The 115339-nt window shown below is 48.3% G+C and overlaps 1 protein-coding gene across 4 annotated transcripts; it reads right to left on the minus strand.

Annotated features, from left to right (window-relative positions):
* Positions 1–11799: 11799 nt before the first annotated feature.
* OGDH (oxoglutarate dehydrogenase) lies at positions 11800–104313 on the minus strand. Of its 4 annotated transcripts, none has more exons than XM_050937405.1 (24): positions 104227–104313; positions 95240–95488; positions 64784–64972; positions 57597–57699; positions 48595–48639; positions 41552–41667; positions 38970–39124; positions 35174–35320; positions 34184–34274; positions 31183–31362; positions 26681–26809; positions 24744–24923; positions 23957–24109; positions 22297–22399; positions 21822–21950; positions 20065–20215; positions 19579–19706; positions 19278–19456; positions 18600–18671; positions 17297–17419; positions 15476–15548; positions 14117–14280; positions 13311–13465; positions 11800–12003 (listed from the first exon to the last, which is right to left on the minus strand). In XM_050937405.1, the coding sequence occupies exons 2-24, from the start codon at positions 95459–95461 to the stop codon at positions 11883–11885; spliced, it is 3108 nt and encodes a 1035-aa protein (XP_050793362.1). In that variant the 5' UTR covers positions 95462–95488; positions 104227–104313; the 3' UTR covers positions 11800–11882. The 4 variants fall into 4 exon arrangements, with proteins under 4 accessions (XP_050793362.1, XP_050793363.1, XP_050793364.1 ...); XM_050937406.1 differs by lacking the exon at positions 57597–57699 and adding an exon at positions 57821–57911; XM_050937407.1 differs by lacking the exon at positions 48595–48639.
* Positions 104314–115339: the final 11026 nt, after the last annotated feature.

A 115339-nucleotide genomic window follows, 5' to 3' on the forward strand; every position in this document is an offset into this window, starting at 1 on the left:
TGTGAGAGAGAGAGATAGGACAGCTTGTGTGTGAGCTAGAACTGTGTGTGTGTGTGTGTGAGAAAGAGCTAGGACAGTGTGTGTGTGTGTGTGAGAGAGAGAGAGATAGGACAGCATGTGTGAGAGAGAGAGCAAGAGAGAGAGAGCAAGAGCACTAGGGGTGTGTGTATGTATGAGTGTGTGTGTGTGTGTGTGTGTGCACGCGCATCTGTGTGTGTGCATGCATGTGTCTGTGTGTGTGTGTGTGCGTGCCAGAAGCCTGATGCAGTACAGCCCAGAGTGGTAGGACCCATTGTACCCATTCCCTGAGGCCGTACCTCGATGACTTGGGGCTTTATGAAATGCTGGGCCTCCCTGCTGGTTGGCAAGTGCCGCAGGCCTGCCGTGGGGGTGAGATGCTGCTTGCTGAGCTTGGATGAGACTATTCATGCACGGAGGCCTAACTCGCATTCCATTATATCTGTTGTGCTGTAACCAGCTGTGGCCATCACTCACACTCGCTTCTGTTTAAGTCTCTGTTTTCCCTCGTAACACATTTCCTTTTGCTTCACTCTCCTTGGCCAGCAGGGCTGTGTGTGGCCCGGGTGAGCTGGGTGACAGGAAAGCTGCTATGCTGTGGGATACTGCACCTTTGGGGATGGTGATGTTGGGGTTTCTGTGGGGATCCCGTGAGCAGGGGCTGGACACTCTGAGGGACACGTTGAAGGGACTCTGGGGCTGGGGTGCAACCCACACGAAAAAGGTAGGGCTGGTGTAGCCTGGAGGAGAGTGTGTGAGTGGCAGGGAGCTCACCCCCCAGCTGGCACAGGCAGCAGAGCCCCTCATGCTGGGGGCAGGCAGCTCTGGGTGCCCTGAGAAGCATCAGAGGGGGTCAGCTGCATCGTTCCCAGCTGACTTGGGGCCCTGATTTGTGAGGTGCTGAGGCTGCCTGGGCCCTTGTTCTCTCCTGGCCATGGGTCTGCTCCCTCAAGGCCCGTCTGCGCCTCCCTTGCTAGCAGCCCCTTTCCCAGCTTGCTGCATAGGGTCCATGCTGACCCCCTGGGGCCGGATGGTAACCCCTCAGCCCCCCAGCACGCTGCCAAATTGCTCAGCAGTCCTTGGGAGCATGAGCTGGGTGGGGGCTGCTCACGCTGGTGCCCAGGGCCTTTCACCACTGCGGAGCCCATCTCAGAGGGTGCGCGAGCAGGACACGCAGGCCGCTCCTGGCAGCCTGTGGGCCACACTACTGGCACCTCTGGCTCCTCTCTCAGCCCGCCCCCCCTGGCCTGGCTGAAAAAGGGGCAATGGGAAGCAGGACAGGGGGGGCTGTATTGCTTCACCTGTCCCGCATCTCTTGCTGCCAGGCAAGGTGAACGGCTGTTGCTGTGGCGACAGCAGCTATGCTCCCCCTCTGCTTCGTTAGCCCTACCCCAGTAGTTAGCCAGGTGGCCTTAAGGGCAGCTGCTGAGTCTCTGCCTCTTGCCCCACAGGTGGATCCAGCTGCCCCCTTGCCCACCTCAAGATAGCCATCAGCTGGGGAGGAGGGGGGGAATGCTGTGAACTGGGAAGGACAGCCAGAGGAGAGATGGGCAGCAAGCTGAGGGCATGGGGTGGCTGGGCCTCCCCCTGCCCTCGGGGACATATTCTCTGGAGCGCTGGGATTAAAACTCCCCCTCCCTCCCCGGTTCAGTCTCTCTCAAACACCGATGCGTCACTTTCTCCAGTCCCCACCCCCGGTTTTAATTGGGTTCCTCCCGTATGACAGACCCCATCTCCTGTCTGAGGCTGGAGGAGGTCCTGTTCCATGGCCATGGGAGAGAAAGGAAGCAGGCGGGAAGCAGGAGGCCAGGAAATGACTCATCCAGGGACCAGCTCCTTTTCCCTTTCTGAGGGGCTGGAGCAAAGGTCCAGTTTGGCCAGTTGCTGCCCAGGTCCCTGCCATAATGTTCCTCATGGGCTCCAGCACTTACAGCCCGGCGCTCAAGAGAAGCCAGGCTTGTGCAGGAAGCAGCAGGGCCAGACTGGGCGTGAGATGAGCCCCCCCCGTCTTTTGGCTCCAAGGTCATGTGTCCAAAGCCAACCCAGGCTCAGAGCTGCTGCAATCCCACGGGGCTCTGTCGCTCCCACAGGATGGGACTCAGTGCACAGAGAGACCAAGGAGCGAGGAAGGGGTCAGGGACCTTGGACCAGCCCGGCCATGTAGGCAGGGTGGCATAGGGCTCCCAGAGCATTGTTGGCCAGAGGCCGAATCCTGCTTGGCCTCACGCTGCTGAGACGTGCTAGAAGGAACCAAAAGTAACAGCTCACGTCTTGGTTAGTGACACCTCTGCCCAGGGTAACCACAGAACTGTCCCCAACAGGGTGTGACATCTGTCCCTCCTGAGCTGCCCCTGCACCTGAAGCCAGCTCAAGGCTTTTGGTCTTGACCTCCCAGGTCAGGATCTGCCTCCAGCAGAGCTGGCCTCTCCACCCACCACCCTCCCCCACTGCAGCATTTTTCTGGGGTAATGCAGCTCCAGGGCAGCCATGGGGGTGTGGGCAGGGCTGGTGCAAGGAAGTTTCGTGCCCTAGGCGAAACTTCCATCTTGTGCCCCCCCAGCCCTGCAGCAGCTCCTCGCCCTGAAGTGTGCCCGCCGCCCCCGCGGCAGCTCCCCTCCCCCTGGCCCGAGGAGCCCTGCGGTACCTCCCCACCCCAGCTCACCTCTGCTCTGCGTCCTCCCCGAGCAAGCTGTCCTGCTCTAATTCTCCTCCCAGGCTTGCGGCGCCAAACAGCTGATTGGCGCCGCAAGCCTGGTAGGCGGGAGAAGTGAAGTAGCAACTGCGCAGTGGAACCCCTGGGCTGCCAGTGGCACGCTGACCCAGGCATGGGTGGCAAGTTTGTAGAAATTTTGGTGGTGCCCAGAACCTGCCCCCCAAACTCCGCCCCCACTTGCCTAAGGCTCTGGGAGGGGTTTGGGGGGAGAGCTCTGGGGTACAGGCCCTGAGCTGGGGATTAGGGTGCAGGAGGGGTGCAGGCTTTGGGATGGAGTTTGGGTGCTGGGTGCAGGCTCTGGGCTGGGGCAGGAGGTGGGTGTGCAGGAGGGGGTGAGGGGTGCAGGCTTTGGGATGGAGTTTGGGTGCAGGCTGGGGGTGGGGGTGTAGGAAAGGGTGAGGGGTGCAGGCTCTGGGAGGGAGTTTGGGGGTGGGAAGGAGTTTGTGGGAAAGGGGAGGTGGTGCACGCTCTGGGAGGGAGTTTGGGGATAGGAGGGAGCGCAGGGGGATGAGGGTTGGGGCTGAGGATGAGGGGTTCATGCTGCAGGGGAGGCTCAGGGTTGGGGAAGAGCATTAGGGTGCAGGAGGATGAGGGTTGGGGCTGAGGATGAGGGGTTCATGATATGGGGGGGCTGAGGGCTGGGGAAGAGCATTAGGGTGCAGGAGGATGAGGGTTGGGGCTGAGGATGAGGGATTCATGATGTGGGAGGGCTGAGGGCTGGGGAAGAGGATTAGGGTGTGGGGGGCTGAGGGGTTTGGGGTGTTGGAGAGACTCGGCGAGGGTGAAAGCACAGGGTAAGGGCAGCCTGCCCTGCCGGTAGGAGATGGGGGGCACTAGGACCCTGGGACAGCAGACAGCAGTTCTGCCGGGAGCCGCTCTACTCCAGCAGCAGAAGCAGGCAGGGGAGAGGTGCTGCGCTGCTTTCTGTGAGGCAGGGACGCGGCGGGGCGTGTGGGGGGGCAGACCCGCGGGGGTCGGGGCCAGGGCCCGATCCAGGCGGGGCCAGGGCCCGATCCAGGCAGGGCCGGGGAGAGACCGAGCTCCAAATATTGCTGGAGCAGGGCCCCCAGCCCTGAATATTGCTGGTGCTCGAGCACCGCAAACATAGAACCTGCCCCCTATAAACCCTGGGCTGCTGGCTGCCGCGGCGGCGCCCTGACCCAGGGGACATCCTGGGCTGCCGGCTGCGGATGCTGCCGGCAGCTCCGAGTCCCTCTCGATCCCAGCAGCAGCGGCCGCTCAACCACTTAAAAAAAATTTGGGGGCGCTTTTTGGTGCCCCCAAATCTTGGCGCCCTAGGCAACCGCCTAGTCTGCCTAAATGGTTGCACCAGCCCTGGGTGTGTATCAGTGGAGGGCTCCTGCTTAGGGGACCAGCAGATGCTTAACCATCCCACTGAACCCAAGGGCATAATCTGTTCTGATGACCTCCAGAGCATGTAAATGGCTGGATGTGCCTCTGAGATCCTACGGGGTGCAAGAAGTCCTAGAGGAGAGAAGTAGGGGCAGAAGTGCACAGCACTACTGGGGTTTTGATAGGCTTTATACACCTATCTCATAGAACTGGAAGGGACCCTGAAAGGTCATTGAGGCCAGCCCCCTGCCTTCAATAGCGGGACCAAGTACTGATTTTTGCCCCAAATCCCTAAGTGGCCCCCTCCAGGACTGAACTCACAACCCTTGGTTTAGCAGGCCAATGCTCAAACCACTGAGCTAACCCTCCTCCCTTTCTCTCAGGGCCGCAATACCAGCCCTTCTGTTCCAGTCGGCCTGGCTTTTTGGCTGCTTCTGCCTCTTCTGTCAGAGGCACACATTCCCACCAAACATCATCAAGCAAAACCTCCTTCATCCACCTAGTTCTGAATCCTGAGCAGACCCATGTGGGCCACATTTGGGGTGAAGACTGCTATTATCTCATAATGGAGTCACACTGTTTTGTACAGCTATCGTAACTGAAGAATGGCAACTAGACACACACCCCCCCAGGCTTAATGACGCGTCACCCAACCCACAGCAGCTTTTAGCCTCATGACACCTCTGCGTGGCAGGGCAGAGCTATTGTCCTCATTATATGGATGGGAAACTGAGGCACAGATACTCAGCACTATGAACTCAGTGGGCATGGGGCACCCAATATCTCAAAGGCCTTCAGGTAGGCCTAACTGACCTACCTGAAGTCACACGATGGGTCTATGGCAGAGTAGAAACCAGAAAGCTAGCTCCCTAACCATTGGGCTATCCTTCCTCTCAAACTAAGTGCCATGGTCTTATGTTCTCCCTCTAGTTTTATGACCTCCATGCCTCCCTTGGTTATTTCTCCATCCTCACTGGTATCCACAGCACTGCCTCATCTAGCCAATGCAATTAAGGAACGTTCTCTCCTCTCTCTCTTCCAGCTCGTTAAAGAAGAGAAGAAATAAAACCAGGTAGGAGGCAGTTTCCCGCAGCACGTAACTAAACACCGCCACTCTAACTCAGCACTGTGTGGGTTGACCCTTTCATCATGGGCCCCCAGCTGAGTTTTCAATCCCAATTTAACAGAATCCTTGCGTAAGAATGCAGGCAACACATGACCAAACTCTCGGTGTCAGTCCATTGTGAAATCCGCCCCAGCCAGGAGATGTTTGACTGTTCAGTTATTTTTAAGCACTTCCGTGGCATATTCCTCATCACTCCTCCGGAAGCTTCGGGTGTCTGATTTCTTCTATTATTTCACAAGGGTCAGAAGTTAATTAATAAATAACATTAATAATTAGCACTAAGTCATCGCCAGGATCCTTTTGCTTAGTGGTACCACATTTGCTTTTATCCCAAGCTCCCGCTACCTACCTTTTCCAAAATAATCAGACACTCAGGCTCATTTTGCTCTGGCAATTGCCCAAAGATTAATCGATTTAAATGGCCCGAGGGTTCCTGCCTCTATTTTGTAAATTCTTCCTGCCCATCTACTTTCATTCACTGACATCAGACTTAAGAGTTCAGGGTTTCATTGTTAAGTTCACCTCCTGACCTTGGTTATTAATGGATTTGCTTTCTCTCTGTGCTGATGGAGTTTCAAAATTCGCTCTAGTTCAGTGGCTCAAACTTTTGTACTGGTGACCCCTTTGACATAACAAGTCTCTGAGTGAGACATCCTTTTATGAATTAAAAACATTTGTTTATATATTTAACACCATTATAAATGCTGGAGGCAAAGCAGGGTTTGGGGTGGAGCCTGACAGCTCACAACCCCCCATGTAATAACCTCACGATCCCCTGAAGAGTCCTGACCTCCCATTTGAGAACCCCTGCTCTAGTTAGCCTTTTAGCTGTGGTCTTCACTTTGCCCTGCCTGGCACCATGGGGACATTCACACCCATGCCCAAATCAGAATCCGCCCCACCGTGCACGTCTAGTTGCCGCTCAGTGCTGGGAGAAGCAGGCCTGGTATGTTTTCCGTACAAACCTTCGCCAAGGGAATACGTGTAATTAGAAGCCTCTGCACTTCAGGCTGGGTTCTTCTGTTAGCTCCAAGCAGCCCCTGCCTGATTCTTTTTTGTGTGCTTCTCTGTCTCTGGAATTATTGTGCCATATCTTGTGTTCTCCCACTGGCAGATGTTAATATTCCTTCCTGCTACACCTCCCTCACTAGCTTCCTTGTCCGACTGCTTCGGGGCCTCGAGTCAGCCCAATTCAGATGCTTTGTGAGTGCCCAATGGCTCTTTCATTCGCAGCGCTTTCCTCTGGGTCAGGCTGGCACCAAAGAGTGCAGTGTGAGAGGGCGAGGGTGCTACTTTGGATTAAGAGTCAAGGATTGAAATATAAAGGGGAATGAGCAGTGGGGGGTCAGCTCCCAGGCTGGGAAAGGAGGGGTAGCCAAGCACTGGCACCAGCACCATGAGCGTGGCCGGCCTCTGCAGAAGCAGGCAAAATGCCATGAAAATTGATGATCTTATCGCTGCACCAAAAACCACAAACCCAGCCCTGGGCTTCCCTCCCTGTCCCAGCTTTTCTGGTACATCTCAGTCCTGACCCACTGTGCTCTGCTATCCCAGCCCTGGGCTCCCTTCCCCCACTGCTCTCCTGGTGCACCTCTGTCCTGACCTGCACTCCCCCTGCTATCCCACTGCTGGGCTTCCCTACCCCAGCTTAAGGTGACCAGGTATAACGTGTGACAAATTGGGACAGGTTGGGGGGGGTCATAGGTGCCTATATGAGAAAAATTCCCAAATATTGGGACTGTCCCTATAAAATCGGGACAGCTGGTCACCCTACCCCTTGCTCTGCCAGTGCCCCTCAATCCTGACCCACAGGCCCCTGCTAACACAGCCCTGCATCCATCTCCCCACAGTTCTGCCAACTCCACCACATCCCAATGTGCAGCCATTCTAGCCCTAGGCCTTGGCTGAACAGAAATGGCCAATTACACCAAGCCCCTGGCGTTTGTGGGAAGTACAGAAACATCCCTGTGGGTGGGGAAAAGCCAGAGAACAGACATTTCCTCTGAGCAAGGCCAGTGCTCAGCCCTCCTGCACCATGCTCCCCCAGGCACTACCCACACGCCCACAGCCCTGCCTCTTGCCAGCCAGGTGCACCCTTCTACTGTCTCTGGGTGTAAGATGGTTCCTGGGCTCTGCCGCCCTGGGCCCATGGCTCCTTTGCTGATGCTCTGCCACCATGTAGTGGCCCTGAGGATGGAATAACTGATGCTGGAGCTGTGCAGCTAGCTGCTGGGCCCCTCCTTGTCCCACTCATCTAACACATTGCCTTTGTCAAAGGTGACGTCCCTGCTGCTGAGGAACAGGATGCCAAACTCCGTTCCCAGCCTGGAACCCTAGATCCAGCATTTGAGAGCAGAGGGGGCTGCCTAGCCAGCAAGGCCTGGGGATGAACCCTAGTTCTGATGAGGCAGACACGGCCCTAAACCAGGGGGTGCCCAGGTATCCCATCAGGGGTCTGGTCGTATTTCCCTGGAGGAGGCTGAGGGGGCATGTGAAGCCAAGGGGAACTCTGCTTCTCACGAGCGTGAGAGCTCTGCCATCTTCACCGACACTAGGGCATGAGCCAGGGGCAGTTGCAGTCTGAGCAAGAGACCGGGGCTGCAACACGCTCAGAGCCGCTGTGAATGGGGCTCCGAGGGGACCCCTCACATACACTGGTGCTGGCACCCTTGGGGAAGTGCTGCCGGGCTGGAGCACAGGCATGCTTGGGGCCAGGAGACCCCCTGCTGCACAGCAAGGAGACAAGAGGCTGACATGGGGGTGGGGTGGGGGGCAGGGCAGCAGTTTGCAGGCTCAGGCCTCCCAAGGTGCCCCCTAGGATGAAATCCTAGCTGTGATCCAGCCAGCCGGACCCCGAGCTGAGCTAAGGTGCTGGCTGGGAGCAGCACGCAGCTGTGGGCAGAGCCCTCTGTGCCCAGGGGCAAAGACTGCATGTGCATTGCTCCCCCCACCCCCCGTCAGGGATGTATAGGGGTGGAGGGTTGGGTTCACACAGGGTTACCATCTACTCCCAGCCCTGACAGGCACCAACCTTGTCAGTGCTTGGGTGGGAGGCCAAGGAAGGGGAAGGGGCTACTGACCCCAGCACAGTAGTAGGGGGCCCTGTGCTGCAGGGAGCAGGGTGGGGAGCCCAGCAGGGGGTGCACCCCCCATAGTCCCTGCTGACCCCAATGCAGTGGTGGGGTGCTGTGCCATCTGCAGGGCAGGGCTCAGCAGGGGGCATGCTCCCTCTAAGCCCTAGGACTGACCATAGCAGTGGGCTGCGGTGCTGGGGGATGCTGTGCTGGAATAGCAGATGAGCTGCCCTGCTCCTGGCCAGGTGCTGGGAAGGGGAAAGGCCCTTGGCTCTTGGGATTTCTGGGCCCGGGGGAAGGAGCCACACCCTGAATCCCCGTTGTCTGACTTACCCCACCCCGACATGGGGCAAGGTTGCCCCACTCACCTGCCTCTGTAGCACGCTAGGGACACCTAGTGGATGCAGCTTGCATGACCAGTGCCCCCTGGCTGTAACCCAGGCCCAGCTTTCCCCATGCAGCCCCAGAGCCCCGAGGGATCAGGAGGGGTGGGGTGGGGCAGTAGGGGGAGCTTTGCTAGAACCAGCCATGGAGCTGCATCACTGCTGCTTGACCTCTGAAGCCAGGTCTCCCCAGGGAATAGCTGCCCTTAGCACAGGGCAATTCCTGGGCCTGGGGAGCACACGGCTGCTCTAACGGGTGCTAGGCTCAGGCCAAGGGACCCCCATCCTGGCCAGAGGTAGGTATTAGCCAAGCTGGGACTCCAGCCCTCTTCCAGGGAGGCTAGATTGCATAAGCTGGGAGCAGGCAGTGCAGGACCTGAGATGTCCCCACGGAGAAGGCAGAAGTGGTGAGCCCCAGGGCACTGTACAGGCCTGGAGCCAGAAGTACACAGGCCTGGTTGCTGGCAGGCCCATTTGATGGGGCCCAGATGGGTGAAGGGCCCAGCAGTGGGCACCAAACGGAATGAGAGGAGCCTCAGCTTTTACTGGGGAAGCCCGAGACAAGCTCAGGACTTAGTTCTTTTTTCTTCAATAAGGCAGTCAGTCTGAGAGTGTGAGGGGTAGCAAAACAATGCCCAGGGGCAACATGGCTTGCATCACTCTACTCCACCTAGCTTTGGCCCAGCGAGATCAGAGCTCTGGGAGCAGCCTTCACCCTTAAGAGATGTTAGATGTTTCAGTGCCAGGAGCAAGAAGCCAGGATGGGGCCTGCAGCCCAGGCCCTAGTCACACGATGGGGGGAAGAGGCTGGGCCCAGCCCCTTGGCTAGAAGCTTTTATTCCCACACTGCAGCCAGGATCCCAGCAGCCAGCACACACACACAATGTGATGTGGTGCTCTGGGGGAGGGGGACTGAGGCAAAAGGCAAAACAGTGGGGCTCCTGTGGAGATGAGGGAAAAGCTCCATCAATCCCAGGGGGGTCGGGGGAAATTCTCCAACACAGGGACAAGTGAGCAGCTTGCACAGAGCAGTCTGAAGAGCTCAGGGGAGAGACCTGACTGACAAGGGGGCAGCCATGGGTGCTGGATGGCCCAGGAAGGAATGGTTCCCCAGGGCTGGGCTTCCGGGGGAATGAGTCTCAAGAGCACTGTCCTGCTAAATGCCAGACGCATCCTCAGGCAGCGCTCAGAGAGCTGCGTGAAAGCCTCACGCGGTGCTGGGAGGGGAGTGAATGGGTTCTCCAGAGGGGCCTGGAGACGGCAGGTGCTGGGAGCTCGGGAAGGCACCAGGCTAGCATCTCTGCTCACATGGAGGACAGGGGGGTGCTGGTGTCTCATCCATAGCAGCTGGGAGCAGGGTGCATCTCATGGAAATGATCCAGAGCCCCTTGGGGCTGAGCAGCAGACGAAGGGCCCTTGGCTCAGGGAGTTCCCCACCCAAGCAGGTTTGGCGGATGCTGGCTGTTCAAAGAGATGCACAGCACTGCACTGGGCCATGGGCTTGCGCTAGCCCAGCCGGGGCTGAGGCTGTCAGGCTAAGGGGCTCCCTGCACTGGGGATGAGGGGCTCCAGCAGCGAGGCCTAGAGGGCAGCAGGCATGCAGCTGGGACTGCCCATTAGGGGTGCGGAGAGAAGAGTGCAAGGGCAGAAGGGAGAGATTCAAGGGACTCTCCTGTGATGTAAGCAGAGCTCTGCAGAGGTCCACGCTGGCCCAACACTGGCTCTTCCAGCACGCGCAGGGCCCTTGCTACAGTGTTTAGAAACAGCCCCCGACTCCATGCAACCCTGGAGATTAATGGTTAGTGGTAGGGAAGGCGTTTAAAGTCAAGTGGCTCTTTCTTCTGGGGAGAGATGGGGCATAGCAGGGAGTGCTATGAGGAATCTGCCAGCCCTTTTCAGAGGTGCTGTGCCACTAGCCCCGGGCTCCCCCTCTCAGTGGAGCACACACCAACAGCCCTGTCTCGTGTTTCCCTGTCCCCGCACTAGAGCCAGTCCTGCCGGGCTCAGCCAAGCAGCAAGTGCCTGTGATTCAGCCAACAGCCACTTTGAAAATCCAACACTGGGTTCCTTTGACAGCAGCTGTGGGGTGGACATGAGGGATGTGTGCGCCATGCCCTGGGGTTTGTTAGCAAGGTGGCAGGGAGCTGGGGTTATACAGCTGGGAGTGGGCTCGATGGCAGATTAACACACAGGCCCACAAGATCATGCCCAGGATCCCCATCAAAACCTTGCCACTCACCTGCCTGAGGCCCTTTTTGGCAAACCTGGGCATTTGTCAGGATGTCTGGTTCAAGGCTTAAAAAGGGGACTGTCCTTGCCGAAACGGGGCACATGCTCACCATAGGCTGTGGTATAGCAGCTCAGGCTCCCTGAACAGCTCCTGGGGAGCCCCGGCCCCTTCACCCCGCCTGGCAGTCCCAAAAGCAACTCCTGGCTTGTGTCCCTAGCCCCCAGGGCAGGGGGAGGGTTTAGAGCTCCCCACAGCAGCCAAGCCACCCTGGGCAGCTTTTACCATGGCCCAGTTCTGGCTCTGGGCTGGTCCAGGCTAGGAGAAAAGCATGAGGGATCCAAATGTTCTTTGTGCCTAGGATCCCACTAAATCTTAATCCGCCTGAGCAGGCTACAGTGCCAGCGGCCCGCGGCTATGACCCAAGCACAGCCAGCCAGGAGCGATTGAGGAGGTTAGCCACAGAGGCTCTGACCTTTGGGAAAGAACCACCACAGGCAGAAGGAAAAAGCAACCGTCTCCTTCTTATGGAGAACTTCACTGCATCCCCTGCTGCTAGCAGCTTTCCTCTGCGGGGGAGAAGTGTGCTTGCAATGTCCCTCCTCCTGGCTCTGCCAACCCCAGCTGCTGCCCCAAGCCAGACACAAGGCAGCAGGGCAACCCCACAGGGAGGAGGCGGGTTAAGGACAGAAGCTAGCAGAGGCTGAGTGCCAGACCTCTTGAACTGACTGGTGCTGCAGGCTTTTGGGGTAGTGTTGGGATGGAGTTGGCCACGCAGGAGGGCACAGAGACTGAAGCCCCTCAAGGACAGGGCAAGGGGGGAGTTAAAACCCAAGCATCCTGCAGAGGTATTTCAGTGAAAGGCAACAAGCCAGAGCGATGAACAAGGACTCCAGGCGTGGGCATTTAGTTTACAAGGTCTGTAGTTAAGTACGGAGACAGGAGGTGAGCAAGAGACAGACAGCATGCTGCAGCAGCTGCGTGGGGTCTAGGAGAAGGCCTTATAAGCGTCCAGGTTGAAGGCGGTGTCCAGGAAGCGCTGGAGCTCAGTCAGGTGGGTCTTCTTGTTGCCAGTGGCTGGTGCAGCAGCTGGGTCGCGGCCGGCGTACCTATGGCAAGGGAGGGAGAGGCAGCAGCTCAGATGAGGGCCAACACAGGGATGGGACATCACACTGTACTCAGTTCTGGGAAGGCTACATACAGGCCTGGTCTAGCAACAGGAAAGCTGGATGGAAGAGAGGGCCAGAGACTGCCAAGATCTAGCCACCCAGCCTAGAAAGAAACGCTGTATCATGTGCAGACCCCACTGCCCAAAGCCCAACGCTCACCAACCAGGGACCAGCTCCTGCTGCCTGCAGCATCCCCCCGGCTGTTAGCCACAGCCCAGCCCCCTTATCAAGCTATTGTCCCTCTCTCAGTTACCATCTTGCGGAGAGTGCAATGGGACCAACATGCCCACTGTGACTGTATTATGTTGTACGTGAGCCTATGTGAGTCTTACTGTTTGGCATGAATGCTGTGTATGCCTCAGTTTCCCTGTGTATTGCACCAATGCCTAGATGATGGGAATAAGGTTGTGTGACTTCTCGCCTGCCCCTGAGGGTCCCAGGAGGAGGCTCCAGCTGCCTGCACACAAGTGATGGCCAATGCCTTTCATAACCTGAGACCCAGGAGAGGGATGAGACTAGGTGACACTTTGCTCCGGAAGGGGGACAAAGACCAGGAGGAGGGGGAACGGGCATGTCAGAGGTCAGGTCACTGGAAGCTGGGCTATCTCCTGTTTGAGACTCTGAGGGGGGAGTCCAGGGCATCTGGCCTGGGGTCCCCCCACAAGATGGACTTGGCTGAAAGTCACTGATTTCTGTGCTAACAAGCTCTGTTCTATGCTGTGTTCCTGCTGACTAAAACCTGTGTTACACGCTGGCTGAGAGTCACAGCTGACTGCAGAGCGGGGGTGTAGGGCCCTCTGGCTTCCCCAGAGGACCCATCCAGGTGGACCTGCCAAGGGGAAGTGTGTGGTATGAACAGGGATGCCAAAAGCTCCGAGGTCAGTCCCAGGGAGGCTATAGCCGAGGAGGCTCTTTGCCCTGGACAGCATGTCCTGAGGAGAGTCACGCCACCCCCGAGTCCTGGCTGACCTCATACAGAGCAGTTCCAGAGCATCAAGCCTGTGATTCTGTCACACTCACCCAAGAGACCTCCCTCCTCAGCCCACACTACCTACCCCCAGTGCCACTGAGAGATCTCCTCCATCCCCGCTCCCACATCATACTGAAATCCATTGGGGAGCCAGTGGCCTCAGATGTACCACCCATGGCACCACACTGCCTATCTGTGGGGAGGTCCCAAGAGCAGGACAAGGTGTGGCTGCCTCTCGTGGCACTAGTCCATCATTGTACGGAGGGGTGGCCCTTACCACACGGGCTTGGCGCGGTCGATGGTCGTGCGGAGCCGGGGTTTCACATAGTCGTAGTAGCCTTGGTTCTTGTGCTCCTCCTGGCACCAGACCAGCTCGGCGTTGGGGTACTTCAGCGCTTCCCTCTGGAGGAGGTCGAAGGGGAACGGAGACAGCTGCCGGGGAACAGGGAGGGCTCAATTCCACTGGAGCACGCAAGCCTGGGGCAGCCAGCAGTAGAGGCAGGATGCAGGCAGCTGCAGGTGGGCTGTGCAGTGGGCCATGCAGTCTCCATGCTCACTGTTCAGCCTGTGCTGCCTCAGCAGCATCTCCCGATCCCACACAGTTCTGACATTACACACTTAGAGGGTCTGGGATCGCCTAGCGCGAGCCTGAACAACCCTTCCAGGCCCAGGAGATTATATGGTGGGGTGCATGCTGGGCTGGCCAACACCACTCTCATCACCAACGGGCTCTTCCCTGCAAACCTGCACAGATACCCCAGCTCTGCCCTCGCTGCCCACCAAGGGGTGCTGCGCAGCATCTCCTGGACTCAGACTGAAGACACAGGATCAAGCTGGCCCCTCCGTCCATCCCTTCTCAGGTGTGGTGATGGCGTACTTCTGCCTGCTCTCCGCCCTGAGGCTGGGCTGGGACGTTCAGCAGTGGGAGTGGGACGAGGGACAGAGCACTTTGTGTCTGAGCCACAGCGGACATGTTGTGGATTAAACTCCTCATGGCTCCTGAGGACGTGGAGCAAGCCAGCAACAGGACTGACTATTGGCCCCTGGCCTACGTGGAGCCCCCCGTGGTACAGATATGCTCACCTGCTCCACCCTGGTGATGGCCACGTCTGGCTCCATGTCCCGGGTCTTGCGCTCCCGGGTGAGCTCGTAATACACTTTGCCGGTGCAGAAGAGCACCCTCTTGACTTTGTCGGGGTTCTGGGCAGCAGGGCCGCTCTCAGGGATTACGCGCAGGAAGTTAGTGCCTGTAACAGAGCACAGACAACCGTGGGGACATGCCTCAACAGCGCAGGGGCCACACATGGTGGGAGGGGGAATGCTAATGGGGGCCAGCTACAGGCCTGGACCCTGTGGGATTGGCTATGCCTACAGAAGGACTGGGCTAGCTCAGAGATGATTAAAGCCTAGAGACCCCATTGAGATCAGGGCCCCACTGAGCTGGGGGCTGTGCAGAAAGACAGACGGGGGAAACAGTCTGAAGCACACACCGTCCTGGTGCAGTTCTGGACGGTCATACATGTGGACAGGAGCCAGAATCCAGAGACACCTGGGAACAGGGCGGGGTCCTGTAAAGACCAGAACAAGTGCAGAGTCCTGCACTTAGGATGGAAGACTCCCATACATGGCTACAGACTAGGGACCAAATGGCTAGGCAGCAGTTCTGCAGAAGAGACCTAGGGGTTACAGTGGATGAAAAGCTGGATATGAGTCAGTGTGCTCTTGTTGCCAAGAAGGCTAACAGTATTTTGGGCTGTATAAGTAGGAGCACTGCCGGCAGATCAAGGGATGTGATCATCCCTCTCTATTCGGCATTGGTGAGGCTTCATCTGGAGTACTGTGTCCCAGTTTTGGGCTCCACACTACAAGAAGGATGTGGAAAAACTGGAGAGAGTCCAGCAGAGGGCAACAAAAATGATCAGGGGGCTGGAGTACATGACTTACGAGGAGAGGCTGAAGGAACTGGGATTGTTTAGTCTACAGAAGAGAACAATGAGGGGGGATTTGAGAGCTGCTTTCAACTACCTGAAAGGAGATTCCAAACAGGATGGATCTAGACTGTTCTCAGTGGTACCAGATGACAGAACAAGCAGTTATGGTCTCAAGTTGCAGTGGGGGAGGTTTAGGTTGGATATCAGGAAAAACTTTTTCACTAGGAGGGTAGTGAAGCACTGGAATGGGTTACCTAGGCAGGTGGTGGAATCTCCTTTCTTAGAGATTTTTAAGGTCAGGCTTGACAAAGCCCTAGCTGGGATGATTTAGTTGGGGTTGGTCCTGCTTTGAGCAGGGGGCTGGACTAGATACCTCCAGAGGTCCCTTCCAACCCTGATATGCTAGGATTCTGTGAAAGAGAAGACAGACACTGCCCTCTTGTGGTATGAACCCTGCTCTGCATCTCTCTGGTTCACTTGCACCCCTGGACACTGGCAACACCCTTCATACCTGGCAACATATCATCAAAGTTAGAGCGGGCTTCGGGGTGGCGCAGCAGCGACTTTGGAGTGAAGATGATGAGCTGGAAGATCAAGGGAAGGCAATCAGAATGGGCTGGAAATAGCCTTTCTGGCACACAAGCTGCACACTGTGGACTGGATCATCACTACGAGAGCCAGAGTACAGACCCTCCCGCTACACCCCAGTCTTTGGTCAGCTAGTTCCAGCCTGGCCCCTGCCCAGCCCCCTAATTTAAGTGCCATTGATGAACTGTACATTTAACCCAGGCAGGAATCACAGGAACGTCTTGATTCTCCCATGCCGGCCAGAGAGAAAGACTGAAGCCAAACACTGTTCTGGGGCAGGGCAATGTGAAGTGGTGTGCAGAACTCTGGTGCTGTCAGCAGGTCTGGCTGCGGGTTGCTTTCTTTGCACAGCACTCAGTATTACTGTCTCCTCTAGCCCTTTTGTTATGGAATAATGTGCACGCGGCTCACAAATGCCACTGCCCAGATAGGGCAGGCGTTTCCAGTCTGGGCAGAGCTCAACTGAAACTTGGCAGACACAGGGCCCCAGTGTGCTTGGGAACGTACAGCTCGCCTGTAACAGTGATCACAGCACAGATCAGCAGGCACAGACTGGAGTAATATGAAACTTTTATCTCCAATACCTCATGCTCAGTCATGAGCCCACTGGCTATTAGATGCTCTGCATACATGTCTGGGATACTGTTACCAGATCCAATAGTCTACAAGGTGCCACAGGACTCAGTCGCTTTTTACAGCTCCAGACTAACATGGCCACCCCTCTGATACTTAATACTGATGCCTCTTATCAGGCAATAGACCTTTACCAGGGGTTGTTAGTACCTATCCATTAACCAGGTAAAGGGTAGAGCACAGAGCTGGTCAGACAAGTGAGAGTTTGGCAAAATATTTCAATCCTGAAATGCCACCATGGTGCCCCATGGGAGTAGTAGTTCTCTATAGGCTAGGCCAGGTGTTGGCAACCTTTCAGAAGTGCTGTGCAGAGTCTTCATTTATTCACTCTGATTTAAGGTTTCGCATGCCAGTAATACATTTTAACGTTTTTAGAAGGTCTCTTTCTATAAGTCTATAATAGACAATTAAACTATTGTTGTATGTAAAGTAAATACGGTTTTTAAAATGTTTAAGAAGCTTCATTTAAAATGAAATTAAAATGCAGAGCCCCCCAGACCGGTGGCCAGGACCTGGGCACTGTGAGTGCCACTGAAAATCAGTTTGCGTGCCGCCTTCGGCACGTGTGCCATAGGTTGCCTACCCCTGAGCTAGGCTCCCAGGTTGGACTACATCTCCCATGATGCATCACAGTCACCACTAGGTGAGAGGAAGCTATGCTCTATAGCAATCACAAGGCTGTAGTGCACCATGGGAAATGTAGTCTGGCTGGGGAACCCAGCTCATAGAACATGAAGCACCTGAATAACAAGTCCCACGAGGCACCGCGGCAGCATTCCAGAATTGAAGTAATTTAGTTTTAGGGTGCTCAGCTTTTTTTGTTTTATTTTTGGATAAAAATTTTGTTTTTTTGCATGGAAAGCAAATACATTTTGCAAAAAATTTTGTTTGGTCAAAATCTCAATTTTCTGCTGAAAAACGGTTTTGGTGGAAAATTTGACTGGCCCTACTGGAGCACTCGAGAAGTTGGCTTCAAATCCAAGTCCTAAGCTCTCCCGGCACCAGCACCCATGTCCCACCCGCCAAGCGTTGGCTTTAACCTAGCACTTGTGCTCCAAGACAATGATGCGTGGCCGGGTCCGCACCAGGGCAGTGTCTAGAGCTCACTGACCGGTTTCCGGAACGGGAGGTGGATCTGCCTCCGCAGGACATGGAAGAAGTTCGCTGGAGTGGAGCAGTTTACAACAATCCAGTTGCAGTCGTACAGCTGGCGTACGTCAAAGTCATCGAGTTTCTACAGCACATGAGAAGTAGAAACTGTTTAGACAAAATCGTGACTGTCCCCACATTAACATCTCCCGGCAGCTCCAGTATGAACAGAGAGGCCATGTGAGTCAACCCGAGTACCCTAACATGGGGGCCAGGAGTTTCTCTTGCTCATCACTAGCCCAGGACCAGTGGTTAGCTGAATGCAGCGGCCCTAACCTGCAAGCTCAACCTAGAATGTTTCAAGTCCAGGTAAATTGGGAGAACTTGGCTTTTAAAAGTCAAGTTCAGTTAAGTGCTTCACTTTACTTTTTCCATTTCAACTGAGGTAGGATTTTAGCAGCAGGAATCTGGAGTCCCAGCTCTATACTGTCCCTTGCTTTCCTTGCCTAGCAGAGCTTTTAGGACACTGCTCAGGAATGAACACAGCAAATTCTGGGCCAGTGTAACTTTCTGCTTTCCCTTTTACACTATCCTCTCAGGTGGTTTTCAGCCTATCCCGCCGCGGCCTCTTAGTGCCTCTGTGTCCCTAACCCAAAAAGGGACTGCCTCCCTAAGTGCATGGGCCAGCTATGCAGACAGCACAGGCTGAGAGCAGGAGAGCTGCCATGTTTGCACAGGGTTTTGGAGTGCACTTGGAAATACTCCGATAAACCCCTTGACTATGAAACTGGGAAATTGCTCCCTAATAAAAAATGAGCAAATAGGCCTGAGAGTAATGGGTGCGACTCTGATGACAGCTTTTGGGGAAAGCCAAGGAGGGAAGAGCAGAAGCCATGGAAACAGAGTTCCATGCACTGGCCTTGCTTGGGTTACAGCCAGCCTTTATTGCCCCACATCAGTGCACTAACTAGAGCTCTGCTCACTCTGTGCTAACACAGCAACAGACATTTCCGAGTCTCCCTCGATAACCCACCCTAAGTCTTCCTGACTCTAGGGGCAGAGGAAGCCCAGGAGTCATTAAATGTGAGTCACCAGCACAGCACTGCTTCCTATATCCTGCTCCCCCTGGCCTGCTGCCCAGAATCTGGGTGCCCTGTAAAATTGTTCCATGTGTTAATATCCCATCTGCAAAATCCCCCAAAGCTGTTTCTGGAACCCTTTGCTGTGCAGTGATCAGAGTCAGGGACACAGCAAGTGCTCCAAGATGCAGGAGGGGAGAGATGGGAAAGGGGAAGAGTGTGAGTTTAGCACAGCCAGACACTTACAGGGTAGACATCTGGATCGTCATTGCACATCTGCAAGAATCGCTCTGGTCTGGCTGAAGAGTGCTCAGGACCCTGCGGGCAAAACCAACAAGAGGTGAAGCGAACCACACATGTGAGTTTCCTTCTTTAGGAGACCTCTCCATGCCTTGTAGAGTGGCTGGGCGTAGAGCCAGCTGATGCCAGTCACTGTCTGAGGAGGAACTTGGTACGTACTGCCCAGCAGGATTTCACTCTGGTTTAAAAGTTTTGATTTTTACTAAGTAGGTCCAACAGTTGCAGCCGCCCTTTAGTACTGAACTTTAGACTCCACTCCCCTGGCCCCAACAAGCCCCTGTGCTGAGATCTGTTGCTCCCAATCCTCTTCCATTCAGCCGTACACAATAACCTGTAGAGGGGCTGGCACTGCTCCCAACCACATGGAGTCCAGGCCCCTCTGCAGGCTGTTAACACACAGCTGTATGGGAAGCAGTGACATGGGCTGGTGAGGCCAGGTGACACAGGCAAAGAGGTGGGCAATCTCCAAATTGCAGGACTACCCGCATGTTCCCAGGTGACTGGTCACACAGAGACCTGGTCTGTGCAGTGTTTGGCCTGGGGAAGTGTCCTGGGGCACTACGGGAACCATGACATTGAGCTGTCAGTGCTGCCCAGAAAGATGGGAAGCGAGTGCATCCTTACCATGCCCTCCATGCCATGGGGCAGCAGCAGCACGATGCCATTCTGTCTCACCCACTTGGCCTGGCCAGGGCAGATGAACTGGTCAATGATGCACTGAGCAGTGTTGTGGAAGTCACCGAACTGGGCCTCCCACAGCACTAAGGCATTGGGACTAGCCATAGCAAAGCCCAGCTCGAAACCTGCAGAGAAGAGAGAGGAAGAGTGAAGACGCCATATCCACCAGCACCTGGCACAGACAACCCAGCACGAACTAGCCCTGTGGCCGTCGTGAGCCAGGGGGAGATTCCCCAGTGACACGAACCTAGGACTCCGTACTCAGACAGGGAGCTGTTGCAGACAGTGTAAGGAGCCTGGTTTGGCCAGAGGTGATTCATGGGAATACAGGTCCTCTTGTCTACGTTCTGGTCATGCAGTACATGGTGACGATGGCTGTGGGAGAAAACAACGGCCAGCAGCAAAGTTACTGAAGTGTGACCCTAGCCAGTGGGTCAGAGCAAGTGCCTGCGTGCAAGTGGCCGCCTGGCTCACGCTGCTCTGTTGAGAGGCTTGGCTTGCAACTGCAGAATGCAATGAAGACAGGTTACGATTGTATCTAGGAGCTGCCCATATTAACACCATTAAGTGCTGTGAAAGAGACCCCTACACCCCCAATTTGGGCTCCCCCCTGGCTTTTCAGCAGAGCTCCAGCACAGCAAGCAACCTAAGGCTGGCCTCTTCTACTCCCCACTCAGCAGCCTCTTGAGGAAGGCCGGAATCCCTTTTCACTGGGGGAAACTGCCGGCTTTACCTGAATGTCCCCCTCTCGACATCCTGGCCGCTCAGTCGGATGTGGATTCCCTCTTTGAGGAGGGAGCCAAATGCCATATACTCTGCCAAGGCCCAGTCTACTGTCCTGTTCTTAACCAACATCCCACGGGTTTTCAGAATCCGGCTCAAACCTGCAGAGAAAAAAAAAACACACAGTTTGCAGCCCATTGGGGAGGAACTGCAGTGATGTACTATGCAAGCAGCCTTTGGCTGGAACAAGACGGCTCTGCTATCAACCCATCTAAGCGGCAGGCTGGATTCCCTGACACGCAGACGCTCTGGACATAAAGGGACAAAAGGGAGGTGGACTGTTCCAGCCTAGCACAGGGTAAAGTACATACAGGTAAGGAGCAGAGGAGGCCAGCTCTGAGAAACAACTGGAGTTGCTGGCCAGTCTGTTTTCTTTAACTAACATGCTTTTTGCTGAGCCAACTTCACCTGCATTAGGAGCACTCATTGCCAGACATCACTGCACAGGAGAGGAGACCTGAACTCTAACCTCAGAGGAGTCCAAGCGGTAGTGGAGAGAACAGTTTGAGTGCTGGGTCAAAAGCACGGGCATTGCCAGGTCCACAACCAGAAGGTACTGGGGATGAGGCGCTTAGATTCATGTCACCAGACTGTGGAACTCACAAGAAGCTCTAAAGATCAAGAACTTAGTACCAGCTGGAGACTTTGGGCACTGCCATAAGGAGTTTGTTTGGTTTTTTTTTTGGGAGAGGAAGGATGGGACACTGGGTTCAAGTCCCTGCTCTGCTACAGGCTGCCTGCGTTACCTGAGCTAGTCCCTTAGCCTCTCTGGGCCTCACTTTCCCCTCTGAACAATGGCGATACCAGCCCTACTTGCCCCACAGAGGTATGAGAGGATAAACACATTGAAGATGAGAAGCATCTCAGACACTTGAGGGGGGACAGATAAGCACCCTCAGAAGTCTCATTAGCACTCATCCCCATCCCAATCATCATACTTTGGGTCTGAACCACCACATGGAAGTCCCCATTCACTCAGATTTGAAAATCTAGTCCTGTACAGCAGTGGTTCTCAAACCAGGGCTGCCGCTTGTTCCGGGAAAGCCCCTGGTGGGCTGGGCCGGTTTGTTTACCTGTTGCATCCGCAGGTTTGGCCAATCGCGGCTCCCACTGGCCACAGTTCGCCACTCCAGGCCAATGGGGGCTGCCGGAAGTGGCGTGAGCCCAGAGATGTGCCAGCCACCCTTCCTGCAGCCCCCATTGGCCTGGAGTGGTGAACCGCAGCCAGTGGGAGCTGCGATTGGCCAAACCTGCGGATGCGGCAGGTAAACAAACCGGCTCAACCTGCCAGGGGCTTTCCCTGAACAAGTGACAGCTCTAGTTTGAGAGCCAGTGCTGTACAGCACACAGGCCATGGAATTTCATCCAGTTATCCCTTCGCTGGCCCAACAACCTGTGTATGACTAAAGCATCTCCAGAAAGGCAGCCAGTCTGTCTGAAGACACCAAGAGAGGGAGAACCCACCATTTCCCTTGGTAGCTTGTTCCAAGAGTTAACCATTCTAGCAGACCTTCTCCCTCCCACTCCCAGGTTGGCCTATGGCTTCAGTCTACAGCACCAGAGACCATGACTCCCTGTAGATAGTGGTGGAACAACTCCCACTCACAGCATTAACCATATTCTCTACTCTGTAAAGCATCCAGCTCTACAAAGAATAAACCCCTAGAGACTGGGGTGCCAGGGGCATCTACTCCAGCACGTTTGTACCTCCATGAATTGTGAAATCCTCAACAGGCACTGAGCTGGCCACCTTGCCTATATGGGCCAAGTCTTCTTCATTCAGACCAGTAGAGGGACAGGTCATGCTCCGAGGCTGGCCCTCGAGAGTGAAGAAACCTGGGGAAGGAGGAGAGATCATCTGTGACCTGGTGAAGGCCAGGCTGGCTCTGTAGTAAGAGCATTTGATGACTATGTTACAGGCCCTTCTGTACTCTCTGATGTGGAAGAGGATTTGGGATGCAGAGCAAACCCTGAGCTGCTCCACCTCTGTCAGTCCGCCATGCTTTCCCGATGGGTGCATTTTCTTCACCAGGCTGGTGTGGTGTATTTCCCACTCTCTTCATTACACGTCCTTGGAGACAAACTGCTCCTAACTGCGCCGGAAGTCGAAGATCTAATCCACTGGAGGCAGAAGTGGTTCCTGAATTCTGGCCATTTGTCAGGGAAGCTGCTAGTTACTTACCAGGCCAAGGGGAATCCAGCCAGTGCTTGATGTGCAGGATTTTTTCATCCTTCGATCTGGCATGGGCCTCTTCACAGATCCTATCATACTTGGAAATTTCCTCCTGAGAGCAATAGGGCAGAATATTGTTACTGAGAAGAAGCCAAAGTAAGAGCCCTGGGGCTAAAGGCCATGCCTCTTGTTGCTGCTCTCTCTCCATTTCAACCCAAGTCTACGTGGATCCCAGAGGGGGCATTTTCACATCCAACTCCTCTTCAGACACTTTAAACTCTACTTTAAATTCATGGAGGTTAAGTCCATTAATGCCTATTAGCCAGGATGGGTAAGGAATGGTGTCCCTGGCCTCTGTTTGTCAAAGGGTGGAGATGGATGGCAGGAGAGAGATCACTTGATTATTATCCCTCTGGGGCACCTGGCATTGGCCACTGTCAGTAGATGGGATACTGGGCTAGATGGACCTTTGGTCTGACCCAGTATGGCCGCTCTTATGTTATGTATCCCCACTCATGGGTTAGGACCTGGACCACAAACGTGCCTTGCACCACATTCACCGCTGCTGCACGCTGCCATGCTTGTGCCTGACCATACAACATTAGGAACAAGAGGTCAGCACTGCCAGGGAACTGCCTACTGCTGGCTGTGAGCCAGTTAAGAGCTTATGTCTTTTGCTGATGCCAAAGTTGCATAAAATACAAAGCCCAGTTCCAGTAAGACATCCCAAATACCCCTGACATTACGAAATGCCATAGCCAGCGAATGGGTCTGAATGCTCAAGAGGCAGAATAAAGTACTTTTCAGTTCGGTCCCATTGACACAGTGCCAGCAACTATGTAAGCAGCACAGGTACAATGCTGTCTGATCTTATAGTGCAGACAAGGCTAAGCCAGGAGTCACCTGTGTTCCTGAACTACGTCTACAGCCCTGCTGAAATCCAAGGGTGAAGCCCTGGCTCCATTAAAATCAAAGGGAGCTTTGCTACGGACTTCGGTGAGGCCAGGGTTTCACCCCAAGACTGCAGCATGGCTCAAACACAGTTAATTACTGCTGTGCTCCAAATACACAGAAGAGGGAATGATATTGGCACAATTACTATATTGTAAGTGGGTAACCAAAATGGTAGCATGTAAAGCATAGATTGGACCACAGACCTTATTCACAATGGGACTATAACTGTACCAGCTACAACTGGCTTTAAATGGAGTCCCTGTATTTCCAGGACCAGTGAAGAGAGGGATTTTCTGCCCAAGAGCCAGGTTCTAACCAGAAGCATGGATAGGCTTGTGCTGCTCTTAGAAACAGCTTTAGCTTCTTTAGTCAGGAAAACCTTGCTAGGGATGCTAGCAACAAGTGCTGAGACCCCTTGGATGTCTAAGTCTGAGCTCCTACCTTCAAAACACATCAGCAGATCTTTAGGCACCTCTTTAGTCCTCCCTTGCCCAGACCCCTTAAGGCAAGGCAACACTACACCACACTGCTGAGTCTGCAGGGAGGGGCGCAGTCATGCTATGCAACTATGGCAACACTGGTAACCTTCATGTATTTCTTGCATTATATTAATTTGTATTTTCCTCCACTCAACATTCTTATTTGCCAACTAGATTTAAGGGGTTGTGACTGATCACTGACTGCATGTTTCTTTTAGAACACCGGGTAACAGTACCTCGTACTCTGGCTGATTTACCACCCCCTCTGAAATTAACATCTCGGCGTATTTTTGCAGCACAGGTTTCTGCTTCCGGATCTGATTATACATCAACGGCTGGGTGAACATGGGTTCGTCCATCTCGTTATGACCATTCCGCCTGTAACACACCTAGTGCATTCAAGGAAAGAAAGCCATAAAAAAATAGCCAGTCTTCAATCCCTATTTCAGAAGCCAAAAAAGCAGTCGCATTTACATTGATCTGTATGTGGGATGCACCCATGATGAAGGAAATCATGTACAGCCTGAAGGCAGAGGGCCTGATTTTGATCTCATTTAGACTAGTGTAAATCAGGAGTAGATTCCACTTAAGTCAATGGAGCGACACTGGTGTAAAACTAGAGTAACTAATGACTTAATGGAATGGTTTCATCCCACTTTAAAAGAAAAACTGCAGCTATCTGAGCAGTTACAGGAAAATTAGCATCTCCTTTTCTTCAAGCACAACACAGCTACATATTCAGTGCCTTGTTTTCACTTACATATTTCTTTAGATGCCTCCCCCCGCAACTACCAAACCCAAAGAACAAAGGGTTAAGGTGCAAAGAAACACAAGAGGGTCATTATTTATTATTTGGATTACAGTAGCACCTCTGAGCCCCAGGGCCCCATTGTGCTAGGAGCTGTACAAACAGTCCAAGATGCCTCCAATGGTTCATCTGAACAGAATTTTGTCATTTCCCCAGAAGTTCACTAAACAAAGCCAGGATTTTAGCAAAGCCCCAACTGGTTCTCAATCACCTACCAAGTCAACCACCACATCTTTGTGGAAAGTGCTTCTCCATTCTGCTGCTACATTGCACACATACACCACTGCCTCTGGGTCATCCGCATTGACATGGAAAATGGGTGCATTCACAACCCGGGCAACGTCGGTTGGGTACGGAGAGGAACGGGCCATACGAGGGTCTGTAGTGAATCCAATCTGGAAACACAGCAATTTGGGACCGTCATGGAAAATAGCAGAAGGCGGACACAAAAAGGTCTAGAAAATAGTTAGGCTTGGGAATCAAACAGCGCTCATCTGAGCATCTCAAAGTGCTTCACACAGAGTGGGAGGAGGGAGAGTTCCCTTCACTTTGCAGAGGGAAAACAGACAGATTTTAAGCAAGTTGTTCGCAGAGCTGGGAGTAAATTTGCAAGCTTCCAACTACCTACCAGTCCCTGCTCTAGCCACAAGACCACACTGCCTCCATGTCAGGTTAGACCAAGGAGCTGTCATGGATTGATGACAAGAGATTTTTACAACACTTTACCCCACCTGCTAGATAACAGAGCTCCAACCAGAGGTAAGTATTACAGAACAACTATTACCTTTCCTGGAGAAAGCTTCTCAGGCCAGTAAAGGGAGCCGCAGTTATTACGTTGGTCTAGCTAGAGAAGCTATCCAGGTCAGTTTTAAGTTAGCTCTGTCCTGACTTTGTTATGCTCTGTTCAGCAGAGGGAGGGCAGTCACTGGGGCAGAGCATTAATGGAGTCTACATAAAGGGTGGTGCTTGTGAGAGGTAAGATGGGGTAAAGACTCTTTCAGAGAGACCACATAAAGCTCAAACAGTCCCCCTCCTTCTCCCACCAGGCTCTGCTCAGAACCAGTCTGCCCAGCATCAGGGAACGGGATGTCAATCAAGCCACTGTCACCTGAGCTCAAAACAGAACTGGGGATCAAAGAGACAATAATTCAGGACAGGTCTACAATACAAACTTAAGTCAACCTATGTTAGGTTGACTTACAGCCACCACTGCGGTGGTTCATGTCCACACTGCCCTCCTCCTGTTGGTGATGCGTGTCATCATCAGGAACGCTTCCACCGACTTAAGAGGGACAGTGTGAGGGGGCTGAGAGCATGAGCTGTCAGCTCTGCATGCAGCTCCCTGCTCAGGGCAGTGGGAGGCAGCCGGGCTAGGAGCCAGGACCAGGGGAGCAGCCGGGCTGGGAGAGGGAAGCCCATGTAGCTGGCAGGCTGGGAGTGGGGAGACAGGACCCAGGGAACAGTCGGGCTTTAGCTGGAGCCCCCTCCACATCCTGTGGTCAACAGCCCGGCTTTCTTGTCAATTTCAGGATGCCAGCATGGAGCCATGAAATTGATAAGAATGACAGCCAACAGCCAAAGTAAGTAACCCGCAGTGACACTGCGTTGCTCTAACTACACCAACATAAGCCCTACGCCTCTTGTGGAGATGGAGGTACATCGGCACTTACATCAGTGGGAGCAAGGCTGTAGTGTGTACACTGACATAATTAGGCTGAAGTAACCTGTCTTATGTCAGCCTAGGTTGTAGTGTAGACCAGGCCCTAGACATTAGGGACTTCACCATTATAACCCAGAGCAAGTTATCATCAGTTCTTCTTGTTCCTTAGCCTTGTCTCATAGGAGCTCTCCTGCTTATGGATCTGCCTATACACATCCCCAGAAGCCCTAATTCCAGCAGTGAACCATAACTGGAGTTTCCCAGGTAGAACACAGCAGCATTTTAGTGGGAGAAGACCCTGATGGAGGGCCCCATCCCTAGGATAAAAACACATCCTTGACACACGCTTACCATTGCTAGCGCACCAGCATGATACGTCAGAGACTGAAACTGCTCTCCCAGCCCTGGGCATTTAAAGTGCATGATCTCAAAGATTCTGGTATCGGTGGAGCTGAAGGACCCAGTCCTGCAGCCAAGGGGCCCAGTTTTTACCTGGTTGTTCACAACCACGTGAACTGTCCCATGCGTGGTGTAGGATGGCAAGTCGCTCAAGTGGAACGTCTCATACACTATGCCCTGCCCGGCAAAAGCTGCATCTCCGTGCAAGAGAATGGACATCACCTGTGGAGATACGAGGACTAAACTGAAGGCTGGGAGCTTGTTGGCTTATTTTCAGCATTAAAAGGTGCCCAGAAGTGCACACAGAGGGGGCTCAGCAGTACTGGGGAAGGAGGGGCTATTGGCTAGGGTGGGGGAGCAGCTACAAGCAGGCTCTGACTGGGCATGGAAAACTCTTCTCCCCACTGTACATACATCTCCACATCTCTCTGGTGGCAGCTCCTTTGCCTCATCCTTTCCATTGTCTGTCCGTAACCTTCATGGCAAGGAAGATCTGATGCTTTAGCCTCCAGGTCACTGCACTAGGGAGTGAGGTTCCAGTATGATGTTTCAACAAAGCTCCTCCATGTGAGGCTGGATCTGAACAGACTATGGCTAGTGTCTTTGGTGCTATGACTCAGGAAGATACTGAGTGGATTCAGAGCTCTCCCCTCCTGAAATTCTAGATGACTACGTTAAAACTAGGGCTGTTAATCGATCAAAAAAATTAATCGCAACTAATTGCATGATTAAAAATATTAATCGCGATTAATCGTACTGTTAAATAATAGAATACCATTTATTTAAATATTTTTGGATGTTTTCTACATTTTCAAATATACTGATTTCAATTACAACAGAATACAAAGTGTACAGTGCTCGCTATATTTATTTTTGATTAAAAGTATTTGCACTGTAAAAAAACAAAAAAAACAGTATTTTTCAATTAATCTAAATACAAGTACTGTAGTGCAATCTCTTTATCATGGAAGTTGAACTTACAAATGTAGAATTATGTACAAAAAAGACAAGCATTCAAAAATAAAACCATGTAAAATTTTAGAGCCTGCATGTCCACTCAGTCCTACTTGAGCTAAATCGCTCAGACAAACAAGTTTGGTTACAATTTGCAGGAGATAATGCTGCCTGCTTCTTGTTTACAATGTCACCTGAAAGCGAGAACAGGCATTCTCATGGCACTTTTGTAGCCAGCACTGCAAGGTATTTACGTGCCATATGCGCTAAAGGTTCATATATCCCTTCATGTTTCAACCACCACTCCAGAGGACGTGTCCATGCTGATGATGGGTTCTGCTTGATAACGATTCAAAGCAGTGCGGACTGATGCATGTTCATTTTCATCATCTGACACAGATGCCACCAGCAGAAGGTTGATTTTCTTTTGTGGTTGTTCGGGTTCTGTAGTTTTTGCATCTGAGTGTTGCTCTTTTAAGTCTTCTGAAAGCATGCTCCACACTCGTCCCTCTCAGATTTTGGAAGGCACTTCAGATTCTTAAACCTTGGGCAGAGAGCTGTAGCTATTTTTAGAAATCTCACATTGGTACCTTCTTTGCATTTTGTCAAATCTGCTGTGAAAGTGTTCTTAAAACGAACATGTGCTGGGTCATCATCCCAGACCGCTATGACATGAAGCGTATGGCAGAATGCCGGTAAAATAGAACAAGAGACATACAATTCTCCACAACGGAGTTCAGTCACAAATGTAACTAATGCATTATTTTTTTAACGAGCATCATCAGCATGGAAGTATGTCCTCTGGAATGGTAGCTGAAGAATGAAGAGGCATACGAATGTTTAGCATATCTGACATGTAAATACCTTGCGGCGCGGGCTACAAGAGTGCCATGAGAATGCCTGGTCTCACCGTCAGGTGACATTGTAAATAAGAAGCTGGCAGCATTATCTCCTGCAAATTGTAACCAAACTTGTTTGTCTGAGCGATTGGCTGAAGTAGGACTGAGTGGACTTGTCGGCTCTAACGTTTTACATTGTTTTATTTTTGAATTCAGTTTTTTTTTGTACATAATTCTACAATTTGTAAGCTCAACTTCCATGAAGAGATTGCACTACAGTACTTGTATTAGGTGAATTGAAAAATACTATTTCTTTGGTTTCTTACAGTACAAATATTTGTAATAAAAAATATAAAATGAACACTATACACTTTGTATTGTGTTGTAATTGAAATCAATATATTTGAAAATGTAGAAAACGTCCACAAATATTTCAATTGGCATTCTGTTTAACAGTGCGATTAATCGTGATTTTTTTTTAATCTTTTTATTTTTTTTTTGAGTTAATCGCATGAGTTAATGGTGATTAATTTACAGCCCTAGTTAAAATATGATTCTTGGAATTAAAGGCAATCAGTGGATTATGCCAATTAACTCATCTACTGCTGGGTGTTATATTGGAACCAGTCCCAGTGGCGGATAAAATTTACTGAGCACCAGCCAATGCTCATCTCACTTCCCCAGTTTTTGGAAAAAGGGAAAAATCCTAAATGAAAATTAGTGGTTGCTTTTGATTTTACTGATGACCAACTTCCCTCTCAAGTGTGGGTTGAAAAAATTCATGCGCATAGAGAAAAGATGTGCATTTCACAAGCCACCTCAAACATTAGTAAGGACACTTCAGGTGCAGCAATTAAAATGGGAATTCCACTAATATCTGTGTGAGGCTGCTGCCTAATCACGCTAGACGTGGAGTGCTGTCTACAGATGCTGCCATACCAGAGGACAGTGTAAGTCTTGGTATATTCTCCATCCTCCAACAAAGGGCCAGGGCTATTTTTGATCTCATTGAATCTCACCCTTATACCTCGCCCAGGGTATTGGATACATGTTTGTTGTAAGCAACTTCAGTGTCTGGCTTATAACAGCCCATTTTTTATGTTTGTTCTTTCACATCAGGATACACGTTGAAAGACACAGCTGTTATCTTTCAAGGAATGGATCTTCTGTTCCCCACTACCTATTTCAAGCCAAGGACACATCTCAGGATCACAGTGATCCTCAATTTACATTCAGTTCTTTCAGTATGGTCAGGTTTATCTGGGAAGGAAGAGTTTGTTTATAGTCATTTTCTATATGAGAAAGTGACTCCCTGCTGCACAACATGCCTCTAGACATGCAACTCCTGGCTACACTGAAGTCAGTGGCAAAGCTCCCACCAACTGCAATGGAACCAGGACTTCACCCAGACACTCTCACACCTGGATACTTGTCGCAGAGATCTCCTGCTGCAAAAGGGACCTCCCTCCCCATCCCCATGCCTTAGGCTGCATCACTGCAGCCTGACTCTCACACTACTCCCTCTTGAGGTTCCTTAGTGTTATTTCTCTGTCGGTGGGGTTTGCAATTCTAGGGTGGGTCTGCTTGTTAACCACTCTTTCAGAATAGATCTAACCCCAATCCCACGGACGACTCTCATGCGTCATTTGCTGAGGCTTTCCATTACCGCACTTTACAATATGCCTTAAGACTTTGTCCAGACCCTAAAAGAGAGTGTCCCTATACAAGGGCACCTGAACTAAATGAGGTACTTGATCAAACTCACTGAAACAAACAGATCCTCTATCCTCTGTGTCCTCTTCCTCCACTACATTTTGTGAGTAGACCAAAGGGAAGAAGAGTCTGCGATGATTCCACATAAGCCTATTTCTCTTACTGAACATGGGCCAGTCACTCACATGGTGTCTTTTTACAAGGGAACGGATTAATGGCTGGTAAATTGCCAGCATCATTCTATTTTTCTTTGAGGATCTGCATCACAGATATTTTTCTCCAACTCTTTCTGCTGTTCTCTGTTTCTCTCCAGTCCCTACTGTTTCTCAGAGACTTCCAGAGTAACTGCCAGTGGTTCTCAGTCTGAGTGAATCCCCTTTGCATCATCTAGTCATGGTGACGTCTAGATCTGCAATCCACCACTATAGCCACCAAATATTGGCTTATCCCTTTCCAGCAAGTTATACAAAGCTTAATTGTGGCATCTTTCAGCCTTCTGCCATCTCATCGACTTCAATATCTCCTCCCATTTCCATCCCCAGTCCCTCTGAGAACACTACCAAGGCCTCTAGCTGCTGCTGAGTAGCAGCACAGCACGAGCACCAAGCTGATTTTTTTTGTTTTTAAAATGGCCACCAATTTGGGATGCCTCGGTTCTCAGACACCTCAGTTGCAACACCCACCCCTTCCCCTGACTTGAACTGGAGATTCGTGCATTCACTGTTCCTAGCAAATCTGGCCTCCCACTCCAAGACACCCAAAATCAGAGAGGATGTTTTGGCTGAGCCGCTACTTCTGCCGCTCGCCATGGCTCAGTTAAGTTGGAGCAGGCCAGAAGCGGCACTGCTCTGACTATTGATGGAGAAATAAAAAAGGAGAGGGTGCTTTATGTAGGACCAGAACTCTTCCTGTGACAGACAGCATTCCAGACCTCTGGGGAAATTTAGAATGGAAAACAAACCACATGGATTTCTTCGGCTAATCTGGCTCCCTGATGGAGCAGCAGTTTGCCTCCCTTCAGTCAGCTACAAGCTGAGTTTGAATAAACTTGTAACAGACTCTGGATCAGAGATATTCAGTGCCCTTTACCTTCTTTCCTTTAGTGTCCCCACAATAAAACTGCTCTGCCTTCGTTTTGCCCATAACCACTGGATCTGCAGCCTCCAAGTGAGAGGGGTTTGCCACCAAGGAGAGGGTGATGTTCCTCTCAGTGACACGGTTAATCCTCCGGTGGTACATTCCCAAGTGGTACTTCACGTCTCCCGAGCCCTGGAGAGAAAGAGCAGAGTCAAGAGAGGAGCGTGGGCGGCAGAGCTCGGGGAGATTTCGGATGAGAGCAGGAGGCCCCGATGCCTCCTGCGGTCCATAGGCTCACAGCACGGGTACACAGCATCTGCTAGTGCCGGCTGGAGTACACAAGTGTCATGAATTGGGAGTTCTTCAGCTAGAGCTGCAATTACCAGAAACACTGAACCCACAGAGCACGTGCATTTGCTGATATCACAGAGTAGCAGCAGCATAGAGGTGCCCCAAATATTGGCCACAAAGGTGAAAATCATTTATATTGTTTAAGAACTGAGTCCTGCTCCCACTGAAGACAAGGCAGGGCTCTTGTTTGGGTACCTAAGTTCAACAACATAGGTCCTGGTCACCAGCTGTATTCTGCGCACCTCCAATAAGCATCTGACCCCATTTATACCCTAGAGATGGAAGAACCAAAAGGGTATTGAGGGTGGGACAGCAGCCAGGAGGTAGAAGCACTGAGGAAAGGAGGAAAGTGCATGGGGTCTGGAGAGAGCAAGGGAGGTGGATGGGGCAGGGGGGAGAGGAGAGAAGAGAAGGAAATGGGGTCTGGAAATGGATGATCAGGAAGAAGTGGGAATAAACTCACTAGGGTGGGAGAAAGATTGGGACAGGTGAAGTAAAATCGTGTACGTGTAAGAAGGGGCACAAATATACACAAGCTTCCCCTTCCCCCCCAAAAAAACAGTTACATTTCCGTAACTGGTGTTCCTTGAGATGTGTTGCTCATGTCCATTCCACAATAGGTGTGTGTGCAGCGGTGCCGGAAGTATTCCCTTAGCATTACCCATAGGGGAGCGACCCTAGTGAGCGCGGCGCCGCCCTAGCGCAGTATAAGGGGTGCTGCGCACTCCCCCCACCCTCAGTTCCTTCTTGCCAGACAACTCTGACAGAGGCGATGAACTATTGAGAGCACTTTCTGAATGGTTTTGTACATTGCAGGTAAAAGGCCAGGGCCTATCTCACATCCAGCATGTGGAGGCAGCGCTCTTCACTGGACACATGCGGTTTGGGACAGAGCATCATCAGGAAAATGTCTTGGTCCATATGGTAGGTGCAGAGACATAACGTCTCAAGCCGCCTGCAGGGCATCCAGCATGGAGGGCACCCAAATGTGGCCACTGGCATCCAGGGAGGTCGGCTTGGAGTGGGCTGGGCTACTCCGCTCACCTTGAGTCGGAGGCCACGAGGCCGACAGGGACCGAGAGCTGCCCAATGTGGGGCTAGTCCATCCTCCAGTCTTGCTCCGGTGCCTTGGCGGACAAGACAAGACCTCTTCTTCGCCTTTTCAGTGTGTCCCATGGACGGGGAGTGGTGCCAACTGGTGGAGGGCACTGTTGGGTCACCGCGCACCGATGCCACGGTGTTCGGTGCTGACTAGGAGTGATGCAGTGGTGTCAAGATGGCTTGGAGCCAAACGTCCTGCTCCTTCTTGGTCTGAGGTTTGAAAAATCTGCAAATCTTGCTGCGGTCACTGAGATGGGGTCCCCCAGACAGTGTAAACAGTCTGCGTGCAGCTCACTCATGGGCACAGGCTATTTGCAAGTGTCGCACGACTTAAAGCCTGGAGCACAGGGCATGCCCTGACCCAGGTGCACTTAACTAATTCTAACTAAAGCTACTTTTTGTTTAAACTACAGGCACAACTAACTACGAACTAACAGAGTCCAAGAGGGAAAGTTACAGCAGAGCTGGAGCTGAGCAGTTCTGAGGCACGTTCACTGGCAGCAAGAAGAAACTGAGGGTGGGGGGAGCACGCAGCACCCCTTATACTGCATCAGGGCAGCGCCACACCATGGGTCACTAGGGGCGCTCCTCCCTACGGGTACTGCTAAGGGAAAAACCTCTGGCACCGGTGCACATGGCAAGCACGCACACGTATTGTGGAATGCACATGAACAATCACTCGAAGAGGAACAAGGAATTACTATAGCTGCTAGTGGCATGGCATGTGGCCAAAAATCAGAACATGCTATAGAGGGGAGGTGCTCCATAAGATGATCTCTCTACCAACACATGGGCCACACTATGGAAGAAAGGGGGAAGCCTGACCTAGAAGCTCATCACAGGATAGGGACAGATCAGCCCAGCTTGTGTGAACCAACAACCACGTCTCTCTAATCCGCTAGCATCTCTGACAGCAAGGTAGAGGCTACAGGAGAACCAAGATTCATAATTTCTGGACTCTCAAGACTATTTTGAAGAGGCTACTAAGTCTCACAAGAAGCTATTAAGGTAAACAAAACAGTCATGGGATAAAGTATTGTCTTGGCTTGGAAACTGGATCAACTGACAAGACATTTAAAACAACATTTACCCCGCAGAATTCACTTCCACAGGGTAATCAAGGCCATGAACTAAGCAGGATCAATAAATAACTAGTTATCCACCTGGATAAGGAGAACACCCAACTGTAAGTCACAGGATAAGAAAAACAGAAGGGTTATGAACCTTCCTGGTTCAGGGCAAGCCAACCACTAACTGACGAGGGTCAGGAACAGGCAGAGGTTTCCCGTATGGACAGGTTATTCCAGAATTGCCCACTAAGGGCACTTGTCTTGCACCTCCCTCCGATACAGCTGGCGCTGGCCACTGTCAAAGATGGGATACCAGGCTAGATGGGACCCTAGGCCTGACAACTCATGTGGTCTTCTCCTGAATTCTGCTGGGGCCTCTAGGAACAGGGACTGCCAAGTGTCGTCTGCTGCCTGGAGAAAGAGCCCCACTGCATACTGTACCTATACTCTCATGCAGCTGCTTGCTTAGACTCTACTCAAACCTCACTCACCTCATCAGCAGCCTCCAGCTTCGAATCAAACTGACAGAAGATCTGCTCCAGCTCCTTCCTGATCACGTTGGCGAGAACATTCAGACGCCCTCTGTGAAATCAATGCCACAGTCAGTCAGCTACAGGTGGACAGCTCGCCTTGCACTCTATGCTGCCTGTCTGGAAAAAGTGCTTCTCACCCCACCATCTATGCTTCAAACCAAGGCAAAGGACCTACTCCTCTTTCTATTTTACACCAAGAACAAGCAGTTTTACTTTCTCCCATGCCCCCCAAACTGGTGGTACAGTCTGTGGCAAGAGACTCCAGTACCCTGCGCTCCTTCTGAAGAGGAAAGCAAGGTGGGTCACCTGGCAGCACCCTGTCCCATGAGGAGTTCTTTTTGCAATGCTATGATTTACTCATGCCGGACTCTGGCAGAAACAGCCACAGGAGATTCCCCTATGCTGCCAGCCACCTCAGGAAGACCATTCTTTACACTTCCCAATTAATTTGGACCCAGATGCTAGTTAAATCTGTGTTGCAAGGCCAGACCTCTTAAAACACAGGTCCAAATTGCCTAGTATTGTGCACCTGAGCAACAGGGCCTCAATATCCACAGGGAACCCCTGGCTCCTCTGCAGGAGGTACAACACATACCCTAGATTAAAGGCTTACTGGGCATTTTGTTTAGAAAGGCACAGGGTGTTCCCTGTATGTTAAGATACATTTCCTGCAGCCTTGTAGAATGGGTGATGTTAGCTATGAACGAGTGATGCTAATGCCCAAGATACATTTGAATCTCAGTTTGTTGATACCATTTTCAATCAAATTAAACTTAATAATCTTTGGAAAAACAAACAAACAGTCATCTCATGGTAAGAGCAAGAGTTCTAGGGGAAGCCAGCTTCCCTTTACACCTCAGCCCCACCAACTGCCACTTGCCTACATCTTTCTGACGTGGCAGCTGCCCCTGACACCAAAATATGGGGTGGAGAGAAGGATCCTGTTACCTGTGTGGCATTCCCATGATAACATAATCCACTCCATTCTCACTTGACTTGTCAATGATGGTCTTTAGGGCTGGGATAAGCACTTCACAGCCTTCCAAGCCAAATCGCTTCTCCGAAGACCATTTCCGATGGAGGAACTCCTCAAACCTGAAAGGCAGAGTCAGACAGAAGTCAATGGTCAGGCTCCAGCCTATTGCATGGGCCAGAGAACCCACAGGGATGTTAGCGGGAGAGTCACAGATGGATGATATAGACCGACAGGTCACTTGTGCAAGTGATTCTTCTATGCACCATTGGCTGTGTCATGCCCTTATAATTATTACTACCAGCACAGCACGCACTATGTACAAAGTGCTAGCCACGTCCAGCACAGTCCCTGCCCAACACTGGTCCTAATCTAAGAATGAAAGGAACACATGAAGGGCAAGAGAGAAGGATAAAATATACAATCTAAATATAGCTTTAAGTAAATGCCAAGAATTCCCATGAGCAGCCAACAGCCAGCTGGCTAACAGGCAGTGGTAGTCTGAAGTGGTGGAAACCAAAAGGGTGGGGGGGGGGTGTCAAGATTTCAAAATGGAACGTTATAATCAAGAGCACCAAAAGCTGCAGAGAGGTGGAAAAAGAGGGCCCCAAGAAGCAGCTGCAAAGCGGGAACTTGGGAAGAGCAGATGCAGTGAATAGAATGGAAAGTCCAAGTGGGGAGGTTCCAGGAGTTAGAGGAGAGGCGCAGGGGGCAGTGGTAGTGAATGGAGATGGGGTGGAAAGGGGGAGAAGGCAAAGGTAGGGAGCAATCAAAAACCTCTGCCTGTGACAGAAGAGAAGAAGGGAAGTGGGGGCTGGTGGAAGACTCAATCTTGTTCATCTCCTTGAAGGAGCTGAGAAGACCTTGAGCAGGGAGGGGAAAAGATGCAAGATGGGGGGCATTTCAGAAGGAAGGCAAAGGATGAGTGTCTGTGAGCTGGAACCAGTGGGCAGTGATGAATAGCACTGTATGGAAAAGAGGAGGGAAGGACTGAAGGAAGAGAAACACACTCATAATGGAGAAAGTGAAACTCTCCCTGGAAACATTCAGGAGCAGAGGATTCAGGCACTAGGGGAGATGGGGGATAGCTGAGTGAGGTTCCACAATAAAAAAATTGACAGAGGAAACATCTGAGAACAGCAAGGCCGTCAAAGGCGTTGACAGTCTGGAGACCACAGAAAGCTTCGGGGTAGGGGACAAGAGGTGATGTTGAAAGAGATGAGATGGTTGCCTGAGAGAAGGAACTTGGTGATGGGAGATTGGTGAGAGCAGTGCTCAGACAAAGTTGAGAGAGGAGCCATTGCAAGGAGTGCGGGAATTAATATAGGGTTAAGGTCAACAAGGAGGCAGTGGAAAAGAAATGGGAGGCCGAGGGGTCAGGACGTCAGTGAGATATTCTCTGAGACTTCAGCTGAGGTTGCTAGAGATGAGACTCAATATAGAAAAAAAAAACAAAACCCATTACTCACCTTTTGTAACTGTTGTTCTTCGAGATGTGTTGCTCATAGCTATTCCAGTTAGGTGTGCGTGTGCCGCATGCTCGGCTGTCGGAAACTTTCCCCTAGCAGCTACTCGTTGGGCTGGCTGTGGAGACCCCTGGAGTGGCGCTCTATATACGACCCTGCCGGACCGACCCTTCTTCAGTTCCTTCTTGCTAGCTACTCCAACAGAGGGGAAGGTTGGGGGGAATGGAATAGATACGAGCAACACATCTCGAACAGTTACAAAAGGTGAGTAACCGTTTCTTCTTCGAGTGCTTGCTTATATCAATTCCAGTTAGGTGACTTCCAAGCCTCACCTGCAATCACATCCGCCAACTCCTTTAGCACCCTTGGATGCAGCGCATCCAGCCCCATGGACTTGTGCTCATTAAGTTTTTCTAAATAGTCCCGAACCACTTCTTTCTCCACAGAGGGCTGGTCACTTCTCCCCATACTGTGTTGCCCAGTGCAGCAGTCTGGGAACTGACCTTGTTCGTGAAGACAGAGGCAAAAAAAGCATTGAGTACATTAGCTTTTTCCACATCCTCTGTGACTAGGTTGCCTCCCTCATTCAGTAAGGGGTCCAACTTTCCTTGACTTTCTTCTTGTTGCTAACATACCTGTAGAAACCCTTCTTGTTACTCTTAACATCTCTTGCTAGCTGCAACTCCAAGTGTTATTTGGCCTTCCTGATTTCACTCCTGCATGCCTGAGCAATATTTTTAAACTCCTCCCTGGTCATTTGTCCACCCTTCCACTTCTTGTAGACTTCTTTTTTGCATTTTAAAATCAGCAAGGATTTCTCTGTTAAGCCAAGCTGGTCACTTGCCATATTTACTATTCTTTCTACACATCGGGATGTTTCTTCCTGCAACCTCAATAAGGATTCTTTAAAATACAAGCTGATATTTGTCCTGGCCTTCTAGCCACTGGCCTGTACCTCCCTGGTCCTGGGCGTGATAGCCACCTTGTGAGCAAGACGACAGAGGTGGAGCGAGATGGCCAAGATGGTGCTGTACGTGCCGGTGCCGAGTACCCCAGTGCTGTACGGTGCCGGGGACTGGTGCCGTGAGACAGAACTGTACTGAGATATTGATCGGTGCCTGCGGTTGTATCGGTACCAGGAGCCTGATCTGGATCTTGATGGCGACCTCTGGTGAGATCGGCATCGGAATTGGCTCCAGGTCGAGTGCCGCTCGGTACCGGTGGTAACACGATCCGGATCTCCACGAGCCGTAGTGGCGTTGCAAGTACAACCGGCACTGAGAATGAGAACGGTGCCGGGACTGCAAGCGACGTCGTGATGGGTGCCAGGAAGAAGATCGGGACCGGGACCAGTGTCGTCGTCCTTCACTCAGCAACAGTGGTCGCACGAGGGACGGCTTTCCCTTGGACAGCACCGTCTGTGCTGCCATCTGCAGAAGAGTCAGCTCTGTGAGCGCGATCAAGTCCCACGCCATTGAAAAGGTCTCTGGTGTGGAGGGCAGTCTCAGCTTGACTGCGGTGTGCACTGGGGAGCTTATGTGCACCGGGCTCGACAGCCCTCGCGGCGCTAGAGTCGATGGTGCAGGAGCCTTAGGCAAGAGTCGTGGGGGTCTCCCATTGGCATCGACCTCTGGCAAGCCAAGCAGGTTTGAAGCCTGGAGACCCAGGCATGGGCCTGGGTACCAGGATAGGGGAGAAGGGAGAAGACCCCGTCTCCCCCCCACTAATTAAACTAACTAACTATACTAAGTAATTCACAACTATAACTATTAGCAACAATCAGAAACTATTAACAGGTACTAAAGAGAATGCTAGGGATAGTGGAGATCAGCTAAGCCACGCTCCACAGTTCCAAAAACCGTCATGGGTAGTAAGAAGGAACTGAGGAGGCATTGGGTTGGTCGGGGCATATATACAGTGCCATAAAGGCACCGCTTCAGGAGGCGCCTCAGCTGACCAACCAAATGTTGCTAGGGTAAAAATCTTCCGATGATCGTGCACGCAGCGCACGCACACCTAATTGGAATTGATATGAGCAAGCACTCGAAGAACCACCCTGAATTCAAGTCCCTGATCTGCTACAGACTTGGGCAAGTCCTGTAGCCTTTCTGTGCCTCAACTGCCCCATTTGTATAACAGGGTATTGTGGGATAAATACATTAAAGAGTGAGTGAGTTTCAGATACATAGGTGATGGGGCTGGACAAGTACCATAGGCAAATCAGTGTCACTAAGAGCTCCGTGGGACATCACCGACCCACCCCATCCATACGGCACCAGAGGGACACCAAAGGTAGACAGAATACCTGGTTGAGCGCACCAGCCTTGCCAGTAGGGTGCGTTTCTCGTCAGTGGTAAACTGCATGATTCCTGGAGTCTCAAATTTCCGCCGTATCCACTGACATTGCTCCAGGTCATTAATAAACATGAACTCCACGCCAATGTGCTGGCAGTAAGCCATCTATTTAACACAGCAAAGAGGAACACAAGGTAAAGCAGGAGATTTAAGTCACTTTTGCCCTGCAAAGTATAAAATGTAATAAATGCCTGTCACCGCATGTGGCATGGGCTCCTCGTTCAGAATTCAAGGAGCCCTGCAAATGGCATAGAAGGCCCAAGCAGTACTAGAACAGCCTCCTGCATCCCCCTAACACCAGGGCATGCTGGGCCTTTGGCATATCAGAAAGCGAAGAGACCTGCCAGTGTTTTGTGAAATCCAGCCCTGCTACAGACTGCTCACTCCTCTCCTGAGCTATTCCCCAGCACTGCACTAAGCTGCTGAGGTTGTATCAGCCATAGGGTCGCTCCAGAGAGCTGGTTAGTCCATACTTACAGAATAGAGGTATTCTGCAGAAGGCACAGGCATAGCCCCAATGAAGTTGTGTGGGAGATGCACTGTCAACAGCACAGTGCATGCTAGGGAGTTACCTGGAACAAGAACCTGCCTGATAACCAGAGAAGGGCCTGCTGAGGCAAAAGATAAATGGAGCCAGATTGTTGCAACAGCTCAGGACCCAACGCATTCAGCTTTCTTAGAAATCTGGTCCTTAATGTTAGCACATAGGACTAGCAGTCAGGACTTGATGTTGAAGGTATGAAGAGACTATGGCTTGGCAGGTGCTGTCCTGTTTAAGCTGTGCTGATTGTTTCAGACTAGATGCATCTTACTGAGTAAATGTGCTGTATTTGAGATTGTGAACCACAGATTACACACCGTTTTCTGAACACTGACTGTTCAGAGAGCAACAGCTCCAGGACACGGCCCTCAGGACAGAACAGTTACCATGCACAGCTCCTCCTTTCATAATCAAGGTAATATGTGCAATATTCTATCATCTGGGATTTGCACAACCCCTGGAAATATATGATGTGTTACAGCACAGCTGCCACCATCGATGCATAAAAGGAGGTGATCACAGTCCTTCTACAGAGACTGGGGTGAAGCATGAAACTCAGTGGCTCCTAGGGAGAAGGGAGCTTCATAGTGTGAATGAACAAAGCTGAGCTGGGCAGTTGGATGGTTGCACCTGGTGTGACTAGGTGCACAAAGTAGTGACAGTGCCCAAGTAACTGGCTCCTTGCCCTACTTCCTTCATTGGAAGCATGATCAGCAGCACCTGCTCCGTCCCTGCTCCTGCAAGAGCGGCAGGCCAAGGGTACATGCTCCAACCACTGACAGAGCAAGGCGTCTGCTTGCGCCAGGGCTGCTCTTCCCCCATCTCAACTCCTTAGTGAATCTGTCCGAGGGATGGTGCCCAGCTCTCCCTCCTTGTGCCTGCCCACCCCATAACAGCAGGCTGCCTTTGGCCATCACCTCACTCCTCCATCCGCAGACAACCAGTGGGTTTAGCACCCACCATCCTATCAAGCATCTGGCTCTCCTTCTCCCTACAGTGGCTCCTTGGATGAGGCAGAAGGGGGCACAAGTTACTTATGACAGCACCCCACTGCCCTGTAGCACCAGTCCCCGAGATCCAACTCCTGGAATGAGAGCACAACTATGAGTTGGAAAGATTTGCTTCAATCCCAGACTGAGGCTCTGAACCTTCCAGATACATAACATGGCTGCTGGAAGAGAGGAGTACTACAAATGTCCATCATGGGCCAGAAAGCTTTCTCCCTGCCAAGCCTTGAGTTACAGGTCCCAGCTGCTTCCTCCATCCACGGTTATCTTGAGTGCAGAGCTGGGAGTGACATTCTCCTGCTTTCAATACTGTTTTGGGGATGTCTGCAATGGGTCAGGCCCTCAGTGTTACTAATTCTCATAATATTTTTGAGTCGTATGATATCTATTTTTTTTTTCTTGAATTTCCAGCTCCTGGAGTCTTGTGATGATGGGAGAATCTCACCTTTCATAAGTGAAAAGTTTCTATTCCCTCATGATCGCAGAGTGTGGCTGGAAAATGTGATCCTAAAGGCTCAAAATCCAGAAGGCAAATAATAAATTTGGGAGTACTTTTATTAAGATCTCATGATTCTTGGGGAGGGACCGCACTTATGAAATCTATACATTTGGGGCTGGCACTATCAGTCCCTGGATTGGTAGTAAGCAGAACTTGGTTAGGTCACAGTGACCTAACTCACTGTGTGATCTTGGGCATATCACAATCTCTCATAGCCTCTCTTTCTCCAGTTGTCAAATAGGGATAACAACGCCTCCTATTGCTTAGAAGAGCTTGGGGAGATCCATGGATGAAGAGTGCCACGTTAAGGGCTGAATATGAGTAATAAAGGAAAGGGGAACAGAGAATTCTGATCTCTGGTCAGGAAAGGGGAAGTAGCATTCAGAGTTTTATTATTAAATCTCCCGATACAGATCCCAAATTGGGAACCAAATGGAATAGCCTAGTTTTCTGAAGGCTGTGCAATTCCCCTGCACTTGTCTTACCTCCAGGCGGCGGATGATCTCGCGGAGCGGAAGAGCTGACTCATTGCCTCCAATGAAAGTGGTCGTGGGCAAGTGGAAGATCTTGTCGAGATCCGATTCATCAAGTCCATAAAACCCTGCAGGATTTCATGGGTAGGACAAGCCAAAGCAGGAGAGAGAGAGAGAGGGGTGCGTTTCGGACATGGACAGTCACACAGGAACCAGGGTTGTGGAGAGGATGACAAAAAAGCAGCACAAAAACCAAAAATAAGCATGAAGGAGGTTTGTGTGGATAAATAACCAAGCAGTAATTAAACAAAACACACAAGCACGGAACAAAAAGGTTATTACAAAAGGCACGCAGGCAACACCAGGATACAAACACAACAAAGCAATATATGCATATAAATTGGTAATTAAATTGAGTGTTGAATTGAGATGGATTGAATCCCAAATACACAAAATACATTAAGAATATAATATAGGGGAGAGAAGGAAAAACAAAGATTGGCCAGAGTCATTGAGCAAACAGATTTCACCACGTTTGGAATTAACAAAACAAAGTTGAAGCAGAAAACAAAAAGGTTAAACGGACCGACCCAAAACAATAAAAAATAAGGAAGGAAAGCAAGATAAAGAAAGCTGTGTCAGTTTCAGGATTCTGCAGTGGACTCTTCTGAATAGCTCATGCGGAGGAGAAAAGTATTTTACAATAAATGGGACCCATGTGCTTTGAGCAAAGCCCTCTTTGTAGGCAGGCAGGCAGGCGGGCATTGCTACTCTGCCCAAGAGATGGCCCCATTAGCCTGCTCAGGCCTATGAGTTTAAACTTGGCCACCCTTGGAGCTTTGTTTTCCCCTGTGGTTGATAGATTCTTACACCAAGCCCACCACACCTTGGTACCTGAGGTGGCGATGCTGAAGCTTTCAGCATAGTAAATGGGAAGTTTCAGCTTAAAATAAATTAATGGTCTGTAAGGAAATCTACATGGGACTCAAATACAGGCTCATAGCAAAGAACTGGCAAGGGGGAGGCGAGGCGCTCAGAACAGGGCAGCAAGGCCTATGCAACATCCCATTACCAGAGGCAATCCCTTAATGACTGACCTGTACGCCAGTGATAACCAGAGATGTTACTGATATGGCCCTATATGTGCCATTCCTCCTCTACCAACAGGCCAATTGTGCTATAAAGGTTTCTTCCCCGCCAAGCTCCCCCAGACGTTACCAAAGCTGTACGCTGGCCCACACGATTACAATTTAAACATCATCACAACTGTCTCTGAGCAGATGATCATCTTTTAGAAGCAGGCAGCTAGGTGGGAGTGTTTGGCGGGAGTGTTTGGCTAGTACATACACCCTTATTTACATACTCTTGTTTTTTTAAATCTGTTACCTACTAATTTCATTTGGTGCCCCCCAGGTCATGATTTTATAGACCTCTGTCATATCCCCCCTTAGTCATCTTTTTTCCAAGCTGAAAAGCCCCCGTCTTATTAATCTCTCCTCATATGGCAGCCATTCCATATCTCTAATCATTTTTGTTGACCTTTTCTGAACCTTTTCCAAATTCAATATATCTTTTTAGAGTAACTTAGCCCTGCTCCTTGTACCTTGTTTCAAAGCAGATAGAGATCTGCTAAGAAATTCTATTTTCATTCCATATTTTTTGGACTAGCAATAACTCCTCTGGGCAGACAGAGCTCCTGAACTGCCTGCGGTAACTGGAGTCCACTGATAGGAGCCATCCTGTGTCCATGCAGTGGTTTGTCTACATCCTCAGCTGCCAAGTCACATGTAGACAAGGTCACCCCATGTTAATTGCTCTTCAGGGCTCCCTCTATCAGAGCACTTTTCAGTGCCCACTTTTGAAAGTGGAAGGACCTCCGATTTAAAAGTGAGCACTGATGGAGTAATTTAATCATGGACGATGTGTTGGCATGAATATATCTGAAGGTTGTTTAACATTGTTTGAAGGCACTAGTAAAATAGCCAGATAATTAGCACAGCTAATTACAGGCATGCTCCCAGCAGCTTTTATACTGTCAAGCCCTTTTTTAGAAGGCATAAATGGGCCACAGAACCAAGCTGGAACTCTGGACAGGAAGTTTCCAGTTGTGAAGGGGTATTTTTAAATCCACAAAAATAACCTTCCTGTTGATGTTCAATAATTACTATCCTGCCCTATAGCACCTCAGTGGAACTCAAAAGTGAGTGACAAACATGAAACCACAACCTCTGTGAGGTAGGTCAAAATGCTTGAGGCAGAGAAACTGAGGCACTGAAAAGGACTTTCCTTTCATAATCCAGCAAGCCAGCAGCAGAGCTGGGACAAGAACCCTGGAATCCTGACCACCAGTCCCCTGTTCTAACCATTAGGCCACACTTACATATTAACTAGAAGTGTAGTGAACTAGTAAAAGCAAACAAACAGCATTTGTTCTCTCTTGGTGCTGAAAAATCTGCTTAGCTTTGATATAGGGTTTAATCTGGCCCAGGGCTCAGGCCATCCCACTTGCATCTGTGCAGTCACTGCAGCTCCTCTGCACTCGTAAGGGGATGAATAGCCATGTGTCATAACAGTGCCAACTCTGGAATCCTGCCACACACACGTTGGCAGGATGACACCAAAGGGATGGGTAAGATCATGGAGTAAGATTGTTACTGGGTGGCTAAATACACATTTACAGAGTGACTAGTGCCTTCCACAGGAAGGGTTAGGGACCACATGGCAGTATACACTTTCCATGAAATGGCCGAAGCCTGAATGACACAGAAGAGTCATCGCAGCTCATATCAACACTCCAGTCTTTGAATGCATGTGACCTTCTCTAGGTCTACAATCAGGCCCTCTAAAGTCTCAAATCTGCATTACGCAGTCCCTACATTGCCCACACTGTACGTGCTGTGCTACATGAGGTCACAATGCATGACATTACAAATATGGATGCTATTTAGAATTTCCTGCCTTGGTGGGAGGGTGCAACTTTAATAACGCACAAATTCAAGCCTGCAGTTAAAGCCTCAATCGGCTAGAGTGGAGTTTCCATAGGGCAGGGACCCGCCCGTGGCAAGTTCCTGGTCTATCTTCTTGGCTTTTCTAGTTACTCCAATGGGCATCTCTCTGTGCTACTGCACTACAGGTGAGTTATCCTGGGGATGGGCAAGTAATAAGCAACGTGGCAGCCACTCCCTGTGGGGGTGAAGGAACAGCTGGTCTCACTGGAGTTCCACAGAGTCCTGCTGCTGGCACATGCAGTACATTCGTGTCTCCAAGATGCTCGTGCCCTGTCCAGGCCAAGCTGGTTAGATCTGGGGCCTCCAGCTGAACTGCAGTGGCAGGTGGTTTGTGCTGCTGAATGCCTCCTCTCCACAACAGGATTTTACACCTCTGGGGCAGGGGACGGCAAACTACGGCCCGTGGGCCAGATCCAGCCCATCAGGGCTTTCCAATCAGGCCCACGGGATTACCACTCCCAGAAGCGGCCGGCACCACGTCCCTGCACACACACCTCCACTGGGGAGAGGAAAGAGGGCAGAGGGCTCCATGCACTGCCCTCACCTGAAGGTACCGCCCCCAGCAGCTCCCATTGGACAGGAACAGGGAACCACAGCCAATGGGAGCTCTGGGGGTGGTACCTGCAGGTGAGGACAGTGTGCAGCAGTGCCTCCTGTCTCCCCCGCTCACCCCCAGGAGCCACTGCCAGACATGTCGGCCACTTCTGGGAGCGGTGCAGGGCCAGGGCAGGCAGGCAGCCTGCTTTAACCCCGCTGCATGCCGCTGCCACCCTGGAGCTGCTTGAGGTAAGCAATGCCAGGCTGGAGCCTGCACCTTAACTCCCTGCCCTGAGTCCCCCAATCCCATCTTGAGCCCCCCTGCTGCACCCCAATCCCCTGACCTGATCCCTCTGCCGCACTGTGCACCCCAATCCCTTACTCTGAGCCGCTTCTTGCATATCACACTCCCCTCCTCATGCTCTCTCCCACACCTCAACCCCCTGCCCCAGCCCTACATTCATGGCCCTGCACAAAATGTTCCCACCTAGATGTGGCCCTTGGGCCAAAGAGTTTGCCCACCCCTGCTCCGGGGTAAAATGGAGCCCACTGCCTTCAAAGGGAGTAAAAGGCAGAATCTAGCTCCATACACAGAAGAATTGGTCTCTTTACCTCCTCTATCACTTATTGCTTGCCCAGCAACTGCTCAGCTCAGCCTTTGCTTTTGGCTGTGTTGAGCAATTAAACACAATGTAAGTGAAGCTGTTTATATATAAGTTACACACACCAGGGTGAAGCCAAAACAGCTTGTGTGAGAGATGCAGCAAGGTCACCAGGTAGGAGATGGGACTACACTGCACAGAGTGCCTTGCTCCTTCTCCATGACTAGCAGGCAGTCACCTGAACAGTCCTAGGCTGGGGGTTTTCTAATGCCAAAGAAAATGCTGAGAGCCTCAGGAACATTATGTTAGTGACTAGATTAACATCAGTTTCCACTGCAGTCACAAGGAAGTTATTCCCCAATAGGAGTAAGGATGTGTAATGGGGGAAATCTACATGAGGAAATTTATCAGAATAATTCCCATAGTGGACACCTATTCTGAAATACCAATAGTGCTTTAAATTCACACCTTACCTTATTCTGGAGCAATTTCCCCATGTAATCAAGCCGTAAAAGGCAGCAGGGATTAGGCCAGGGCAATGGACATAGGATTTCAGCTCTACTCCAGCAGCAGTACTAAAAAAGCACAGGCAGCAGGGAAGTGCTACACTGGCCTGAGCTGACAACTCAGCCATGGACATGCTGCCTTTCGGCAGAATTGTGGCCTCAAGAAGGAAGTGGGTGCTTAATGCCAATGAGTTTTGTGAAAAGCCATCGGCCATTTGGAAACTCTTTGGTACTAGGCTGGGGCCCTCTGAGCCTGCCTGCCACACTAGCAAGGGAGGCTCCCCATAGGAGAGAGGCCTTTATCTGTGGGCAGGCTTGCCCCCGGCCACATCCCAGAACCCACACAGGACACTAGCAAGAGAAGGTGGTGAACCACAGACCCAGGAGATAGAGGAGCATTCCTTTACCTTTCCCGACAGTTGCTAGAGGTGTGCAGGCTGTCTGCCTCCTCTTGCTCTTTGCAAGGTGGTGGCTCACCCACTAATTCATCCTCCACTCTAGAGGATGGGGGTTTCGGGGCACCTGGGCAGGGGTGGTGAATTGTTTGGGCCCCTGGTGTCCGTGCTCTAGTAATATTCAGGGCCCTGGGACATGGCTCCACCAATGTTCGGGGGCAGGTCTCTCCCCTGGCCCTGTCTGCCGTCCCAACTCGCCTCCCCTGGAGCGTCTCCTGGCTCTGCCTGCTGCCCCTAGGCAATTTAAGAGGGCCTGGGGGGCACCGGCTGCTGCCATCACCACCAGCCGCCTTACCCCTGCTGTGCTGCCATCTGCCCACCCTTGCTCCGCGCCACTCCCAGAAGCGGCCAGCATGTCCCTATGGCCCCAGGAGGGACGTGTGTCTCCGCGCGCTGCACCAGCCCCGACTCTGCAGCTCCCGTTGGCAGGGAACTGCAGCCAATGGGAGCTGCGGGGGTAATGCCTGTGGGAAGCAGTATGCAGAGAGCCCTCAGCCCCCTGCCTAGGAGCTGCTTGCAGAGGGGTGTGCAGATCCCTTTCAGGAGCTGCCCAAGGTAAGTGCTGCACCCCTCACCCTCTCCCGCATGCCAAGCCCCCTCCATCACCCAAACTCCCTCCCAGAGCCTTAGGCAGGTGGGGAGGTGTGGGTGAAAGAGAAGAGAGAGAGAGAGAGAGACTTGGACCTGATCTGGGTACCACCAAAAATTACACAAACCTGCTGCCCCTGCACCTGGGAACAATAGGACTGCAGTTACAGATTCAGGTTTCTGAGCTTCCCTTGACTTTTTGCTTTAATTTTATGGTGGCTACGTGAACATTAGGATCAACGTTCAGGGTTGTTTTCAGACCTTTGTTTCTCTGCTCCCTTGCTATGCTCCAGTTTTTTTTTTTTTATGAATGTTAGTATTTATAGAAACCAGAGATCAGTTCATATAACTGGGTGTGAGCGGGTGTGGATTAGGGGCAGAGCTCGCACACAGGCAATTTAGATCTAGGTCAGATGCAAGTCAGGAGGGCAAGGTTCAAGGATCTAATGACAGCAGGAAAAAGGAATATAATCAGTCTGTAGGCAGGCACATCTGATTGTGGGCCGTTCCCGGCCCACACAGCTGGGACCAATTCCCTTGCTACTCACCCCCATACTTCTCCATGTCACTGCATGTAACTTGTAGAACAGGACTATGAAGAAGCACACAGACATGGTCCAATAGCAGTACAGTGTGGTCAGGCCCTCCCTAGCCCTTCTATTTATTCACTATACGGGGTTATTTTATTCTACCACAGAGATCACCTCTTTAAAACACTGGCCCAAAATTCCCCAGTTTGGATGCCTGGAAGTTAAGCAGTTTCTTTAGGTGCTTGATTTTTCAAATCTGCCAAGCATATGGAAGTCAATGGCAACACAGACGCTCAGCACCTCTGACAGACTTAGAGGTGTTTAGAGGCGGAAACTGAGAAGGGCCTGACCTTAGGTGCCCAACAGGGAAAATTGGCCTCCATGCACAACAACGACTCAGATGAAAGCAAAGTGGACTAGTAATATGAATGTTATCTGGTCAAAGAAAGGTAGGTGCATTGAAAGCTACCCAACTATTATGCCAATTCAAAACAGATTGTAGGCTCTAGAAGATATTAGGATACCAGAAAATGATTGAGCACAATGAAATATGATTTCTGGCAAGCCAGACATGCAAGTGGACAGTATGGAAAGCACCTGAAAAAAACTCAGGATTAAAATAAGTCTATGCACGTTGGCAGCATCACTAACCAAGCATTTAGCTCAGGCACTGTTATTCAGAGAGACATTAAAAAACAATATAAAACACTTGACACTGTTGATGAAACATGGAAGGATTTTGTAACTTTACCCGCTCTGCACATGCCCAGAATAACCTATTCAAAGAGTCCTGAACTCCAGAAGGGTTAAAAGCTCATTATTTGCATACCTCCTACTGTTAGCAATCTCAGCCGCTCCTTGAACACTGCAAGATCTGGGAGGGGAGGGAAAGGTGGGATGCAGAAGGGAGAAGACAGAGAGATGCAGTCAAAGTTAGTAAAACCAGAACTGTGAAGAGAAGTCATGGAAAGCACAAGTTAAAAAATAAATAAATAAATAAAAAGTATTCAAATATGGTCAAAATCACCTTAGGAGGGAAGGCTTAGAATGGGGGATGACTACGCATTATACTGGGGAAGAGATCCATGAGGAAATCCTTCAGAATGCCAGCTGCAAAGAGGGTGCAGGTGAAAGTGAGGGGTGTCACTGACACTGGGGAGCAATTGAGCTGCATGGTTTGAGATCTCCTCTCATTGTTCCCCTAAACGAAACATCCTTGCTGCTGGTGGGAGAGAGGATTTTCAAGGTCATCCCTAAAGAGTAACAATGGATTGCTGACAGCATTCAGCTACAAGGAAATTGGATGGAGAGCCACAGTGCAGCTGCCTCTGCAACATCAGTGCAAGGCACAGACAGAGGAGAACAGGTTCTCCGCACGCTGACAGATGCAGGGATGCACACCTGTCCTTATGGGGATAATGTTCTGATCACAGTCTTTGCACTGACTCGAGTCTGCCCTATGTATAAATGTTATTAATGGCTTGCTCACTTAATGGAGAGCCATGCATGCAAAATGCCTTGTTGTTTCTGACAGTGGCTGTGAGCATGCTGGATGGAGTCGGACATGCTGGGGACACAGGCAGTCAACACGCTGGACTCCTGCCCAGGATGGGCTACAGCTGGTTATCAGTGCCAAATCTCCATTTGTGGGTTAGAAAGACTGGGGGCTCAGCCATTTTCATAGCATGGACCACATGCGAGACTCCTCTCCTCCCTTTGGCTGTTCCACAATGCCCCTAGACAATTGCTTGCATGGAGAACAGTGACATATGCAGTGTAGTTTTTAGCTGTCTTAATGACATTTTAGCAGCCGGAAAGGAGGCGAGCCAGCAACAGATGAGCAGCCAGCTCTCAGCAGATCACACTCTGGGAACCTCTGCGGCAGAAAATGTGGAGCATAAACCCCCAGTGTGAACTGGGAAGGCTAAGTTCACAGCTGTCTCGGTGAGAAAGGAAGCAGTGCACTTCCATATAGGAGATCTAGGCAGGACTGGATCTGACCAACGTGCTACTGAAACTTACTGGCTTGTGGAATGAGATTTTCAGGCAGAGAAAACGTTCAGGCACACCAAATTTACCCATCCATTCATACTCCTGATCAGAGAGACCATACCTCCCTCAGCCCATCTCTTCTAATCACTCGTGAGCTTGCTGAACTACTCCATATGATCGCCTGGTCATTTCAGAACTAGAGGGTGGATGCCACTACTTTTTACTTACATAAGATCAAGGAACAGCACCATATGTTGGCTTGTGAGAGGTCAGAGCCTGAATGATTACAAGAACACAGATAGATGCAGGCTCAGGATGGTCCATTCCATGCAACTCTTTTCAGGGTTGCTTTAACATGCTTTTCCAAAAGGGCATTTGGACCAGGAATAGGAGCTGCTCTACAATTTGACAACCCAGAGGGGGATGTGTAGGACAGCATAAAATGCTTACACCAGATTAAGCAGGTAAAGCCAGGCTTGGATACAACTACCAGGAAGTTATCAAGAAGTTACAGTGGGGAGAAGAACTGGTTCAATGTCTGAGTACTCAAGTTAAAGCAGAAGGAAGACAGCAGTTTGAAAAGGGGAGGAAGGTTTGGGAGTCTCTGGTTACAAATAATCCTGTATGCTGCCCAGCGATCACATAAGCAACACAGAAGATCAGTCTGGGTTTGGGAAATCACCTGCTTGTTGAGCCTCTTGGAGCTGGATTTTGAAGAGGAAGGCGCAACAGGGCCACAATCACCACTGATGAATGCGCCCAACAACCCATCCAGGGGCACAAATGGGCTGGCTGGCTAACTTGCTGTACCTTGATTTCAATACGTCCCCCCCCTTGGCATCTAGCATAGGGTGGAATCTGCTGCGAAGACTCAAGGCACACCTTGGATTTTAATAGCTAACATGCTTCTCTTTGTATCACTGTCCATCAGATCCATTACTGACAGCAGGGAGTTTGGCTGGAATTTTCAAAGGAAAATAAGGAAGTTCAGCACCAACGCCACACTAACATTCCAGAGAAACTGGGTGCTTAAGTCTTTCTGGAGATTCCAGCCTCAAACTTCTTCTCACACAGGCTTCAATACCCTTACACATTTCTTGGCATAAATGGGGTTATGTTGTTTTTAAGTCAAAAGGAGTTTCTAAAAGAGCAGCAATAGCAGCAAATTGCTAAATAAAAGCCATTTGAAAAGCAAGAGATCATTTTCAGAAACTGGCTCTGTGCTACTCCCCTCTTAATTACAGCATACACCCAACAGTATCTTGTACCCAAGCTATTAGCTGCAGAACTTGTACTAAAGCTGATCTCCATGTATTTCACTGCCTGGACTTTGAAAGCAGATTGTGTCACCAGAACAAATAAAAATCACTGAGTAATTAACCATTCTGCTCGTTAACTGCAGCCCAAGTGTCAAGAAACCATTTTAACATAACACCGAGCAGGATTTGCTTAGAAATTAGCTTCATATGTGATAAACAGGCTACTGCAGATCCTAGGCCAGTGACGAGAATATTTGTACTTGTCTTGCTGGTGACTCAAAGTTTGCAAAGATCAAGTTGTAAGAAAAGGCTTAGGTGTTCCTCCTCCCTCTAATGATCCCTGAGCTACCAGCCAATGAACAGCATTGGCAGAGAGGTCTGCTAAGTGCCCCCCCAGTGGCAAGAGTAACAGTACATGATCTCCTGATACTAGTATAGCATTTTCCCACAGTCAAAGTACTTTACCAACAGTATATAGGTGGCAGCAGTCCTGAATGACAAGCAAGTATTACCTCTAGATGAGGAAATAGAGGCACAGGTGTCTTTGCCTAAGGCCAGGGGGGTACCAGTGCTGAAATTGGGATTTAGATGAATGATAACACTAAATCTGAAGGATTCAGTTTCTCAGTCCTACATCATCTTCTCATGTAAGGCACACATAGGGAAAGGCATTAAACCAAGAGACACACAGACCCCTATTCTCTTCTCCCCCACCCACTTCAGTGATTCATACCGCTGTAAGTGAGATCAGAATGAGGCTCACAGATTCTCACTCCTGGAAGAGAGGAGGAGGAGATAGAGATACCTCAGTAAAAACAGAGGTGACCAATACGCAGCTGACAGGTTACATGGCCAGACATGGCCCACGGTGCTCTGTGGTTGCCCTCAATTTTATTCTAGAGGTTAAAGATCCAGCTGTGTAATGAGACTGGACTGCTCTGATCAAAGTGGTATAATGCACTCTGGGTCTTGCAATCCCCACAGTTCTACATCTCTACACTCCTGGGGCTTGTGGCAAGATGCCAGCCTGGCTCTTGATTAGGCAGCTGTGGAAGCCCTGGAAAAGAGGTTGCCTTGCTCTGCTATACTTGTCCCTAGATTATATCATGCACCAACATCCATCCAACCTGAATCTTAGTTTTCAATACAATAATTTTGTGAATTATTCTGTTTTCAGTACCTCTCCTCTGTTTATAGCAGAGAAGTCTGAAGAAGGGGAAATTATTGCTTTTGACTGTGCTCTTTGGCATCTGAAAAACATCTGGTTGTCCTATTTCTTATGAAGCAACTTTGTTTACTTGCTCAGGCAGTGGCAGCCCGAATGGGTGGGGCTAATTAGGGAACAGTGAGTAAACGAAGCTGTATCTTTGTCAGTCACCACTTCTTTTTTTTAAAGCTTTAAAACACTGACTGCACAAGAACTTTTTAGCTTGCCTTTTCAAAATATAATACAATAGGCCAGGGCTGTGTGTTAATTTGCACCTCTCCAAACCCACTGGTTTCAGATTGAACTCAGCAGTCACACATGGCTTTTAGGACGGCAAAGATCTGAACTAGCTTGACTATGGTGTCACATCAGAACAAAATCCTCATCAATCCATACCCATTTTCTGACTCTGGAGATTGTCATCAGTTAAAAAAGGAAAAACACACTGCCTACCAATGATGTAGGATTTTGGAGCTGGGCTTGACTCAGTCTCGCATATAAACGTTATATCTAATGGGATTCCAAGTGCTCCAGAGAAAGTCAGGTCAGCACTTGCAGTACAAATATATGTACTGGATGTGTCCTCTGCTGTACCTGCCTATGGCATTGTCACCAATATTCTCCTATGGGTTCTCTCATTTATGAATGAGAGCGAGTTTGTTTCCAAGCTAGTATTGCTGAGTTTTGTTTTCCCATTAACTCATCTGCTGCAGAAGGCCCTCCATTGGGCCTCAGGCCTGCTTCTCTGAAGTCTGCAATGATTTACCTATTTTGGTAAAACAGATCACACCCCTAGCCAAAAGTTAAATCAGTACAAGAACCGTGCATAGCCCAGCTCCTTGAGACTATCATTTTGGGGAGAGCTTTCAGATAGTCATAATTAAACAAAATTCATGGTGTAGATGGAATGGTCTAGATATGTTTAATCCTGCCTCAGTGCTGGGGATGGACTACGTGACTTCTTGAGGTCCCTTCCGGCTCTACGTTTCTATGATTCATCTCAACAAATGAGATGGAACTGCTCCACCAAAGCCGTTACGATGTTCATTCTGACTCTTCTCTTGCTCCCATTTGTAACTTCACACTGATGTTGGTGTGAATAGTGCTATGTATTCACCATTATGACTTCATGACATGGTCAGACACAATCCACATTGCCCTGCCAAAGGAAAAGGCAGCACAGAGAAAAACGTTATGCCGGATTATCTCCTACACTGTCAGCACCAGAGAATGAAGGGAACATTAGGTAACCAGCTACAGCTCCCAGACCCTCCAGCACCAACACCACCTGGAACTGCCGATAGGCAGCTCTAAGTTGCACCACAGATGTAGGGTCCTTAATGGAACCCATAGTCTGCACCAGTGAGGGAACCAACATAGTGAGCTCTGGCAAGCTTCTTCCCTCCTCACTACACTGATGGTGGGCCAGGTGCAGACAGGGCTCAGATTAAGCACATCTGAACCAGCAGAGAGCCCCCTATACCAGAGGAAATTTCTGCAGGTCAGTTGCAGCCCATTCCAAGCTGCCTTGCATTGCCTGAGCAGCCACATTTGATCCCAATACAGCATTTGTCCCACACACCAAGTAATGCACAGTACATTTCCTCACTCCACAGCCCTCTGGTTAGAGCTAGTGTCAAAGTCTCTCTGTAGAAAGGAATCCTAGACATTTGCTTTGTAGATTTAGTTTCCTTCCCTGCACCGCTAAATCCTCCACAAGCCTCCCTGGGTTGCTCTTCACCACTCTGGTTTTAATCTCTTCTAAAGAGAGCTGAACTGAAATTCTTGCTGGGGCCAGATGCTCATTTAGGTCTGGCCTACCCCCAGATTTTGTACTGCTATAAACTAGGTTGGCTTGGGATGCATTTTTTTTTAAACTGATCTAGTTATACAAGTAAAATCCCTAGCATGGTTGCACATTTGTGTACTGTGTTTTAACTACTTAACTATATCGGCACAGTTAACACAGTACTTCTTGTGTGTTTAGATAAGGCCTTTGGCTCCTAAATGAAGGGACCAGCTTTTCAAACACATGCCAGTTTAGCTGCTGGGCACAGTTGTCTTCTAAAAGTCTGCTCCCTCAAGCATAACTAGATTATACCTGTTAGTAAGACTATTTCTTCCTTTGGAGTCTTAGCCGATGCACATCTGCTCACAGCTAAGCCAGCTAACTTCATTTAGAGCTTCCTGACAGATTAGATTCCTTCACAATGAGTTTTAACTGCAGCAGGGAAAGTTGAGACACTCAAAGACAAAAGTTATACAACATTCTTATTGGCTTCTTATCTTGTTCTTGAACAACCTTAGGATTTTACTCTTGACACAGATTTTCACAGAATGCAGAAACTCTTCAGCAGACATCTGTGTTAGTGCTTACTTTTCTCTTGTGCTTGCTGACTCATCTGGTGTTCCTACAGCCCTTCCACTGTCCATAGCACTGCTCCTGCTTTTAGATCTTGCAATGCCCATTTGGGGAAGACATCCAGTTTTAAATTCTTTTTCTTTAATGAAGCAAACGCTCTGATCCTAGTGAGGACTGTGCCAGAGCAGAACAATCTGTGTTTAACCGGATGCTCAGATGTACTGCTGTACTTCTCGTATCCGGAATCTTTCTGCACGTGGCTGAATTCTACAGCCATCCTCTTATTTAATGAGAAGTTCCCTTTCAAATTCATGTAGCAACTGTTTCCTTGACAGGATGAGAAAAATGCTGCAAATAGTAACCCTGCTAACGTCGAAAATCTTATGCAGCTTTTTACACTGATCTTAGTAAAGACTGGGGGAAAAGATGTTAAGAACAAGATTTCAAAAGTAACTGGTGACTTTGGGTGTTATGTTTAGAAAACATGTTAATACATCCAAGTCTAGTCAGGGTCTAGAATTAGCAGATAGCCTACACACCACTTAAAGTCTCAGGATATGTCTTAAACTGGTGCATACAGGTAGGTTTTGTGCTGGCCCTCAATTTCTCCCTTAATGGATTTCAGCCTGCCCGGCTCCAGCTCTACTCTAGCTCATACATCAACAGAATGTTACTAAACAAGTTAAAATGTGTTTTCTGTCAGTACTGCAAAGCTGGCGAGCTGAGAATAAGAGCAGAATCCCAACAGAAAACACAGTTTTGCATCTAAAATGAACGGATGTGCTTGAACCTGTAAGGCAGAAACCTACTATGCCTTTAAACACAAGGCATTTTCCAGATTATAACAGTACTCAGCTCAGTGTTAAATTTAATTTAGTTCTCAAGAAATTTCTTCCTTTTAGTGCTGTGATATGGGGCCCAATTCTCACCTACGCTAATGCCACTTTGGCAGCATAAAAGTTGCCTCGGAGGGCAGAAACAGCCTTATGAGAATACCAAGCACAGAGACCTCCCCAGCTGGCGTACAGCCTGGTGTAAGGGTCTACACTGGCCCATCTCTCAAACTTCCCCCCAGCTGTAGGGGGTGCATTGGAGTCATGGCTGTAACACACTCACTATGACTATTCTTTGCTTTCCAGGGCTTACAGGAAGTAGAGCTTAAAATTAAAAAGTAGCACAAGGCTGTTCTAAATGAGGGGCTGTGCAGGGTGCCACACAATCTCAGAATCCAGGGAGCACAAGATGTAGCTCAAAACCACCTTTACCCACCTTGCTTCCACAAACATGGGCAAAGGACTAGAATAAGAGCCACCAAATGATTTTAAATGCTCATCAGCTGTTTCCAGGGATGCAGTTAGCAGACATCAGATTAAACATTCCTTTTCTTTCCTGGATCTGGACTCTTGGGAACTGACAGGCTAAGCCATCAACATGAAGACATACCAGCCACAGAACTAGCTCCACTCAGAGTTCACTGGTCTTTGGGGTACAGACCCAGACAACTCTATTTAGATACGCATTTTCTGGACATTGGGCCGAGACTGCGAAAGGTTTTCCCTTGTTTGATGAATCTGGGTGTCTGAAAGCAAGCCCCTCATTACTGCTCACTGACAGAGTCAGCACCAGCTAAGACTGTTTGTTTTAAAGTTGCACTGGACTACAAAGGACTGAATGGCTAATGATAAACCTGAATACAAAAAATCGGACCCAAATGTCAAGGGCTCTAGGAACAACGAATGATCGTAGACAGAATTACCTGACCTTCATAGCTACAACGCAACCACTGCTTCAATAATCCTGTTTGCTTCAGCCAAGTCAAACAAGTTGATTTTTTAAATTATTTCCCTTTGCACACTCCTGAGTAGATTCCAGCAGCATGTTCCTGTTCCTATACTGGTAGCTGGACAAGACATCATCAAATACATTTACATGCACAATATTTTCTGAACAGGTGTTTCAATCATGTCAGGGTTAGTGGTCATTACTCTCGCTCTAGTCTAAGTTAGAAGCATGCTGCTTAGGAGAGCTTACAGAACCAGGTTTAAAAACCCTTGGAAAGCACCAGCAAGTTAAGAGAGCTCAGCCACCATAATCTAGACTAGAAGAATGGCAGCATACTACAGAGATCAAAATTAGAAACTGTTGTGAGGTACTGGAATTTCAGCACCTTTCGGAAAGAGTGTCAAGTACTGAACAACACACACAGTCATCTGTGCAACATACATACAGTGCTTTTGGTTGGAAGGTGCATTTTCAACCTCTCTACTTAATATGGGAAGAATTCCAAAGCTTCCTTGTCATGATCACTAGCAGACAATTATTGGTCTGAGTTGAAACTGTGCATTCAACTTGTTTTGAAGTTCCACAGCAAGCCAAGGAACTAAGGAATGCAACAGCATTGTCACAAAATTAGCACCATGACATATGACTGTGGATAATTCAAGAGAGATTTCTTTTTGATGGCACTATTCTTGTATGGAGAATACCAAAAAAAGCTCCTGTCTTCTCCAACCTGCTGAGGGCTACCACCATGCCCCCCAGAAGCAGCAGCAGCCTGTTGGCGAGAAAGCAGCACTGAGCTTTGAGGGTTCCAGTAACAAAGGATGCTAAGGAAAGGAAGCATGAACACCCATCTCAATGATATCTGTCTCCCCCATCACTTTACATTTCCACAGAAATGCAGTTGTTTGCACCACTGGACTAGTCAGTCCACTAACTGCAATGTGAAATTAACAAATGTTGATAGGAGACGAGGGACCATGGCTCCTAGCTCTACCACATGGCACAACACACGTCCACTAGGATAACTAGGAGTAGTAGTAGTAGAAGAACTTTTGCGCTGCTGCTAGTCTGGTGAAGCCAATGTTTCACCAGATACAAATTTAGAACGTGATCATTACTAAGGAAACTTAAGACCCCTCTTCCTGGTGAAGCGCTCTATCTACAACAAAGCTGTGAAAGTGAGAGAGGAGCTCAAGCAATGCGGCACTAACTGCTCTCAAAGCCCTCACCCAGTTTGTCTGAGGATGTGATAATATCAGCTGGAACGCACGAGTCCAGATCTGCATCCAAGATTCCCAGGGGGTCGAGCTGTGCTACATGATGCCCTCGAATCTATGAAATGGGCCAGGAATGGAAAGGAAAGTGGATACCAAAAAGGGAGGGGGGGAAAAGGAAAGGGAAGGGATAAAAAAAGTTAAATTACATTCTAATTAATTTGCAGAGTAATTCTCACCGACGTTTGGAGAAACAGTTACTGGTGCATCATCAAAATTTACACAACTAATGCCGAGAGGATCAAGCTTTGCAATGTGGTGACCCCTGACCTGGAAGCAACAACACAGATCAGTTATTAAACAAGTTCATTAAAAGACATACACATTTTCACATTCCACCCTTTCTGCAAAGCCACGGTACAAAAGGGATCCATTGCATGTAATATATTAAAGTTGCCCATAAACATCACAACTTGCGTTTAGGGGCAACATGGAGTATATACCATATACAAAGTTTATCAGCATGGCCCTGGAACTTCCCTCCACCGCTCTGCTCCATCCCCCTCCTGCCCCCCCCGAGTTAATAATTAACTCCATTTTACAGTTCAAAGTAAGCTGTGGAGGGGATATTACTTAGACTGTGAATGCTTTGGGGAAGGGATTATGTCTTCATGTTCTGCAAAGGGACTTTTGAGCTTGTCAGATAATTTCTGAAAGCATTTCCTAAATTACAGGTCAAGGGATTGACAAGCATGACCTGAACCCATGCCTAAGAGAAACATTATTAATAGCCTCCTGGTCCCAATCAGATCCTAGGGCTCCCTTTCACCCCACAGTAGCTCTATTGTATGTTGTGTGGTTTGGTAAGTTGTTCTTATTTTGTTTCTGCTTGGATCACTAGGATGTCCTGGTTTCATATTTAAACATTTACAGTGTGAAGTTTCTCAGCTCAACACCAGTTAGCAGCCCAGAAGGCATACATGGTTATGAACTCTGCAGAACACCTTCTCTACAGTGAAGAAATTTATAACACTGGGGGGCAACTTCAATATAGGCAAAGCAAAGATTTTTTTCTCTGCTGAAAGATTCTCGGAGATCAGAGAAGTGATCCCAAAGCAAAGAGTAGACCTACCACCACCTTGGATCTGTACAGGAGAGGCACTTGTTATCATACAAGTTTCCAGAATTTAGGAAATCAGCCATGACTATTTCTTGTAAGCATCATAGCACGTTAAGAGTCAGCTCCCAGGTTAATAATCCTAGGGGTCAGACTAATGCCAAGTTGGCTGGTAGGCTTAAATGTGAATGACTAGTTAGTGCAGAGAATATAGTCCTGTTGAATTATTGTTGCAATGCAAAAGAGAAGGAGTTGCGGGTTGGATTGGGAGCACAAGAGCAGCTGGTAATGCTCCAAGATTGAAGTCAGGCAGACACATCAGTTCAATTTCATAAATGGTTGACTGAACCAAGGAACAAGACTTAAACCACTCAACAAGTTTAAGCACAGAAATAGCAAAGTGCTTCCAGCACAGAGGATGGTCCTAAGGTGAGTCTCAAATAGTCTAGTCTTCTTCATTCTAGTGTAGCCCCCACCTTACCACTGACACCAAGTTCCAAACTAATGTTACCCATCAAAGGCCAATATTACAAGTCAGGTTTGGAGCTCATCTTTCTAAAGAGCTTTAGATTGTTAAGGAATAAGTATGGGCACCCAGATACCACAGCGAGGAGCACAGTATAGACACCCATACAGAATTCTAAAGGCTGTGCACACATTGGTTTGATAAAGGATGTTTCTCAATCCATCTCTGGTCTATTACAGACTTTGGGCAGTTTTCTACTTATGTGAATTGTTAGGTATTCAGAGACAGCTTCGGGAGTTCTGCTTCTGATATCAGAAAAGCTTGGGAAGATATCACTCAAACTCAGGAAAGTGTTACTGAAGGTTCGGATCTGGATATTGCTCACACCTGCAGAGAGACCCAACCCCACAATGAGAGATGTTATGCCAGATCAGAATTTAGTTATTTGAATAAGTCTCATGCCAAACAGTTTCCTGCTGATGAGTTATGAGTTCTTCCCTCAGAAACCACTGGGGTCATTCCCACCAACTGCTTGCTCAGCTGCTGAAACTTTGAGTCAATAGCTTCTGTTTTCAATATCTATAGTTTTATCCTCCAGCTAGGAGGTTGCTGTCCAGAAGCTGCAGATGGGTATATCTGTTTGGGCCTTAAAACACTGTTCTTTATTCCACTGGTGTCAACTGATTTTGAAATTGACCTGATGTTTCAGTTAGGGGACCAGGAGACAGAGTTTGATTTCTGAAAGCTTACTACAAGTTGAAGGCAGTATGTTGCCTGATCTTGGTGACCAGGCCTCTAGATTTTGCAGATATTTTGACTCCCTTCCTGATCAGATTCCACTCTGACCTGCAAGTTAAGATACCATATTTGCAGCTCCCGCTCAAGTGTGGACCCAGTTACAGATAACACCACCTTACAGTGGTATAGCTTATTTCCTTTCCTGAATAGAACTGTGGTGTGGTACCGCTTTAGCGATATTGGCATAGTTAGTGGTACAACTTGGATGTATAGACAAGGCCTTAGCACTGTAAAGGATCCCAGTGAGGTTTAGGAAGTGATTTTTGTGGTTTAATCTGTTGAGGAACCAGAATTTAGTGCCTGATATTAGGGAAACTCATTGAGAAAGCGCTGAGCACCCACATCACGTGACCTCTCCAGAGTTATTGCTGATGAGTCCCCACAGTCTTGGATTAGACTAAGAAAAATGTTCCCCTGCACCAGTCTGGGACCCACTCCCCACCCTTTGAACAGGCGTGTGATAATCCATGAGGATTGTTCTGTAATTGAAAGATGGAGAGATCCATTAGATCAACCAGTTCAGCTTCTCAAATCATGCATGTCAAGGGATCTGGGGTTCCAATGCTGGAAATCCTGTTCTTTGGTAACTATGAACAGAGGAGGGTCAGCTTGGCTAGTTACGGCTGTCAAACAGCTCAGAACTCAGAGCATCAGGAGATGGATTTGATAGTTGCCTGTTTTCTAACCCAAGTCCCAAATCCCTGAATGTGTGTGGGAGCTGGAAGAAATTAGTTTCCTTTTATCTCCTAGATTTAACACAAAGCAGCTCTGCAGTGCACACATGCTGAACTGTGTAGGCAGCCATGAGAGCAGCAAGATATGGAATTCCACTTGAGTGTGTGGCATATGACTATTTCCTTCATTATAATCGTACAAAGGCAGATTGTTTTCCTGCCTCGAAACAAGCCTCTACCAGCCATTACAAAAATTAAATCAGATGCATAACTACCAGTATGATGAGAAAGTAAAAAGCAGTTACCTTTTCCGTAACTGGTGTTCTTCAAGATGTGTTGCTCATGTCTATTCCACAGCAGGTGTGCACGCTTGCCAAGTGCACTGGTGCTGGAAGTTTTTTCCCCTAGCAGTACCCGTGGGGGGAGCGCACCCCGCGAACCCTGGAGTGGCCCCTGCCTGGTGCAGTGTAAGGGGAGTTGCGCGTTCCCTCCACCCTCAGTTCCTTCTTGCCAGACAACTCCAGCTGTGGGGTGGGCGGGATGTGGAATAGACATGAGCAACACATCTCTAAGAACACCAGTTACGGGAAAGATAACTGCCTTTTCTTCTTCAAAAGATTGTTCATGTGTATTCTACAGTAGGTGATTCCAAGCTGTATCTGCTGGAGGTGGGTAGGAGTTCACAAGTTCTCGGGATGGAGTACCACGCCCTGCCAAACCTGGCGTCATCCCTGGTTTGGGAGACTATCGCATAGTGCGAGGTAAACGTGTGAACTGAAGATCACGTGGTGGCCCTACAAATGTCCTGAATAGGGACATGGGCCACGAAGGCAGCCGACGAGGCCTGCGCCGTCGATGGTCATGCCGTGACTGACTGCTATACTGCCTTCAAGACGAGGAATGTTGGCGGTGTCCGCCGCGGTCCCATCTGTGCTCACTCCATTAAGACAAGTGGTGCCAGGAGTCCTGATTGAACGGCACCCATCCAGACAGTCTAGGTTGTGTTTAAGGCAATCCACATGGACTGAGCCCTGTACCGTCATTGGGCAGCGAGTGGTGTTGGGAACGTTCCCTCGACCAAGATGGCGGTAACTGCAGCGATCGCAGTGGCAGCCTGCCTCTGGAGCGTGGGGCCGACATCGATGGTGCTCCCAGCACCGGCATGGACACAATGTCCTTAGCCGCCTGGAGGGCTTTGGGTGTAGACGGCATCCGGAGAGGCCTGCTCTGAAGGGGCCAGACTACTCTGCTCTGTGTGAGTCAGAGGCCTAGGGCCTGATGGGGACCGAGGACTACTCAACATGGGCCTACCCTCTGTCCCAGACTTCCCTTGGTGCCATTGCAAAGAGGGAGTCTTTCTGGTCCTCTTGGCATGCCCTGTGGAAGGGGAGCGGCGCCGACTAGTCAAAGGTACCGGAGGGTCTCCACGTACCAATGCCGCGGTGCCGGTACCAGATCAGAGCGGCACACCAGGGTCGGGACCAGCGCTGATTCCATTAGGATGGCCCAGAGTCTAAAGTCCCTTTCTTTTTTGGTCCGGGGCTTGAATGACTTGCAGATCCTGCACCTTTTGCTGATATGGGTTTCCCCCAAGCAGCGCAGATAGTCTGCGTGCAGGTCACTCCTTGGCACAGAATGCCTACAAGAGCCGCACGACTTAAATCCTGGGGCATGCCCTGGCCCAGGCTCACTAACTAAATTGACTACAGGTACTGCTGAATGAACAGTTCTGGGGACAAGCTGCAGCAAGGCTGGAGCTAAGCAGTTCCAACGCACCTTCACTGGAGGCAAGAAGGAACTGAGGGTGGGGAGAGGCGCCACTCCAGGGGTTGCTGGGGGCACTCCCCCCCACAGGTACTGCTAGGGGAAAAACTTCTGGCACTGGGGCATGTGCCGAGTATGCCCATCTACTGTGGAATACACATGAGCAAATCACTCGAAGAAGAAACCACCATTCCTGCTATTACGAAACTCAGCAGTTTCTTCTTCCTCTATAATTAATTTGGAGATATTCCAGTTCAATCCAGTTTTTAAGATGGTAATTGCCTCATGCTTTTAAAGAGGCCATATGTCACAAACATCCGCTTTATCTGCCAGGCTCTGTAGTCCTTTCTTTAAAGGCTTCTCTACATGGAAAAGATATCCTGGCACTACTTTACTAGAATAGTTATACCAGTATAACTCACTGTGTGGACACTCATTCTGCCATTTCAAAGGCTGTGGCAGGGAAAGAAAAGGAAGAAACGGGGATTTGATATTCACCAGTAATTGGATTTAAAAAACAAAATCCACAATAACCTCAGGCTGGATTATGTATATGCAACTAAAATCCAAGTATTTTTCTTTTTGGTTTGCCTGCTTATTCTACAAACCAAGAATGGGCAGACATTGGGTTTAGCTGCTAACATGAATTAGCATTGGTACTGAGGATTCTGCCATACAATCAGGGATGAGATCCAAGATCATCTACAGCAGATTTCAACTTTACCTTGAGCAATGGCCTGACTTTTGGCCTAGAACCTATGTCTATGCATTACCAAGCAGGGTATGAGCCAAATACTGCAAACTTGACCTCTTGTTCCATGAGCATGCAAGGCCTAGAGTTCTGCAGAGGAGAGACAGCTCTGCAGCAGGAGGGGTAGAAGCAGAGGCACCACAATGTCGCTCAACAGTGATCCTGCTGGAACAACAGCTGTATTAACTGAGCTCATTTCAGCTCTCCCAGTGGGGAGACAGTACAGGTAACAAGGTTTGCATTCAGGGGCTAAGAAAATAAACCTAGCCTTTATGAAAGTATAGGCGTGACCCAGTTTCCTAGGCAACAGTTCCAAATGTGATAACACTCCTATAATGCCTGGAGTGATCTCAAATTCTCATGGGAGCTCTTCCCAAGCGGCAGCGCCAGACAGCAGCTGGGAGATGGTGAGACATGAGTTAAGAATAAAGAGTTCTGAATGGTAATAAGCAGTTTTGCAAACCTGCTACAGGGGCTGCTAATAAAGGGGATGGCACAATGTGTGTGGAATTGAGAGGATGATCAGATGAGATTACTTTCTTTTTGAAGTGTATAAATCGTGAGAGACTTGTCCACAATAAAGACCACAGGCTTGACAAAGTGGAGAGCAATTAAAAATATATGAACCACCCTCAGCAGCAGCATAGGAAACCATTAAACCACAAGAAAGGGTAAATTTAAGAGCATCTTGAGAAAAATCAGCCTCTGCAAGGAAATCAAAAGCAGCGAAGATTCCATAGTTTATAGATGTTCTCTCCAAGAGAGGACGCCTGCTCCCCTTGACAGGTTGATTTTTGGCATCAAGCTTTGTACTGATCCAAATGTTTCAGCCAGCATATTTAAACATATTTAAGTAGCCAGCGACAGCATGGCCTCTTCCTAACTGCAGATGAGAAATGGATCCTGCATTTTTGTTTTAGGATATCAGGGATTAATCCTAGAAGTATGTTGGAACACTGGAGACAGTTGTTGCATAGCAGCATGTTTTAAGCTAGGAATGAAGTGGGAGAGGAATTATTGTTAAGAAGTTAATTCTAGAAACTAATTATCAACCAGTCGGGGTGGGCAAAGATATGTCTCTTGTTTTGCAGCTGATGGGATGGGGTTAATAACTAGCTTAGCTGTAATAATCACTTTATTTGGGTAAAAACAATGCTTTTGGCTCTCCTATTATCTAGGAAGTGTCAGCTAATGTATCCTCCCAAAAGATCAGTGGCTTGCAGTTAAAATTAGGTAGGATTTTACACACAGAACAGCAAGGAAACATTCTTAAGCTATACTTACCATGTAAATGCAACACAGAACAGCCAGAACCATGGAAGCCTTTTCCAGCACCCAACGGTAACAGGTTTAGTTCCACCAGTAGTTCAGAAAAGTGACACAGCATGCAGTTTGCTTACCCAGTCACCAAAATTCTGCATGTGACTTCAGGCAACAACCTGAATAGTAACAGGGCTGATTCTTCATTACGCTGCCCTTTGTCTAGGAGGCACTGACACCAGTGCAAGGCAAGTGGCAATGACTATACAAGCTGCAGGCAGTCAAGAATCAGGCCCCGTGTCTTTAAAAAGGAGCAAATCTTGAACTGAAGACTGGCATCCGTTCACCATCACCACACAGAAGTGTTCTTACCTGATATGCCCTGATAAGAGATTGCACTGCAAGATGGTCATCCACTAGTTTATCTACATTCGGCTGTGCTTGAACCAGGGACTGTGCTTGCGTCAGTGCAGACAGGCTGGTGCTCAGTGGAGGGGGGCTTTGGTAAGCAGTACCTGGAGCAGCTCCAGCATTGGCATTGCGAAAGAATATGTCCCATGACTAAGGAGACAAAAGGAAAAAGAGTGATAGATCCATTGCACAAAAATTCAAAAGCATTAAACTCCATCCCAGACCTTGTCTGCACTAGCATTAGGACTGATCTACATTCAAAAGTTAGGTCAACCCAGCTACATCGCTCAGGGGTGTGAAAAATCCACACACCCTTTAATGATTAGTTAAGCCAACTTAACCTCTAGTGTAGACAAGGCTAAGTTTCTGGAAAAATTCTTTTATCAACTTAGCTACTCCCTCTTGGGGGGTCAGGGGAGGGGAAAGGGGTGCCCTAACTACATCAACAGGAGAACCCCCTCCTGCCGGCATGGGTAGTGTCTACACTGAAGAGCTATAGCAGCATAGCTGCAGCTGTGCCACTGTAGTGTTTCAAGTGTAGACAGGCTCCCAGTAGCCTAAAATCTCCCACTTATTCACAGTTGCCATTTCACACAGCTAAACACACTGACAGCAGCTGGAGAGAGTCAGATCCGACAGCCAGAAGGCACCATTGTGGTAGCGTAGTCTGAGCCCCTGTATAAGACAGACCATATGACTGCCCTGAATTAATTCCTGCTGAAAGTCCAATTGCTGTGCATGAACTATAGCATATCTTTTAGAAAGACATCCAAACTTGATTTACAAATTTTCCATTGACGCAGCGTCCACCACAATTGTTGGCAAGTTGTCCCAACCATCAGTTACCCTGATTGTTAAAAATATGTGCCTTATTTCCAGTTAGAATTTGTCTAGTTTCAACTTTCAGCCATTGGATTCTGTTATACTTTTTCCCTGACACGCTGAAGAGCCCTCATGATATTGTACTCCATATTCTTTATTCCTATTGCAAGCATATTTTCATAACATAACTAAGATGTACTTTAAGCAAGATGGGCCTTGTAAGGTATCACTGGATAGGTGATTTACTGAATATGATTATCCTATTGTATGCACGTATCATGTCTGTATCTGAAATTAGGAATATTGACTATGTATCTTATTTCAACTGTGTTACTTTGGGTGACGCCCCCTGCTAACGCTTCAGCTTCAGGTACAACAATGAAAAAGCCCGTGATGGCCTATCAGCATGAGACAATGGACTGTAAAAGAGCTTAGTCTTCCTGTGAATGTGTGGGTCAGCCTGTGAAGAATGGCTACAGGGGCCCTACAGAGGCATGTGACCATGTCATCTCGTTCTGGAACCCACCTCCAATTCTGTACTTTTCCACGAGAAGCTGGGGGGCAGAGGTCACACTAGGAAACAAAAGACATGGGGACCAAGGTAATCCAGGTTGTGAGTTCTACCCTGCTACCCCACCCAAGATGAATGCAGGAAACAACTAAGACTGAACTGGGGGGAAAGAACTGGACCCCAGGCTGGAAGGGCGTCTGGCCTGTGAAGATTATTAGAATCAGAACTTACATGTAACCAGTTTCTTTAGTGTATTAAGCTTAGTTTGCATGCTCTGGTTTATTTTCTTCATAATCTGCCTTGTTCTGTCTGCTACCTCCTTAACTACTTAAAATATACCTGTTATAGTTAATAAATGTATGTCTAGTTTACAATATAACCCAATTTATGTGATTTCTAACTGGGGCACGGAGGGAGGGGAGGAGGAGAAGTTGTGCATACCCTCCTTCACATTGAGAGAAGAGGCGAATTTCATATTATTCAGAGTTTGTACTCCAAGGGGTGGTGGACATCTGGGTTCTGTGGCAAGCCCCTTAAGCTGAGCCTTCCCAGAGCAGATCTCGGTCTCTCTGTGCAGCTGGGTGTGGTCCTGCCTGTGTGCTTAGCTGGAAAAGGCTGGGGAGCCTAGCCTAGCAAGACCAGGTAAAAAGGGGGCCCAGGCTGGCCGAATAGTCAGCTCAGCACACCAGGTGACATCCCAGGGGTGTCCAACCCATCACACCTCTATTACCAAATTTCTGTTCCCCACACAAGTACTTACAGACCACTCAAGTCACCTCTTAACCTTCTCTTTGTTAAACTAAAGAGATTGAGTTCTTTGATTCTTTCAGTCTAAGGCAGATTTTCCAATCCTTTAAATCATTCTCATGGCTCTTCTCCAAACCCTGTCCAATTGATCAACATCCTTGAATTTTAACACCAGAACTGGACACAGTATTCCTGCGGCAGTCACACCAGAGCCAAAACACAGAGATAACAGAACCTCTTTACTCTAGAGACTAGCCTACACTCTTGCTACCTTCGTGGTAGCCAACAGTGATGAATTTTAAGGCATTGGGGGAAGACACAGCTGCCTCATGACCATGCCCCACCCTAGAGGCCAAGCACACAATTTAAGATTTTAAACACTAATACAGACTTGCTAACATTTAGCAATTAATGAATTCACAGATTTTTTTCCAACACAGCTCCACATGAATGGCACACATTGCATAACTGGGACAAATCCCACCTCCACAACATATAAGGTAATAATGTGTACAATTCAGAGAAAGTGGAGAGGGCAAGAGATGGCATTGACAAGGTCCCTGCCCCAAGAGTACTTAAGATCTGTAACAAAATGAGAGACCATACAACACACCAGATAGAATTAGCAAGGGAAATGAGGAGGGTTACAGTAATAAGATTACATGATTACTATACTCTGATATGAGCATATAAACTATTTGCACATATAAATATTTTCAATAGGACGATTCACTTTGAGTAACATGGAAGTAGCAGGCATATAGGAGGAATGAATGGTAGAGCCAAAGCACTCGGGGGATATTTCCATGCACAGGGTAGGGATTGGAATGAAGTTTACTATATTTAACCCATTCTTTATGGATTTAAGGTTCAAAACCTGGCAGGAGGAAGGAATTTTAAGTCGTCCCCAACTTCAGCTTCCCAACCCCTCTAAAAGCTGTGGATGTGGGAGTGTGGTGGAGTGACAGTACTAACCACAAAGTTAGTGAGGTAAAAATTTTTCTTGGAGCAACTTCTGTTGGTGAAAGAGAGAAGTTTTTGAAGAACTCTATAGCTCAAAAGCTTGTCTCTTTCACCAACAGAAGTTGCTCCAAGAAAAGATTTTACTTCACCCACCTTGTCTCTCTAGTATCCTGGAATTGACACATCTACACCACTACTGCAGACAACTCAATGATCCTCAATCCTGCTCCAGTGAAGAAGGCAGATAAGCACTGCCCACATTTTACAGATGAGAAATCGGAGTCCTGAGGGTAACTGATTTTTTGAGCGCAGAGCACCTCAAGAAAGCAGGTCCCCACACCACCTGGCCACGGCCAAACAGCAATTCAGAGGCAGGAATGGGAGAAGAACTCTGGAGTTCACAGCTCCCAACCCTATGCAGATGCACTGCAAGCAGCAGTCATCCAAGCTGCCTCACACAGGCTGCTTTGCGAAGGTATCTCGATCTTGACCTGGTGGGGCACCTCTAAGAGTGAAGGGATAGATGGGCCTGCATGACTCATCTAATCCTAGTTCTCTCTTTGGAGGCTGCTAATGATGCACTCAGATACTGCTGGGAAGTAAGCCACATAGGTATCTAGCTATAAGGCCATGTACAATTTGGGACAGTTGCATGGAAGGAAAGTCAATTTGTTTTACAACAGCCAACAAAGCCATCCATTCATGAGGGCTTTGGTCACTACTGTGCTTTGAACCAGTGACCTAGAAGTCAGAGGAGGTCCCATCCTCTACTGGGAGCTTTCCACCCCACTCAGACTGTCAAGTTTCTGTTCAAATGGTTTTGTTACTTTTAAAAACGTACAGCATTTTCAAATGCTAGCCCTCACACCCTATGCTAGAAAGAAAGTCAAACTAATGGCTGAGGGTGACTGTATCACAAGGTTATTGCAAGCATCTGTATTTTACAGAGGAGTGACCAAAAGCTTGTCTTAAGGGATGGCCCTTTGTTGGTTTACACATAAGCTCAAATTCCTACCATTCAGCTGTCCCAAATTGTACATGGCCTATTCAGTACCAACACAGCCCACTTCACTGCAATGTAGACAGGCTGCTCCCAGCATTTTGAGCATCATATTGATTAGCCACGACATACTGTTAAACTACGTGCAGCAACTGGTGGCCTGTCCACGTTAACTGGTGTTAGCAACACTGGGAGCACTAAACTGAACAGATTACATGTGCATAATGGTCCCTTCTGGCCTTGAAGTCTATGAACTAGTATTAACAACAGTGGGAAGAAGAAACTCCTGTAAGACAAAAAGGAAGAACTAAAAAATACATGTGTCTGATGAAGTGGGTATTCACCCACAAAAGCTTATGCTCCAATACCTCTGTTAGTCTATAAGGTGCCACAGGACTCTTTGTTGCTTTTTACAGACTCAGACTAACATGGCTACCCCTCTGATAACTAAGAAATAGTTCTGTAATGTCAGCTCTTGCTATTCTTAGAAAACACAGTCTCATGGTTACAGTGTGGCAGTCATGAGTTCTGAGCCCCTTTGCTAACACAGCACGTCAGTGTAGTGTCACCACTGGCTAGTCACTTCCCTTCTCTGTGATTTCCTCTCTTCACCTCTGAAACATACATAGTATCTCCCTGAACAGGGGGCCTTTGTGAAGAGCTTTGGAATTAATCCTCAAAATGAAAGAAGAGAAAGGAGGGCAATGCGAAAGGTCAGGTTCGAAAAAGAGATGTGAAATACTACCACACAGATCTTGCTACAACATGCAGTAGCTTTTATAGGGTACATCCACTGCAGCACTTAAAGTATTAAACATAATTTGGCTAAGACTAGGACGGCCTTCAGATCCATTTCAGTGTCTTTTCTGCTCAAGTGTCAAAAAAACTGAGTTTACAGGTGTCAGGAAATAGCGAGTACTATTGAAAGCCAGAACACACACACAGGCTCTGCAGAAAGCAGAATACGCTCTTCTCTGCTAGCAGGTGTTTTCCAGGGACTGGTGCTCCGCCAATACTGCAGGAGTTCTGCTCTGATCACATGGTAACGGGAAGCTATTTCCAGCAGTTCTGATTTACAGACTACCATTCACATGCCTCCACAAGGTGATAAATTTAGAAAGAGGTCATAATGCAGGAAAATAAGCTGTGGTTTTTAAAAATTCACTTATTGATCCTGGTGCCAAAGTTTTCTCTTTATTTTAATCATGTTCATCAGGCATCAGACTAGCCAGGGCACAAAAAAGGGGACCCTTTGTCACGGTGCCCGTTCTGACTCTTTAGTAACTAATTTGGAACAATACCAAATTAGCCACACACTAGCCTGAGTCTGCAATGCTGACTAAGCAGAAACATATACCCTACCCATTTATTTTCTTTGCATTTAAAAACCATGGTGCTGTACAAATCTGATGAACTCTAGCAGTCTAATACCTATGTCTTTTCTCCATACCTATCCTGATAAGCATCACTCTGGTCTGACAGCTACTTGTCATAGCAGTGCTTGGTACAAGGATTCTGAAACAAAGCAAGCACGTTTAGCAGTGCTGTGGAAAGCTGCAGGACTCTTAGACACCACAATGGCTCAGACATTATAATGGTGGGTGTGGTTTAAGAATCTGAAGAGATAACTAATGATGCTTGTGATAGGAGGGAGTTTGTCTCTGTGCTTTGATTTCCTACAGAATAGAAAAGCCTGAATTTCGAGACCAAAGAAAGGTCTGGGAAGGGGACTGAGAAATGGGGAGACTGCACCAGAGAGATTTCCTCCTCAGTTGACCGTATCCTGCGCTGCTGCCAGATTTCTCAAGACAGATTTAAATGTGGGACTCGGAGCAGGAAGACGACTCTGGTGGCTCTGGCTTTTGTCAGGTTTAAGGAGGAGTTTCCAACTGCTGGGTCTCAGCCATGGGATGTCAAACTGATCTTCCCATTCAGGGGCTCAGAGGTTAGGAGAACCACCACATAGGTGGACCCGAGCAACTTAAACACCCCCACCCCCCAATCTGGCACTCTAACATTATTAGCTCTTAGATATTGCTTTTTCATCATAGATCTTAAAGCACCTCAAAAGGAGGTCAGCATCATTATCCCTATTTTACAGAAGGGGGAACTGAGGCAGAGTTCATATGACTCGCCTAAGATCACCCAGTAGCGAATAGGAAATCCAAGTCTCAGTCCATTGCTTTATCCACTAGGCAAAACAAGAGTTATAACATTTCAACACACAAAAGCAGAAGCTTCTTCCTCAAGGAAATGTAGAAAGTAACTTGTGCTCTCCATGTATCATATGCAGGACCAAATGCCCAGCAGCGCTCCAGCCTGTCCACCTGTTCTTTTCCTTGCCTAACTGAGCAACAGGTCTTCAGTGACAGACCACCACAAATTACTGTGTTCAAACAAATGCTAGAGGTATGATAAACAAAAATGATAAGCCTTCAGAGATCACACTGAATTTCAGTTCTTCACTTATCCACACGAGGAATCTTTTTGTTCAACTATAACACTCTCTCTCCATCTCATACAGGTCTTTCAGTGCCAAAACAGTCTTTTAGGGTATGGCTACATCTGGAATTTCAAAGCGCTGCCCCGGCAGCGCTGCGGGAGCGCTGCCGCGGCAGCGCTTTGAAGTGTGAGTGTAGTCAGAGCGGCAGCGCTGGGAGAGAGCTCTCCCAGCGCTGCATGTAAACCACATCCCTTACGGGTGTAGCGTGCAGCGCTGGGAGCCGCGCTCCCAGCGCTGCTGCCCTGATTACACTGACGCTTTACAGCGCTGTATCTTGCAGCGCCCAGGGGGGTGTTTTTTCACACCCCAGTTGCAGCGCTGTAAAGTGTGAGTGTAGCCAAGGCCTTAGATAAATCCTGCAACAAGGAGTTATACTTACCATCAAAACTTATAAGCCACAAATACCTCTTGATGGGCTAAAGCTGAATGACAATCAGAAGTACTAACAAGGGACCCATTTCAGCAACGTGCCATCCTGTTTCTTAGAAAGAGAGTAGGAAGGGACCTCAGGAGGTATTTAGTCCAACCCCCTGCTCAGAGCAGGACCAATCCCCAGACCCCTAAATGGCCCCATCAAGGACTGAACTCACAACCCTGGGTTTAGGAGGCCAATGCTCAAACCACTGAGCTATCCCTCCCCCCAGTCTCTAGCACCTGATGAGTCAGAAGACAGTGAAATCAATGCAACTCACCTAAACACACACACAGTGTTACAGGCTTTTGGGGTTGGGGTGGGGAGGAAAAAAGCTATGCTATCCTGTATTGGTGTCAGTATGCATCCTGAAACATGCTGATTGATTCTCCTCCATCACACCTCTTCACTTGACAAGTTCATCAATGGTCACTTATAGCTAAGGCCAGGGACAATAAAAAAAATTCACAGAAGCCAGTGACCTGTCCCTGACTTTTACTAAAAATATTAATGACAAAATGGAGAACTGCTGAGAAAGCCAGCTGGGGAGCTCCAGGGCCCCCCCCCCCCCATCATCTGTGGGGCTGAAGTCCAGGGTTCCCCCGCAGCAGCACAGAGCTTGGGGGCTCTGCTGTGGGCAGGTAGGGTACCCCACAGCTCCCAGCCACCACTGGCTGAAGTCAGAGGTCTTTGGAAGTCACTGATTCTGTGACTTCTGTGATCTCCGTGACAAAACTGTAGCCTTACTTATAGCTAAGGCTCTTCGTTCTCAGTTTAAACTGATTTTTAATTGAAAGATTCCTAGGTTTTACAAAAAATTACTCATTTTTTTTCTGATATTCACCTACTTTTGTATCATTCAAATATATGAAAAATAACTTGTTTTATTAGGAAAATACATTAGTCTGTGGGCTGCCTGTTGAAGAAAGGCAATTTGTTAGTCCTGAAGATATACACAACAAACAGGTACGCATGCAAGCTCTGAAGTACTGATGAATCTCACACCCACCACATACACATTTCAAGCTATTAGCAGATAACGGTTTAAAGATCTGATACGCTACAATAGGAAGAAAATGAAAATCTGTTATCAGAATGTGTTTCAGAACAAGAAAATATTTGAAAGTTTTAAAACACAAAAACAGGAGAAAAGGATGAAGTTGAGTGTATGTACATACTTACAGACTAATAGTTCTGAGTCTACAACAGTCAACTGTTTATTCAAATGAAAAGTTTTATTTGGTGATTAGAGATGTATTGTTTTCTTAAACTCAGAGGTAGCACTGTGCTTTGAGTTCCATTTTAGTTATGCAGCAAACCACACTGATGAAGGGAATTCAAAGCATTAATCTGCTGCATACATTTTTCCCTTGTCTTTCCACCTACCAAAATAAATCTGGATATTTTCCCAGAAAAAATAGCTTTTTGCATGGATTTTCACCTGTTTTTGTTGTTGCGGTAACAAACACTGATGAATTTCTTGGAAAAAATTAAATAGAAACCGAAAACAAAGAGCCCTACATATAGCCTAGCTCACATGACACCAACACAGTTATGGTTATCACTAGCATAAGCACTGACTGCGTGGGTGCTCCGGCAACCAAGCTCCCCCTGCCTCCTCCCTTGGGCACGCTGCATTCCTGCTCCTTCCCCTCTCCCCCAGCACTTCTGCTTGCCGCCAAATAGCTGTTTGGCAGCGCTCTGGGAGGGAGGGCATGGAGCGGGGGCACAGCATGCTCAAGGAAGAGGTGGAAAAGAGGCAGGGTAGGGGCAGGGACTTGGGGAAGGGAGTGGAATGGGAGCAGAGCCGGGGCAGAAGAGGCTTGAGCACCCACCAGCGGGAGCAGAAGCTGGTGCCCATGATCACTAGCCCCTGGTGCCTGAGCCTTCAAGTTACCCATTAGGCTGAAAGTAAAGTAAATTAGACAATATTTCATTCAGCCATTTCCAAACTGTGGCACACACTCAGGCTCAGATATGTTTTTCCAGGTACTTTATCGCACTGGATAACTCCCAAACATTTCAAACCTACTACAGGCTTTGCCCTCACTAAGGACTGCTAATCTGATGTATTTGAAGTTGGGGTTATAAGCAAAGTTATAGAAGTTGATGATTATTGTGTTGCTCCCAACTTTGGCAAAGCCAGCAAACCCAGGAGATTTGAGAACATGGAACACTGAGGATTAATGGAGTCTGGGGGCTGCATTTGTTCTGCCCTTTGGAAACCTTTATACTGCACAGATATTTTTGAAAATGACTAAATCTCCTCCTCCCAAGTGCTATCTTTGCTTATCATAGGACAATGTACTTTGACTTTTACTTCAGCAAATGCTGAAGGTCAATTGCAGCATGTAATTAGTCTAACCAGGTTTCCCTCCTCTGACCTTCCTTTGTACTCATGACATGTTCTAAGCATTGCTCAAATGAGTGAAGATAAATGCAATTTTAAACCTTGCTACTACAAGAGACTAGCGGGAAGAACTGGTTTGCATGAGTGCTCTAGCTTTCTGAGCAGCACCCACTTTGGCAAACAGAAGATCATAGCTGAAACAAGTAAGAGCAGGAGGGAAAGAACAAGGAGTTTTGGCAAACTGAGCCCAGAGCAATTCTGATACACACTTGCTGTACTGGAATTACAGACAGACAAAGCTACTAGTAGGTACTGTACTCCCTCCAAATACATCTTCCTTTGTCCATTTCCAGGTTTGAGAGCTTGTTTATTCATAACACCACCAGACCCCTTAATATGGAGCATTACGGGTAAGTTAAATGTAGCTACCACATGTCAAGAGAACATTATACATCTAAACATTTGGAAGCCTGGACATTTTTATTTTACCTGAATTAGTCAATTCCAGTTTTTGCTTCTCATACTTTAGAAGCACAGCAGAGTTAATTACTCTCAAACAGGTCAGAAACAGACCTCCCCAATAGTCTTCCTAATAACCAGGACCCTCCAGAGAGAGTGGAACCCTTTGAGGATACCTTACTAAGCATATAAAAACATACCTCCTCTCCCTTTCACTTCTTTCCTTGCAGCTGAAGCCCCATCTTTTCGCAGTGCTTGCCCTACATAGCTCTGTTCCTCCATACCTCTTCCGCATATCCTTGATCATCTCCTCCTCACACCACTGATTCCCTATAGCCAAATGCCCCCCCTTCCCCTAGATGTCCCCTCACAAAAAACTACTCCATATATGCAGCTGCTCACCCGTCTTGGCTCTTGAGAAAGCATCTGCGTAGTGTGCCAGCGGAAACATAACAGGGTAGTGGTAAGCAGGAGTGTTAGGGGAAATAGCTGTGTGGTAGGAGGTGGTGGAGAAGAGATTTTGGGTATGGACAGGGGCTATGGAAGAGCTCAGTTTCTCTGCATCATGCTTAAAGGCCTCTCCTGACACTGCGCCCTAAGGGCTTCACTGGCTTTGTGAGCCAGGGAGCAGTGGCAGCCAATGCTGAGATACTCCACAGGCACTGCTGTTGCCTGACATGTCAGAGTCAAAGTTTCAGTGTAGGGGAACTAAGGTGCCTGCACCCAGGCACTGGCATTTGAGTAGCTAGGCCAGGGGTAGGCAACCTATGGTACGCATGCCAAAGGCGGCACGCAAGCTGATTTTCAGTGGTGCTCACAGTGCCCGAGTCCTGGCCACTGGTCCGGGGGGCTCTGCATTTTAATTTAACTTTAAATTAAAGCTTCTTAAACATTTTAAAACCCTTATTTAATTTACATGCAATAGTGAGTTTATATATTATAGAATTACAGAAAGACCTAAAAACGTTAAAATGTATTACTGGCGCACGAAATGAATAAATGGTGTGCCAAGTCTTCATTTCTGAAAGGTTGCCAATCGCTGAGCTAGGCACCTCTGAATCTGTGCTCAGAGGACAAGAACAGCATTGTTAGGACGCGCTTTATATGCTAATATCTTGGCAAACCATTATGGAAAGTTTCAGTTGCCCTTCACAGGGTCATAGTGTCAAGCTTGGAAACTAACTTAAACTATTGGTCCAAGAGAGGGATGTCAGTTCTGCTTGGAAAGCAAGTCACAGCACAACATTAACTAAGGAGTCATTAGACACTTCCACAGTGTGCACACAGAATGTCATCTTTCCCTTTCAGTAACTACTGGATCAGATTTTGATTGGTTTTAGTGAGAAGCTTACTCTGGTGCCCATTAGGATATGCCATTCTGTCCCTAGAGACTCCTATTTCCATCAGTGAAGTCGGGACCCCATTTTTACATCTGTATGGCCACTTGCTGGTTGGATTGTGTGTATCACAAGGGGGATTTGTGATAATTACAATAGTGCCCAGAAACCTTGATCAGGACTCAGGTCCTCCTGTGGTAGGATCTGTACAAAGGGAGACGGGGTCTCTGCCAAGATAACTGAAGGCCCCCAGCACTAACTAGCTGTGGCTGTTCCCTTCCTGTGCAACTATTACGCTTATAATTGGATTGACTCCTAAAAGAATGCAAGCACCCTCAAGAAGCGCTCATTATAGACTTCAAACCAGGCAGTGCTTACTGCTTAATAAAAGCTAGCTTTGTACTCTGCACACGAAACAAAGGCAAGTTCAGAGCTTTGGGACTGCTATTGTTCATTAATGAACCACAGCAACTACAGTAGCGTGCATCCAATTTACAACAGATGACCTTTGACTTGTGGAGCAGCTGTCATTTCTCATTAGTATGGCTATGAAAGCTTTCTCCACTACAAGCTTGTTCTGAGTAATACGAGTACGTACAATTAAGGCCTGGTCTATACCAGGGGTTCCCAAACCTGGTTCACGACTTGTTCAGGGTAAGCCCCTGGCGGGCCACAAGATGCTTTGTTTACCTGAGTGTCCGCAGGTATGAACGTTCACAGCTCCCAATGGCTGCAGTTCGCAGTTCTGGGCCAATAGGAGCTGCAGGAAGTGGCAAGGGCCAGGCCACTGCTTCCCGGGGCTCCCATTGGCCAGGAACAGTGAACCGCGGCTGCTGGGAGCTGCGAGCAGCAGTACCTGCGGACGCTCAGGTAAACAAAGCATCTCGTGGCCCGCCAGGGGCTTACCCTGAACAAGCCATGAACTAAGTTTGGGAACCCCTGGTCCACATTAAGAAGTTAGGTTGACCCAGCTACATCGCTCAGGGGTGCACAAAAATCCACATCCTGAGTAAATTAAGTTGATTTAACTCCCAATTTAGGCAGTAGCAGGTCAAATAAGAATTCTTCCATCTACCTAGCTACCGCCTCTTGGGGAGGTAAATTACCTCCACCAACTGGAGAAACCCTCCCATCAGCATAGGTAGTGTCTATACTGCAGTGCTATAGCAGTGCAGCCGCAATGTTGCAGCTGTGCCACTGTACTGTTTCAAGAGTAGATATAGCTTCAAAGTTTATCCTATTTTGAAGATCTGGAGTGAAATCCTGCTCCATTCAAGTCAGTGGCAAAATTGACTTCAGCAGGCCACTGATCTCTTGTGGTTCATATATGCTTGTGAAGAACTACACAGGGACAAATATCTTCTGTTTCTGTATTAGCTTTGGATAGGTAAAGAAAGGCTTGCCGAGTTGGAAGGCAGTACCCTGGCTCCACTGAATGGGAGTTCTGCCATCAACCTTAATGTAGCTAGGATGTCAGCCATGGTATGCTACTGTCACCAGTTTTAAATCTCCATCCTAAGTGTACAAAGCAGCTGTATTTGATTATTCCATACTAATATTTGGGATGCAACCTCTTCAGGGCACAAACATGGCTTACACAGCAGCTTGCACAATGGGGCCCAACCCTTATAGAGACTTCAAGGCACTATTGTATAACACGGCCTACAAGAGGCTTTTGTATTGTTATTATTTCTATTGGGATATACGAGTTTTTACTGAGGCTATACCTAGGGTACAGGTGCTGCTGTGGTACAACAATGGCTCTGCAACTATAGCATCACAATACCGTATAGACATTTCCTGCAGCAATGGAAGGGTATCATTAAAGTGGTACAATCTGTGCATTTAGACCAGCACTCGTATAATGCTTTTTCATCCACAGAATCACGAAGCTCTTTTACCAGTGGAAAAAGAAGAGATGTGAGTGACTTGCCAAGGTCATACAGAGAGCAGGAGTGCTGTGAACACGCCCAGTACGCTGATTCTATCACTAATCACTGGCAACCTCCTGCCAAACAAGTTAGTTGGCAAGTGCTTACCATCAGCTGCAGGAAAAAAGGGCACCTTTTAATAGGAGCAAGCCATAAGAGTAGTCATCAGCATGCACCCCTTTCATTAGCTATGGGACCCACAAATACACATGATCTGCTTTGCAGAAGAGAACCAAGACCTCCACTTTAAAGATCCCTCACGAACATTTACCTACAAGAAATCCTATAGCTGCATTTCTCTCTCTTTCACCCACTCTATCAGTAACCAGAACTGTATCACATATTTCCCTTACCTCACTGCCAGCAGTACCCCACATACCTATCAATTCCCTACATTGCACTATCACCCCCAGGCCACGAGGCTCACCCAGACAATCTAGCCTCCAGTTTCCCACTGGTCATTCTACCCTCCCAGGATGCAACTCTTGTTCCAACCCAGCTTCTGCTCCCTGCACCTATGCTGGCATAACACACACACACTTACTTGATAGTAGGGGTGGGGGGTAACTAAACCATATAGGATGAAAATAGACATCTATAAATTTGCTTGGTATAATTTGATTTTTTTTAAATAATTTCAATGGATAATTATTTTTTAAATTATTATCCATTAAATTTTCAGTTGGGCCAAAAAGTGGTTTGGGAGGGGGAGAGTCAGAAAATACATGACTTAATGACAGTGAAATCGAGATGCAAAAAATTAAAGCTTCATAATTATTAAAACACAAATGGTCAACATCACATGTCAAAACAAACAAAGTGAGGAAAGGCTGACAGAGCCAGAAGAGTATCCAGAAGTCATCTACTACAGGACTGGCCCAACAAGAAAACAGAATGCCACTAGCCATCACCTTCAGCCCCCAACTAAAACCTCTCCAGCACACTATCAAAGATCTACAGCCTACCTTGAAAGACGATCCCTCACTCTCACAGATCTTGGGAGACAGACCAGTCCTCACTTACAGACAGTCCCCCAGCCTGAAGCAAATACTCACCAGCAACCACATACTACACAACAAAAACACTAACCCAGGAACCTATCCTTGCAACAAAGCCAGTTGCCAACTCTGTCCACATATCTATTCAAGTGACACCATCATAGGACCTAATCACATCAGCCACACCATCAGGGGCTTGTTCACCTGCACATCTACCAACGTGATATATGCCATCATGTGCCAGCAATGCCCTCTGCCATGTACATTGGTCAAATCGGACAGTCTCTGTGCAAAAGAATAAATGGATACAAATCTGACATTAGGAATCATAACATTCAAAAACCAGTAGGAGAACATTTCAACTTCTCTGGTCACTCAGTAACAGACTTAAAGGTGGCAATTTTACAACAGAAAAGCTTCAAAAACAGACTCCAACGAGAAACTGCTGAACTTGAATTAATATGTAAACTAGATACCATTAACTTTGGCTTGAATAGAGACTGGAAGTGGCTGGGTCATTACACAAATTGAATCTATATCCCCATGTTAAGTATACTCAAACCTTTTTGTCAACTGTCTGAAATGGGGCATCTTGATTATCTCTACAAAAGTTTTTTTTCCCCCTCCTACTGATAATAGTTCATCTTAAATAATTAGCCTCTTGAGTTGGTATGTTAACTTCCACCTTTTCATGCGGTGGGTGGGTGGGGTTTCGGGGGGGGGCAGGGCGGAAGAGAGTGTGCGTGCGAGTGTGTGTTCCATTCTATGCATCTGATGAAGTGGGCTGTAGCCCATGAAAGCTTATGTTCAAATAAATGTTAGTCTGTATCCGCAAAAAGAACAGAAGCACTTGTGGCACCTTAGAGACTAACACGTTACTACTCTGAATGGTTATAGTTAGTTTGGAACCCATCATCTGGGTATGAGTCGTTTAATGACTTTGCACTTGCCTGCACAGTACCTCAACAGCTACCATGGTGCCCATGTTAAGTCCTCCTGAAGAAATTAGCTAAGTAATAAATTGCATCATCTGCAAGTTTTGCTTTTACAGATCAATATGTATGTACTGACACCCCTGTTCTTGCCATGCATCAATGCAGCACTCTGCTATCAGCCTCTTCCCATGTTGAAAAATGATCTCCTTTCTGATCCAGTTTGCAAGGCATTAGAGATCTTAGTAGCTAGTCATTGGGTGAAAAACTATCACCACCACCAGGTCTTTATCAGAGGCTTTTTCAGAGTTTGGTCTCCTCTACTCCATTAGTTTGCTGGCTCCACAAAATTCAAATGGAATAGAAAAGAGTCATTCTTTAAAAAAGTCATGCTGGCATGACCCCATCATATGTGCACCTAAGGTGGGTTTTAAGATTGTTTCAGTTCATTTACCCAATACTGAAGATCTAATTCCCAGAGTGACTCTTGGCACGCATTTTTAAGTGGCAAGTACAATACTACCTATCATTCAGTGTCACAGTACAGTAACCAGTTGAAATTATAAGTGAACACATTTGTGTTAGCAGTTTACCGACTGCTTCTCAAATATCCTCAGACTGTCCAGACTTTAACAGTGCTGTGTGGAACAAAGGGCTGATCTGCACTACAGAAGTCTGTGCAGATCTCAGTTCAGTCCTTCACATGCTGTCACACTAGAACGGCACAAAAAGGAACTATCATCTGTGTGAAAATACCTCTATGTATGCCGGCCAAAACTGAATTCACTTTTTATTGCTCCTGCAGTGCACAGATATTGTCGCCCATAAGATTCTTTCAGCTATTACTGATTAAATTTCTCCCTCCACTGGAATCAGTAGTTCAGATGCAAATATTAGGGAAAAAATACAAATACACTTTTCTGCCTAGGTGCCTGTATTCCTCTTTGTCTTCATCAGAATTTGTGACACCTTCCAGTTCAGTATCCCCAAATACTTTCCTGCTCAGTCCCTTATGTTTATGGTCCTTTGGCCAGTTTCGATGCCACGTGGCACTTCTATATTTAAGCCAATTTGAATTAATATTGCAATTAAGACTGAGATGTTGTATCAAATTGCTTGGGCTAAAACCCAAGTGACACATCTACCGCTTCTGTAATTCTGTCCAAAGGCTAATCAAATTTGCCTGGCACTCCAGCTCCATGGAGCCAGAAACAGTCTGATATTTCTACAGTAGTTCATATATACATGCTAACCTTTCCTCCATTATAACATGTGCATGAAATGCTGCCCCCACTCCCCCCCGCCATCACAGATCTCAGTGAGGCAAGGATTTTATCCTTGGGTTTAATCCTGCTGAGTGCATAAGTAGTGTCCATTAGATACAAAAGCAACAATGGGACACAGACCAATTGTATCTAACACAACTTGGGAAGTTCTGCCTAGTCATTTCCATAGGGTGAGGGCAAGGATGTGAGCAAGAGAGAGTCAAAAAAGCCATCAGTAGGATTTTCTGCAAGAGTGGGCATATAGATTTGAATTTACAGTAACTCCTCACTTAACATTGCAGTTATGTTCCTGAAAAATGAAACTTCAAGTGAAATGACATTAAATGAATCCAATTTTCCCCATAAGATTTAATGTAAATGCGAAGGGTTAGGTTCCAAGAAAGTTTTTTGGGGGCAGACAAAAGGCATTATATACTGTACAGTACAGTACTGTGGTGGGGAGGTGCCCCTGGCTTACCCCTGGGGCTTAGGGCTAGGGGTGCAGGGTCTGGGAGGGAGTTAGGGTGCAGAAGGAGGCTCAGGGCTGCGGCAGGCAGAAGCTGCAGAGTACTTACCTGGGGCAGCTCCCGTTTGGTGCAAGAAGTGTGCAGGTGGCTCTGCAAAGCATGGCACCACCCTCATGGCTGCAATTCTGGGAGCCGCCCCACCACCAGCAGGCAGGTCCACTCAGAACGCAGGGGCTTTAGGGGCCACAGGGCCCTGGGCTAAGTCAGCTCTCAGACTACTGCACTGGGCAGCACAGTATGGGGAGGAGGTGACCAGCCCTCTGTGGAGAAAGAGGTGGTTCAGGACTATTTAGAAAAACTGGACGAGCACAAGTCCATGGGGCCAGATGCACTGCATCCAAAGGAGCTAAAGGAGTTGGCGGATGTGATTACTGAGCCATTGGCCATTATTTTTGAAAACTCATGGCGATCGGGGGAGATCCTGGTTGACTGGGAAAGGGCTAATGTAGTGCCCATCTTAAAAAAAAAAAAAAAAAAAAAAAAAAAAAAAGGAAGAAGGAGGATCCAGGGAACTACAGGCCAGTCAGCCTCACCTCAGTCCCTGAAAAAATCATGGAGCAGATCCCCAAGGAATGCATTTAGGGATTAACAACAAGAATTTTTGTTACAAAATGGGGATGCATTAGTTGGAAATAACAGAAGAGGAAAAGGACCTCAGAGTATTGGTTGAGCTGCCAATGTGATATGACCGTGAAAAAAAGCTAATGCTATCTTGGGATGCATCAGGCGAGGTATTTCCAGTAGAGATAAGGAGGTGTTAGTAAAGTTACAAAGGCACTGGTGAGACCTCATCTAGAACACAGTGTGCAGTTCTGGTCTCCCATGTTTAAGAAGGATGAATTAAAACTGGAACAGGTACAGAGAAGGGCTACTAGGATGATCCGAGGAATGGAAAACCTGTCTTATGAAAGGAGATTCAAAGAGTCTGGCTTGTTTAGCCTAACCAAAAGAAGGCTGAGGGGAGATATGATTGCTCTCTATAAATGTATCAGAGGGATAAATACCAGGAAGAGAGAGGAATTATTTAAGCTCAGTACCAATGTGGACACAAGAACACAATGGATATAAAACAGGTCATCAGGAAGTTTAAACTTGAAATTAGACAAAGATTTCTAACCATCAAAGGAGTGAAGTTCTGGAACAGCCTTCCAAAAGGGACTAGTGGGGGCAAAAGATATGTCTGGCTTCAGGACTAAGCTTGTTAAGTCTATGAAGGAGATGGTAATTGGCAATTAGGCATATTTACCACTAATAGTTCAACTAACAGCCTGTGATGGGATGTTAGATGGGGTGGGATCGTTACACAGAGAATTCTTTCCTGGGTGTCTGGCTGGTGAGTCTTGCCCACATGCTCTGGGTTTAGCTGATCGCAGTATTTGGGGTTGGGAAGAAATTTTCCTCCAGGGCAGAGTGGCAGAGGCCCTGGAGTTTTTTTTTTGCCTTCCTCTGCAGTGTGGGGCACGGGTCATTTGCTGGAGGATTCTCTGCATCGTGAAGTCTTTACATCACAATTTGAGAACTTCAATAGCTCAGACATAGATTAGGGGTTTGATACAGGAGAGAGTGGGTGAGATTCTGTGGCCTGCATTGTGCAGGAGGTCAGACTAGATGATTTTACAATGGTCCCTTCTGACCTTAAAGTCTATGATTCTATGAATGTTCTCATAACGAGAATAATGTGCCATTTTGTGGTTGTCAATAGTTTGAACTAGACTCTCAGCACAAATACAATTTCATAAGCAGATCCCTTGCTAGCCCAGTTGCTCAGCAACATCTCACCAAATAGCATCCAGACAACTCCACACACTCTCTCGATGAGTGAGAGCTCTGGTTGGAAAGATCTCACACTCCACTGTGGGTTTCGGTGCCTATGGAATGCAGCAGGCTGGCAGTGCACGAGCCCTATACAGAGGCTCACTGAAACACAGGAGAAAGTCAGTGCCAGTTACTGGGGCATGATCAGTACTAGGCCAGGTATCATTCCCTGGATACCACAAAATGGACACAGTATTAAAATCTAGATTGGTGATTAGGAACCACTGAAGCACACAGAGTTGGATCTGTCTCTAACAGCATGTGTGTAATATGTAAAGGAAAATGCATCTTGCCTTACTACAGTCAGTCAAGGCCACTTTACTGACCTCTGTTTTCTTTCAGATGGTCTCCTCAACAATCTGATTCCCAGCTGTCCATGGCTGACTGCCCTCTTACCTGATCTACAGAGAAACATAGACCTTGTATTATCACCACTGTCAGGAATTAAGTGATTGCTAGTCAGTCACATCTTGTTTAAGAGGAGCCAGACAAAAAACGAGTAAGATCTGAAAGTTACTCTGATCCAACTGTCTCTCATTGGAGCAAAACATGCACCGGTAGACTTAGGAACCAATGACCACCTAGAGACCTCGATGGCCATCTACAGTCTTGGTCTGATCATTTAGGAGATCAGGCATTAAACGGTCCACTACATTGGAAAGCTGGGATCCTTAGCTTTCATCATCACAACTTCATTTGATTGTAAAGGGCAATGTCAGCCAAACAAGCCTGTTTGAGTCATGCCAGAAAAACTTCTGAGATGAGACTTTGTATAGACAGACCTTGTGAATTCTGCAAAACATATTGCAACAAAACCTGCCTTCAATATGACCTTGAAGGGAATCATTTATCACCTCAGTTTACCCAAATGTGTGCGCTGTACTTTGGACTATAAACAACGAGATACGTTTGAAGTGTGGATGCTACCCCAGAAGCTCTAAGTAATTTACTACTGACAATCTCAGCTCTTTTGCCTTGACACCCAAGTTCCCATTCCCAGCGGAGACGCCAGGCACACACATCCATTGATTTTTCACAACACTCTCCCATAGCTGGAACACTCAGCTGGGGTCTATACTGAACTTATGTCTAGTTCAGTATTTAGCTCAAGCTAAAAATCTTTGCATTTATAATTGCCTGATAGTGTTGCTGAACAAAAGGATGGATGCCCATGAACCCAGACAGGACTGCAAATACCTACACTTCAGACTTGCTGCCCAGGAGAAGATTACTGAAGGAAACAAACTAGCCTCTAGAGATAATTTAAATAATTGTTCCTGCTTTTTTTGTGGGGAAGCAGAGAATGGAATCTAATTTTCTGTTTCTCTTGGTCCCAGAATTAACTGTTATAATACTGGAAAATGGTTTGAAAGAAGAAGAAGATGAGTCATTACATTGTGACTGGATCGCATACTTGTTTTAAAGTCACCCTCACCGAGTAAAGAACTGAGGCTTTAACATCGAAGCAAGTTGTGTTTAAGAAGCTGGATCATGTGATGACTTTTAGTGGCCTGGCTTTAGAGGCATTCATTTTTAGCTCCATGGGTCTTCAGATCTTCCACCTCCTCTAGCCCTCCTCCTGAGGTCCCAGAGGGACAGCTGTACTCCTGGGTCCCTTTCCGCTCTAGAGGAAAGGCAGAGATGAGGTCTGAGAGCCAGTACTGCTGCAAACAGTTCCCAGGAAGACGGAGCAATTTCCTGTCTGGGGAGGAGAAAGGCCATCAAGCAGGAATTCATGCTATTTCAAACTAAAAGTGTTTTTCTGGAAGGAATTCACACACACCCCCGCCATTTCCTCCCTCCCCCAAAGAATGCAGAAATTCCTGCACTACTGTTATAGTAGCTATTTCCATAGCTCTCACCCTGCAGGTATCACAGCAGCCTAATTGCTTTTTCCAACCTTCATGCATGGGGGTAAAGCAACCCCAGTGCTCACACAGACAGGGCAGCTAATATACCTCAGTAAAAAGGTCACTCGCTGGGCTGCATTCATCCCTAGTAGAACTGCAGTGAAGTCTGTAGTGTACACTGGGGGGATAAATATGACCCATTATGTTCAGCAGGCAAACAAGAGACCAGACATACCAGGCTGTGTTGAGCAACTGCCAGATGTGTACAATACAAGGTTTACAAGATAGCCAGACAGTTTGGGCACATCTTTTAAAAGACAGGGAGCACAGAGAAGCATTATTCAACCTTCTCCCCTCTTTGCTAAGATTAAACTGACTTTAAAAGCTTCATTGTGTACAGTCATCCCAATTATTCTATCAGTGTGTAATTACACCAATTCTTAATAGGAACTCAAGAGGATTAAGATGAAGTGCCCACGCTACAGCAAACTCAACTACAAGTCATGTCTGGCATGTCTGCACACAAAAGTTATAGTTAAAATGGTACAAACTCCCTTCTAATAGTGTGGATACTATTGTACTGACATAAGTGCTTATAACAGTATAGCTTATATTGAAAGGGGAATAAGCTATACTGGGATAACTGTCTTTATACACCTCCACCCCGATATAACACGACCCGATATAACACAGTAAAGCAATGCTCTGGGACCGCGGGGGGAGGGGGTGCTGCGCACCCTGGTAGATCAAAACAAGTTCGATATAACCGGTAAGATTTTTTAGCTCCCAAGGACAGCTTTATAATCGAGGTAGAGGTGTACTTGTATAGCTGTCTACAATAGGGCTTGTAAGGTATAACTATATCAGGAGGAAAAAAAAAAGTCAGACCCCATACATAGTTGAGGGTGAAACTTGAAAGTTTAGACCAGGCCTTAGGGATCCCACAGGTATATCTTGTCTGTCATTTGCTGAGCACACTCACTGCATGGGACAGGAGGAGCAAACATGATACGGCATCTTCCTCATAATACTAAGCCAAAGTTCAAGGCTAGTCTCATGTTTTAAAATCATACATAAAAAAACCAAACTGGTGTTGTAATAAGTCTTCCTTCAAGAACATCTCCCCCCACACCAATCTCTGCTGAGTCATAAAGGATTATACAGAGCACTCATACAGAACTCTCCAGCCCTCTCTTCAAAAGAGAAGGAGCCAGCCAGCTTCTCTGCCCAATGATGCTGCACCAGCTGGCTCCAAACTAAGCAGTCAGAGCCTTACTTCTTTGCATGCCATTGTACATTAACCTGAAAAGAACCACCTAGCTTTTGTTTTCCTTTCATCTTTCTGAAGACTCAGAGATCCTATTGCAAGGAAATATTTATTTAATACCACATGGTTTTACAAGACTCAGTTACTATCATCTTGCTGTGCCATAGTCAATAGTTCCAAGTGGCCCTAGGGATACACTGCATGATAATATGCCAGGCAACTTCAGTTATACCCAAGGATGAGTCCACAGATTTGGTCATCTCACAGCAGTGCAGTTCTCTCACATGGAGCTTGCCCTACTCATGAACAGTACTGGATTGATGGAAACATAGGATCAAGCAGATACTTCATTTCAGTGTGGCACTGGGAAAGTGAAACTTATTAATCAAGGCTCAGAACAGGTGTATCCCAGCTATAACTAATAGTAATATATAAAGGAAGAGTTGTAGTTTGCTGCAGCTAGCACTAGCCAATCCCTCCATCTCCTGCCTGAGAAGTATTAGTGTAACCTTGCTAACAAGGTTCAAGCAAGGAGCCACCAGGTCTCTTACATCACACTATACATTAAGGGACCAATCCTGCAACCCTTACAGCAGTAAAGATTACATAACTGGGCCCTAGATGGAGAAACAAGGGTTTGTTACTAACCGTGTCAAGACTGAAGCTATAGGCAGCTAAAAAAACTGAAGACCTTCTACGTACCCTAGCTCTCTCCATACCCATGCACAGGAGTAAGGTGCATAAAAAACACCTCCTCCCTTCCCTATGCAGATTGCTCACATGGCTGGGCTGTAGGTAGAGTGGGTGGGGAGCACTGCTTTGCTCACTGCAACACACTAGCCAGCGCAGCTGAGTCAGCTCGAAAGGAGGATGGGAGTAAACAGAACTAGGTATAGGATTGGCACAGCTTACCTCTCCCTTGAGCAAGGACTTCAGTTACAGTACAGTTCCTGGCCTGGTCTCTGTGCCATCCCTCACTTGGAGCTCATGGCAACTCCACAAACTAGGCCTACATTAGACGCAACAGGGAAACGTGACAAGGGGTACGGGATATGAATAAGAGCAGAGAGGGTAGATAACAAGGCTTACACAGAGTGGTGTCAAGGTTAGATTTGCACTTAAATTGTACTAGTTTGACCTTTTTAGGCTTAAGAAGTTAAATTGTACAGTGCAAGGCTGTCGCAGATTCTATTCAATGTGTTAGATATAGATATACACTGTTTTTGCCTGGTCACTGAAAACAAGGTTAAGTGAAACAAGTCTGCTCTGGGAGCATGAGGGAGGCACTGGAGCATTACCAGATCACTGCATTCGAGATGCACCTTTTGCACACATATGCAACAGGATTTATACAAGACTTGCAGGACTCTGTCTATAGTGGCATGTGTGACCATGTCACAGGTTTGCTACAGTTTACATGTGAAGAATTAGTTACACCGCAGCTGTGGTTTTGTTTAATGTGAAGCTATTCAGGGTCAACCCAGCTCAGGACTTTGATGGGAGTTCACTAAGGAAACCCACAAAGTTGCAGAGGAGCATGCCTCTGGGGAATAAGTATTAAACCAATACCCCAGGACTATGTTAGCAGGCTCTGCACAGCTGCATAAACCATCTTTTCAAAGAAACACAGAAGGAGAGGAGGTTCAGATCATGCACTGGCATGAAAGCCTTCTCTATACTAGAAAACTGTATTGCTTTAACTATACCAGTATATAACCTGCACAACATGGATGCACTTCTACTGGTATCAGGATGCTTATACTGGTATAGTGTCATCATATAGAAAAGGAAATAAGCTAAATGAGCATAACTGGTTCCATGTTTGGGGATGAACTGCTTTAACTGTGTTGGGGATAGAGTGTACCTGTGCATGTGAGATACACAATCCGGACACTCCAGTGCGAAAGCCATTTAGAAAACGCCTCAGAAGATCAATACTTACACTAGCTTAAACCCTCCCCACAAAGGTTAGTTTCAAGTTTGTGAGTTAAATGAATTATAAGATGACTCAGGGGTTAGAGTCTGAGAGATTGTATGTATGGGGGAAATAAAAAAAACCAATCAGCATTAACTTTAGTCAACAAAATGACTAGAGTACATTTTGTGGACCAGTTTTCACAAGTTATAACTCCTGGGGGAAATTCTGTGAAAGTTTTTTCCTTTGTACTAAAACTGAGATCATGTGATTAGCATTGGACCATCATGTTACACACTGTGTGTATAAGAAATGTAGGACCAAGAAAAGGCTTATTATAAACTAGTACAATATATGAGAGCCAGCTGAGTTCACACATCCAGCTGGTAAGGAGGTGTAAGTGCTCAGATACTACAACCAGCACAGGAAAGACTAAATAAAGTATTCCAAGGATAAACCCATAGTCCCTAAATCACTTTGGAAGCCTTCAAACTGAATGGCACTATACACATACACCTAAACAGCAACAATCACAATGGGAAAATAAAGCGCTATAGTCACAGAGACCACACAGAGCCCATTCAGTGTTCCAAAAACATCACCTGACAGAGCAAGCTTGTATCTGCTGCCAAGACCATTCAAACGTATGCACACAGGATGGCATTACCCTGGACCATTGGCAATGCTCTTCGCACAGCACATGCCTAACCACTGCCAAGCTTTTTGCAGGCACCATGGCTAAGAGCTCTAAAGGAGGACAATGAGGTGGCTCTGCCAATGTTTGTGGAGAGTTTCATCTCAGGCACAGGACAAAGCACAAAGGAGCTGATCTGAAAGGATAGCAAGTAGACGATGACGATGAAGGCTGCCATGATTGACAGCTGCCTCTGCTCTGCCAACACCTCACTAGCACCTGAGATGACAGGTAGGAAAGGGATATGCTGCAAATGGCTTTGGAAGTGACGATAAGTAGCCTATGTTTGATGGGATGGAGAAATGGGGGGCAGGTGATGTGGTTAGAGAGACAGGCCAGAAAGATATGTTTACAGCAGCATTGTGAATGGATATGAGCAAGGCAAGATGGGATTTCTCAAGGCTAGAGAAGAGGACACAAGAGAATGACACTAACTTGGACATGATGGGTCAAAAAACTGTGCCCACTAAAATCAGCAGGCATTGAAGACAGTTATCCAAGTACAGAGTGAAATAAAGACTCAGACATTAGTTCCACTATCACAGCCACTTGAGAAGCAGAAAGATAATCTGGAGAGCAGGAGGGAGTGGTACATTGACTAGTCTGAAACCTCTGTTTCCGGTCTGGTGCTGTTTACTTGAGATGGCAGCCTCTACTTAAATGGTGATCTAGCTTACTTGTTTTCATCAGGAGATCTCAGAGTGCTGTCATTATTTTACAGGCAGAGAAACTGAGGCAGAGGGGACATAACTTGCCCAAGGTTATATAAGCAGCTGAGGCAGAGCAAGGAGTTGAATCCAGTCCCTATACCCTTCTGAGTCCCAGTGCCTTGGTCTATCCATTAGGTTGCTTAAAGCAATATACAACAAAAGTACTATGAAAAGAGCGCAGGCTTGTTTTCAGTAAGGTAAAACACCCACTCTGAGCAATGCTAATTCTGGAGAGGCTTCACTGCTGTCCATTGTTCCTGTGGGGACAGGTTTGGAGCTCCCTCAATCATAGTTCCCCCTTCCCCACCAAGATTCTATGATATCAAGTTGTGACCCTACTGAATGAATTCACCATGGACAGGCATAACACTAGTGCACTCAATGCATACAGGGATCAGTGCCCTGTTTGCTCCCAGAGAAGCTAGAAGAACAATCTGTACTACTGTGGAACAATAAATGCACTACACTAATTACTGCAATAACTGGGTGTGTCGGCATGCAGTGAAAACCAGATAAGGAAGCTAACTCCTTGTTGCTAGAGTCAAAAGGAAGCTTGCTGTCAGACTTGTGAGAACGAGATCAGAGGAAGAGAGCAGAAAAACAAGATGTTTGAAGGGGAGTGTAAGAAAGCTAGTGAAAAATCCATCCTGTCAAGTGTTTACTTAAGCTAATGCTGCACAGGAAAGGTACAGAAACAGAAAGTGATATTATGGTCACACAGAGGGCAGGCAAGAATGTGATGGTTAACAGGCCCATAGGAGACAAAATTTCACATCCTGTTCTTTTTTGGTCTGATTAAGATACTGCTGACACATTACCCCCACCAGCACTTGGGACTGGACTAAGGGTACTTTGTGCTTGTTAGCATATTTTTATTTTAAGAGGCTATTTAGGGATACTGGTGGGGGAGGGATTTCTAAGCCACTGATAAATGGCATCTTAGATTTATGGCCATCTGGCCCTCAACTAAATAACCACCAGCATGACATTGATGGTGTTGCGTTATGAGTGTTAGTGTCAGAACTGGAAGAGACTGTCTGGTTTGGCCAATGTACATGGCAGAAGGGCATTGCTGGCACATATCACATTGGTAGATGTGCAGGTGAACGAGCCCTGGATGGTGTGGCTGATGTGGTTAGGTCCTATGATGGTGTCCCAGAGCAGGCACCGGGGACAGTCTCAATGCAAAAGAGTAAATGGACACAAATCTGACATCAGAAATCATAACATTCAGTAGGAGAACATTTCAATTTCTCTGGTCACTCAGTAACAGACCTCAAAGTGGCAATTCTTTAACAAAAACTTCAAAAACAGACTCCAAGGTGAAGCTGCAGAACTGGAATTAATTTGCCAACTAGATACCATCAGATTAGGCCTGAATAAAGACTGGGAGTGGTTGGGTCATTACAAAACCTAAACTTAATTTCCCCAATACTAATTTATCCCTACAGTTACTCACACCTTCTTGTCAACTGTCTGTAATGGGATTCTCTCTTACCACTTCAAAAGAGATTTTTCCTCCCTTGGTATCCTGCTGTTAATTGATTTATCTTGTTAGACTGACCTAACACTTGGTAAAGCACCCCTATCCTTTCATGTATTTATACCTGGTCCTGTATTTTTTACTTCATATGTCTGATGAAGTGGGTTCTAGCCCACGAAAGCTTATGCCCAAATAAATTTGTTAGCCTCTGAAGTGCCACAAGGACTCCCCTTTTTTTCTGAAACAGACTAATATGGCTACCACTGAAACCTGTCACAGAGGGAAAAGTGATTTGTCCAACAGCACACTGCAAATCAGTTGTAGCGCTGGGATTAGAATCTAGGACTGCAGACTCCCAACTCTTGTACTCATCCCTCGAGACCGATAGAAGGCAATTACTATAAAAAACAGCTGCCTGGCTGGCTAGCAAAGATTTAATCGCACAGTTAACGAAGCCGTGCAGCTATGTAACCAGTTTGCCCATCCAAATAACATCTTGATCAATTTCTCTGATTTGAGGACCACAGATTTATGTTACCAAAAGGCTCTTAAAATCCATAGTTGGTTTTGGAGTATCAATATGGAGATTACATTAAGAGTTGGCAGCTAACATCTACAAGCACAGGGGTACGCAACCTCCGGCATACGAGCTGATTTTCAGTGGCACTCACACTGTCCAGGTCCTGGCCATCAGTCCAGGGGCTTTGCATTTTAATTTAATTTTAAATGAAGTTTCTTAAACATTTTAAAAACAACATTTATTTTATGTACAATAGTTTAGTTATATATTATAGACTTATAGAAAGAGGCCTTCTAAAAAACATTAAAATGTATTACTGGCGCGCAAAACCTTAAATTAGAGTGAATAAATGAAGACTCAGCACACCACTTCTGAAAGGTTGCCGACCCCGTACAAGCAAGTTCTCTCTTAGGTATGGCTGCTTGCCAGTACCAGCAGCCTAGCCATGGAAACAGGGGCAGGAGGGAATTACATAAATATGAAGTTGTTTAGAAAAGCAGGATATGAAAGTTATTTTCAGCTGACCTGACTTCTATTTCTATGGCTAACAGCAGGCACAATTCAGCTGCTGACTTCCAGTCTACCACCATTTGTGGCTCAACTGTTGTATCTGTAGAAAAGAGGCACCAGGTTTTTAATTACTGCCCAAAAGCCCTAACCTTGCACACAAGGCTTGCTCCTGGAACAAGATGACAAGAGAGCAAGAACTTGTGTACATTTCAGCTGTTGGCAGATTACAAAGCTCTAGGAGGGCTGTTTTTTGTGTGTGTGTGTGTGTTTTTTTTTAAAGTCAGCTACTGATTTTAGAAGCCTTCTGCTCCTGCGGCATGTGAAACATCAAACAAAGCACGAGAGTTGGAAATTCAGAGAGTATTAAATATTCTTACACTTTACAAATACAGTCCAGAAACATTTTCCAAGAAGTATCTAGTGCCAGATACCTGCATTTCTCAGGGTTAAGGAGTTTTGCTTATGCTAACAAGAACAATACACCTTGGATAGCGTTCTGGCTTACACTGAGGCCTACTCACAAGAAATTGCGATGAAATTCCATGGCATGTAGTGTGCAAGAGGTGAGACTAGAGGATCTAATGGTCTTATCTGCCTTAAGATCTATCAATGTGTCTATATAAAGAAAAATGTAACCCTCTTATTTTAGGGTCACAGCCAGCATGCAGCCTGCCTTAGCAAAAAAAAAAAAGTGGGGGGTGGGGTGGGATTTTTGAAAAGCCTAACGCACCCTGAAGTTACTCACAGGACACCTTTAACAGATTGCTCTCAGTTTATTACCAGGTCAGTGTTTTGCCTTGAACATCCCTTGAAGGATGTGTTAAGTAGAGTCTGTGGACTGGCAAAACAATCACCTTTTAAAGAAGTCTGTTGTGGGGCTCTGTAAGAGGTGTAGTTACATGTATCAAGAGGATGAGTGTTATAATCTAATTTACAGTAAAGTGAGTAGGTGTCATGAAACTAAGATGCATGTGTAGCAGTTTAGAAGTTCTATATACCACCTTTTAAAATAAATTCCACATAACAGAAAATCTGCATGAAAATACACAACTTTCTTCTTAAATTACTGCTGCACCAAATGGCACATAATCCAAAAATATGTAGTTCTGTTCTTTCAGAGTTAAGTGCTCCGAGTCAATAATTAAACACAGAAAGCCTTGACTGGGAGCAGGTCTGTATTTTGGCGCCTCACCTCCACAATTTTAGGAAAAACACCCAATGTTTAAAAAAAAAAAAAAAAACTTTAAGAGGGAGACCAAAATTTGGCTTTCCTCCCATCAGAAAACCTTTCGGCCAAGTATCATCCCAGAGATATAGGACTGTGTATTCTCTAGCTGTATGAGACCACTACTGAAATTTCACAGGTATTTAAATATTGACCTGTATGTCTGTTGAGGACAGAATAAAGGAGAATAAATCAGTGAATTCTGGTTTGTGGAATGTTTGTTCTGGTGTTCATTACAGTTCACTAAACAGGAACTGAAATACTGCTCTGTTGCTTTGTATCTCAAGGGACATGTAGATCTCACAGAGCAATCTTTATAAATCCCCATGGTACTGGAAGATCTGAATTACATAGAAGAGACATCTCTCTGCACGTGCCAGAATAAGAGGGACATGCAGTAGGCTTTCAGAACTCCAGTTCCCTACATCCACTTCTAGGTCTCAGTTAACAGCCTCTCCAAAGCTTTGACCAGAGGTGAGAAGACAAAGCAGACTCTCCTTAGACATGAGGCTGAAGATTACCTCCCAGCCCCACCAACCATTCCTTCCTAGTGGCAGTGTTTTTTATTTCACATTTTATAACTGTAAGACTACAAAGTGTACAGCAACAGCAGCCTTAGTTCTATCCCTATTATTAGCTTCTCACAGTTATTCCTCAGACTTCCCAGAGATACTTCCCTTGGTAATGGCTCCTGGCAATTACCATCCAACTGACAACATTCTGCAGTCCAAATTCAGCCCTGCTGAAGAGGGATTTAAGTGACATTTATGTCAAATAGAGTTGCACACATTTATATGTGGTTGAATATGGCCTTCTAATAGGGCTACAAGTTTCAGTGTATAGTAATTTACCACAGGAGCGTGGACAAAGTTTGATTGTACTCTAATGGCCATTAGCCCAAAGCTATGTGTATGTTAGTGACAGATTTTGAGGTGGCATGCTTCCTGATACTAACTGTGGGTAGACTAATGCCCACTACAGTTCTGTATCTTTAAACCTTATATCAGTTATCTTCTTAAGTGAGTTGCTTGAGGGAAAGTTAAGAAGTGGCTGGTAGAAAGATCATTGCTTACCACAATGGGGGATTTGAACCAGTTCCACCACCAAGCTGTAGTGGCAGGCTGAATTTTATAGCCACTTTTCTGCCATCCAAATGGTGTTATAAGAACAACTCTAAAGCAGAGTCAGTGTACTTACATAGAGCAAATACAGCAGCGTCGAGCACAACTTGTATTACACATTAATAGCGAAATGGACAAAGATCAGAATTTGAACTCAATTCCCTCTCCCTGTTCTCCCAACTTTTCATCACAAAGGAAAAGCAGCAGCTCAGCAAAATGGGGGATTCCCAAGAAAGGCAACTCCTCCTCTTCGTATCCATGTTTGAGTCCCGAAGTGGAATATCCAGTATTGACAGAATGCTCGGGGCTTGTTGGATTCAATCCAGAACAAAGAAGAATCAGATTGTTTCGCTACTGCTCAGCTAAATGCTGTTGATTCTTTTTGCAAAAGCAGATGTGGAACTGATGATCCATGAGTCACAGGCTCTTCATGCCAAATTCCCTCTTGACATTTGCACTTACCTGAACATGCCATTTGGCTCTCTCTCTCACACACACACACGCAGAGGAGATGAAGCAACAATATCCTGGGGCAGTTGCTCCTCCTTACCTTATGGACACTTTTGGGATTTTCCAGCCAAGCATAGTACATTTCCTCCACATAGTTCGAACTAGTCCCACTCAAAAATGGCTCAGCAGCAACAGGTGCACTGTAGCTCCTGATTTGTTGAAACGTCCGTGGTGCTGCCGGCTTGTGTTGGGAAATTGTCTTAACAGTCTGTGAGGCAGTCAATGGCCTCAATTTAGCAGCACAAGTCCTTAAGTGAAACATTTTTGTCCTGTAGCCGCTCACAAGCTCCTGTTGGTATAGGAATAAGAAGCATTTTAGATATTACAGCAGAACAATGCACAGTATACAAAAAGAAATCAACCTAATAACCACGTTGCTGTTACTTAGCATTTTTCATCCATTGATCTCAAAGATCAGTCTCAAGCGCCATTTTACAGATGGCGAAATGAAGGCACAGAGAGGTCACCTAGCAGACCAGTAGCAGAGCCACTAACAGGTCTCCCATGTCCTAGCACAGGGGTAGGCAACCTATGGCACAGGTGCCGAAGGCAGCACACAAGCTGATTTTCAGCAGCACTCACGCTGCCTGGGTCCTGGTCACCAGTCCGGGGGCTCTGCATTTTAATTTAATTTTAAATGAAGCTTCTTAAACATTTTTAAAACCTTATTTACTTTACATACAACAACAGTTTCATTATATATTATACTTATAGAAAGACCTTCTAAAAACGTTAAAAAGTATTACTGGCATGTGAAACCTTAAATCAGAGCGAATAAATGAAGACTCGGCACACCACTTCTGAAAGGTTGCCAACCCCTGTCCTAGTGCAATGCTCCATCCATGAGGCCACACTGCCTTCCCTACATAATCTGATTTCTAATTTGGTTACTTGAAACCAATAGTTTAACACAGGTATTAGCATTGCATAACCATTAATTTAAGATATGGACTAGTATCCCTTTGGGTTACCACTCCAGCCAGACGCAGTCAGTCATTAAGGGAAGGGAATTTAAGCAGGAAATGGAACAGGTTTTTTTTTTGGGGCGGGGGGGGGGCGGAGTAAGTTATCACTTATGGCTTTGAACCAAACATCTACATTTGCCAGCCAAACCTAGCATCATCAGAGAAAGCTGGTCATTAGGTTCCTGACTAAGACCGTCAGAAGTAAGGTTAGAGAAGAGATAAGAATGATTATAAACAAAGGGGATAGTGGGGGAAAAAAAGGAATTTATTGACAGGAGCAGGCACCCCAACAGAGAATGTAATTATAACTAATGGGAAGCAGTGGCAGCAAAGTGGTTATTCCATGCTGATAAGACTGCCACTCAGACAGCCACACTTCTGCTGAACTGTATTCCCATTCCCACCTCTCTGCAGTTCTCTTCACCTTTTTGCCCTTATTAGTGTCCATATTGCACATTCCCACACTTCTGAAACAGGGAAAAAGCAGCCCTTCCTTGCAGCACAGTGCCTGCATGGCATTTCACAGCATGTGCTCCATTGTTCCCTACTTGCACTAGGAAGAGGTCCTTAAAGCTTCAGAGTAAAAATTATCAGCTATTATGCAAAATTAAAGAAGTTACATGTGAGAAGTATAAAAGGACAAAGTCTTAATGGATTTGCTGTCCAACTAAGAATGCGGAGAGCTGGAAACCCATATTTCCACTTTTTAAGAGTGGAGGACTGGAATTCAGAGGTTATGTCTTCCCCGAAAAAAAAAAATAAAAGGTTCCATTTTAACATCTCAAAGCAAAATCTTAGGTCTGGTCTACACTGGGAGGGCTGTCGATGTAAGAAACGCAACTTCAGCTACGGGAATACCGTAGCTGAAGTCGAAGTATCTTATTCCGACTTACCTCCTGTCCTCACGGCGCGAGATCGGCATCTGCAGCTCCCCCGTCGACTCCACTACCACCGCTCGCTCCAGTGGAGTTCCAGAGTCGACGAGGAGCGCATTCGGGGATCGATATATCGCATCTAGATGAGACGCGATATATTGATCCCCAATAAATCGATCGCTACCAGCCGATATGGCGGGTAGTCTGGACGTACCCTTAGTGGAGACAAGATAAAAATATTTCTTGCCTCTGTGTAGCTACATGGAGATAAACTCCAGGTGGAGAGGAGAGATTATAGGGTTGACCACAAGTAGCCACCTTGATGTAAAAACTACCTGTGCCTTTTCTCCACTAGGATTTTACATCAAGACAGCAATTTCCATATTAAAAAAAAATGCAGTTTTTTTTTTTTGCAGTGAAGACAGCCTTAGTTAGCCAGACTCCTAAGTTATTTTATGCCTAAAGCATATTAATTCAGCTGAGAAGGTACTGTAAATTATCAAGTCAATTTCAAAAAAGCTTCAAATAATTTCTGGTCCTTCTGCCAATTCCTTTTACAGTTGCCTTTTCCTACTTAAAAAATCCCTTACACCTTTGTTCACCTCACCAGCTATTCCTGTTAACATTTCAAATCAAGTGCTTGAGATAAACACTCACTCCCTTTAAAAAAGAAAGACCGTGCAAAAGTTATGACGGCATCTAGTTGCACAGATAAAACAACTGAATATTTCAGGATCGTTCTATTAGCAAAGCAGCCATCATTAGGCCATAGAATACCAAGCAGTTTGTTGTTTGTTTTTTTTTAAAAAGGAGAGGAAAGGCAGTGACCACTCAGGCTATGTCTACACTACCACACCTACGCTATGCAACACCAGTTATGTTAGTCGATGTACCTTAGGTCAAGTTACATCCAGGAGGTCGACAGGAGAAAATCTCCCGTTGACTTACCTTACTCTTCTCATCAGGGGTAGAATACAGAGATCGACTGGAGAGCGATCTGCAGTCAATTTGGTGGGTCTTTACTAGACACGCTAAATTGACTGCCAGTGGATTGATCTCAGAGTGTTGATCCCTGCCACAGTGTAGGCCTGCCCTTAGTGACCTTCCGAGGACAGTGACACAGGAGCTGGAACTTCCTTCCAGAGAATTAGTATACTGGCTTGCAAGTTTGAGAAAATGTTTGGAGGAAGACTGGGAGGAGATTATAGTTAAGCTTTTGGTTTACAAAACATTCACATAAAAACACCTAACAAGTTTGTTCACTGAATGACCATTAAATGGACATCAAAACAAATCTATCCCTAGCTGAGCATTGGCAGGGTTTGTCTGGCAGCTGGATTTCAGTGCTCAATGTCACGTTCTCATTTCCAATCTAATGTGAAGATGATGTACTCAAACAGTGCGCAGCTCTCCATCACAGCCAAAGCCACAAGAAAACAGCTTCAGTTACATGAACGCAGCTTAGAAACATTTTCCATTATCCCCATTCCTATTTAGCAGGCACTGGCTGAAAGTTAAACTGGTTAACTGGAACAGCACTTCTTATTCCCCCCCACCCCCCAAGTACAATTTTGCTGCATTGCTCACTCAGCAATCATTGTGCTTTCGGCCCAAATTCAATCGAGTCCTAGTTGAAAAGTATAGTACCTTTCTTCCTATGCACCCATCACAGCACTATTAAAAAGGGAGCTCATGAAGACAAAGAACACAGGTCATAGAACTGAATGCCTCAGGAAACTTGTGACAGGATACAGAACAGTTGGTCACATTAGGAAATAACATCTGTGAAATGAGTTAGGGCCTCTGTTCTGCTCCTAGGAGGCAGGTGTTCACATCAAAGGCTCCTTGCAACAGGTTCTTTTATTAGAGGGCTCAGAACAGGGACCAAGAACTTGAAAGGCCACAACCCTATGGTGTATCTTCACTAGGAAAAAATTTATGTTCTTAATCTGAGTTAGTTAACGGGTGGTAAAATCCTCGTGAAGATAAGGTAGGCTGCAGTTTTTCACGACTTAGCACATCAGTATAAACCCTAAGCTCCTTCCCACTCTCTGCCAGAAAGGAGTGGCATCTTACAGCAAGATAACTCACTCTAACCCACTTCCCCACACCCCTTTTGGCAGTGAAAACATAGCCTTTAAGTTGGCTTGCTAACTTGTATGAAAAACTATAAACTGCCTTGTCTTCACTTGGATTTTACCTCATGGTAGTTACCTCATGCCAAGAGGCTTATGGACCAAGTTTTCATTTAATTTAGGAGCCCAACCTAAGACATTTTGGATCTGACTTTCAAAGATGTTGAGCACTGACAGTTTTCAATCACTGCTGTGAGAGCTCAACATCTCTGAAAGCCAGGTCTAAGCATTCCAATTAGAACTTGTCTAATGTGACAAGCTTGTCTTGTGTGAGAGACCGTTGTACAATTGCATAGCAAAAGCTTTGGCTAAAATCATAGCATCACAATTGATTAAAGAAACTGGCCTGTAATTACCACATAGTGCAAGTTTTTTCCCAGGTTTAGGAATAACTGAAACAACAGCTTCTGTTAGAGTTTGCTCATTATTGGCCTCAGTGAACATATTCAATAATCTAGGAGTTAAAGTTTCAGAAATCTTCTTGTAAAATTCAGTTGTGAATCCAACTGCTCCAGGAGTCTTTCCAACTTTCATTTCCTTCATAGCCTGAGTAATTACTGCAGTTTCCAGAGGAGCATCAGAAAGTTCTTTCTGAGAGTCAGAAGTGTGACAGAGACAATCCACTAAAAAAAAAAAAAGTCCACTAGGGCATCTTTACTGATTCCCCCTTTGGCTATAGTTTTGAATAAAAAATTGTTGAAATTGTTTAATATTTGACAGTTGCATATAATTTATTGCTGCTATTTGCGATAGTAGCAATCTTATTTCTGTTAGACTTTTGCTTATTCGTATGCCAACAGCTTGCCAACTCTCTTGCCAGATTCCCAATAGTTTTGCTAAAACAAAAATGCAGCCTTTTGAGACACAAGTTGGTTGATTTCATATCTTCGATTGATGGGGATTCTGAGACTCTCCCTGAAGAAAGCAGAAACAAGCAATAGCTATTCTTATTAACTCTAAGTGTAGACACTTATTTTTGAACAAAAGTGTCTTTCTCCTGTTTAGCTTAACCCACTTCAAAATAGGGACAGGACACTCTTGTCCAAAATAAGAGTGTCTACACATGGAGTTATTTAGGAACAACTCTGTGTTCCTAAGCCCTTATTAGGCTCCTAAGAACTGAGGTATCCATTGGCCCAACTCCAAATAGAGCGCTTGAGTGTGTCTATATACAGAAGCTGCACAGGTTTAACTTGAATCAGTTTAGTTACATCATAAGAACTTCTGTCTGTGGGGATTCATATCAGTTTAAAATGAGACACGATAGTTTAGCTTGTGCCTGTACATTTACTGATACAAGATAAACTGATAAGAGTTTAGACACAAAGCTGCAACAGTTTAACTAAAACAGTATTAAAACTTACAACGTATCATACGTACAACTTTCTGTGTGGACAAGGCTTTTAGCGTTAAAGCTGGATTTGAACTCACAAATTCCCCAATTCTGTTTTTAAGTGTTTTCACTGAAAGATCAATGAATGAGAATATTCAGAATAAACCTAGTCTTCAAACTATGCAAGGGTATACTACTATTAAACAAGGTAGATTAAGCTATTAATTTGGCCTCAAAGCACCCAGAAGAGTCAACGAAAGATGCCACTGAAGACAGATACTTAGGAATTGTTTTTGCTTAAACCAGAACCAAGCCAAACAAACAGAGGATTAAGATAGAATTAATGTCTGATTAAAGGAAAATCAGGTTGCTAAGTAAGTGCAATGAACCCAATGTATATAAGCATCAGAGTAACAGGAAAACAAAAATCTTGAAGTGTTAAATGTTTTGCTAACATTTGTTAAATGTTTTGAGACTGCTAAGTGTAGTTATTAGTTTTAAAACACAGGTTCCTTACTAGGTGACCAAATGATGGTTTTTTTTTTAAATTGGTAAAAATTATTAGTTTGCACTTTTTTGTTGAATGGGGCCTAGCATGTCTGAGTATGTTTAGCATTAACTACTGCTGTAGAGTGTCATTTTATTTTTAAAGATGGTGTGTACTTATCCAAGGTCACCTCAAACAAGATACGCCCTTATAACTGTTCAGTCAGGAGCTATGACAATTAAGTATAGTACTATCAAAACAGAGGAAATGCAGTGAGTTTTCCCTCCACTCAGCTAGGGCTGAAAATTCATTTGGAGTTTAAAAAGAAAAAGATGCACTAAGAAAGTCAGTCCAGTCATGTTCCCAATAACTAAAACCCTGACACACATATTTAGTGCAACCCCGTTAAACAAACTGATCCAGACGTGATGGGACAGTAGTTTCTAAACAAACTACAGAACACATGCTATCAGTTTGTTTAACCTTAAGCTATTCAGTAGTGCCTACTGAGAAAAGAAAGATTCCAGACAATTAGCTCTTACAACTGGGACTAATAACAAGGTAAATTACAAGATAAAAATGGCCCCAAAACCTTGACCACTTCCCTTCAAAATATTGAAGAGTTTTCCGCAGGACATTCTGTCTAAATGAGGTTCCTGATCACATTTATCCTATAGGAATCTATGCAAGTCATAGCTTTTTGCCCTCAAGATACAATCGCTGAGCTGTTTACTATTATTATAAAGTGAATGGTGCACATTTATCCAAGGTATAACTCCCTTGAAGTCAACAGGATATAAACCAATAATGAATTTATCAGTATGAAAATAAAACTTTCCAACGTTATTAAAAGGCAAAGCAAGCATATTCTATTCTGTGTATAGAACTGGCACTTGCATTCCTCCCCTGTCAGCATATTTCAACCTCTTTGTGCAAGATATTTCTGATCATTTGTCTTTGGATATGTCTTCCCTACAAAGTTAACACAGGCTCTCACATGGGTTTTAGTCCAAGCTCCCCTACTACCCACACGCAAAAACTTTTGACCCAGGTCTGGAGGTTCTTTGGGCCTGCATTACCTTATCTGGCTACAGGTACAGGTCAGAACTCTGGTTCTGCTTTAATTCAGACTGTAACCTGTTCATTTGGTAGTATGGATCTAGCTGTAATCCAAGTTATTTAACTAAGTTCTGACAGTCCTCCAATACCATCCCACAATTCCCTCAGTGGTGTATTTTCCTATCCTTCTACCCACTCCCTCCTTCTGCACCAGCACTCAGCACTTATATACACCAGTTTGACACTTAAACTCACTCCACACGGCCCACCACACTGCTACAAGCACTTGAATAGAGTGATGTCATCCTCATCCCAGCGTGCTGTTAATTGGCCAGAGGTTCACATCATAGAGCACTGCAGCACTACGAATCATGGGATACCATAAATCCTACTACTTAACCCAGGTTACTGAAGCATCAGAATAGATGCAGCTCACCAGTATGACTTGGGTGTGAGCATCCACCCTGAGAAACCACACTCAACTTTGGCCAATCTGGGTTCCCAGATCTGCATTAACTGCAGTGAGGACATACCTTCTGTGTATAATGAGTTTCTTACATTCAACTCCCTATCCGATTTTTTAAATCGAAACAATCATGGCATGGAGCAGTAATTCAAGCAGTAAGAATACTTTTCATACCAACCCTACATTTCCCTGACTTGAGCCAATTAAACCTGCTGAATTTCACTATTAGAATTCCCTTTTTCAAACAGGCCAAGTGGGCATGAAGAGACATTTAACAGCATTCACTGAGGACTGTGACTATGATTGAGGCTAAGTCTATACTATAGACATATATTGGTATAACTACGTCACTTAGGGATGTGAAAAAACCACATCACTGAGCAACGCAATTATACTGACCTAAGCCCCAGTGTACCTAGCGCTATGTAAATGGAAGAGTTTCTCCTCCCATCACAGCTACCTCTCACGGAGATGGATTAATTACACCGCTTCTCCACCGTGCAGTAGCATCTTCACGTGCAGCAAGACAACAAAACAGCTGCACATGAAGACAAGCACTGACTCACGCGACAGTTAATGCCCAGAAGGGTTGGGCCTGGACCAACAGCTTTCTTTTTGCTCTAACAATGTTTCCAATTCCTGCTGGGAGGTGCCAAGCAGAAAAGCATGACACATTCCCCTGAGGTTGACATTTGTTTACATGAAAGAAGTCATGCAAAAGGGAGAATGGAGGTCATAGCCTAGGCAGTGTGCTAGATACCTTCTAACAAGGCAAAATCCACCAATCATAGGTCAACATGAAGGTGAGTAGAGTACCCACAAGTATGCTCCTTGGGAAAGGCTCGAGGGAGCAGGCTGGCACCCATCCCCAAGGAGTGAGAAGCAAAAGGACTCTGGGCTTCTCAGCACGATTCTGACCACAGATGAACTTTTAAATTGACCTCTGGCTAGGAGGTACCTGATGTCATGGAAGCTGTTCTTGCCACCATCTGACCGCTAAGGGAAAGGGCCACTCCCGCCTCCAGGCACAAAGACTCCCGGGGGGGGCGGGAGAGATACGGGCTCACCACTACTAGGCCGCAGCATTATTGGGGGGCAGAGGGAACACTGCCACTCCAGGAACCAGCCCCATGCCTGCCTCTGAGGTACCCAAGTCACAGCGCCACGGGGGGTGGGGGGGAGAGGACAGCGCTGTGCTCAGTGCCTAGCTCCGATAGGGCTGGGCAAAGTAGCACTGGCTGGGCCCTTGACTCCCTCTGTGCCTCAGTTTCCCCGCCTGCACGAGAGGGGTGATGCTGCTGGCTCCCGCCCCAGGGCGCAGGGGCCAGGCCCCGCCCCGCCGGGGGGAACTCCCCGACCCCAGCTCCCTCCACGTGGGGCCGCGCGCTCCCGCACTCTGCGGGGCTGGGGTCTCGCCCACTCACGCTTGCGGCCCCGCCCCCCGCCATCCAATCAGCGAGCGGCCCCGCCTCAGCGCACACCCGCCCCTCGATAGCCCGACCTATCACAGAGGCGATGGCAGAGCACCGCCTCCTTACTGGCCGCTGCCGCCATCACTCCCCGTGACCTCACCCGCCCCTCGGCTGAGGCGCCCGGGCGGTGACGCCAAGGACACTCCGGGCGCAGGGGCACGAGGCAGCGCCCTGCTCCCAGCGGACCGGATCCCTAGGCCCGGCCAGCGCTCCCCCTCCGCAGGCCACGCGGTACCTGCTGGCGCGTCCGTCCCGCCCGCGCGCGGCTCTGCTCTGACAGCGGCCGCCGCTCTGCGCGCCAAGTACCACCGCCCCGCCCCCTACGTGCCGCGTCACCGCGCTTCTCCACCCACTCCCGGGTCACGTGTCGGGGATTCGCCCTTGAGCCGCTCGGTGGTGGTGCGCTGGGATCCCCGCCCGTCTGTTTGGCCCCGTCTCACCACCACGTGACCAATAGCGGGGGGGCGGGGGAGCAAGGCAGCGGTGGGCGTGTGGTTGGTGGAGGATGGCGAGTGGGCATTGGGGGGCCGTGTGTAATGGGGGAGCGAGGTGTTGGGGGGCAGTGGGAGGTGCTGGGAGATAGCTGCAGGACTAGGTTGTGGGGTGGGTGCGGGACACTGAAGGGTGAGGTAGATGGGGGCTGGGTGCAGGACGTAGGGGATAATGGGCGGTGGGAGAGATGGCGTGGGGCACTGGAGGTGCTTGGTGTTGGGGGGCAGGGTAGGTGGTGATGGGGTGGGTGCAGGACAAGGGGAGAGACATAGGTGGGAGGGAGTGGCAGGCACTGGTGGGGGTGTAGTTGGTGGGACATGGGTGCCAGTCACTGGAGGGCATGTGGTGGAGGCATCAGTCAAGCCTGAGTGATGACTCTAGGCATAGAGGATTGGGACAGTTTTGCCTGTGTCCATTCACCCACATCAGGAAGGCTCTTTGGCTGGCCGTGCCAGCTCCATGCACTGCTGCCTGTATGTCTGAATCAGGTGTCATGGACTCACAGATCGTGCCCACTCTTGGTCCCATGGAGGGGTGCCCCTTTCAGTGCGACAGCCCTTCTCAGGGGTCCACTCTCTCTCAGAGTCAGGCCCCTCCACCTTCTGAAGCCGCACATCTCTGAGCCTTAGCACGTCTGTCTCTCACCGTGGGTCCCCCTCAGGGAGTCCATGCTCTCTGGACCCCCTGGGCCTCCTCAGCCCCGAAGGGATTGATGCAACCCTGTTTTCTAGACCAGAGTGACTGTCAGCCAGCATAAAACAGGAGGGTTTATTGAGAGTTGGACACAGCACAGGAAACTCTCAGGGCCTCAGGCCTGGCTTCCCTCAGCACAGCACATCCCAGTCCCCCTGCATCTAGGTGGGCCCTGCCTGCTCCCCCTCTCCAGTCCAGAGGCCCTCCCTCCCATGTTCCCCGCTTCCCAGCTGGGCCTCAGATATCCTTGGCCCCAAGCCCCGCCTCTGTCCATTGTCTTCTCCCCAGGTAAACAGGGTCATAAACAGGATTGCCTGGGTCTGCTCTCCTCTCAGCTCTCCTCTGGCCCCCTCTGGCTGGAAGCGGCTGGTCCTCTCTTCGCAGCCCATTGTCCTCCCACTGGCCAGAACTGGCTGTGACTCCTGAGGTGGGTCTCTAGGTCACCAGGTCAGTGATCGCTGGGGTCTCCATCTTCCAGACCCTTGGCCGGGGTCCCACGTTCCCTCTCTTGTCCTCTGTAACAACAAATTCCCTTTCCCCTCACCTCATTAAACCAGTAACAGCTGGGGACACTTAGTCCCCCTCCTCTGCATGCAACTCACTGGAAAACACAGAAAAACCAAGAAAACCCCCCACTTTGTCACACCAGGTTCCGCAGGGTGGCTGTGGGGCACCCTCACAGCCTAGCCGGGGAGATCCAAAGCACCTGCCAACCCTCAAGGATGATGCCAGTGCTGCCCTGAACAAATGCGGAGATCACCTTGAAGTTTGCTCATGTTGATTGCAGGGCTTTACAACCTGTGATAAAGGCACCTGCAGTTGCCAGCACCTTGTCAGCATTAGCTGACGTGGAACTGGGAACCAGAGCTCCTGAGTTTTGTTCTTGAGTGAGGGGGCATGTTGCCTAGTGTTTAGAGCACTGAACTAGGGCTCTGTGTTTGGCTGTGTAGCTCAGACAAGTCTCTTCTCTCTGTGCAGCTGTAAAATGGAGAGGGTAATAATTATCCATGCCACCAGCCTGCCCAGGCTTCATTACTGTTTGGCATGTTATTGTTTATCAGTATGGAACTAAGGGCTCATTAACAAGTTTATGAGCTGAGAAAGAGGCTTCGAGCCAGGTCCTATTTAAAATTGTGCCAGGGATGCTGTGTGCAGACTAGTACAGAACCATAAGCTCTCTTCAGGGGAAGATTGAACGCACTTTAAGCTGTGCTGACCTGTGAAGATAAACTGGGGTTAAAGCAGCTACTGTGCCAGCAAACAGTGCAGGCCAGAGACGAGGGAAAAGTCTTTCATTTATGCAATTTGTTGTGTGCAGGGCATTATGGGAAAAAGGTCTCCTTACTTCAGGGCCGGCTTTAGGCCGATTCGACCGATTCCAGGGAATCGGGCCCCGCGCCTTAGGCACCTTTTAATTTTTTTTTTAAACTTACCCCGGTCCCCGGCTGCAGTCTGCTCCGGGGTCTTCCATGGTCCCGCTCCCTCCGCCCTGTCTCCAGTCAACCCCTGCTGCACCCCACTGCCCTAAGCCAGCCAGTTCCACACTCCACTGTCTCCAGACCTGCAAACCCCTGCTGCACCCCCCTGCGGCCCTGCCTGAAGCCAGCCTGCCCCACACCCCCTGTCTCCAACCAGCCCCACATCCCTTGCCCTGCCTGCAGCCAGACCCTACCTCCAGTCAGCCCCTGCCCTGCCTCCAGCCAGCCTCATGTCCACTCCTGCCCTGCAGTTTCCAGGGCAGTAACCCTGCACACCTGCTTCAATGAGGGGAGCAGGGAGCAGCTGGGACCAACACATGTGCACACCCCCAGGGAGTGGCGGGGACCCACACATGTGAAATGGCGGTCATTAATAGCCAATCAACAGCATATATGATGCAATGTATATAATATATAATTTTATTATACATATAGTTATGGAAAGTAAATAATACATGAAAGAAATGAAAGGCTTTTTTTCCACTTTTTTTTTAAAGTCATCCCTGCCAGGGCCCCACCTAAAATGTTCGAATTGGGCCCCGCACTTCCTAAAGCCGGCCCTGCCTTACTTCCAACACAATGAACCTTTTCTGCATGGGCTCTCCTGCCCCTGCCTACACACCCAGTGCTGGGCACTGAAGTAGCTACCCTAATGTGCTAGAGCAAGTCATGTATGCACTAATCCAGCATGTCTATGCTAGGGCATTGCCCCAGTCAGCAATATCAGCAGCTAAAATCACAAGAAGGCCTCCAGGAGGTGCAGGGCCCTTGCTGGCTCCAGAGCAGCTGTTGGTCTTTCTCTTTAGAGATCCTGTTGAGTAGATGGGCTAATCCATCCCTCTGCCATTAAACCCTCTGATAAGTGTCTTCTCTGGCCAGGAGAAATCAGGGGGCATGAGTGCACAAAGGGAGCCCAAACAAGCTCCCCCTCATATTAGTTGTCACTTCATGTATGTAACTAGGTGCGGAAATGACCACCTCCGAGGTAGAGTAAGTCCCAGGGGAGCGGAACTGATGGGCCGAGTACACCTTGCAGATGTAGTTTGCCATCTGGATGTCACCTGGTAGAGAGCAGGGCTCAGAGTTGATTGGGACACATGTAGACCCAGAAGCCATCCTGAGAACATAAAGCTTAGCAGTGTCCAAAGACAGATAATGCCACTGAAGAGTGTGACTCCCCAAGGAGCTTGGTATTGTCTCCTCCTATGCATGTTAACCAGATTGCTGCTGATCAGCTGAAAGGGTGAGAAGAAGAGAAACAAGGAAGAGGACCCAGTCACCCAGCTGCAAAACCCACCCCTGAGACAAACCTTGGCCTCACGCGCACACCCTTTTTCGAACTCTTCATTCAAGTCAGTTTCAATTACCCTGTGGCCCTGGAAAGGTACCAGGGAAGTGCTCTCCAAAGTATCTGCCTGGGGCAGGCAGAATTGCGCTAATGGGGGAGATAAATACAAGAGGCCCAGTTTGCAGGATATCTTAAACAACTGCCTGAAACTCCATACGTTCAATGTGTCATTCCCAGGAGAACGAGACATTTACTAACACAGCTGGCTTTTTATTAACCAATTGATTCCAAATGTACCTGCTGTGACAGGTTGGGTCATAGAAACCGCTTTGGGAACCACCAGCTGATGTGCAGAGACTGCCTCTGAACCCGTTTTCCCTGGCAGCTTGAGACTTCAGTGCCCTGCCTGGTTTGAGCCAGACATGCTAGCCTGCTACAAACAGACCCAGCTCTGAACCACGTCCCCCAAAAGCTTCAGGCTTAACTGAAAACAGCTTAAGAAGTGTTCTTGTCTCCAACACTCAGGTTCCCAACTCCCAGGCACCTTCCTCAAATATGGCATCCCCATATCACGCTGCCAGCCAGGCTGGGGCGTCTGATGCCAGTTTGGGACATGGGATGGGTGGTGGAGCTAGGTCAGAAACATAGATGATGGAACTAGGGGTGCTGCCTCACCCCCTGGCTCAAAGTGGTTTCCATCATGTACAGGGTTTACAGTTTGGTTCAGTGGCTTTCAGAACCCCCACTGTACAAATTGTTCCAGCCCGCCGATCAGGCCTTGGCTACGCTGGCACTTTACAGCGCTACAACTTTTGCGCTCGGGTGTGAAAAAAACACCCCCCTGAGCGCTGCAAGATACAGCGCTGTAAAGCCTCAGTGTAAACAGCGCTGCAAGCTACACCCGTAGAGGATGTGGTTTACGTGCAGCGCCGGGAGAGCTCTCTCCCAGCGCTGGCGCTCCAACCACACTCACACTTCAAAGCACTGCCACGGCAGCGCTTCGAAATTTCAAGTATAGCCATACCCTTACACAGAACGAAAGGGTTAGAATAGTGGTCGACAACGTACGGCACATGTGCCAAAGGTGACACATAAGCTGATTTTTGATGGCACATGGGGCAGACTGAGCCGCTCAGCCCGCCGCCAGGCTGGGGGTTCCTGCTGCTGGCTCCTTGCCAGCTGGGGTCCCTCCGCCGGTCGCACTCAGCACCCGCTACAGGCCTGGGGGAAGGAACCTCAGGCTGGCAGCGGGCTGAGATCCCAGCTGGCAGGAGCCAGTGGCCGAAACCTCAGAGCGGGGCGGGCTGAGTGTGATGCAGTAGGGACTGTCTGTGTGGGGGATGGGAGAGCCGGGGATGACTTTAAGTGAGGGACAGGACCTAAGCCTGTAACCTGAGCCAGGGAGAGGGGAGGTGTGTCAGCACCTTTGCCCAGGAAGCTGGACGAAGGAAGGGGGCAGCTGGAGGGAGTTAGTTCAGTTTCGGTTTTGGGCTAGGTGGTTGGAATTTAGGGAATCCCAAGCTTTGGACTAAGCTTCCTGAACCTCAGAAGGACTTGATTGAGGGGTCCTGGTTGTGCCTACAAGCTCTGCTGTATTCTTCGTTCCTGTTGTCCAATAAACCTTCTGTTTTGCTGGCTGGCTGAGAGTCACTGTGAGTCCCAGGAAGAGGGGTGCCGGGCCGGACTGCCCCACACTCCATGACAACTGGTGGCAGAGGTGGGATCTACTGCACCCCATGGATGGCACTTCCTGCAGTAAGTGACTGGGGAGAAGTAAAACAAAGGGACAATTTTAGGGGTGATTAACCCCTGGGAGTGTGTGACCAGAGAGAAGGACTTTGCAGTAACAGGGTCCCCCAGGGGATTGCAGCAAGCGGTCCCAGGGGTGGAGGAGTCTGCAGCTCGACCCTGGCAGAGAGGTGGTGACCTCAAGAAGGGCTGGTGCAGTAGGAGTCTCCCTGGAAACCGTGGGGAGTGGCGAGCACCCCGGCCTGCGAGTGGCCAGCAGAAAGATGTATGCCAAATGGCTTAAGTGCGACCTGGTGGAGCTGTGCAAGCAGAGGGGGCTGCGCAGAGGGACCCTCATCAAAGACCAGCTGATTGCCCAGCTGGAGGAGGGAGATCGCTTGAATGAACTGATCCTTGTCTCTGAGGGAAGCAGCCTGGCAGATGCAGCACAGGCACCAATGTCTGTCCCCACTGGGAGTGGTCAGCTGGCGGCTGAGGGCTTCCCGAGACCGCCCCTTCCTATGCCTAGGGGAAGGGCGAGGAGGAGCCCAGCGACTACCAAGGGCACCATGACCCCCCGGCCAGCAGAGGATCCTCCCGGCAAAGCTCACCCACCAGCAGGGGATCGTCCCGGCGACGCTCGGCATCCGTGGAGCGGAAGTGGCTGGAATGGGAGAGAGGGCTAAAACTCAGAGAGCTGGAGGATCGTGAGAGACAGAGGGAACTTGAGAGACAAAGACAGCGGGAACTGGAGGAGAAAGAGAGACAGCGTCATCATGAGCTGGAACTGGCGAGGCTGAGGGGCAGCGGGCCCCTGGCTGCCATGAGTGAGGCGGAGCCCAGGACTGCACGGAGCTTTGACAAGTGCATCCTGGCCCAGCGTAACAAGCGAGAGGAGATGGATGACTTCCTGGATGCCTTTGAGGTGGCCTGTGAGCTGCACCAGGTAGATCCTGCAGACAGGCTCTGGGTTCTCATCCCCTTACTGGACCCCAAAGCCGTGGCACTGTACTGCCAACTGGGAGAGAAGGAGAAAGGGAACTATTAACTATTCAAGCAGGCCATGCTGCGCGAGTTTGGGCTGACTCCTGGGATGTACCGGGAGAGGTTCTGGAGTCAGTATAAAACCCCTGAGGTCTCATATCTGCAACTAGCCATCCGCATGGAGGGATATGCCAGCAAGTGGGCAGATGTGGCCCAGACGAAGGAGGACCTGGTTAAACTGATTGTATTAGAGCAACTGTATGAGCGGTGCCCATCCAACCTGAGGCTGTGGTTGAGGGACCAAAAGCTAGAGAACTCGCGACATGCAGGGCGGCTGGCTGATGAGTTTGTGAAGAGCCAGTCGGTGGGTGGCAGGGAGGAGTCCCAAAGGAACAGGTCCGCCACGATGCAGAGAGAGTCTCATTCTGGGACCTCCCAAAGGGGGAATAGGGAGAACCCCCTCCCAAGGGGAACGCCCAGCGTCAGGGACAACCGACCGGTTCGAGGGGACCAACGGGACATGAGCTGCTATCACTCTGGCCAGAGGGGCCACATACGGTCCCAGTGCCCCAGGCTCAAGGACAGACTGAGCAGACCGACCCCACACCAGGTTAGCTTGGTAGAGACCCAGCTGGACAAGGGGCAGCGTTCCCAGGAAAGTGGGGCTGGCAGCGTACTGCCTGCGAAGGAGAGAGGAGGGGCCCAGGGCAGCTCCTCTAGGAGGCTGGATGTTCCAGGCTCCGGGTTTTTGGTTTAGAGGGTGGGCGCGGGGCTGCCCCTCCGGAGAGAGTGCCTTGATCCCCTGGAGGTAGATGGGAGGAAAGTCACTGGGTACTGGGACACGGGCGCAGAGGTGACGCTGGCCCAGCCCGAGGTGGTGGCCTCAGGTCGGATGGTGCCCGACACCTACCTGACCCTGATGGGCGTGGGTGGGACCCCAATCAAGGTACCCGTGGCGAGGGTACACCTGAAGTGGGGGACCAAGGAGGGCTCCAAGGACGTGGGGGTATACCCACATTTGCCCATGGAGGTGTTAATGGGGGGGGACCTGGAGGTCTGGACAAGCAATGCCTGGGGTGCCCTGGTTGTGACCCGTAGTCAGAGTCGGCACTGCGCCCCGACAATGGGGAAGGTACTCTGCCCGAGGCGCAGGACCCTAACCTGAGAGAACACCCAGGGACACGGCTCAGAGAGGCTGCGACCTCAGACCCAGCCGATGAGAGAGAGCAGGTCCCCATCCCTTTCCCAGCTGCTGAGTTCCAAGCCGAGTTGCAGAAAGATCCCTCCTTGCGGAAGCCCAGGGACCGGGCTAACCTCAGTGCGGTACAGACCATGAGGAGAGGTTGCAAGGAGAAGTTCCTGTGGGAGAAGGGGTTCCTGTACTGAGAATGGGCTCCCCCAGGGGAATTAGAGTCATGGGGGATCAGGAGTCAGCTGGTGGTTCCCCAGAAGTTTCGCCACAAGCTACTGTACTTGGCCCATGACATCCCTCTCGCAGGGCACCAGGGAATCAGGCGCACCAGGCAGAGGCTGCTACAGAACTTTTACTGGCCTGGGGTCTTTACCCATGTCCGACAGTACTGCCAATCCTGTGACCCCTGCCAGAGGGTGGGGAAGACCCGGGACAAGGGGAAAGCGGCTTTGAGGCCTTTACCCATCATAGAAGAACCTTTCCAGAACGTGGCCATGGACATAGTGGGACCTCTTAGCAAGACGACCCAGTCAGGCAAGAAATACATTCTGGTGGTGGTAGATTTCGCCACTCGCTACCCCGAGGCAGTGGCCTTGTCCTCTATTGAAGCAGACACCATGGCAGAAGCGCTGCTGACCATTTTCAGCTGGGTGGGGTTCCCCAAGGAAGTCTTAATGGACCAGGGGTCCAACTTCATGTCGGCCCTGCTCTGGTGCTTGTGGGAGAAATGTGGGGTCCGGCACAACTGGGCCTCAGCGTATCACCCCCAATCCAACGGGCTGGCGGAAAGGTTTAATGGGATGCTAAGGATGATGCTAAAAACATGTATGAACCAGCACCCGCAGGACTGGGACAATTACTTACCTCACCTGCTGTTTGCATACAGGGAGGTACCCCAGGAATCTACCGGGTTTTCGCCTTTCGAACTGTTATATGGGAGGCGGGTAAGGGGGCCCCTGGACCTGATGAGAGACGAATGGGAGGGGAAGGCCACTCATGATGGAGAGTCGGTGGTGGAGTATGTCCTGACCTTCCGGGAAAGACTTGCCGAGCTCATGGGCCTGGCCAGGGAGAATCTGGCCCAAGCCCAGAGGAAGCAGAAGGTCTGGTATGACCGCACGGTGCAGGCTCACACCTTTGCCACCGGGAATCAGGTGATGGTTCTCATCCCCTTGAGAAAGAACAAACTCCAGGCCACCTGGGAAGGGCCCTTCAAGGTTGTCAAGCAACGAAATGAGGTAAACTATGTGGTGGAGCTATCGAACCGGGCACACCACAGCCGGGTGTACCATGTGAATATGATGAAGCCATACTATGACAGGGGGAATGTGGTGTTGGCCGTTGTTGGACATTGGGAGGAGCAGGGAGATGACCATTTAGTGGATCTATTCCCTGGGACAAAAGCTGGTTCCCCCCTGGAGGCAATTCCCCTCTCTGATCAGCTGACCCTGGCCCAGCACACAGATCAGAGGGTTGCTGCATCTATACCAACAGCTGTTTTCCAACCAGCCTGGATGCACTAATTTGACTGTCCACTGGGTGGAGACCGGGTCACATCCTCCTATAAGATGCTCCCCTTTTCGGGTCACCGGGAAAACTGCCCAGAACCTAGAAAGAGAGGTCAGGGACATGCTGGCTTTGGGGGTGATCCAGCCGTCTTCCAGCCCTTGGGCCTCACCAGTGATGCTGGTCCCCAAAAGGGATGGGTTGATCCGATTCTGTGTGGACTATCGAAAGCTCAATGCCATCACCGTATCTGATGCCTACCCCATGCCTAGGCCCGAGGAGCTCCTAGACAAGCTGGGAGGCACTCGGTATCTCACCACCATGGATCTTACAAAGGGCTACTGGCAAGTGCCACTGGACGCAGATGCCAGGCTGAAATCAGCCTTTATCACCCCTCTGGGGCTCTATGAGTTTCTGACCCTGCCCTTCGGCCTCAAGGGAGCGTCGGCCACCTTCCAGCGCCTGGTGGATCAGCTACTGCGGGGGATGGAGAGTTTTGTTGTGGCGTATATTGACGACATCTGTGTCTTTAGCCAGATCTGGGAGGACCACGTGTCCCAGGTTAAACAATTGCTGGATTGACTCCGGGAGGCTGGGCTGACCGTAAAGGCTGAGAAGTGCAAGGTGGGGATGGCTGAAGTATCTTATCTGGGCCATTGGGTGGGGAGCCTAAAGCCAGAACCAGCCAAGGTGGAGGTGATCAGAGACTGGCCCACTCCCCAGACCTTGGGCTGGTGGGGTACTATTGAAGGTTCGTGCCCCACTTTAGCACCATAGCCGCCCCCATCACTGAGCTGTGCAAGAAGGGGAAGCCAGATAAGGTGGTCTGGACCGAGCAGTGCCAGCAGGCTCTCCGAGCGCTGAAGGAGGCTCTGGTTAGTGACCCAGTTCTGGCAAACCCAGACTTTGACAAGTCCTTTATGGTGTTCACCGACACCTCAGACATGAAACTGGGGGTGGTGTTAATGCAGGAGGGTGAAAAGGGGGAGAGACACCCCATCATGTACCTGAGCAAGAAGTTGCTACCCCGGGAGCAGAACTACGCGGCCATCGAGAAGGAATGCCTGGCCATGGTGTGGGCCCTTAAGAAATTAGAGCCATATCTCTTTGGGTGACAGTTCACCGTGTACACTGACCACTCTCCCCTGACCTGGCTGCACCAGATGAAAGGAGCCAACGCCAAGCTCCTGAGGTGGAGCCTGCTCCTGCAGGATTATGACATGGACGTGGTCCATGTGAAGGGAAGCGCCAACCTGATAGCGGACGTGTTGTCCTGGAGAGGGGGCCCTGAACTTCCCCAGGTCACTGGGCAGAGTGACCCCACTCAGTTCAGTCTCGAAGGGGGGGGAAGTTGTAACGGAGTGTGAGGGAGTCCGGCCCACACCCCTGGGACTCACAGTGACTCTCAGCCAGCCAGTAAAACAGAAGGTTTATTGGACAACAGGAATGAAGGATACAGCAGAGCTTGTAGGCACAACCAGGACCCCTCAATCAAGTCCTTCTGAGGTTCAGGAAGCTTAGTCCCCAGCTTGGGATTCCCTGAATTCCAACCACCCAGCCCAAAACCGAAACTGAACTAACTCCCTCCAGCCGGCCCCTTCCTTTGTCCGGCTTCCTGGGCAAAGGTGCTGACCACCTCCCCCCTACCTGGCTCAGGTTACAGGCTTAGGTCCTGTGCCTCACCTAAAGTCATCCCCGGCTCTCCCATCCCCCACACAGACAGTCCCTACTGCATCACACTGATCCACTCAGCCCACCACTGCTCTAGGGTTCCCACTGCTGGCCCCTTGCCAGCCAGGGTCCTGCTGCTGGCCCCACTCAGCGCCCGCTGCTGGCCTGGGTGAAGGGACCCCAGGCTGGTAGTGGGCTGGGACCCCAGGCTGGCAGAAGCCGGTGGCTGAAACCCCAGAGGGGGGCTGGCGGAGACGCTCAGCCCACCCCTGAAACCTCAGAGCTGGGCAGGCTGACCTGCTTAGCCCACCCCTGC

This window comes from Gopherus flavomarginatus, chromosome 2 (assembly GCF_025201925.1).
Source record: "Gopherus flavomarginatus isolate rGopFla2 chromosome 2, rGopFla2.mat.asm, whole genome shotgun sequence".
NCBI classification, from domain to species: domain Eukaryota; kingdom Metazoa; phylum Chordata; order Testudines; family Testudinidae; genus Gopherus; species Gopherus flavomarginatus.

What these genes read in the sequence shown, in the direction of transcription:
- OGDH (XM_050937405.1), bottom strand. Translation starts at nt 95,461, where the DNA reads ATGTTTCACTTAAGGACTTGTGCTGCTAAATTGAGGCCATTGACTGCC. An exon ending in AGGCTGGTGCGCTCAACCAG is followed by an intron (nt 35,321 to 38,969) that starts GTATTCTGTCTA and finishes TCTGCCTTTCAG; the next exon opens with GTTTGAGGAGTTCCTCCATC. An exon ending in ACCTCCCGTTCCGGAAACCG is followed by an intron (nt 15,549 to 17,296) that starts GTCAGTGAGCTC and finishes TTGATCTTCCAG; the next exon opens with CTCATCATCTTCACTCCAAA.